Below are 144,179 nucleotides of genomic sequence, written 5' to 3'. Positions count from 1 at the left end.
GATTAATATTTTATTTTCCTTGCTCCTCTTTTGCTTTGAATGCTCTTGGGGGAGATAATGGGGTGATTGAATTTTCTGGTTTACTATTGTATTTTGTTAGCGCTCTTCTTTAACAGGTCCTTTGTGGAACCTTCCATTTTACCTGTGCATGTATTCCATGTATTATTGCAGTTGGAATGTATGGGTTAAGGTCTGGAACACCGCTGTGTCAGTTGGTGCTGCCATCCTGAGCCCTCATTACCTATGTACCTTTTCTCTATATTTATTTGCAATAAATCCCTTAAAACAATTGAAGACCTTGGGCGAGTACTTTGCAATGATTGAAGACTACATGTGACTACTTGTAAACATTCTACAGGTATATGTTGTTCTTTCTGTTTTGTTGTTGCAGGTATATTTTGTTCTTTCTGTTTAGTTGTATGCGCTGACTGTTGCCCCTGGGCTATATTGATTGTGTGCATTGCACTGAGGTGTTGATAATATTATGTTACTAAAAAGTAATTAATTGTTGTGGTTTTAACAATTGTGGTTTCGTAATAGTCTGGGAAGAGCATACAACAAGTGTGGAAATTGCCTTAGGGCCCGCAGGAGAATTGGCCATGGTATCTCGTGGTGATCTGTAAGACGAATTACCATGTTAGCTTGGTATACTTGCATTGTATGCGGGGTCCAAGGCCCCACAGGCTTTGCTTGACATTAAATCTGCTAGATCTACTGGCGCAGAATGCATTAGCGTTGCAGGCGTTTTTGTCGCGTTAGCACTTGAGAGGCTATACTTATGGAGGCAAATCCATTTTCTAGTTGACAAAGCTTTCACACAGCGCAGGAGGAATCATCTGTGAGACAGTTTCCACCCTAATAGAAACGAGGTTGGAGCTCTGTTTGAACTTTTTGCTATGCTCCTTCTAGGCCTCTGTGTGTGCCGGCACCCAAAATTGGGACTAGATGCAATTGGCGCCATCTGCTAAGAGCTCCCTGGGTGAGCCTTGCAGCCTCCTACCACTTCTTTATGTTTTCTATTAGATGTGTTTTGTTTTGAATGCCACCCTTCAATGGTTAATGTTAGTGCTTGTGCTGAGGAGGCTGCTAGTGGGACCACAATTGTTATTCTTTATTTGTAATCTTTATTTTCCACCTGCAATAGAATATGGTAAGGAAGCCAGTAAAGAAGCTGGTTTGTAAGAAGAGTTTAAAGCTGGCTAAAAACTAGAAAAGCGCAGGCCAGATGGGTCTGGGACCCCTCCTCCCCCACCCCTCCAAGTGCGAGGCAGCAGTTGCAGTCCTGTAATGCCTTGCCTGCCTCACCGGTCTCTATGTTGTCTTTGAGGCCGATGCGTCCCCTAATAACGGGAGGCGTTGGCTGATGTTGGATCCTCTGAAAAGGACCAGGAGGAGCTAAGGGTTGCCTAGGGTAACTAAGGTAGCAGAAAATCTCTCCAATGGGCTATGGGCTATGGTGGATGGTGGATGTGCAGGGGCCAATGTCCATGCTTGGAGTGTGCCGTGCAATGGGCCTGACAGGCCTGAACAATAAAATGCAATGGAGTGCGTGGGGAAGGCTATTGCGCTAGCTGAGAGGGAGCAGGGAAATGCTGGTCTTACCAGTTGCAGTAGACTAAGGTAGAGGGGGATCCAGCTTTCTAGCTGCTACCGATCGCCTTCAGCCTGTAACAACCTCTTTCTCCTCTCTCCTTGCTCCTGTTTTGCCTCCTCTGTGCACCAAGGAGGAAAGGTGATTGGTGGTGATTGGGGCACACCAGGTTGACCACGAGCCACACTCAGACCTTGCTGGGCCACCTCCATTGTTCGCCCGGGCTCAGCGCCGTAGGTAGGGGGGGCGGGGTGGGGGGGGCGGATCGCCCCAGGTGGCACCATTTAGGAGGCGGCGGCCGTGCGGCACCGGTGGCCCGTTGCTCGGCCTTTATAATTTATTTGGGGACACTGACTGACACTACTGTCAGTCAGTGTCCCCAAATAAATTATAAAGGCCGAGCAAGCAAGCCTCTAATTAAATAAATAGTGCGCACTGCACGCCCGGCATTTTAATTAATTAAATGGACGGTGCGCATGTCCACTGGACCCACGGCAGGCCTCTCTGAGCCAGGTTCTTTATTAACCGCATGCGAGCGGGCGGAATTCCGCCCTTACGCTGAGTTTTTTTAAATCGCACTTTACGTGACGAGCTGGGCTCGTCATGAGCGTGCGAGGAGGCTACCTCATGACGAGCCCAGCTCGTCATGAGCGTGGAAGGGGTTAAATATGGTGCGCCGCGCGCGCAGATATCTCTGCGAGTACGTGTGGGCTGTCCGTGTCATGCGCAGAAGGCTAAGCGCAATTAAAAGTCCTGGTGTGCCTGCCGCGCCGAGGGAGGCGAGGCAAGGCATGCCACCATGAGTGACTATTAACCTTAGAAAGAGACCGTCACCATGCGGCGCCCCCGGCCATAATTATTCATAGCCCCTGCTGCCTGGCTAGCCAGCCTTGTCCTGTCTTCGCTGCCCAATTGTGCCTGCCTCTGAAGCTGCAGGCCGCCTGGGCCTCAGGTGAGTCTGTTCTTTTTCATCACCTGTTTATTTCTGTCAGGATTGTGTTATTTGGCTATGCGCTGTTCAGGGATCCGGGTGCGTTGACGGGACCTCTAAGGTGAGTTTCAGTGTGTATTTGCTGCAATACCTTACCCACAAAATCCTGTACTCCCAAGTGTTTTTATCTTAATGTATAGCGTATTACTCCATCAAATTTTGCGTTGATTGATGGATACCCAGGAGTTTTTTTATGTGATTGGTCCAGGACCTAGGTTTTATAGATGAACTATAGCGTAATTATTTGTGGATCATTGTCACTGTCTGTGATTGAAATTATTTCCTAGTTTTTACGAATTGAAAAAGTGGTGTAATGCAATAATTTATGATACGTTAAAAACATGGGCCAAGCAGGCTGATTAGAGGATAAATCTCCCACTCAGCGCCCAGAATCACATATAAGGGGAGATATAAGCATGTATACCAAAATAGAAAGTGGAAAGGGCTCACAGAAACTACTGACTGAAAAACGACATTTTGAAAGTAAGCAACGCTTAAACACCTTACCGAATGAGTAACTAACGGGTAATGCTAACATCAAAACCCATCTTCTGCTTTCAAATAATAATACAATTGTGTCTTGGGAACTTAAGCAGAATGCAGCAATATATATACGTGTACAATAAAAAGAAACAATTATTTCAAAATGAAATCATACATTTTCTTGGGAGGACAATTTTTTCTCCTGGAAAGCATGGTGTCATTAAGATTAGTTTTTTCACCATTGTTAAGTGAAATAGAAACACTGCATGTCTCACTTTCATTTGAAAACTTAGTTTTACCAAACACTTCTTGAAGGTCAAATTCACTTGCAGAAGTGGAACCAGTGGAAGCGCTGGAGTTTGGTTATTGTGAGAAAGTGAATTATTAGTTGAAGTGGATGGTAGCCTCTTTAAGTAATAATTACACTATTCCTTACCAGTTCCAGTTAGGTATCAATAATTTAAATTTGAGCTCAACCTTTGGTACCTGTAGCACAGAGCAGGCAGGCTTAAAATAGGGAAAATGTGTAATGCATTTATCAGGAACCAGAGATATCATTTTTTTAAGTATTAGATGTTTCCAGTGCACAAAGCAAGTATCTGGTAGTGCTAGACTGGGTAAAAGGCAAAGGTTACAACTGATCGCGATGGAGTGTATGTTGGATACAGGGACCAGGTCTGTTCCAATGGAAAGTTTAGCTTCTGATGTAGTCATTTTTCTGGAGGAAAGTCATCGTCAACAAGTTTTTTTGATATTGGGGTGCCAGCTAGTTCCGAAGAGAAGTTTGTCAATGGTGGGTGGTTGAAGTGCAGGATCTTGGTAGGAGCCTTTGCTCTGGCAGGCAGTTCGAGACTCTTGATGTCGGAAAAACTCCAAGCAGGTGATGTCTGAGCAGGTGATGTCTGAAGTCTCAGCCAAGGAAGGTATCGTCAACGATGGGGTGCTGTATGGCGTTGAACGACTACTGAACTTGTAACAGAATGTACACATGAATGAAATATGGAAAGGAATCGAAGAAAAAATTGAGAGAAAAACAGCATTTTAAAAATTTGTAATGCTTAAACACCTTTCTGAATGAGCAACTCAATGAATGTACTATAAACTAAGAGTGTAATGCTTACTTCACAAAAGATAGCAATTAAATATCCATATAGTCTTCCCAACATTGAGTGAACAGATTAAAAGGAAGGATGGAGCACTAGAGTATGTGGAGTTGGCCTAACGGCTAGGGCACTTGACCTCGGATGTGGGGATCTGGGTTTGAGTCTCGGTAATGACGCCAAACATCCTGTGACTCTGGGAAAATCACTTTATCTCCCTGTGCCTAACAAAAATGAATGTGTGTCCTCATGTAATGTAACTGGTGCTATCTAAAGCGCTCTGATATTCGGCTCGAATCACGTTCGTGCTATAATAAAACCCTGCAAAAAATAAAAACCTTTTACTGTTTAAATGCAACCTTGCCAGGATAGGAGGCAGGGACTTACTCATTCAGGTGACCTACCTGTGGACATGAAGGGGCTTTCTTCTTTGCAAGACTCAAACATGGAGCAGGCTCGGTGACGTCAGCTCTTTGTGCCTGTGTGTTGACCGGCCTTCATTTAACCAGAGCTTGCTTTTTGTTTTAACTTTTGCAAAGGCGTATTGAAAACTTAGCAACTTTCTGTCAAGATTTAAACCTTTTTCGGGACGAGTCAAAAAAGTTCTGTGTCAGACGCACTCTTTACAATGTCATTTTCTTTCCCCGAATAAATACATTATTGTCCATAGAAAGAAATCCTCAGCAAAGGGTGAACTTTCAGAGAGGAATGCCGCATGCCTTTCCTAGCTTGGCAGGCAGTTAGGCAGTTATCACACAAATTGCGTTTAAAAATATTTTGGAATTTACAAATAACTTTGCACGGGCAAAAGCGAATAGGGAAACTTCACAAAGCAACGACTTTGATAAAGTTCACCAGTATAAAGCAAACTTTCCTTACCTCTACATAGACCCCCATTTAATTTCAACCACCCAGCCCTGCACAGGACATAAGCTCATAGACCGGGTTTGGTGGTTGACTAATGCATCCACTCTAGGGGCCTGTGTTTGACCTCCTAGTCACAGGTTCAAATCCTGGCGGGTGCCCTCAGCTTTTCATCCTTCTGAGGTTGATAAAATGAGTATTATTGAGTTGGGTACCAACAAACATCTGTTATTCAGTGCCAACATGCCCGTGTGGGTGAACGTCTGCTTTACAAATAAACATGCTAGCGACTGGCACTGCACCCTAAGAACTTCTTTTCTGAGCAGCGCTGTCACTACCTTGCTTCAGCTAAGGTGGGTTTGCTGAAAAACTCTAATCCTGTTCAGATAAACGTTATGTTATATACTGAGTTGTATTATGTACAACACATATCCAATGATGTTTATATAGGGTTTGCCTTCCAGATATTGGCCTCTTGACACCAGGTTTTATTCTATCACCTGAATTTGAAATGGTCCATGGTTGCCTGATTGGTGTGGACCAAAGAGTTACACAGTTTCGAGGAACGGTTGCCTAAGTGCGTATTCACAATAGGCAACAGATTTCATATAAATACCAATCAATAGCAGTATATTAATGTGCATTTGCGCTTGTGATGTGTACATATCTGTGTATAAAAAAAGAGAAAGGGTATTTAAGTATATATCTATGGGCATCTACATTAGTGGAACAATATATAGATCTATGCTATGACAGTGAAAATTAATGTGGCTAAATTAAATATGCTAATGGAGAGAATGCATACTAATACATGTATGCCCTCCCCCCACTCCCATTTTATACCACAGAACGAATGTCAGATTTTATGTTATTGCCATAGAGCAACCCATCTAATGTGGAAAAAACACCCTTCTTCCTCACAGATTATTTGCTGCTCTGTCTTTAGAGTATACTATCTCTGCTGATGCTTGCAAGGCCTATTCAGTGTGTCTGCATCTCACTGTACGCATTTAATCCACTATCTCCTCTTAAATTTTTATCTATACTACTATAATAAAGGTAGAACTTTCAGCCTCTGAGGCGGGTAAACTCGGGAACCACAGCGCCAATCCACACACCTGATACACCGTTGGAATCGTCAGGGTGTGTAGATGGTTATAGGCTATATACATTTTGAAAAAACCGTGAATTAAAAAATTTACAGTAAAAAAAAAAGTAGTCCCTCCGAAGTAGCGCCGGCCGCGACGTGCGTGCTCACGTCAGGAGCGCGGGGAGGAGCGGTGTCCAGGAGCGCGACCAGGAGCGGCGGACATGGCGCGGGGGAGGAGCGGTGACGTGAGGAGCAGCGGACAGGCCAGCAGCGGTGCGAGCAGCGGACAGGCTGGAGGAGAGGCGGCTGAGGTAAGGGAGCGGCGGACATGGCGCGGGGGAGGAGCGGTGACGTGAGGAGCAGCGGACCGGCCAGCGGTGGTGCAAGCAGCGGACAGGCGGGAGGAGCGGCGGCTCAGGTAAGGGGACCCATGTCGGGGAAGGCGGGGGTCGGAGCAGGCGGGGGTCGAGGCAGGTGGGGGACGGGCCGGGCGCGGGCCCGGGCTGCTGCACAATGTCGGGGCGGGCGGGGTCAGGGAAGCCTGTTGCACCCGGACAAGGTCAGGACGGGCTGCAAGGGATGTATGACATTACAACGCATGCTTTTACATCGCATGCATTTACAACGCGTTTTTTACAACGCATACCATTACAACGCATAGTGCTTTTAGGCGCTGGATAGTGAATTGTTTAATTTACTATTCCAACTCCAGTCCCCGTGGATAGTAGGGAAGGTGTTGGATAGTACATTAAACCTATTCCCTATCCTAGAGCGCCCCCCAGTGCAATGCGTTGTAATAGTTTGCGTTGTAAAAGTTGCGTTGTAAAGGCACTGCGTGGTAAAAGTTGCGTTGTAAAGGTTGTTTACCATTATATACTACCAATTTTGAGTTACGGAATAATCCTCATGACAAACTTAAGGCTTTGCTTCTTGTAAATCACTACCCCTCCCATCCAGAACATTGCTGACAAATAATAGATTATACTTTGCCCATAGATAGATTGATAGTTAGATAGTTAGATAGATAGATATATTGCGTTTACTCGTTGTTTTCATTCATGCAATTGAAAAGCTTTCTATTAACTAATAGATACAGAAGCTAAAATGAAGCCAGTTAATTGGGGGGACCATGATATTTGGTCATTTAATGTCAGCTGTAGATGATGGATCCCCAAACAGTGTTATGTATGTGCATGTTTGTATTGTGCTGAGGGGATTACCAGGTATTCGTTCACGCAGCTCTCTGATGGATGTCACATGCGTTCTTTTGAGTCCCCAGATAGACCATGCAGTCTGAATTTTCTCCTTTGTACTGCCGGTTACCAGTGTATTCAACTGAGTAGCCTTGGACCATGTCATGTATGTGCATGTAACTTGCATGATCGAGGTAACTATTAGCAGCGATACTACATGTCTCTTGGACCTCTTTCAAGTGCTGGCCGTCCTTTTCCCAGCCCCTGCCCCAGGGGCGGTAATCTGAGGGACAGCCCCGGGTGCCACAAGCTCTAGCTACGCCTCTGCCCGGGCTCTCTCTCAGCAAAGGCGGGCTACAGCTCCTGCATTTGTTGCAAAAAATTGTGGTCAGACAGGCAGACAGGCGCTGGTGTCTGACTTTTTCACAACTACCAACAGGGCCTTGTGCTCCAAATACCAGGCACCAGTCTTAGCTATCTTTTTCAGTACATATCCACTCACTCTCAGGAAAGCATAGTTCCAAGGGTGCTGTTTGTGCACAGTAGAACGAGTGTGTGTAGTACAGGACCTGATGGGAGATCTGGCCATTGCAAACACTCCTCCTCCCACCCAGTCCTACAAGCCCACTGTGAACCTTGCTTTCCAGACAGTGAGTGGAAATGTACTGACAAAATGGTTGAGACTCAGGGCTGGTGTTTAGAGCATGAGGACATCCTGCTAGTCCATTCTCCACTCACTGTCAGTTAGCCATACGCCCAGATGAAGTGGATGTTCCATGTGGGGGGAGTACTGGTTGCCATTAATCCAAATCCCATCAGGCAATGCCATACACACACATGTCCCACCTATCTCAAACAGCAGCCCTGGGATCCTGTTGAATGACTGTAAGTGGAAATGTATCAGCAAAATGTATGACACTGGTGCATAGTGTTTGGAGCACAATGCTCTGATGGGAGTTGTTTTTAACTTCAATACCATTCAGCATTGTCAGCTAACTTGCTAGTCCACTCCCACTCACTGTGAGGTATGCAGAGGCACAGACGAGCTAGCTGTGCCGGGTGAGAGTATGAGTATTTGTCATCAATAAAACTACCACCATGCCTGGGCCCACACACACTTTCCCACCCATCCCAATCAGCCCACCTCGGGCGCCACTTTCCTGAGATTGAGTGTAAATGTACGGGCAAGATGGCTGACACTGAGGGATTGGTGTGAGGAGCACAAGGCCCTGCTGAGAGTCAGTCTCAAGTCAGACACCTGTCCCAGTGTCAGTCAACTTGCAACTATATTCCCATTCACTGTTAGTATAGCATACTTCCAGGTTGGCTGGTTGTGCTGGGTGGGAAGGTATATGTAGGATCGGGCCTAATGGGAGTTGGAATAACAGCAAACACTCTTCCACCCACAAGCACAACCTCTTCATCTGGGCCTATATGGCTACCTGACAGTGAATTTATGTGTATTAGCAAGATGGCTGACACTGGGGACTGCTGTCTGAACCTATCACAACTTCCAGATTTGCCTTTATGCTTCAAACAACAGCCACCATTGACAACCATCTTGCAAGTAGACTTCCCAGCATTGTCTGGACCACACTCCTCCTGGTGACCTGGTTAGGATGGGTAGGAGGAGGAGTGTAAGTTTCACAAATACACCATAAAGACTCAAAACTCAGATCATTAAATTAGTTTGCAACAAAATGACAGAAAGCAGAGTTTGTGATCTCATATAACTATGGAATAAATGTACAAAATATATTATCTGTGTAGGCTGTCACATATTTGGCTCCTCACAGCCATTCTCTTGGGTGTAATGCGATGAGAACAATATGCACCTCGCTCACACCATTCCCACAAATTTCAGGGTAAATAAACAGACTGTGAGTGTGTAGGCAGCCACCCCTCTGTTACTGTAAAGACATGGACTAAGCCCAGTACACAGGCCTGGAAAATACCAACATTGGGAGCTAAAGAGTACATATGACATCTGGAAAGTACAGATGTGGACAACACCAACCCACCTTTGTCATTCACAGGCTGTCAGGAACCAGTCAATGTTTTTGGACATGTTATGTGAACTAAATACAACATGCTCATTTATGCACACTGCTGGTCAATCAATCAATCAATCAATCATGCCATTTGTATAGCGCACTACTCACCCTGGAGGGTCTCAAGGCGCTTGGGGGGAGGGGTATGCTACTGCTCGAACAGCCAGGTCTTGAGTTGTTTCCTGAAGGCGAGATGGTCCTGGGTCAGCCGAAGGTGGATGGGGAGGGAGTTCCATGTCTTGGCAGCCAGGTAAGAGAAAGATCTTCCTCCGGCGGTGGCTCTTCGGATGCGTGGTACGGCTGCGAGGGCGAGGCTGGTGGACCGTAGCTGGCAGGTGGGCGTGTAGAAGGTCAGGCGGTCATTGAGGTACTTGGGGCCCAGGTCGTGGAGAGACTTGTGTGCGTGGGTGAGGAGCCGGAACGTGATCCTCTTGTCGACGGGGAGCCAGTGCAGGTTCCACAGGTGGCTGGAGATGTGGCTGCGTCGGGGGACATCCAGGATGAGTCGGGCGGAGGCGTTCTGGATGCGCTGGAGTCTTTTCTGTAGCTTGGCTGTGATTCCGGCGTAGAGGGCATTTCCGTAGTCCAGTCGGTCCAGCGGAAGATCTTGCGAAGCATACGCAGGGTGTTGAAGCACGATGAGGAGACGGCGTTGACTTGTCTGGTCATCGAGAGGGAGGGGTCCAGGATGAAGCCCAGGTTGCGTGCGTGGTCGGTTGGCTTGGGTGCGGTGCCCAGGGCTGGGGGCCACCAGTAGTCGTCCCAGGCGGAGGGCGAAGATCCCAGGATGAGGACTTCCATCTTGTCCGAGTTCAGTTTGAGGCGGCTGTCCTTCATCCACTCGGCGACGTCTTTCATCCCTTCGTGTAGGCAGGTTCTGGCGGTGTCGGGGTCTCTGGTGAGGGAGAGGATCAGCTGGGTGTCGTCGGCGTAAGAGATGATGTTGAGGTTGTGCTGGCGTGCGATGGCTGCGAGAGGTTTCATGTAGATGTTGAAGAGGGTGGGGCTGAGTGAAGATCCTTGAGGGACGCCGCAGATGACTTCGGTGGCCTCGGAGCGAAACGGGGGGAGGCGGACTCTTTGTGTTCTACCGGCGAGGAACGAGATGATCCACTCCAGTGCCTTCTCTTGGATACCGATGTTGCTGACGCGCTGGACTAGGGTGCGGTGGCAGACCGTGTCGAACGCAGCGGAGAGGTCCAGGAGGATGAGGGCCACTGTTTCCCCCTCGTCGAGCAGTGTCCGGATGTCATCGGTGGCTGCGATGAGGGTGGTCTCGGTGCTGTGGTTGGCTCTGAAGCCGGACTGCGAGGGGTCAAGGGATCCGTTCGTCTCGATGAAGGCGGTCAGCTGTCTGTTGACGATCTTCTCGATGACTTTAGCAGGAAAAGGGAGGAGCGAGATGGGGCGGAAGTTTTTGAGATCGGTGGGGTCCGCTGTAGGTTTCTTCAGAAGGGCGCTGATCTCGGCGTGCTTCCAGCTCTCCGGGAAGGTGGCGGTGTTGAAGGAGGCGTTGATGATGTTCCGGAGTTGGGGTGCGATGGTGGAGTCGGCCTTGTTGAAGACGTGGTGTGGGCAGGGGTCGGTCGGTGATCCGGATTGGATGGTGTTCATCGTGCGGGCTGTGTCTTCGGTGGTCACCGTGGTCCAGGTGCGAAGGGTGGCGGTGGGGGGCGTTGGTTCAACGGTTGGGTGCATGGGTGGGGCGCCAAAGCTGTTGTGGATGTCGGCGATCTTGCGGTGGAAGAACGAGGCGAGGGAGTCGCAGAGGTCTTGTGATGGAGTGATGTGGTTGGTGCCGGTGCTGGGGTTGGAGAACTCCTTGACGATAGTGAAGAGCTCTTTGCTGTCGTGGGCGTTGTTGTCCAGTCGTTCCTTCAGGGATTTCTTCTTGGTGGTGCGGATGAGCTGGTGGTGCTTGCGGGTAGCGTGTTTGAGGGCGGTCATGTTGTCGGTGGTCCGGTCGAGGAGCCAGGCTTTCTCGAGGGTGCGGCAGGTCTTCTTGGAGTCCTTGAGGTCGTCGGTGAACCAGGATGCCTTCTTGCTTCTGGGTCTGCTGGGAGGGTTCTTTAGTGGCACGAGGTCATCAGCGCAGGCGGTCAGCCACTGTGTGAAGTTGCGGGCTGCTTCGTTGGGGTCCGTTGTGTTGGCGGGTGGGCTCTGGCTGAGGGAGGTGGTGAGCTGGTCTGCGGTGATCTTGCTCCAATTCCTGTGAGGTACCTGTTGCGGGTGGTGGTGGGTCGTGGATCTTTTGAAGCTGAAGTGGACGCAGCTGTGGTCGGTCTACTGGAGTCCGGTGGCGTGGCTGAAGGTGATGTACTTGCTGGAAGAGAAGACGGGATCAAGCGTGTGGCCGGCGTAGTGGGTGGGGGTGTTGACCAGTTGCTTGAGTCCGAGGTTGGCGAGGTTTTCCAGCAGGGCGGTGGTGTTGCGGTCCTTGTTGTTCTCCAGGTGGAAGTTGAGGTCCCCGAGGAGGATGTAGTCAGTGGAGGGGAGGGCGTGCGGGCTGATGAAGTCTGTGATGTTTTCGCTGAATTGTGTGCGTGGTCCCGGGGGTCTGTAGACGAGTGTGCCTCTGAGGGTAGTCTTAGGGTCGGTGTGAATCTGGAAGTGGAGATGTTCGGCTGCGGCGAATGAGTCGTTGGCGTCCGTCGTGATGCGGATGGTGTTCCTGTGGACAATGGCGATGCCACCTCCGGTCTGGTTGATGCGGTCCCTCCTGATGATCTTGTACCCGTCCGGGATGGCGATGGCGATGTCGGGTGCAGAGGAGGCGTTCATCCAGGTTTCCGTGAGGAAGGCGACATCCGGTGATGTAGCGTCGAGGAGGTTCCAGAGTTCCACGGAGTGTCATGTTCCTCAATCCCCATCTTGTCCGAATTACATTGTTCCCCAAGAACATTGGCCAGCATCATGAATGAAGGAGGCCAATCTATGTAAATTAACTCATCATTAGTTTCAGTAACCTATGTAAGGTATGATTTGTGTGGAAGTATCTCCTACCTTCTTGCACAAAAATAAAACACTTTTCACAAAATACTTCCTCATGTTGTGACTTTGAATCCCAAATGTACAGATTGAAATGATACACAAAATCACAAAGAAGAAAGTGTCAACAAAATTGGTAGCTAATCACTTCCAAAACTGTTAGGTAATGGCTTGTGAGTAAATGTACCTTGTCACAGCATGAAAGATAGAAACAACCAGGTCCTCACACTACCCGTATAACATAGTACAGATTAAATGGAAGTATATTGTCTACAAAACTAGCACCATTTTCCAGCACAATCAACACTCATTGTTAGCAAACCAGCTCATCATGGTCCATTTTTGTTTCTAAAAATCTTTAGATGAGTGATAACAGACAAGGCACACCTCAATGTGGAACACAGGTTCATTCCCCAGATACAACCTGGTGCCTTAACACCATCAGGTCAGAATGAAGTGTGTGCCGGGGATTTCCGCAATAGTTCAATGTTAGAGTGTGTCACAGGATCATGGGTCTGGTGAGGTCACAACTCTCCAGGTGACATGGCAAAGTAACCTTGTAAGGAGAAACATAGAACAGAGTCAGGAACTCAGGAATAAAGTAGCTCAATTTTGCAAACTATGTCATCTATAGCACAAAAATGTCAGGGTAAACACTAGCTAGGATTGAGTGTAGCACTGTACATGTTAACCTTCTAATGTAATTGAACAATTTTAGTAAAAACCTCAGGACAATTATCAAACACTTTAGGCATAGATGCACATTGTACACCAGCAACACACAAACAAACAATTGGGGTTTGTCACCTTCTCTCATTACATACTTACACTCATGTGAAAAAGTTGTGGATAAGCTGTTGTCTAAAATCCAAGCCTTCCTCCTCATCACCACTGCCATCATGTCCCAATCCTGGATCCTCCCTCACTGGCCGCTGCTGGTCTCCATTGTCCAGTATGAGAGGTATTGCCTTCCATATTGCCAGGTTGTAGAGCATGCAGCAAGCTGTGGTGATCTGGGACACCCTCAATGGGGCATATTGGAGGACTCATCCTGTCTGATCCAGACAGCGGAATCTTGTCTTCAGTAGCCCAAAAGTCTGCTCCACAACTCACTGGGTCCTACCATGGGCCTCATTAAACCATACCTCTGCAGGGGTGACAGGGTTACGGAGTGGTGTCAGTAACCAAGGCTGGTTGTGTATCCAGACTCTCCTAAATTTAACACAGAAAAAACCTCAGTTGTCTGACAACAGAGCACTATCTGACATATAATCAGCACACACCACAGCATACACATACAACATTACCAACAAGCCAGACATGGTCATGTTGCAGCTGAGACATCAAATGGGGTATGATGCAGTTTCTCAGGATATATGCATCATGTGTCAAGCTAGGAAACATGCACAGACGTGGGAGATGGACATGTCAAGCAAACATACCACCTGGACATTGTTCAAATAGACCTGCTCATTTGCCTGGGTGGGATCAATGCAATGTGGGTGCGATCAATAGAGCCAATGACATGGGGTATCCATCCTAAGGCATAGAATCGCCCCTTGATATCTGACAACTCTCCAGGTGTCTGGAACTTTATGTACTGGTCCGGGTAACGGAGAAATGCCTCAAACACATCTCGAAGGACATGGCTGAACATTGCATGGGACATTCCACCAGATGTTGCCACTGTGTACTGTAATGAATCCATGGCAAAGAAATGTAATGCTGCCATCACCTTCACCTCGGGGGTCAGTGCAGTTTGGTATGTGCAACCAGGTTGCAAATGAGATGACAACTTCTCAGACAACTGCTCAATTATTGGCCTTGTGAAACTGTATTTCCGAATGGTATCCTATTCTTCCATATTATGTAGGTCTGGAAAGGGCCTGTACACTGGAGGTCGTCTGCGATACCTATATGGAGAGTGTAAACACAGTTGGCGTTAGTTCACAATGTACAAAGCAACAAGCATTTAGACAAACAGAACATGAAATCTGAACACAACTAAAACTACAGAACTATGGAAACACACATTTCAATTATTAAGGTTGACCTTAGATACATATCACAGCATTAGGACCCTTGCCAGAAATGTAACCAAGGTATGGTGACACAACAATTAGAGGGCTGTAGTGTCAAATTCACTAGTGTCTGTCACCATTCATGTGATCAAGCATCACATATTCAACAATCAATCAATCAATCAATCAATCATTTGTAAAGTGTGCTACTCATCCGTGAGGGTCTCAAGGCGCTGACAGGGGGGTGCTGCTACTGCCCGTAGAGCCAGGTCTTGAGGAGTCTCCTGAAGGTGAGCAGGTCTTGGGTCTGCTGCAGATGGGTGTGGAGGGTGTTCCAGGTCTTGGCGGCGAGGAAGGAGAAGGATCTACCGCTGGAGTTGGTTCGTTGAATGCGTGGGACGGCGGCAAGGGCGAGGCTGGTGGAGCGGAGCTGGTGGGTGGGGGTGTAGAAGTTGAGTCTGTTGTTGAGGTAGGCTGGTCCGGCGTTGTGGAGTGCTTTGTGTGCGTGGGTGAGGAGCTTGAAGGTGATCCTCTTGTTGGCAGGGAGTCAGTGCAGGTCTCTCAGGTGGGGGGTGATGTGGCTGCGGCAGGGAACATTGAGGATCAGTCGGGCGGAGCCGTTTTTGATGCATTGTAGTCGTTGTAGGTGTTTGGCCGGGATTCCTGCGTAGAGTGCGTTGCCGTAGTCCAGCCTGCTGCTGACGAAGACTTGGGTCACAGTTCTTCTAGTTTCGGTCGGGATCCACTTGTAGATCCTGCGAAGCATGCAGAGGGTGTTGTAGCAGGAGGAGGAGACAGCGTTGACCTGTTTTGACATGGAGAGGGAAGAGTCGAGGATGAATCCTAGGTTGCGTGCGTGGTCTGTGGGTGTTGAGGTTGTTCCCAGTGTGGTCGGCCACCAGGAGTCGTCCCACACCGAGTGGGTGGGGCCTGGGATGAGGACCTCCGTCTTGTCCGAGTTCAGTTTCAGACGGCTGCTCCTCATCCACTCGGCGACGGCCTTCATACCCTCGTGGAGGTTGGTTTTGGTGGTGCGCGGATCCTTGGTGAGGGAGAGGATGAGCTGGGTATCGTTGGCATAGGAGAGGATGTTCAGGTCGTGCTGGCGGGTCACTTGTGCGAGGGGGGCCATGTAGACGTTGAACAGGGTCGGGCTGAGGGATGAGCCCTGGGGTATGCCGCCGATGATGTCGGTGGCTTTGGTTCGGAAGGGTGGGAGGCGGACTCACTGGGTTCTGCCGGAGAGGTAGGATGTGGTCCAGTCCAGGGCCTTCTTCTGGATTCCGGCTTCTTGGAGGCGTGTTCTTAATGTGCTGTGGCAGACGGTGTCAAAAGCGGCTGACAGGTTCAGGAGGATGAGGGATTGTAGTGTGTTTATCTAGGTACCTATATTGATACTCCTATTTCTGACCCTTGTCCGGTTATTAATTCACTAGTGTCCATACAACGTCACAGAAACCCGTCTTCAGATTAGGTCATAGCGCATGCTGTCACATTAAGCAAGCACTATCCCTTCAGCCCCCTAGAGAAGGCCACCGAGTTTTCAAAACAAATCAAACCTCCAACAGACCTGGGAAATCCCCGCGACCATTGTTTTGATTTCGCTCGAGAACTCCTGCAAAGAATGTAAGAACGACCAGTCCTTATGACATTCTTGCTGACGTCTTATGTCCATCCTTACGTCAAACACGGCACCTTTCAGGTATAAATATACTGACGTTGCCCTAAGCTAAGACACGGTGGTGACAAGCTTGGAGCAGCGCTACTTGCCAGAGAGCCCAGCTGATGCAGAAAAAGCCCACGGACGCTGCCCCTCCCTTTTGACGCGCTGAGAGAGAGATGCTGCCTTTTCTCCTGCCGAGAAATCCAGCCTCCGGTGTTTCCAGCCGCCCTCGCGGGTAACTGGGATATCTAGTCCTGAGATAGAGATACCAACCCTCCAGCCTTCCAAATCCCAGGTACTGAACTGACTAACCCCTTACAGAGAATTCTTGAGTCAGATTCTTGGCAAAGCAAACTTAACTTAAACTGCTACTTACTTACTCCCTCCCAAGTATTAGGCTTAGGTCAGGTACACCGGGGTAGGCGTAGTTAGAAGCACCAGTTGAGTACGATTAGTCAATGTATATATGTATGTATATCTTTTATCCATTTTAGTATCATATGGCTAAGAAACCATATAAATGCTTTTACAGTATTATTTTATAATTCTGTTTTTACTGTATGCACTTTACTTAACTATAAGTATTGCAATAATAGCGATTCATTTCTCTTGTATGAGAAAAGAGACTGATCAATAAATAACATCTTTTATTGAACCACGCCCATCTCTTATTTCTCTACAAACTGGTGAAACTAAGAATGCACGTACTGACTGAGTAAAATAAGTTGTCTTTTGTTTTCACACAACTCTAGAGATATACTCTTGATTAGGGGAGAGCAAAGTTGTCATGTTCTATGGTTGTCAGAAACTAAATCCCTTCTTGTCTATCCAGGGAGGTTAAACTCCTCCTTGCCTATTCGAGAAAGTTTCTAGTGAACTCTGAGCTAGCTGGCACACATAACTTTAAGCCTAATATCGTCAGTAAAAGACCTAGTTAACCACAGTCCTACGTCTATACTATTGAAGATATTATTCCAATGCGCAGAGCCTATTGGGAAAATAGGAACTACACTACATGGCGCCCACCGGTTTGGATAGGCGATAAATCTAACGCAAGACATTAGAGTAACTCAGTCGTGCTTTTTCACACAGACCCTTTTTTCCATAAAACTCCAAAGACGTCTGGAGTGGGTGAAAGGTTAAATCCGGCAAACTTAGTAGGAGGACACTCCTATGTATGGTTTTTGGTTTATTCAACGTTGAAGGATACAGTGTTCCAAAAATATTGTGCATCTAATCTTTGTTTCCCTGAAAACCTGATCTGCAACAAAAAAAAAAGAAAAAACCTTCTTGTCAGTAAAATGTCAGACAATGAAGAAGAAAGGGAGGCAGCTAGAATAGCAGCTCAACTCCTAGCGGAAGACACAAGTCTCGTACAGCAAGACCCGGATGCAAAGCTCATCCCGGTCAGCATAAGAAAAACTATAACTTTAAAACTTATAGAAAATGGACTGACACCGAGAGGTGGTACAGTCATATTCGTAATTGAGGCACACGAATATCGGCAGACAGAGGTATTCTATTCATGGATAAATTTTCCAGCAGCAAACGCTGCAACAAAGGAGTTCCATTATTACAAGATAGAGGAACCTCCGGATGAGTACACCCCTTTCGAGGAGGTGGAAATACCACTCAAATACCAAGAGCACCTGCTCTGGTTTAAAGGCGCCCTAAAACATAATGATCACATCACCAGGCTCGGTCCACTAGGTAGACCAGGAGCAATTTGGCCGGTTCTAGCCGGATACACACCACATCCAGACATTTAAAAAAATGTCAGTAACAGAACTTTTAACACAGTTAAAACAACTGATTAAAATACACAGACAACTAGTCCAATATGTAATGCAGACTTCAACAGTCCAACCAGCTATTAAAATTCCACAGCTGACCCCTCATCAGGGGAACACAAATAAAATCACACCACAGAACATACAGTCCTGTCTAGGTAAGGTACCCATTAAACGGGAACAAATTCCATTCTGGTTAGCACAAAAAATCACTCAAATAGAGGCGGTATTTCCAGATACCACACCTGTGGAGAAACACAGAATTCTGACTATCTGTCTTCCAATGGGGATCGCACCACATGTGGAGGACTGTGACACTTGGGGTACAGTCTTTGCTTCCATTTACACAAAAACACATGGTGTTCCGTCCATGGCGGTAATACCAGAAGTGCTAAAACAGATTCAAAATGAATACGGTCCAGAACCTGCTTTAACTCTGGGTATGAAATTACTGAAAGACTTCAAGCAGGTCTCGGCAATATTACTAGCAAACATAAAAGGGGAAGCAGCAAATGTGGCGATCCGCCAAAGATTGAAGGAAACAGACATAGCAGACCAACCATTTGAACTGGCCAGAATCATAGAAAAATCCTATGAAGAACTAGGAATAGATAGTTTGGGTGGGAAACCAGTGAAACCCCAACTAATAGAAAATCCTGAAAAGGTATTTATTAAAAATAATCTAAACACTTCAAAAAAGAACTGGGATGGAAATAAACAATCCACTCCCAAAGAAAAAAGATTCCAGTCCTGAGGAAGGTCTCCTCGGCGGAGAGAAAGATCTCCGGACCAAGGACACAAGTCTCCCCAGAGGGAGCCCTCTGAGAAAAAATACAACCTTAGAAATAGGGATAATTTGAAGAAACCTAATAGATATCAAGATATTGATACACGTCCCTCTCGATCTTTTCAGACTTCCTCGCAGAAATCGGAAAGAAGAGGACGGTCAGAACACAGGGAAGAGCACGTCAAGTCCAAAGACAAAGAACCTGCTCATCAAAGTAAAAAGTTACAATTTCCAAAGAAGAAGGCAGCCAGCATTAAAATAATCAAACATGCCGAGGATCCTGAGGACTCAGCTGAAAAACGGAGAGTGGGCTCAGACAATGCTAGACAGCGCAGCAGAAGTGAGCATAGCTCGCAAGATCCTGATGAATCATCTGGAGACAGTGGACACGAATGAATACATTCAAGTGGAAACTGCAGATACCAGAGTTAGCAAACCTCATAAAATATATGAAATAACCTTACGTATAGAGGGAGATAAGACTAGGAAAATAAGGGGTCTATTTTGGGATAATCTCTCCAAAGGCTAAGACATCCTTCTAGCTGAAAAAGACTGGCCATCAGAGTTTGTCAGGGAGTGCCCTCATGGCGAAGAAATGATTATGCCAGCCTTCTCAAATCATATTCCAATTCATAAAAAATATACACTTGCAAGAAAGTGGGCAGTAGCCCAGGCTCCTGCATTATATAAAAATCATGTGGGATGGGATGAGGAGTCTCCTCCTCACAAAATCCAGTTAAAATCTCAACCAACTGCACAGAGGCAGTACCCAATTAAGCAAGAAGCTAAAAAACAGGTCAGGGAGATCTTAGATCAACTTGAATACCAGAGGGTGATTGAAACATGCATCTCACAAATGAACAATCCTTTGTTTCCTGTCTCCAAACCAGATGATTCATATTGTCTAGTTTTGGACTACAGACACCTTAACTCATGCTGCAAAACGTTTGCAGTACAAAACTCACACAGTGCCGCACTTATGAATAGCATAGTGCGCAAAAAATACAAAACAACATTAGACATATCTAATGGATTCTTTTGTCAAAATATAGCACCTGAAAGCAGATATTTGACCGCTTTCTCAATAAATGGCTCGCAGAAAAATTTCTGTCGTTTGCCCCAAGGGTTCAAGAACAGCCCAGGGTTATTCTCAGCGAGAGTAACAGAATTACTACAAATGTATGATGATGAGGCATTATCTTATGTCGATGACATCTATCTAACAGACGATGACTTGGATACTCACTTGAAAAGAGTGAACACCATAATACTTGGGTTCGCAGCAGAGGGTTACAAATTCAACTTCAAGAAGTCAAGAATTGTCCATCTGACTGTCCTATTCTTAGGATATGAATTATCCAGTGAAGGCAAAAGCCTGGCTGACAATTTCCTAGAGAAATGTGCTGTAATCCAAGCACCTAGAACATTGAAAAACTTGCAATCAATTTTAGGTTTCCTTAATTTCGGAAGAACTTACATTATAAACTATGCAGAGAGGGTTAAACCTCTCTATGATCTAATAAAACCAGATTTTGAAAGAATCAATTGGACTCAAAAACACACAGAAATTTTGAGATCTTTACAAACAGACATGTTAGTTAAAACAAAACTGCAAACACGCGATAACACACGCAACCTTGTGATTCGAGTCCTCCCAGGAAGATGCGGATTCACATACCTGACCTCAAATGAGGGAGAGAAGGTACCAATAGCATACAAAACACATTTGTACACAGAAGCTGAAAAAACATTCAGCATTAAGGAAAACATTGTTCACGCGGTTCAAACAGCTGTAGCAAGAGAAAGATACCAAGCTGACGGCAGACAGATCACAGTCAGAACAGCAGAATCAGCCTTTGAGGCATTAACAACCCCATGTAATTTACCCACTATGGCACTGAATTCTAGATGGATACAATGGGAAGATTCTATTGCTACAGACAAAGTGAAATACTATTTTGATCCAGAATTGACAAAATTAAAAAATCTAGAATATGAAAGAGAATATCCTCTGCCAATCGACATTCTGCCCGTACGACAGTACGCCTGTGTAATACATACAGACGGACAGGCTCAGCCCTCAGTTTGGGGTGAACAAGCTTATAACGCAACATGCAAGATTACAAAAGAAGTGTGGCGCGGAGGTAAATTAAGACCTCTGTTTTCAAAAACACACTCAGTGGAAAATAATTCAGAACAACAAACTGACATAATAGCGTTAAAAATGGCGCTAGATAATGCCGATCGCGAATTCCCGACACTAATAGTGAGCGATTCGTATTACTGCGTAAAATCATACAATAACAACTTGCAGAAATGGGTTGAAAACGGGTACAAAGATGACACAGGTGCCACAATAAAGCAAAAATCGCTTTGGGAACAAATAGTTATTTTACAGAAAGAACTACCAAAGACTCACGTGATACACTCACTGAGTCATCAGCGTGATGGCGTTCACGTTGCAGGGAATTCATTGGCTGAGACAGCCACAGCGGAACCAACTAAATCGGCTTCCGTAGCTACAAAAAAGCGTTCAGTAAAATACATTGACGGGGAAACAATGCTAGCGGTAAACACGTCATTAAAAGGCGATTACTCGGCGCTACCCCTCATGTATCCACTCAATTATACATACATAATCGATGCAAACTCCGTTCCTTTTGCTCGAATCCCTGGAGTGGGGGATAGAGTGATTCCAAACATGGACAGGAGAGGCTTGTTAATAGCAGACGCACATATGGGTGAGGGTCTTAGACACCTTACACTTAAGGATTCTCTAGAAGAATTACAATCGACATACTGGTGGCCAGGAATGAGCCTGCAACATCACATATTTGCAAAAAACTGCCAAAACTGCAACAGAGATCGCAGTGGTGACCGAGACGGTGTATTACCATGGCGTTTCACCCAATAAGGATTAGGCTATCGACATAAAATAACCAGTATGAATAATGCGTCATATTAACATGTAGAGACTATTTTCACTTAAAATGTAGACCCTAGCTCTCGGCTGACGTCTGAACTGTTATAAAAGATTTGCGAGTCTTTATCGGCACATACGCAATTGGCATGCTACATTCTGACCAGGGTCCTGCGTTTAGCTCTCGGGCTTACAAGGAGGCCATGACCAGCATGGGCATTGCATTGCGGTACTCTTGTCCCTTTCATCCTGAGGGAAACGGAATCGTGTAAAGAAAAAACCATGACATAAAGCAATCTATAACAGCGAAGGTATTAGGTTCAGGAGCTGGGTGGGTCAAACATTTAATAAGTGTCCAACGTAGTCTTAATAATCTGCCAAGAAATTCTCTGAGAGGTCTCAGTCCGTACGAACTATTGTTTGGGACTAAAATGCTAATCCAGGACCTTGATAGTCAAACTTCAGTGGTTAAAGAAAAATGCTTTGATATCAAAGATCGCTTGGCTATTTTACAGGACTTAAACTAAAAGAGAAAAGACCTGAGCAACATAAAGTTGAAGCAACAGCCAACAGCCACTGAAGAGAAACCACCTGTCCCAGCAAGGCCTGTCTGGATTCCAAAAATCGGGGATCTGGTCAGAGAGAAGATCGCGGTGAAGAAGGAATTTGGGCCTTCTTACAGAAAAGCAGTTCCTGTCTTGTCTATCAACGGAACAAGATCAGTAGTACTACCGCCCCTTGCTGGTAAAAAGGAGAACCGAGTTGTATCCGTCGACCTGGTTAAACCACAATCATGTGGCCGATAACAAGTAGTAGGCCAAGTGGACTCCCAAGAAGTAGCAGAACACCAAAGTTTGCTACAAATACAGAGGTTCAAACTGAAAGACTAATCACAATTGATAAACCTACAGTAAAACAACAAGGACTATGCAACAAAGCCATGGAACTTAAACCTCTTGAAACCCAAATTAAAATCTTAAATCAAGAAACACCAATCTATAACCACAGACTATGCTAATGAAACAAAGAAAATTCCAAAAACAAAAAGGAGTCCAGAAGCAATTGAAACAATTGACAGAACAGCATCAGGCTACTTCATCAACTTCGATGATTTTTCTGAAGATCCAAGTGAACCTGAGGAACAGCCGACAACAAAAAACTTTTAAAGACAAAGCAAAGGAACTCTTTCATCAACTAAAAGAATCCTATCTGATTTCTCCATGGATTGAACTTTGGGTGGCACTAGGAGTATTCATCCTCATAATTTGGCTCATCATGGTACTATGCCTGGGACATTTCATTGAGGGAAAATATGTTACAATGGACACAGCATGTCAGAACATCAGCTTGGTCCTGAAACCACACAAGTCTTCACACATAGAGAAAAGAGAACTTTCTTCAGTAAACTTCACAGCCAATCCTATACCCGGTGGGGTAGCATGGGACAAAACTGATTACGAAATCTATGGTCCGGTTGAGCTTCTGAAGTATCCTCATCAATTTAAGATTTCATTAAGTGACTTTGTAAAACCAAGCACATTTGCTGATGATTGGGAAATATTAATGATATGATGTCTGATCTAGTAATGTCAGCTAAATTTACAGAACATGATTATTTGCAAGGTTCATCTAATTACGATCAAATGTTTTGTTATAACCATTATGGTAACCATTATCTGCATAAATCTGCTCAACCTAGAAATGTTTTAAAATTTAACCAATGGGAACATTGTGCAACTCCACCAAAAGGCAGTTCAAAGACATATTTTGATAAATATTCATACTTTTCTGGGTTCAACACAAGTAATGCGGAAACATTTTATTTCAAACTGTTAAATAAGACAAGAGTGAAAACCATGCTTACAAACACAAAATTAATATATTCAGACTCATTCTTAGAAAAAATGAATACCTTCGGTTTTGATTTCTGGAACAATAACATTGAAACAAAAACGATCTGGGGCACAAAAGATTGGCAAGTGCGAGGTATAGAATCATTATTTAGAGCCTGCATGATCCCAGAACAAATTATATTTTTGAATGATACAATTCAACAGACATCCTGTCTTGGCCTAGCCAAAATTAAAGACTTAAATAAACCGTCTATTCCAAAACCAACACCTACCAGTAATAGCACAACGGATGTTGAGATAGACGTAGCCCACATTTTAAACCAAAACAGAACACATACTGATTGGAAAAAATGGTTGATCTGGCCCACAGACACAAATAACTGTCAAAACAGATTCCTGAACAAAATACAGGGGTTTAAATTGACCAGGCCAGACCCAAGATACTCCCAGAGACAACATCCAGGGATTGTAACTACTTATAGTGTGGGGAAGCTCTGCCTTCAATGGCTACATACATCCACACTGTCAGAAATTAAGCAACACTTAACTTTACTTAAAGAAGGTGCTGACTTGCGTGATTTCATCATGGGACCACGCAAACAGCGTCAAAAACGTTTCATAGCGGCCTCTATATATGCAGCTTACAACGAAGCTTGGAAAGTAACTCAAATTGAGACAGCTGAAAAAATACGGGAAATTGACCGTGTTAATTTGGAAAAATCACTTTCTGTTGTGGACAATGGGTTAATGACTCTGTATTCCAGAATATATTCACTGGACAGTATTGTATCTTCTGCTATCGATATAATACAACAAGACTTACTGATGTTGCAACACGTGTGGTATATAAATAAATAATACCGGATCTATTTTTGAATGAATGAATGAATAACAGATAGCTCAATAAATAAGAGTCAAAATTCGAGGTAGTAGGAGTTTTGCAGGTTTATTACAGCATAAGGACAGGAACAGGACAACCTGCACGGAATAGGATGGCAAGCCTGGCAGCGCTGCCGTGGTCAGGGTCTAGAATGGCTCACCAACAGGATCGGAACTGGGAACATTTTTTAATAACAATACATGAGCATATATACATAACGCCAACACATAGCATTACATTGCAATGGGCGTAGCAGTGGGTGGAGCAAGAGGCATGACGCGAAACAGTCGCGAAAGATAAGGGCTAAAGAGGGTGTAACTGGGTGTGCACATAGACATGTGATGCAAATGTAACAGAATATGTCATGAATGGGCGGAAACATTGGAGGGGGCTACCTAAGGAGCCGGGACCTCTAACCTGATGGTGCGCGCAAACTGGCAATGACGTGTTACTAGGAGAAGCTGGGGGCTATGAACTCTGTGCTAGGAGCAGAGACTAAAGTCTGGAGGGTCGGAGCGACATGTACCTAAACCCTATCTGGTATCTAATGTTTAGGGAACATGTTGATATAAACTAGAAGTCATGAGGGGAAAAGCTAACAGACTCTAAGGCTAGAGCATGCATTTATTCTACATGTAGTGCGTGATGAAGAATATTAAATGACCATTAAATACAGTATTTCTCTTAACATGGGGCCGAATAGGCTAGACAATGACGGAAACTATTGATGCAGTTCAGTAGCTTGGGAATGCAGAGAAGGAGGACTAAACTGATAGCTGGAATCATAACATAGTCTTGGCAGACTCAGAGGCAGAGCCAAGCTGCACCGGGCACTGCGAGGCAGGAAGTAAGCGAAAGGTCGGGGATACAGGTGGGGGCTGGATCGCTCCTCAGCGAGGGTTCGGGAGACAGGAGCTGAATCTGATGTCCGGGCCCTGTTGAGGCCTAGAAACGGGGACTTTATAATGAAATAACGTGCACACTGAGAAACGTGGCAACATAACTTTACATAGGCCTGATACTCATATTACTCATGAGGACTGGGAAATGACATACCAGAGGTGGACACAACTATAATTGCGTCTTGAATCGGACATGGGGAATAACATATGCATATTGGTCATGCACACATAACATATGATGGACGACACGTAGGGACATAGAACATGACAAAATTTACTTTTCCACATTCCCTCCTTGTCACTACGTTTCCATCAGGAAACATCAATATTCATGATACCATCTATCATTTCATACAGTACCATTTGTTCATCTCGAATTGTCTTGGAACGAGATTTAGAACGGGGCTTGGGACTAGGAATACAAGAGGTAGCACACATACCGCAAATCGCAGGGCCACATTGTATACAGAGGCAGCAGCTGAATATGATCGCTACTGCGATACCTAGAAAGGACAAGACTTTCCATCCCCAGGCGGAAATTATATTCCAGAACCAACCGGACGATGTCCAGGTGCCTGGATCTTGGTGTATCAGATGGGCAATTTTTATGGAGTCTGGTTATAGCTGAATAAACAGACGGCGCGTTATTTGGAATGAAAATGCAGCAACTGGATCCGATGAGTCTACAGGCCCCGCCCCTATCGGCCAGTATGACGTCAAGGACGAGACGATTCTGGAGCACAACAATTCTCATAAAGGATTGCTCTTCGGTTAAGTTACCTAGAGCGGAGGCAGTCTCATCTACTACAGCTTCAAGGGTTCTTGTTAACCTACGGATTAGCTTACTATTTACAACTGTACCTAAATAAGGGAAAACACCTTTATCAATATCAATGAATTGCTCTGCAGCAGTTTCAGTATAGTCGACAATCGGGAGATTTCTCTTGTGTCTAGTATGTACTAGGTAGGAATTCCTATGGTAGTCAGGTGGGGCTAGAAAAACAGGTGGCAGTAGGAAGGCAATGTAACAGGTTCCCTCCCAATCGAGGGGCAGACGAACATATGCAGTTTGACCACAAACAAAATAAGAATGACGTGAAGCTTTAAAAATAGATTTCCCACTGTCACTATACTTGACAATAGTAGTACAATCACTATGTCCTACGTGTACAGAACCATAATTTCGGACACATAATTCGCCTTTGACTGGTAATACTGAAATAGCAGGTGAGTCTGGAGTAGTATCAGACTGAACATTCAGGACCATGAAATTCGACGAATAGTTACCTAAATTGTACACTTCATTTTCTAGATCTAAACCTGTTCTGTGGGGGGGACCATGCTTGTCTGGGAAACATGTGCTGTTAAGAAAAGACATATCTGTTGAGGATGACGTTAACGTGGACCACGCTCCACACGAACCATTATGGGAAAAAGGATAAGGAAAGAGTGGCAGAACTCCCTTTGACGTCTGGAAAGGGGGGAGTCGACCACACACCCAACAATTAGTGGCATTGCTGGTCTGGTGTGAATAATGCAACATGCGGATAAAAGTATTGTTACGCATAGCGAGGCGGTATGAATATTCATGAGGAGGCAGATCACTAAACGTGTGCTCTACTGTAACATTAGAATGCTTATTTACATGAGGAACTGAAAAACACAGATAAAATGCGTAACTAGTGCAGGAAGTCAAAAGACTGAGAAATAATATGAAACTTAGAAAAACTATACATCGGATTGAGTTTCGACTAACTCTCTCACTATGGGGGTCTATTTTATACATGTCAGAAACAGTCTAACCGTTTCACCTAGGGGAGGACTTATACAATCAAACTGGCTGACTTATTTTACTAGACCGTAGCTTTTGCTTATACTCCTGCTGCGGAGTTTTCTCTAACAGGGGAGGGGTTGTGTCAATGTCATTTGCGGGACAGTCCTTAGGAACAATGTTTTGACAAGTTTTTAAATCCTGGGAAATGTTCTTGGAGACCGGCTTTAATCCGTAGAATTTCTTGACGTGCGAAAGGTGTACCCAGCCGCGGCGTCCTTCCAATTTCACGGCTGTACGGGTGGTGAGGAGGACCTGACGGGGCTCCTTCCAACGTGGCTCCAGCGGACTTGATCTGTCGAAGTTACGTACGAGGACCATTGAACCTGGAACGATTTCATGCGGGGCCACCTCGGTATTGTCTGGAAATGCGGCGGCAACCTGTGAACGACATGAGTTGAGGGCAGACATCAAGGAAGCTAGGTAATCTGTCAGCATATTACATGAAACATCAGTAATACTTCGGGGTCTAGGAGTACCCCACATGTTAGGGGGGCGGCCGAATACGACCTCATACGGGGACAGACCTGATCTGGAATGTGCGACCATGCGCATATAAAATAGAGCAACTGGCAGAGCTACTAGCCAGTCCACACCTTTCTCTTTACACACTTTTGCAATACGGATTTTCAGGGTTTGATTATGTCTCTCAACGAGACCGGCTGCTTCAGGATGGCGTACACAATGGAACTTCCACTGGTACCCTAACAACAGGGAAACGTGCTTCATGAGTTCAGATGAGAATGGCTGACCGTTATCAGAATATACGACTCTAGGGAGTCCATATCGAGGGAAAAACTCACGAACCAACTGCTTGGCAGTGGTCGCGGCTGTGTAATCTGGGACTGGATATGCTTCTGTCCATCTGGACAAAGCGCATGCAACTACAAGAACATACTTGAAACCTCGACATCGCTCCATCTGAATATAATCCATCTGGAGGACCTCAAAAGGGTGGTCAGGAGGCTGGAATCCCCCTTGTTCCACCGGGACACTTTTACCTGGATTAAACTGACAACATATCATACAGGTACGGACTTTCTGCTTGGCTGCAGCTCGTAAATGCTTGTTGAACCAAATGTTCTGGATACTGTCTCACATTGCTTTTTCTCCTAAATGTGCTGGACTATGTGCGGTATTAATGATGACTTGAACCATAGAGTCGGGGAGAAACCATGTGGTTCTTCCCTTCGTCACCCATCCTTGATCTGTCTGGACCCCTCCTTGTTCAGACCATTTCTTGATTTCATCGGGAGTAGCATGTAACTGGATATCTATGACATCCTGGGTGGGGTCCTTAACTGTCATACATGTAGTCAGATCTGGAGTTTGTGTCTGTGTCGGATTAACTTGAATGTCTGGAGTCTGTGCTGTAAGCTTGGCTGTGCGATCTGCTAGATCATTACCTTGGGAAATAATGTCAGTAACTTTCGTATGTGCTTTGCATTTCATAATAGCAATGGATGTCGGTAAATGTATTGCATCTAACAGAGCTTGGATAAGGAAACCATGCTGAATTTTGGTTCCATGAGAAGTCATGAAACCTCTCTCCTGCCAGAGCACTCCAAAGTCGTGAACGACTCCAAATGCGTAGCGTGAATCTGTGTAAATATTAACTTTCTTTTCCTTGGCGTGTATACAGGCTTGTGTCAGAGCAACTAGCTCTGCTGCTTGAGCGGACAGAGTGTCAATGCGGTGTGTCTCAATAACTTCAGTGTCAGTAGTCACTGCATACGCGGCAACTAAATCTCCTGTACTAGTTCTCATACATGACCCATCCACATAAAGTGTCAGGTCGGGATCTAGTAACGGAATGTCTGTCAGGTCTTGTCTTGGCTTTGTCGTAATGTTGACTACTTCCACACAATTGTGTGCGGCAGAATTTGAACTAGCTGATGGCAACAGTGTAGCAGGATTCAGGACGTTGCAGCGTCTGATTTCTATGTGTGGCTGAAACAGTGTCAATTCATAACCCGTTAAACGTGCAATTGTCAAGTGCTGTGTTTGTGTTCTATTTAAAAGAACTTCCACGGAGTGTGGAACTTGTACTGTCAAGAAGTGTCCTAAAACTATGGAATCACTTTGTCTGATAGCTAGTGCTGTGGCTGCAACTGACTTGAGGCACGCGGGCAAAGCCTGGGCGACTGGATCTAATGTGCTCGAAAAATAAGCACAGGGCTTGTATTGTCCTGCTTGATCTTGTGTGAGAACAGATAATGCTGTACCTTCGCGTTCAGTGACGAAAAGTGTAAAAGGCTTACTGTAGTTCGGTGTAGCTAGAACTGGAGCTTGACATAAAGCTTTCTTTAACTCGTTGAAACTAAGTGTATGTTCAGATGTCCAAGGGAGGACAGTCGGTGCGGCTGTCTCCTGTGTTGTTAACTGTATCAGTGGCTTGGCTAGAAACGCATACTGAGGAATCCATTGTCTGCAGTAAGAAGTAAGGCCAATAAAGGCACGTACCTCCTTCTGGGTCCTGGGCTGAGGAAGACTCGCTATCAACTGGATGCGATCGGGTGTCAACTGCCTACCCCTCTTGGACAGCAAGTGTCCTAAGTAGACCACTTGCTGGACACAGAATTGAAGTTTCGAAGGGGACACCTTGTGCCCCATCTCAGCTAGGAAATACAGGACTGTCAGTGACGCTCGCTCGCAGTCACGTTCAGAACGGGCTGTGATCAATAGATCATTGACATACTGGAGCAGGGCAGTGTCAGTTGGCATGTGAATATTGTCTAGTTGTCTCTTAAGTGCTTGACTGTAAATACTAGGGCTTTCTGTGAAACCTTGAGGAGCTCGTGTAAACATATAGCTCCTTCCATTTAAACAAAATCCGAAAAGAAACTGGCTGTCTGGATGGATGGGAACACTAAAAAATGCATTCTTGAGGTCGATTACTGTAAAGAACATGGCTTCGGAATCAATGGCTGTCAATAGGGAAGAGATATCTGGGACAACTGGGTACTGAGGAATAATACATTTGTTAAGTTCTCGTAAATCAATCACTAATCGATATACTGGGGGTGCATTTGGATCAGTACGTTTCATAACTGGAATGATCGGAGAGTTACATACATTGGAGTCAGTTTCTACAACTACTCCTTGAGCCATGAGCTCGTCTATAGTTTTGGATAAGGCTGCTACAGCCTCAGGTGGCAATCTATACTGCCTGATTCGTGGTAACACTACACCTGGTTTGAGAGTCACACGATGGGGTGTGATTTGCATGTAACCTACATCAGTTGGACCTTGCGCCCATAAATGCTGCGGGACATTAGACAGTCTTAAATCAAAATCTCGTAACACATAGTGACCCTTAAAGTCACGTAGGAACAATCGTATTCCCTCGGGGGAACAACATATAACTGCACCTAACGCTTTCAATGTCTTAATGCCTAACAGATTTTCTGGACATGACTTAGTAAGTAACAGATCAGTAGTGCGGGACAATGGACCTACTTCTAGAGTGACTGGCTTTGAAATCTCATTTACGATAGGCTTTCCTGAAAATCCAAGGGAAACATTTCTAGAGCCTGAGAGTGGAGCCCCAGGAACTTCGGCGTGACTAATTGTGGTCCTACTTGCCCCTGTATCAATCAAAAACTTTCTGTCTTTCCCTAATACTTGACTGTGAACATAGGGACCTTCTTGATCTACAGGTATCTCGATGAGAGGCAAGCCTACCTCCCTCTCTAGGCTGTTTCATGAATACTGCTGATACTCTGGATACTCAGACTGTGCATACTGGTACATCTGCGATGTAACATGCTGTGTTGCAGCAATAGGCTGCGGTGCTGTAACTGTCTGTGGTGCATTCTGTGACTGAGGAGTCTGTGAAACTTGTTCTTGTCTAGGCGGACGTGGTCTTTCTTTAGTCTTACCAGTAGCTATGTTATGTTTCAGAACTGTACACTCGTTTATGAAATGACCTGGCTGTTTACAATAATTGCAGTTCCCTTTAACGGGTGCTGCAGGATGACTGGCTTGATTCGGACCCCTCTTCTGACTGTCGTGAGGAACAGATTGTGCAACTAGCACTTTCATTTTCGTGTCTTTCATACGTTTTCTTTCGTGTTCTTGTTCTTCTCTGATTCTATTCTGGTGATACTGGAGCATCTGGAGCATCTGGGACGGAGTATTAGCTTGCCAGGTACTTTCGACTTTCAGAACTCGGTTTTTAATTGGTGGACTTGAATTCTCGACTAATTTAGTAACGAAAAGGTGAGGGTACGACTCACTACTTGTCTTGAGACCACTGTTGATACTAAAGCACTTTTCAAATCTAGAATAAAAATCACTAATATCTTCATCTTGTTTCTGTTTACAGGCTGAGATTGCATCCCAGTCTTCCTTTTTCGTTGTTAATAGTCTGGGTAAAACTTGAATCAATAATTCTGGTAATTCTTTACATTTCTCTCCTAGACCAGTACCTGGTACACGTATCTTATCTTCTGCTTCTAGGACTGCCCAATCTATCTTTTTCTCTCCCACCTCCCATTCTTTCTCTTTGAGCTTTTCATACACCCCGGCGGGCAACAGGACTTTTAACATTTTAATTATATCCGGGTATGTGTATTCTCCCATACGGAGCATGTCTTTTAATTCTCTATGGTACCCTGCTGGATCTTTGTCATGACAGGGAATTAATTTCTTCATCTCTAGAAGTTCCATCTTTGTGATCGGAGTGTATACAAACACTCGCTGCATTTCGCCACCCGCTCCTCTGACTGGGTGGACTTCTCGTAACGGATTCTGTCTGTCTATGTGGAATGATTTACTTTCTGGGGGTGAGACATGAACGAAATGCGGGTTCAAGAACATTCTATATTTATGGCGTTGTTCTAGAATGACACTAATTAAATCGGTACCTAGACCTCTCCATCTGTACTGGAGTAACTCGTTCAGGATATCATGTAACGGGCCTGGATCAGAATGTTGACCCTCATACAGAGTAATGAGGTGCTGAATCATATACATACCCACCAGTCGCTGCTCGGCTGGGGGCATTTTCAGAAACATTTGTGCCACTATTTCGTCTGGAAAAGTGGTAGAATCAGTAATCCATCGGACTGCTGACCGAACTATTTCTTGTTCATGCATAGTACTTAACTCACTATAACCGATTCGTGATTTCAGAATGTGATCGGTAGCTTGGAATACTTGTTCTAGGGAACCTTGTTCTGGTGCTGAATGATGGGAAATTGGCTTGTGTTCTAGGCGTAAATGGCGATCTGGAAATCTAGGTTTTCCTACATACGCTATTCTGGCGGTATTCTCATCGTCTTCCTCTTCAGGATCAGAGGTACTTTCTTTCTCGCTTACTTGTGCTGCTTTACGCTGTTCGTGTATCTTTATTATCTCTCTACGGATTTTCTTGTACATACTTTCCATGGCACCAATGGTATTGTGCTTTCCTTCGGCTATATTATCACTCCACTTTGTTAGAGTTTTCATTTCTTCCGGGTCTTTAGACGGATGATCCTGTTCTCTTATTAGACAGTTAATTAAGAACTTTAATATCATGCGCTGAATCTCGGCTTTCCTTTGAGACATGGCATCACTAATACTTTGTGGGTCATCCCCTGTACGGATGAAACGATATATCCTGTCTAGATCTTCTTTCATATTCGGTAGGGTGACTAGATACTCGGTCACTCTCCTTACGCGTACGGAATATAAAACCATATTAAACTCGCCTGGAACTGGGTCATAGACACATTCGCCAAGGGTTTGCCTGATCTCTGCAACAGACTTATTACTTTTAGGAGTACGCTGTGATGCTTGAGCATGTAATTCGAGTGCTGATAAACGCTTGTATGGCGGCGGGGTTTGAGGAAGACCTCCTCCTGCAGCCCCTAAACTAGAATCATCAACTGATGCTTTTCGTCCTGGCAGGGTGGGTAATTGTAACGTGGGCTGGACTTGTATGGCGGGCTGACCCGGGGGGGCTGTTAAGGGCACCCCGGTGTCTGGGGGAGTAGGAATTACCTGATTTACAGGGACTGGCGGAGCGCGGACAGGATTTACATATTCAGGGATTGTGTCGTCCAAATAGGACGAAATAAAAATATCAGCTGCGGTCGGTTTGTGACGTAGCTTGGTCGGAACTAGTGGTGGCGGGAAATTACTGGATGCCTCCGGGGTCGCTTTTGGCAAGCCCTCGGCAAGAAGAGGATACATACCCTTAATAAGGGCATGCCTCTGTCTGTCTGATTGCTCAGTTCTAACTCGTTCACCTATCTCGATTAATTCCCTTTCTTGGGCTCGTTCTTGGGATTCTCTACTTAGTTCTGACTTTCTGATTTCTTTTTCGGTTCTTTTATGAGCTTCTTTGCGCCATAACTCAATGGCATCTTTCTGTGATTGGCTGGCTTTCTTTTTCCATAATGCTTCTTCTACTCGCATGATGCATTCGGCATCCCATGTACCCGATACGGGCCATCTATACTTTTCTTCTAACTGTTTGGTATACTCTACCCATAAATCTAGATACAATATGGCACTTATGCCATGTTTCTGATACATAAAGTGACCTGGACTGTCCCTGGGCGGGACGGGAACTGCTGCTTCCAGCAGACCCTTTCTAGTTTTTAACTGACGTAACTTGGAAAATATGGGCATGACTGAACTGTAATCTAGACACAATACAATACACAATGAACACGATACTTATACCCCATTCATACCACGACATTAAAATACATGAAAAACATTTAAAAAATAACAGTTCGAACAGAATACTACCTGGAAATACTGAGAACAGAACACATAAATTTTCTCGAGAACAGAAACTGACTAGAACAGAAACTAGATGCACTGCTGAAACAGTACGAAACTTACCGGTCTCATAAAGAGACACGTCAGGACCCGCATCCACCGAAGTGGACACTTCGTTTGTGGGACTGTGTACCACCAACCCACAGACCAGAGTCAATTAAATTGACCCTGTCTAGATACCACCCCAGTAACGGTACTCATCGGGCAGCAAGAACGGAAGGCCTCGGACTGGACTGCACTACTACGACGATGACGACGAACTTCGGACTTCAGTTACGGGTGGACCTCCGGATACCTCGGACCTTGTACTCTTGGCTTGGGCTCTGGTCGGGACTCGCCGCGTTCCTCCACCGTCTCGTCTGGATGCTGGACCGCCTCCTCCGTCTTCTCCGTGGGTCTGAGGGATACTTGAGCAGAAATATCTGCCACTGCGCAGAAGAGTTCCGTCACGACTGCAGAGGGTCAGGGGGTCGGCGTGGCTTCACCGACGCGTGGGGAAAGGGCAAGTCCCTATTCGGGCGCCATTATGTGGTATATAAATAAATAATACCGGATCTATTTTTGAATGAATGAATGAATAACAGATAGCTCAATAAATAAGAGTCAAAATTCGAGGTAGTAGGAGTTTTGCAGGTTTATTACAGCATAAGGACAGGAACAGGACAACCTGCACGGAATAGGATGGCAAGCCTGGCAGCGCTGCCGTGGTCAGGGTCTAGAATGGCTCACCAACAGGATCGGAACTGGGAACATTTTTTAATAACAATACATGAGCATATATACATAACGCCAACACATAGCATTACATTGCAATGGGCGTAGCAGTGGGTGGAGCAAGAGGCATGACGCGAAACAGTCGCGAAAGATAAGGGCTAAAGAGGGTGTAACTGGGTGTGCACATAGACATGTGATGCAAATGTAACAGAATATGTCATGAATGGGCGGAAACATTGGAGGGGGCTACCTAAGGAGCCGGGACCTCTAACCTGATGGTGCGCGCAAACTGGCAATGACGTGTTACTAGGAGAAGCTGGGGGCTATGAACTCTGTGCTAGGAGCAGAGACTAAAGTCTGGAGGGTCGGAGCGACATGTACCTAAACCCTATCTGGTATCTAATGTTTAGGGAACATGTTGATATAAACTAGAAGTCATGAGGGGAAAAGCTAACAGACTCTAAGGCTAGAGCATGCATTTATTCTACATGTAGTGCGTGATGAAGAATATTAAATGACCATTAAATACAGTATTTCTCTTAACATGGGGCCGAATAGGCTAGACAATGACGGAAACTATTGATGCAGTTCAGTAGCTTGGGAATGCAGAGAAGGAGGACTAAACTGATAGCTGGAATCATAACATAGTCTTGGCAGACTCAGAGGCAGAGCCAAGCTGCACCGGGCACTGCGAGGCAGGAAGTAAGCGAAAGGTCGAGGATACAGGTGGGGGCTGGATCGCTCCTCAGCGAGGGTTCGGGAGACAGGAGCTGAATCTGATGTCCGGGCCCTGTTGAGGCCTAGAAACGGGGACTTTATAATGAAATAACGTGCACACTGAGAAACGTGGCAACATAACTTTACATAGGCCTGATACTCATATTACTCATGAGGACTGGGAAATGACATACCAGAGGTGGACACAACTATAATTGCGTCTTGAATCGGACATGGGGAATAACATATGCATATTGGTCATGCACACATAACATATGATGGACGACACGTAGGGACATAGAACATGACAACATTTACTTTTCCACACACGGTCAGTCTCAATTGCGTTCTATTGTACAGCTTGGCTGGACGTTACAAAATCTGCGTTCAGGCTATGTGCCTTGGTGTCTAATCAACACAACGTCACTGTTTAATATCTTTAACCTTACTGATAAACAAATCAGTTTGGCACAAAAGGGTGCTGACTATACAATTCTGAGCATTGAAAAACTTGAGAAATTACCATTGACAATGTCAGAACGACCTGTCATTGAATGGATAATACATGGTATAATAAATATTCCGATAACAACTTTCCAGTTTCAATACTGCCAAAAATATATACAGGCAGGCCAGTAGGAAAGGTTGGGTAAAGGATACATTAAGTCTACATGGAACTTGCCCTATACACACACATGTGTCAGTAACAACGGACAGAGTGTATTCCTTAGTGGTAATAATTGTGAAAGATCACTAAGTGGCATACTTCTGTGTCAGGGTATTAGTTTGCATGGGGCCTGTGAAGGGACTTCAAATAACCTTTCATGTCACCAGTTAGGCACACCTGCAACACAAATAGAACCATTCTTTAGAAGACTTTCGAACGGGAGTTACATTCTAATTGTAGATCACAGATGTTGTGGCTTGCTGCCAGGAAAACCTTATCTCATAAGCATGACTTCCAGGGTCATGTGCTGTGAAAGAGTATTGTTCCCGAATGATGCTCCAGACAGGGAGGGAAGGTTATGGCCCAGTTTAAAAATCTCTTCTATTCGAATTGATACTTTAAGCAGAATGAAGACTGTGCTCCTACAGACGCCAACCCAGTTGACGTCATCAAAAGAAACGTATGATCTCCAAGTTGCAAGGACAACGGCAGAGATTCATTCAATGTTATCAACGAATAGCCCCCTACACTTCGCAGAAATGTTGAACGAAATCTTAAATATTTCTGATACAAGTGGTATCGCCAGTGTATTTAAGACAGTTTTTTCAGGCGCTTTAACACCATTCAAAGCGATCCTGGGTATTTTTCCAAATTTCGTCCATTCCATCTTTGGCGGACTTCCACTCCTGTTGGGACTCGTAGCAGGCATTTTATTCTTGATACTCTTGCTTCGTTATGGCAAGCCATGTCACAGACAAGACTCCAGCTACAATGGAAGAAACGATCCTAGCTATCCGCTACCGGGACCGCATAACTAAAGTCCTTGGCTTAGCCCGGCTACGAGATCTGAATATGACCTGGTTTCTTTCATTCAGACCCATCTGGCAGAATTGTGTAATGCCTGTATTAAGATGCATGCTATGCGGCGAAGAATGCGTGTTGGACACCTGTCTTGCACTACAATCAGACGTACCATTGGATGCAGATACTTTATTGGGTCCGGTAAAGGCTCATGCATTGTGCTGTCCCCAGCGGCTACCTATCCTGATGACGGCATTCGTGGAAACTTCACCACTGCGATTGAAGAATAGTGAAGTACATGATGAAAGCAGCATCGACCAGGTACGACCTTCTGTAAGCAGTTCTGATCAAACCATTAGTGAAAGCAATCATGCGCGTGACTGCATGGTAGCGACATTTTCTAACCTAGTCGAACTCTCACCAGAAGCCGTAGACTGTTTTTTCGAGAATTTGTCTGAAATGATGTTTTCACCGGAACAGAGAGAATGATTTTAAACAAACTTGCACACGGCGTTCCCTGAACTCTGAATTTGGCCTTCAGTTTTTTGAAAACAAAATGACTGTGAACTATTTTTTCTCTTCTCCCCTGAATAGCGAAAACTTTTCCCAAATTCCAAAATATTTACCTTTTGGGCACTTATCTTCTGCTTAAAGTAAAACTATTCTTAGAGAACAGAACTTCTATTCTTAGGAATACTAGAGTAATTACATTACCTCAACCTCTAGTTTATATGCGATTAATTGTGTTTATATGTGATGAGATGGTCTCGCAATTTTTTTCTGTATCAAGAGCCATTTCATGTGTAATTTCGCAAATCATTCATGCCGATATAAAATGTGCAAAAACAACAAGTGATGGACTGAATGTGGATCAATGTCACACACTCCCCCAGTCAAAAGATCTGGGCCCAAATCCATCGTTTTTTTGCACTCCACACCACCCTGGGTTAGACAATGGCGATATGCAAATCAGCTCTGACCCTGTTGCCCCATGGGAACAGTCCAGTCCGAACTACAAAAGCCATGTCCTTCCCAGAACGGAATCAAGCATCCGAGGACCGGACCGGTTTCGAGGTAACACCTCTCTTCAGCCCGGCTAGCTTGACTCCAAGTGGTGTGGAGTGCCTGGGACCCACGTCTGGGCATCCCCAGCGCACTTAGGGCGGCAATTGCAAAAACAACAAGTGATGGACTGAATGTGGATCAATGTCACACACTCCCCCAGTCAAAAGATCTGGGCCCAAATCCATCGTTTTTTTGCACTCCACACCACCCTGGGTTAGACAATGGCGATATGCAAATCAGCTCTGACCCTGTTGCCCCATGGGAACAGTCCAGTCCGAACTACAAAAGCCATGTCCTTCCCAGAACGGAATCAAGCATCCGAGGACCGGACCGGTTTCGAGGTAACACCTCTCTTCAGCCCGGCTAGCTTGACTCCAAGTGGTGTGGAGTGCCTGGGACCCACGTCTGGGCATCCCCAGCGCACTTAGGGCGGCAATTGCAAATTGCAAAAATTGTCCATCACTGTTGTGTTTGCAGTTACCGCTCTAAGTGTACTGGGGATGCTCAGACGTGAGTCCCAGGCACTCCACACCACTGGAATCAAGCTAGCCGGGCTGATGAGAGGTGTTACCTCGAAACCGGGCCGGTCCTCGGATGCTTGTTTCCGTTCTGGGAAGGACATGGCTTTTGTAGTTCGGACTGGACTGTTCCCATGGGGCACAGGGTCAGCGCTGATTTGCATATCGCCATTGTCTAACCCAGGGTGGTGTGGAGTGGAAAAACGATGGATTTGGGCCCAGATCTTTGGACTGGGGTGAATGTGTGACATTGATCCACATTCTGTCCATCACTGTTGTGTTTGCAGTTACCGCTCTAAGTGTACTGGGGATGCTCAGACGTGAGTCCCAGGCACTCCACACCACTGGAATCAAGCTAGCCGGGCTGATGAGAGGAGTTACCTCGAAACCGGGCCGGTCCTCGGATGCTTGTTTCCGTTCTGGGAAGGACATGGCTTTTGTAGTTCGGACTGGACTGTTCCCATGGGGCACAGGGTCAGCGCTGATTTGCATATCGCCATTGTCTAACCCAGGGTGGTGTGGAGTGGAAAAACGATGGATTTGGGCCCAGATCTTTGGACTGGGGTGAATGTGTGACATTGATCCACATTCTGTCCATCACTGTTGTGTTTGCAGTTACCGCTCTAAGTGTACTGGGGATGCTCAGACGTGAGTCCCAGGCACTCCACACCACTGGAATCAAGCTAGCCGGGCTGATGAGAGGTGTTACCTCGAAACCGGGCCGGTCCTCGGATGCTTGTTTCCGTTCTGGGAAGGACATGGCTTTTGTAGTTCGGACTGGACTGTTCCCATGGGGCACAGGGTCAGCGCTGATTTGCATATCGCCATTGTCTAACCCAGGGTGGTGTGGAGTGGAAAAACGATGGATTTGGGCCCAGATCTTTGGACTGGGGTGAATGTGTGACATTGATCCACATTCTGTCCATCACTGTTGTGTTTGCAGTTACCGCTCTAAGTGTACTGGGGATGCTCAGACGTGAGTCCCAGGCACTCCACACCACTGGAATCAAGCTAGCCGGGCTGATGAGAGGTGTTACCTCGAAACCGGGCCGGTCCTCGGATGCTTGTTTCCGTTCTGGGAAGGACATGGCTTTTGTAGTTCGGACTGGACTGTTCCCATGGGGCACAGGGTCAGCGCTGATTTGCATATCGCCATTGTCTAACCCAGGGTGGTGTGGAGTGGAAAAACGATGGATTTGGGCCCAGATCTTTGGACTGGGGTGAATGTGTGACATTGATCCACATTCTGTCCATCACTGTTGTGTTTGCAGTTACCGCTCTAAGTGTACTGGGGATGCTCAGACGTGAGTCCCAGGCACTCCACACCACTGGAATCAAGCTAGCCGGGCTGATGAGAGGTGTTACCTCGAAACCGGGCCGGTCCTCGGATGCTTGTTTCCGTTCTGGGAAGGACATGGCTTTTGTAGTTCGGACTGGACTGTTCCCATGGGGCACAGGGTCAGCGCTGATTTGCATATCGCCATTGTCTAACCCAGGGTGGTGTGGAGTGGAAAAACGATGGATTTGGGCCCAGATCTTTGGACTGGGGTGAATGTGTGACATTGATCCACATTCTGTCCATCACTGTTGTGTTTGCAGTTACCGCTCTAAGTGTACTGGGGATGCTCAGACGTGAGTCCCAGGCACTCCACACCACTGGAATCAAGCTAGCCGGGCTGATGAGAGGTGTTACCTCGAAACCGGGCCGGTCCTCGGATGCTTGTTTCCGTTCTGGGAAGGACATGGCTTTTGTAGTTCGGACTGGACTGTTCCCATGGGGCACAGGGTCAGCGCTGATTTGCATATCGCCATTGTCTAACCCAGGGTGGTGTGGAGTGGAAAAACGATGGATTTGGGCCCAGATCTTTGGACTGGGGTGAATGTGTGACATTGATCCACATTCTGTCCATCACTGTTGTGTTTGCAGATATAAAATGTGCATCTCCTTTTGAATGGTTATACTGCTTGAATGCATACAGTACCTATACTCATTTCGTGCAGTTCGCATACACCATTTTTCAAATACGTAAATGTTTTTGGGGTGGTCCGGTATACAAATGCACTGTTAGTTATGTTTACTATTGCTTAGGTTAGTAAATATGTACATAATTTCGTGGAGTGGGTGTAGTGTGTTTATCTAGGTACTTATATTGATACTCCTATTTCTGACCCTTGTCCGGTTATTAATTCACTAGTGTCCATACAACGGCACAGAAGCCCGTCTTCAGATTAGGTCATAGCGCATGCTGTCACATTAAGCAAGCACTATCCCTTCAGCCCCCTAGAGAAGCACACCGAGTTCTCAAAACAAATCAAACCTCCAACAGACCTGGGAAATCCCCGCGACCATTGTTTTGATTTCGCTCGAGAACTCCTGCAAAGAATGTAAGAACGACCAGTCCTTATGACATTCTTGCTGACGTCTTATGTCCATCCTTACGTCAAACACGGCACCTTTCAGGTATAAATATACTGACGTTGCCCTAAGCTAAGACACGGTGGTGACAAGCTCGGAGCAGCGCTACTTGCCAGAGAGCCCAGCTGATGCAGAAAAAGCCCACGGACGCTGCCCCTCCCTTTTGACGCACTGAGAGAGAGACGCTGCCTTTTCTCCTGCCGAGAAATCCAGCCTCCGGCGTTTCCAGCCGCCCTCGCGGGTAACTGGGATATCGAGTCCTGAGATAGAGATACCAACCCTCCAGCCTTCCAAATCCCAGGTACTGAACTGACTAACCCCTTACAGAGAATTCTTGAGTCAGATTCTTGGCAAAGCCAACTTAACTTAAACTGCTACTTACTTACTCCCTCCCAAGTATTAGGCTTAGGTCAGGTACACCGGGGTAGGCGTAGTTAGAAGCACCAGTTGAGTACGATTAGTCAATGTATATATGTATGTATATCTTTTATCCATTTTAGTATCATATGGCTAAGAAACCATATAAATGCTTTTACAGTATTATTTTATAATTCTGTTTTTACTGTATGCACTTTACTTAACTATAAGTATTGCAATAATAGCTATTCATTTCTCTTGTATGAGAAAAGAGACTGATCAATAAATAACATCTTTTATTGAACCACGCCCATCTCTTATTTCTCTACAAACTGGTGAAACTAAGAATGCACGTACTGACTGAGTAAAATAAGTTGTCTTTTGTTTTCACACGACTTTAGAGATATACTCTTGATTAGGGAAGAGCAAAGTTGTCATGTTCTATGGTTGTCAGAAACTAAGGGGCATATTATCAAGGGGGTTTATCTCCGCTTTTTTGGCTTTAAAAGCCAAGAAAGCGGAGATAAAATTATCTCCCTATTACCTAGCTGTCGCTAACACCAGTTAGCGACAGCTAGTAGGAGATAGCGACCATCTTGGGCCCCACTTTGCATGTCAGTGATATTTATCACTAATGACATGCAAAGTGGGCGTGCCAAGATGTTAGTGACTGGAAACAGTCGCTAACATCGCTATCTCCTATTACCAACTTTTGGAGATATTCGCGCTAAGCGCGAATATCTCCAAAAGCTAACACCTGCCCTGAGCAGTTCTTAGCCATGTTATCCAATGGGAGGTGGATAACATGGCTAAGAGCATTAGCTCGGTAATGCATGAATATCGCTGACTTTTCAGCGATATTCATGCATTGCGGCCGTTTTTTATCGCATTTGCGATAAACCTTGATAATAGCAAGGTTTATCTGCGATAATTTCTGACGATGCTTAGCGTTAAAAAATTTGTTGCTAAGCATCGTTAGCGATAAATATCGCTTAACGTTGGTAATATGCCCCTAAATCCCTTCTTGTCTATCCAGGGAGGTTAAACTCCTCCTTGCCTATTCGAGAAAGTTTCTAGTGAACTCTGAGCTAGCTGGCACACATAACTTTAAGTCTAATATCGTCAGTAAAAGACCTAGTTAATCACAGTCCTACGTCTATACTATTGAAGATATTATTCCAATGCGCAGAGCCTATTGGGAAAATAGGAACTACACTACAGGCTGAAGTTTCGCCGTTGTCTAGCTGGCGCCGGATGTCGTCTGTGGCGGCGATAAGGGCTGTCTCGGTGCTGTGGTTTCGTCTGAATCCGGACTGGGATGGATCTATGATGTTGTTGTCCTCGAGGTGGCGGGTCAGCTGTATGTTGGCGATTTTCTCGATGACCTTCGCCGGGAAGAGGAGCAGGGAGATGGGCCGGAAGTTCTTGAGGTATTTGGGGTCCTCCTTGGGCTTCTTGAGGAGGGCGTTGATTTCGGCGTGCTTCCAGCTCTCCGGGAATGTTGCTGTGTTGAAGGAGTTGTTGATGACCCTCCGCAGTTGGGGTGCGTGGATTGCGTCGGCTTTGTTGAAGACGTGGTGTGGGCAGGGGTCTGACGGAGATCCTGAATGGATGGAGTTCATGATCTTGCGTGTTTCTTTGTTATTGACGTGAGACCAGGAGGTCAGCAGGTTGGTGCAGGTGGTGTTCAGGGGGGGGTCTGTTGCAGTCGAGGCAGGTGTGGAATTGAAGCTGTCGTGAATGTCGGCGATCTTGCGATGGAAGAAGGAGGCCAATGAGTCTCACAGATCTTGCGAGGGCGGGATGTCGTTGGTGTTGGCGCTGGAGTTGGAGAGTTCCTTAACTATGTTGAAAAGTTCTTTGCTGTTGTGTGCGTTGTTGTCCAGTCGTGTTTTGAAGGATGCTCTCTTGGCTGTCCTGATGAGGTGGTGATGTCTGCGGATGGCGTCCTTGTGGGCTGCGTGGCTGTCTGGTGTGCGGTCATGGAGCCATTTCTTCTCTAGCTTCCGGCATGTACGTTTGGAGGTCTGGAGTTCTTCGGTGAACCAGGCAGCTTTTTTTGTTGGGGTGTTAGTTGGAGGGCTTCTTGATCAGGGTGAGGGTGTTGGTGCAGTGGTCAATCCACTGTCTGAAGTTTCGGGCAGCGGCGGCTGTGTCGGGTTGGTCGACGGGTGGGTTCTGGGCGAGGGTGGAGGTCAGCTGTTCTTCGGTGACTTTGCTCCAGCAGTGGCGGGGCAGCTGTTGGGTGTGGTGGTGAGTAGTTGGTTTCTTGAAGGTGAAGTGTATGCATCGGTGGTCAGTCCAGTGGAGTTCGGTGGTGTGGTTGAAGGCGACGTGGGTGCTCGTGGAGAAGACGGGGTCAAGCGTGTGGCCAGCAGTGTGGGTGGGTTTGGTGACGAGTTGTCGGAGGCCGAGGTTGGCGAGGTTGGTGATAAGGGTGGCAGAGTTGGTGTCGTTGTTGTTCTCGAGGTGGAAGTTCAGGTCCCCTAGGAGGATGTAGTCCATGGAGGCGAGTGCGTGGGTGCTGGCGAGGTCGGCGATGGAGTCACTGAAGTTGACCCGGGGACCAGGGGGTCTGTAGATAAGTATCCCTCTGAGGGTGGTGTTGGGGTCGGTCTGGATCCGGAAGTGAAGGTGTTCTGCGGAGTTGAGGGAATCGTCTGCGTGGGTGTAGACCTGGAGGGTGGACTTGTGGACGATGGCTAATCCTCCTCCTCTCTCATTGGTGCAGTCTTCGCGGGAGATCTTGTAGCCGTCCGGGATGGCTATGGCAATGCCGGGTGCCGAGGAGTCGTTCCACCAGGTCTTGGTCAGGAAGGCCACGTCTGGGGCGGAGGTGTCGAGCAAGTCCCAGAGCTCGATGGCATGTTTGTGTGCGGAGCGGGAGTTCAGGAGTATGCAGCGGAGGTGGTTGGGTTCGGTCCTTGGGGTGTTTGGTGGTTCTGTCACATATGAAGTTGCAGGTGTGGCAGGAGAAGGGTCCGTGGGTGTGTTTCGGGGTGGCCTGGAAGCAGCGGTGGTCTCGGCTGGTGTTGAGGGCACGGAGGGTGTTGTATCGGAGTTTGGTGTCGCGGTGTCCAGGGGTTCTGGCACAGGGCGTGGTCCAGGCGCGGACGGGCGCAGACGGGCTTGCCTTTGGCACGCAATAGGCACGCCCGATGCGCGCACCCGATGTGCGCGCCCGCTGCGCGTCTGAGCAGCGGCCGCCATATAAGGAGTGGAGGGAGGGAGGAGCAGCTGGGTGGCGGGAGCGGGTGGCGAGGGGGCGTGGCCTCAGGGGTAGCAGTAAGAAAAGGAGCAGGAAGATAGAGAGAAAAAGGGGGTGTGGGGGGCGACAAGAGCGAAGAGGGGCAAAAAGAAGGCACAAAGAATACAAAATACAGAAAAACCAGATTCCAGAAACCAGGGAAGCAAGCAGAGCGCAAGGTCTGACCCGGGTCACGGTGGAGATCCGAGGCAGGCAGCGGGCGCGAACACGCGCAACAACAGGAGTAAGCACTTCGCTGGTGGAGCTGTCCGGCAGCAGGGGGGTGACCTAACCTGCAAGCAGGGTCAGAGGTCACTCCCCACCAAATAAGCAGAGATATACGTTTGTGAGAACAATTACATGGTAAAAATGTACCAACAATAGGATCATGTAATGCCAGATATGTGGGACACCAAATTCACACAGCATGTCACAATGTAAATTATGCACACTATTGTCACAGGGTGGGCGCTGTCATGTTGTCATGCGTGTAATACACATACAATCATATACACAAACCATTAACTGTGTGGGAGTTGCACATAACACCGTCATCCACTTAAGTCTGGGACACAAAGATACACTAGTAAATCACATAACAAACACAGGCTGATGTGGCTGCTTAATGTCATGGTCTACTCATTCAAAGGTAAATGCATTATCCATGTGTTTCTAAAAAAACATTTACAGTCAGAAATCCCACGGATTGCACACTGGGTCACACTGTCCCCAAATGAATTGAACATTTAAATAATGTACTTGCATATCCCCCAAAAATCCTTGGCACTGTGACCAAGCCTTTGAGGCTAAATGGCGAATTTTAGTTTCATGTTGGTAAGAGCTTCACAATCAGTGTGTCATGTGCCCCTCAAGGTTAGCTCCTTATGGGAGTGTGAGCTCTTCATTTAGCGGTCCATTTCATTATGAAAAATCTGCCTCCACACATGTAATGCACAAAAATACATCAATTACAGAAATGTCTGCCCTGCCAACCGATTCTTTAAAGGTCGAGGTAACCACATCGTAACTGATTTGGACATAGCCAAAGGCTGCAAGTTTTTATGGTGAAAGATGCATGCGTATATTCAAGGGATGAGGTAGCCGCATCCTAACCGATTCAGACAGAGCCATAGCCTGCAAATTGCTATGGTGACAGACGCAGGTGTATAGTCACAGGATGCTGTAGCCGTATCTTAACTGATTCGAACAGTGGCTTAGGCTGCAAGTTGTATTGGTGACAGACGCAGGTGTATATTCACAGGATGCGTAGCCGCACCCTAACCGATTCGGACAGAGCCATAGGCTGTAAGATGTTATTGTGACAGACGCGGGTGTATATTCAAAGGACGAGGTAGCCGCATCATAACCGATTCATACAGAACCATTGGCTGTCAGTTGTCATGGAGACATATGAGGGCTTCTATTCAAAGGATGCACTCGGCGCAACATGACCGATTCGGACACAGCCATTGGCTGTTGGTTGCTATAGTGACAGTAGCGGGTTTCAGATTGCGTCCTCATCGCGTGGAAACCAACTCTGTAACCTCCCATTGGCAATGTATCAAAGTCACTTGCGGTCCGATTATATCTGTTATGACCGCGTGGTAGGCGTGTCATCTGCAACCAATGTAATGCATTGGACCGATTCGAAAAATGCGACCGACGCAAACCTATTGCTTTGGCTGCATGGACTGAAGACCGCCTCTGCAGTTTAGCTATGTCTGTCTGTTCACTAGAAAGTTCACTTACCTGCACTACCTGCATTATTCCTGCACCTCCCCATTTCTCTGCAGCTGTGTTCCATGTCCACTAGGAGCTACTATGGCTTGTGCAGATGGCAGGGCCCCAGCTTTCAACCAGGAAGAGAACCAGGTCTTGCTGGACACCCTCCTACCTCTGCACAGCCAGCTCTATGGAAAACCAGAGGAGCAGGTGAGTGCTGAGTACACTGCATTTTCCATTGAACATGTGCAATTACCATGCACTACTAGTATTAGGAATCTCATATGCAAGCATATAAACTGTTTTTTGTAAGTTAACAATGTGTAGATAACTGTTCTGGGCAGGTACACTGCTAAAGAAGTGTGTGTACTAGGGTAAATATCTCATCACTGTTCTCATGGGTGGAGTCATCATTGAACACAGGACAACTGCACATAATGCCACTTGCCTACCCCTTAGACATTATTGCCAATCTGACCATGACCTATGTGTTTGATCCTGAAACATGTTACATGTGAACTAAGGGTCTATTACCATGTCATCCTTACAGGTCAACTCCCTCCCATCAGTAGGCTGAGCTGTGGAGGTTCATCGCCCGGTAGGTGCACTCCATGTGAGACGCATGCCAGCGCATCCGTTATTGCCGCACACGCTTGTAGACCTTCGTGTCTGGAGCAAGAAGATTGCTGACGTCTTGCTGGGCCTGCCAGCTACAGGAACATGCTTCAGATCCTAGTGGTAGCCTTCCCTGACCTGGATGGGAAGTTGAAACCCAGACAACACCAAGGAGGGGGTGAGTATGTGCCTTGTCACACACCTTTTTTAAACATGTAGTAGCTTAGCCTGCTGGCCCTTTCACAGTTTGTAAGACACCCAAAACCACTGTTCAGTTTTAAAAGATGCATATGCACAAGGATTATTAGATGCCTGGTTATTCCCCTTTCACCAGGGACATGTGAGGGAGCTATTCTCAGGGTAGGGACAGTTGTGCCATACTCATCTGATCAGCATAATTTACAACAACATGTGCATGGAGGTAACCTTCAAGAGTAATAAAATTGCTCGACATGTCAGCAAATTGACTAATGTATAACCTATTCTCAGTGTGGTCTCAACAAATCTGTGAAGTAGGTTGTTATTGGAGCACTCAAGTGTGAAAAGCCCATGCTATACATCCCAGCAGCAGGTGACGTCTATGTTGAGACCTTGGTGAGTTTTGATTGGTCAGTGTACCAATGTTAGGTCCCAGCTGCGGTGCTCAGTGTACTCAAATGTATCCAATGGGCCAATTACAGGTTTGCTAACTCAGGTCATCTGTCACACTGGCCTTTCACATGATTGGGTGTGAGATTCCCTTCTCTCTATTCAAAAGAGTGACTCCATGTGTATTCTCTGTAACTGTGACAACACATGCCATTCATTGTAAAACACAGGTGGTCACTGGTGGAAACAAGGCTGCAATTGTAAGGTATGATGTTAGATATACAATCACAACGGTTGACATGTATGTAAATGCTCTTGGCTATTCACACTTTATGGCTTTGTAAACCATGTGTTTGATGCATCACTGTCAGATTCAGAGATGTCAAATGTGCATAATTTTGGAGTAAGTTAACAAAATGAGATGGTAAACAAGAGCAATGTGAGCTGTACAAAGTTTGCAATATGTCTAAAATAAGTGCGGAACATCCAGACTTGGCCCCTATAAATGGGGAATTCTGCAGTGAAGACAGGATTAGTACAATTTGATGACTATGGATTGCAGAACGGATACAATTTCTCAATTCAATTGTGTGAATCCTAGTTGCATTGTGCGGTCTAAACTCCATTGCATGAGATGAGACAGGTATGTCATGACACCGTCAGGAGGAAAAGACAACACATCACCTGCTACATAATGAAGTAGTTGACGTTGTGGGTGTGGAATTTGATATTGATACACCCTATGTTGCAGATCACATCATGTGTGAGGGAACAATGGTTAACTAGCATACTGACACGTGCCATGTATGGACCTATATTCATTCATTTATTTGTATACTTTATTTCGGTCAAGAGACCATAAAAGTGCATGTGCAATAGTCATACAGTACATTAAAACTCTCATTATAAATATACATCTTTGAGTACGCCCTATTGGATATCTTAAAAGAGATATGCTGTATAATTCCTATCCTGTAAAAAAAAAAAATAATATACAGTACTAGACGTTTACCATGCTGTACAATCTCCATGCCCAGTGGGGTCTTTAGTTACATATACCATTGCTCACCACCATCAACATAATTGCATACCTTTTGGTGCACAGGGACAACCTACGAAATGGGGGTATCCCCTATGGAAGGAGTACTTAAAATTGATATTCACAATTTTCACAGAATTAAAATCGACTAAGACCCTGCTAAAAACAGGAACAGCTTTTGTGAATAAAATTGATATGAGACAAGTCACAAATAAAAATGGGTTGGCTTAAGTCCATGAGTTAATTTCTAGAAGTGACTTACGCACATACCACATACTAATTAAAAATCGCAACACAGCGAATACAATTGCCATTTGGGTGCTATATTTCAGAAGTCTAAATACTTCTTCACATCATCTGGAGCCTAGGTTTCTGCATAGTTGAATCTACCATCTTTGCCTGGCTTATTTATCACCTGGACAAAAGAAAAATACATAGAGTTCTGTCTCCTCGGTACTACAGGCGGGACACCCTAGGACGGAGGTGCCAGCCCACTTATTAGAAAATGCACGCAAAGGAAGGGACCGATGCCTAAATTGTACATATAGTTTTCTGGCTAGGGACGGTTGCAATGCATCCAGGCAAGGCTCTAAGGGCCCGATGTAGGTCGGTCGGTAACGGCCGAAAATCGGTATTTTCGGCCGTTACCGACCGGTATCGAGGTTTCGGGATGTAGGAGTCCCAAAAACGCCCGATTCGGTAAAAATTCCGAATCGGAAAAGTTACCGTGTCGGTAGTATATCGAATCGGAAATTAAACCGAATCGGCAAATATACCGAATCGGTAACCAAACAGAATCGGTAAAAAATTAGGGAATCGGAAAAATCACCGATTCTGTACTATACCGATTCGGAAAAAACAGAATCGGGAAAAATTCCGAATCGGTAATGTTATCGAATCGGTAAAATTACCGAATCGGTAGAATACCGATTCTACTGAAGAGTGAGATGTAGGAAAGCTCTGAAATACCGATTTTGAGTCAAATTCGGTATTTAAGAATCGGTATTTACCATAGATTTGAATCAGGTGGTAACCAGGTGCAACCTATAAAAAAGGACCCAAAATGCATTTCTGCTTGCACCATGGCAGCTTTTTATGTCATAGCAAGACGGCTACGGCTACAGCAGGATGGAGAGAGGGAATGGCAGAGAGAGGAACAGGTGTATAGAGAGCGTCTCACCCTGTCCATGCAGACAGATGCAGAGATCCTACAGAGGTACAGGCTGGACCCAGAGACCATCTTACAGCTCATTAGGGACCTCCAACCCCTGTTGCAGCACCCCACCCCAAGGGCACACGCAATCCCAGTGCACGTGCAGGTGCTATGCAGCCTACACCTGCTTGCGTCTGGCAGCTTTCAAAGTGCAGTAGCTGCGGTAGGAGGGGTGAGCCAGAGCTGCCTGTCCCGGTTCTTCCACAAGTTCCTAGACGCCATGATCGAAAGGATGGACCAATACATTTCCTTCCCTGCAACCCATGCAGAACTGGTACAGACAAAAGCAGACTTCTACCAGATGGCAGGATTCCCCCACATCATTGGCTGCATAGATGGCACACACATTCCGATTTGTCCCCCTGCTGACACGGAATACATATACCGTAATCGGAAGTCAAGGCACACCATAAATGTGCAGGTGATTTGTAATGCCAAGTGTGTCATCACTGACGTGGTAGCAAAATTTCCAGGGAGTACCCATGACTCCTATATCTTTCAAAATAGTGGCATTTATGCACGGCTGACGGCAGGGGAATTCGGTGAAGGATACCTCCTATGTAAGACACAGTGTCAGACCCCCATAACCTAAATAGCAGTGTGAAGTACATGTATGCATGTGAGTAATGTTACCCCATTCTCTTCTAGGCGACAGTGCATATGCCCTCCGCTCATTCATTCTTACCCCTTACCTCAACCCCTCAACACCCAGCGAAAGGAGGTATAACCGTGCGCACAAAAGCACAAGGAATGTAGTTGAACGGACCTTCGGCATCTGGAAAAGCAGGTTCAGATGCCTGCACAAGACCGGAGGTGCTAGACAATATACCCCCATCACCTGCTGCAAGATAATTGCTGTATCTGCAATGTTGCACAACCTTGCAGTCAAGAAGGGCACAGAGGTAGAGTTGTCTGACTACGAGGACCCTGACGATGACATAGCTGTGCCACTAACACAACCTGCTGGAGTGTCTACACCAAGTGACGGGAGGTACAGACGTGAGGAGATAACAGACGACTATTTCTGAGTGAGTACAGATGCACAGACACGTCAATGTATGTGGAACATATAACAATTTACTAATGTTGGCACAACGTTACTGCACTGATGTGCTACAAATTTAACTATAACAGAATAGGTGGGGATTGTAAATTGTCCGGTTTGCCTCACCCACCCTGGCAGTCTTACTTCTTGCTGCGCTTAGCTGACCCACTTGGATGTGGCTCACCCCCTTCTGTGTGTCCGGCTGCCTCAGCGGAGCGCCTGCTGCTCCGGCGCGGCTCAGATACAGCGCTGGCCGGGCTGCTGCGGCTGCTGCTGTCCCCAGCCTCGCCCACGTCCAGGGCAGGATTCACCACCGTGTTTGATATGATTAGTGCCTCCATGGCAGTGGTGATGCGGGCCATGCCCCTGGTCATCTCAGCAGTGTTCTTGGTGAGGCAGTCCTCCATGTTAGCCCCTCGGCGGCATAGCTGGGCGGTTGCTGCAGCAAGGCGGTTGAGTGACCGGTTTTACATGCGGGCATCCCTGCGCCTACAGTGCTCGTGCTCCTCCATCTTAGTGCATAGATGGGTAATGGCAGTAGTCATGCGCCCCAGTCCATTAGCTATTTCCTTGTTGCTCTCAACGAGACTCTTAAACCCCTTTCTCATCTTCCCCATGTGCAGGTTGTGCTCCCGCAATTGGCGATGGCAAGCCATGATCGACTTGGCCTGCATCCTTTGGATCCGGACCATACTCCCCTCCAGCCCTTGGAATACACTGCCCTCCCGTGCTGGTAAAGCAGGGCGGGATGTGCGTGGCCTGCGCCGATTGCTGCTGGCCTGCTGTGTGGGCTGGTGTGCCACGGGTGTTGCAGGGGTGGGTGCTGGAGCCTGAGCCGCTGCTCCCTCCATGATGTTCAATGGTGCAACGGTGATCCTCCTGGCAGGAGATGTGGCAGGTGCTGGGTGGGTCTGTGCGGGGGAATTTTCGGGTGAGAACTGCACTGGGGGCGTTAGTGACAGTAGGGGGGAGTGGGGAAATGAGAGGGTATGTCCTGTGTCATCCTCATTGCCCCCGGCACTGCTGTTCTCCTCCTCCTCCTCCTGTGATGGTAGAATGCGGCTTTGCCCTGCCACCGCACTGTCTGATGCCGCTGGAGCTGGAGCTTGTGTAGCTGCTTCTCCACTGCCTGATGTTGCCCCTAGGTATAAAGAAGCATTTGTGAACTGAGTGCAAATGTCTTACAGTCACTACAATAAAAGCATTGCACATCCCATTTTCAATACTCTGATTCATTTTCTAGGTGCATTTCATTTGAATGTGCACTGGCATTTGTTACTACATTAGCTGACTACAGTTACCATGATGCATTGCTCATGTATGTTGCTAGCAGTACTGGGCTGGGGTTTGGCTGTGCATTGGGGCTAAAGGGGAGGTGTCTGGTAGGGTGTGTCATGCTGCGCATGCTTCTTACCTTTTGCTGTGGATCTGGATGAGCTGTCCAGGTCGCCAACTCCCCCCACACTCTCTTTCTCAATTGTCGTGGACACAAGTTCCTCAAGGTCAGTGAGGGGTGGCGCGGGGTTCCTGCCTCCACCTGTTAGTCCTGCCTGCTTGTGCAGCTCGGCCAGTTTCCTCTTGGTGAGGCTGCGAATGTCGTAAAACCTCTTCTTGAGGTCGTCCAGGCTCCTGGGGGTGACACCAACTGCGTTCACCCTCCCACGATTGCAATCCACAGGTTCCTCTTGGTGCTCTCTGGGAGTGTGAGGGACAGCCTCCCAAACAGCTGCCTGTGTACCCTCACCACCTCCTCCACCAACACTTGCAGCTCCTTGTTGCTGAACTTGGCCTTGCGCTTGCGCTCAGCCTTCTGGCTCTCAGAGCTGCTTGCCATTTCCACACAGTTCAGGATAGTGCTACCACTGCTGCTCACTCTGAATGCTCAGCTCAGGCTGCCTCTCCAGAAAGTTCTAATGAGTTGCACCTGCCTGGGTAGCCACTCCCTGCTAGGGTGGGGTAGGGTGCTTCCACCTCATTGGCTGTAGTCATCAGTTTCACTTTTGCTTTCTCGCCGATTCCGTGTTTGCCGATTCGGTATTTACCGATTCGGTATTTGCCGAATCGGCTACTACCAAATCGGTAAATACCGAATTGGTATTTGCAATGCATTCCTATGGGCCTTTTGGCCCATGGGGGTGTATTGCAATTACCGATTCGGTATTTGCCGAGTCGGTAATCGCCGATTCGGTACTTACCGATTCGGCAAATATCAATTCGGTAAGTATGGAACCACGATACCGATTGTTACCGAATCGGTAATTTGCCGAATTTTTTTACCTACATTTCATTTACCGATTTCAAAATACCGATTCGGTATGATTCAGTATTTTAAAATTGGTAAATGCGTTTTACCTACATCGGGGCCTAGGTTATAACAGTCCATGATTTTTATAAAATTAGTGGTTAGAGCGCATGTGGTTGAGCTGTCATGTAATCGGGCAAGTTTGCCCCCCATAACTCCTGATGAGTTGTTTCCTTAAAATTGCGGGACATGTACCTCTGTATTGCTCCATAGACTCATTCTACCTAGACTACGGAGTGCTTACCTAATATGTTCAAAGCACGCCAATTTCCCTGTGCCAGGAAGACCCAGTACCTCCTTTAGCTCAGTCCTATATTCAGCCATTTCCGGGGTCACCCATATTCAATGGCAACATGATAGGGGTCTACAGACAATTTTCTCTGCGATCAGCTTCATCCCAAGTCAAAGCACAGTGGGGTGAGTGGAGAATGGATGGGGAGACAACATACCTGCCTAATAAAGCTGTTCTCTGACTTGGTAATGTTTCTTGAAAGACAAGGCCCACATAGTTCAGCCCCAAACATTGCAGCACCAATTGATTGCAATGTGTAGATCTCCATAACTGGACCAACAGGCTTGTGAAAGGAATTCCTAAATCCCTTGGCCAACCCTCCTGCTGTCTACGCTAATTTAGGGCTTGTTTTATCTGCTTGTAGTCCCCAGACCTTTTTTTCCTTTAAATTGAGACCTAGATATTCGAATAGTGATACCCTCTCAAGCGGGATACCATTCAAGAGAGGGTTAGAATGTGTTCAGCTAGCTGGATTGAAGACCATATATTTGGTCTTCTGTATGTTTATCCCTAGCCCCCTACTTTTACAAAAAGCACCAAAGCTATTGAGGATCCTCTGTATGCTCATTGGTGACTTGGAAAGCAAGAAAGTATCATCGGCAAACATAATTGCTGGCACTTTTATATGCGCTAGCTTCAGGCATCAATGTCCTTCACCTCGTTCAATTTGTCACCCAATGCATTAATATATAAGTAGAACAGGGTAGGTGCAAGCATGCAACCTTGTCTTACTCCTCTGTTAAGTCAAGTGGTGTGGAAAGTCCCCCATACCTAATTTAGGCGTAGTTACCTTCGTGCAGTCTTCTGAGCATGTTCCAAAGATAAAAGGGAACCCCAAGATTGCTTAGTACAGCCCAAAGTTCGGCCTAGGTACCAGATCAAAAGCATTTTTGAAAGCTACAGATATTAAATAGAGACTGCCATCCTCAATGGAACTGTAATAAAATATAATGGCACAAGTCCAAATGGTGTATTTGGTTGATGTGTGAAGATTTGTGATGATACCTATGTGTTAAGTACATAGGGATGACTTATGTGATTCTTTTTCATCCTTGTTCACAGCATCAGCACTGGCCAGCGGAAGAGGAAGTGCCACGAACAAAGGGGAAGCAGCTCACAAGACTGGGTCCAAAGCTGAGTCTGATGAGGAGGGACCCCGTGGCGTGGATGGTGAGGAGAACTGAGGGCACGTCTGATGCAATATCCGTTGGATCTCCAGGCAAGTCAAGCTCCAATGATGACTCCCTTGTGATGGTTGATGACCCAGTGACTGACTCATCTATATATGAGTCCACCATCACCCCTAATGTCTCCACCCTCCCAGCTGCTCCTGGGACCAGTGTCCATGGCTGCTCCCCTAGAAGGGGACCCGTCACCTCTGGATCAGGAACCTCACCCCCTTCCCCCTGCTGCCCTCAGTGTGCAGGCCATCGACATCCTGAGGCAATCTCTGTGGGGCAGACAGTAGTGCTGGATGTCCTCCAGGTGCATACCAATCATTTAACACAAATGAGATCATTCCTGGAGGGCATTCACTCTGACACATCTGCCTACAGAGATCCAATCAGGCTCTGGCCTCCATATTGATGGCAGCAGTGTCCCAGCTCCAGCTGTCCCTCCCCCATCCTGCCTCTTCCCCATCCACAGTCCCAACTATCCTCCCTGACCCAAGCCCTTGCAAACATACTCACACATCTTCTTCAACAGAGACATGCAGCACACAAACACAAATAAACAAGGACAAACCCACACAAATGTACACTCAGAAGACAGACAGCACCCCCACAGATGCACCACCAGACAACACACATGCATCCACAGACACTCCGCAGATCAGACCCAACTGCCTCTATACCCACTACCCTTGCCCCTCCTGCCCCCACCTCAGCCCCGGGACACAAGCTCACTCCCCTAAACGTCTTCCCTCCCCAAACCTTTCAAGTCCCTCCCAAGAAGAGGAAATCCACCATGCCGGACCTGCCATCTACATCTGCGCCCCCCCCAAGAAGAAAAAAACATCAAATCAGCCCCACCCACAAATCCCCCCCAGTCTCGGAAATCAAAAACACCTCAAGGTACCCATACTTCCCCATCCCATCCCAGTACCTCCAGACCCAAAAGAACCCTTCCCACAGAGTCTGAAGAATTCCCTATTCCTGTTCACAAAATCAACAATTACAAAATACCAAAACTAGTTAAGCCCAGCCCATCCCCATCTACCCCTCCCACTACAGCTGCCCCCCCTAAATCAGACCTTACCACTGCAGTGGAGCCAATTCCCCCTCAATGTGACCAAACACTGCAGTGGACCCCCCATACCCCCGATCCCATCTCTCCCAAAACCCAACTCAGTCCTCACTAGTTTTGTCCCTTTGGTACCTGGCATGCCCCTGCCAGGGTAAGTTACCCCTAGCAGTATCTGTGCAGGCAAGACTACCAGGACAAGATGTTTGGGCCGTTAAAGCCCATGTGAATCATTTAGACTGGCCATTGGCGATAATTTATCTTAATTTGCATGCATAATAAAGCATGTTTACGTTTTTTTCTTCAGATTTCTGTGTCCACCAAATGTGTTTTTAGTTAACTGTAAATCATGTACAATTAGTAGTGTAAGTATACAATGTTGTTAGTATGTCATGGATTGCAAATGGTCCGTGGTGTGTGAGCACTTCAACGGTATGTTGTCAAGATTTTGGTGTCTACATTTGCTGGGTGTCATTGTCCACAACAGTTTTGGCAAACAGTGTGACATGAAATCCCAAACCTTTTCATTTTAAAATCACCACTGCACATAGGTCATGCTTCCAGATGTCAACATAGTGCAAGTGTCTCATGGGGCAACAGTTTAGGATAGGCATGCTGCATATGTTTGTAATGTGCTGGAAGGCCACTATCTCATCAATACACCATGAGACATATGGACTTTGACTAAATGGTAATGATTTTGGACACACCTATATACACAAAGTAATAGTGCCAATCTTTCATGTGACTTGATAGTGGTGGACCCATGTCTGTGTCTGCTACAGTTCGGGTAGAATAGTGGCAATGGCAACCTTGCCACAGGTGGCATGCCACTGTAGGCCAATACCCTTCAAGGCTCTGTACTCAACTGATACCTTTCCTGTGCCCATGGTGTGTGTGAGGTGAGCATTATTCTGACAGTGTTCCAACCCTGTTGCCTCCAAGGTCTCCACTTTCTGCAGATATTCCTGTTAGGCAAGGTGTCTGTGGTCTTTATTGTCCAGTGCCTTTAAATATAGATGTTAGTTATTTCAGCCTGCTTTTGTTTGGGTACTACATGTAGATGGTGTATGTGTCCAGTACATGTCTCAGTAAGTTACAATGTTTTACTGTATTTACTGGGACACAGTTGTTGTATGTGTTAGCTGAATGTGTAAACAGCATTTATGGTACATGAATGTTTGTCACACAATTGGAATTATAGTGCTAACATGCTGTGATTGGAAAGTTGTACAGTACCTGGTGTTGTAATGTACAGCTCATTTGGGCCTCATGCCACAGGGATTCTGGGCATTTCGCAATTCTGTAAACAGGACATAAGCAACATCATGCTCATGTGATATTCAATTTGAATTTGTATTGGTGTACACATGGGAGTGTTTTTGCTCTACAACCAGAAAATGATGCACCAGACCAGGATATGTTATGCAGCTGCATGGAGATGTATTGTGTATTTCAGGCTGATTTTACCTGCAATATGTTGTCAAAGATTTACAATGAGTATTTGTGCAATAGGTGTTTCCATGGCCAGAGAGGAAGTGTGACAAGCTAACTGTAACCAAGAGAAAATGTGTGTCAATTCAGGCATGTGTTTGGGTAGTTTGTTCAAAGGGGTCTTTACATTGTGATAATCATTATGTTGTTCATTTCATGAAACCTACTGCGTTTCCTGGTTTTTCAAGGGTTGGTTTGTGTGTCATCATAGGGATATGTGTCATGAGTTTGTGTCTAGCTTTTTAACCCAACTGAGCAACTTGCCAGTGCATTTCACATATGTGCACACGTTCTCAATGCTGTTGTTTCAGGCATTTGATTCAGAGATGGAATATGAAACACCTCCTTTTGCCCCTAAGATGGGAGACAGTTTGTAAGTGCCAAATGCTGTGATACTATTATTAGTCATATCACACACATGTGAACTAGTTACATATGGATTAGGAGTTGTTACAAGACTGGAGTGAATTGTGCAAGGTGTGTGCAAGATATTTTATCTACCTGTTCAGGGACATTGCTGTATGCTGCCTCCTATTTCAGACATTTTGGCCAACTCAACTCATTTCATTGGGTAATCATTTTGGCATATCAAATGGACCTGTTGGTAATCATAGACTATGTCAAGTCCTGTTAGTACATTCTGCGTGAACAACAGTTTGTCTCTGCTTGGTAATCCAAAGCCCCTTCAAGCCCCCTCATGTGACACAGCTGGAGGTATACCTATTCAGCATTACACTGCACTGCAACAATCTCCTTTTGTCTCAGTTCATGCAAGCAGTCTGAACCTCAGTTTTTGGTATAGGGAGTGGTGGAGAGTGGATTTAGTTCAGGGTGGATGCTGTGTGGCAGTCCGGGCTGATGCTGCCCGTGGTCATCTACCTAGGGCCTCACAAATGTTACTGGCTTCAGAGCCCAGAAACAGAGCTCTGCCTTTATTGTGCAGTCACTGTTATGAGCTATAGGTGCACAGACTACTCCCTTGGGTTAGCATCCATAGTGCATCAGTGTGATGCATAATCGACACAAAACACTCTTCACCTGGGACACTTAAGAATGTGCTGGGATGTCAATGTGTTTGGCACAAACACACCTTTCATTAATGGACTGGAATGCTGTATTTTTTAAACTGCCTTGACTTTCATGCTACATATGACTTGTTGTCACTCAACACACAGCGTACACAATGCATTGTCATCATTAAGGCATGTGTCCACATCACTTGGGAAATCCTAAGTTACGCACCCAGAACTGAAGTCTGACATGCATAATGTATTTGCATCAATTTGGCCACTGCTCAACGGGGGTGAGTGCCAATTGTGAAGACTTGTGAATGGTTGTGATTATGTATTTTGCACAATCCTCAAAAGACATTTTTTTTCTATCCAAGCTTGGATGTTAATTTTTCAAACACACATCATTGGTAGTTGAGCATGGGATTTGTGTGTAGGTTGTCATTTTTACATTAATGACAATGGAGTCCTTTTGAAATGTGCTTGATGCTGTTCCAGATCCCACAGAGCTGAACTGGTAGTGATGTCATGTCTATTGTGTTAGCCAGTGCTACATGGGGGAAGCCAAGTGGGCTGTGAGTGCACAGAAGTGTTGTGGGTCCATCTGCTGTGCAGATCCTTACAGGAGCCAGGGTCACACCCATGTTCTTAGTTGCCACACATGGGATAAGGTGGGGTTTTTGATGGTGAGGCCTAGCTGCCTAAGCTATCTTAAACAAGGGTAGGGGTGAGAGAGACTTGTATTTCCATTTAGGAAATGTAGTGGAGAGTCATACGTAATGGTTGCAGGACAAATGTAGATTTTTTCATAGAGAATAAGGTGGGAGTTCAGTTCAGAGGCAGTTCTTGTGTAGGAGATGTGAAGTATCCCAGTGTTTCCAAAGGTAGTGTTTTAAAATGCGGGGCTGTGAATCAGAGTGAGCAGCCTTGTTATACTGCTTAAGTCCTGTGCATGGTATGCTAGGAATATGTAGATGAGATAAGAGGTAGGACCGGTTAGTCAAGGTTGGAGTGTGCCAGGAGATGAGAGCTGTAGTCTGTGGCACTACGGTGAGAGATGACTGTGACATGGCAGTGCCATTGAGTAAGGATAGTTGTTCAGGTGCTAAAGTCAATGGAAATTCTGGAGCATGGAACTGAGATGTGGATGTGAGAGGGTCACATTGAGGCAAGCTTAAACTTCTCTTTTAAAACAAGGTGGATAAGTGTATGTCAAGGGTATACACCAGTTGTGTAATTTAGTGTGCTATATGGTGAAATGTGAGATGTTGTCCAGGAGATATATATTGTGTTTGAATCTATGGATGCATTTGTTTTTTAAACGACTATCTGTAGAACTTAAGCAGAGAAGGGTGGGTGAATGGTGAGGTGTGAAATACTGAGGATATATTCATTGAGCAATGCTCCAGCACAAGGGACGTGCTTGTGTATGTATGACAGTTCTGAGAGATAAGCATGTACTTTGAGGTGGATGCACAAGTAGAGATAATACAGGCCAAGAGGAAATGTTGACATGTACACATGTGTAGATTATGTGGACGTAAGAAGGCAAACAAAGTTGCAAGATGAAATATGAAGATGTAGTATGAGTTTGCTGCAGCTTGCTGTCTGCCACTGAATGTTCATGACTGAATGTTGGAATGGCCGGATTGAGTACACTGGCCGATGTAAAACCTATTGTCCTCACAAGACAATTGCCTCAACCCAGCCTTGCCTTGTCTGAGTTGTGTGTGCATCAGTGGCAAATTATCCTTTGTAGGTAGATGTTGCTACTGATTGATCATTCTTCCCCGTGAATACTGCCCTGGGATGTAGGTGTTGATTTCTCATATTGAACTGTCATGCTGATGAAACATTCGAAAGCAGTTGATTGCTTTGAGGGCAATGGCCCACCCCAAGTGAAAAGTCAAGGATGTGTGTTGTTGTGCCACCTGGGGTCAGACTTTTTCCTAGAAACGCATCGCCACACTTCCCAGTTGACTACACACACATAGGTATTAATGACATTCTGACGTTGAATGTCAGATGTATGGGGACATCAGGGGAGATGGACTCATTGTGATGATATCTTTAGTTGTGCACATTGCACTGTAAGGAAAACACACATGTGACACTGGAACATTACACCCACTTCCATAGGTGTTTGCATTGTCAATATTTTTTAACTCTAATCTGGTTTGGCAAGGGTAGCCTTTGTGTGGGTCCATATGGGATCCCATTTTGCCCATTAAGCACTGCACAGACCCTGAGGGCAAAATGTCTTAGTTGAAGGTCTCCTTGTAATTTTCAAAGATTATGAGACAGGGTTTCAGTGCCAAATGTGGACAAAGCAGACTTCATTCTGCATATATCCCTCATCCTCGCAGATTGTCCCATATCCCCTGGCTTGAGGATGGCTATGTCAATTGTGTTGGAGAGACACCGATTAAGCCAACCCCCTGCCATCCTTACCAGTGTTGGAAGTTTATTTTACACTATGGCTGTGCACTGGTCCCTCCAACACTGTTTGTGGATCCTACATCCTGAGACTCATGAGTACTCCTTTCTACTCTGCAGTACACAATATGCACATTCAAAATTGATTTATTGTTTTGCAGCACACACTACAGCCTGAGGAGCTAGATGATGAATTGCTGTGAATAGCATTCTCAGAAGATGACCCTATACACGTACAGATTGGGTGTCATGCGCAGCGCCTCCAGTCCACACATGGTGAATGTATCCTACATTGTTGTTGGCCCATGCTTTTTTTCAAATTCCTGCTGGATTTTATCTTCAAGTATTTCACTGATGACTGGGACACAAACACTTCAAGGTTGTTGGAGTGGGATGCACTGAAATCAGTGCTCAGTGACTGGGTCTGTGGACTAGTGTGTGGTCTGGGCCAATATCCTCTGGGCTTTACTGTACACAGAGACATCACAATGTCATCAATTGACTGCAGTTCAGCTGCAAGCTTTGATGTTGGCCATGCTGACAGATGTTCAAACACACATCGACCATCTAATTGAGCAACTGCATTGCTTTTACTTAGCAACACAAAATGCTGAGATGCACACAGAGTGGAATGAGTCAAGTCAACTCCTGTCCTGCCTCCTCTGTTGCTTAAAAACAACCCAGCAGATGTTGCTGATTGTGGATCACCTGCTCCAGATGCACACTAGTCAAGGCAACCATCCATGAATTGTTCTCAGGGTATTGCTGTGGCCCATACATTCCCCCATATTCTGAACACAAGGTAGACGTTTCCTGATTCATGACTGCATGGAATCTACCTGAACTTTATCTGGCCGCGCGTGCAGGGATCAAAACCCCGTTGGCTGGTACAAGAGATACTGAGAGTGATTCTGCGCACTGCCATGTTCGTCACTCATGCGTTGGACAGCCTCCCAGCCAGTCTCTATGATGCCTTTGAGCTTGTACATGAACATAGATGACTGTATCTCTCTTGGGCCACCTTGAGTGATTGGAGTCACCCACAAATCATGTGGAAATGTATGCATTTTAGCTTGTTAAAACACAACAGTGACCTAGCTGTGCCCATGGCCACATACTTCTTTGACACTTCTTGCCAGACACTGTTAATCCTTAGTATAGTAGTGGCGCCTCACCTGGTGGTACACCAACGAAATCTGGTGCATGGTGTTCAAAATGATTCTATCCCTGATAGATCCACGATGCTTAACATTCTTATGCAAAATAGTGTTCTGTAGCTGGTCTATGTGAGGTGTCCCTACATAGCCTGCTTGGTGCCAGAATAGGTAAAAGCATGCAATCGTGTTGATTGTGTGTACCTGTTTGCTACTCTATCAAACGTGGACATGGCAGATTGGCTGCAACAACACATATGTGTTGTGGATGCCACGTCAACTGCCCAAGTCAAGTGTTTAGATTGTGCAGGGCAACTTGTCAGCGCTGTCCCCTTTCCCTACTTCTCTTTGTCCTTACAATTTAGCCGGTATAACAGCTACTTTTTCTGTGGTGTAATGATGGTGAGTTCCACTGTGCGATGAGGTACATGTAGTATCCATTGATGCAGACGACATGCTGCTCTATATTCAGTCTATTTGCAGGGTCATTGCATGTATTTGTATGAGATAATCAGATTTGCAGGGTGTGTGGAGTTTGTGTTAACTGGGCCAAGTAATGAGTTTATGACCTCTGTGTGGATTATCCTCCACAAGAGCAGAGGGTGGATCAGCAGAGTGTGATGCGTAACCTTGATGTTTTTTGGGGTTCCATGTTTAAATATCGATAACAAAAATATAGTTTACAAAAATATAGATGTAAAAATATTGATTACAAAAATATCGACTCCCTATACTTAAACATGTAAGTACAATAATATCGACTCAAAAATATAGATGTAAAAAATATAGATGTAAAAATATCGACTTTAAAAAATATTATAACTTAAATTAAATAATTAAATAATATTAATATTATTAACAAAATAAATTACATTACATTTATATTTTAACTATTTATAACAAATAATTTTAATTTAATCAATATAAACTTAATAAATGTGTACATATACATATCTTTTCTTAAATACAATTTATTATTATCTTTATTTAATTGATAAACTTTAATAATCATATAAAAATCAAATAAAAACATATATAAAACATTTTGAATAAAATAACATTTTCTATATTTAATTAACACATAGAAGTATTTAAAAATAATAATACATACATTTAATAACAAAATAAAAATATTAGTAGTTAAAACATTTGATAGCGAAGGGGTAAAAATTACTATTCCCACTCCAAAGGGTGCAACAGTAGGGAAAGTGCTGGATAGCGTAGGGGTAAAAATTACTATTCCCACTCCAGAGGGTGCAACAGTAGGGAAAGCGTTGGATAGCGTAGGGGTAAAAATTACTGTTCCCACTCCAGAGGGTGAAATAGTAGGGAAAGCGTTGGATAGCGTAGGGGTAAAAATTACTATTCCAACTCCAGTGAGTGCAATAGTAGGGAAAGCGTTGGATAGCGTAGGGGTAAAAATTACTATACCCACTCCAAAGGGTGCAACAGTAGGGAAAGCGCTGGATAGCGTAGGGGTAAAAATTACTAATCCCACTCCAGAGGGTGCAACAGTAGGGAAAGCGTTGGATAGCGTAGGGGTAAAAATTATTATTCCCACTCCAGAGGGTGCAACAGTAGGGAAAGCATTGGATAGCGTAGGGGTAAAAATTACTATTCCCACTCCAGAGTGTGCAACAGTAGGGAAAGCGTTGGATAGCGTAGGGGTAAAAATTACTATTCCAACTCCAGTGAGTGCAACAGTAGGGAAAGCGTTGGATAGCGTAGGGGTAAAAATTACTATTCCCACTCCAAAGGGTGCAACAGTAGGGAAAGCGCTGGATAGCGTAGGGGTAATAATTACTATTCCCACTCCAGAGGGTGCAACAGTAGGGAAAGCGTTGGATAGCGGAGTAGTAAAAATTACTATTCCCACTCCAGAGAGTGCAACAGCAGAGAAAGCATTGGATAGCGTAGGGGTAAAAATGACGATTCCCACTCCAAAGTGTGCAACAGTAGGGAAAACGTTGGATAGCGTAGGGGTAAAAATTACTATTCCCCCTCCAGTGAGTACAACAGTAGGGAAAGCGTTGGATAGCGTAGGGGTAAAAATTACTATTCCCACTCCAGAGAGTGCAAAAGTAGGGAAAGCGTTGGATAGCGTAGGGGTGAAAATGACTATTCCCACTCCACAGGGTACAACAGTAGGGAAAGCACTGGAACCCAAAACAATAAAAAAAAAAAACTATCACATTTTTATTAAATTTCATTTCCAATATAAACATAATTAATATATACATTTAAATATATTATTATTACCAAAGATAATAACAATATATTTAATTACACATTATTTAACACTATAATATCCACCACACACACCTAAAATTAATTACACATTTACATTTAATATTTACTAATTAATTAATGAAAATTAAAGTATTTTTTTTAATTAATCAATTAATTAATTGACAGCTTTCACACCATATACACTTATAAACACCACAACACAAACCTAAAATTAATTACACATTTAGGAATAATAATTACTAATTAATTAATGGTAATTAATTTATAAATTATTTAATAATTAATCAATAACAATTTAATTACTTCACACCATTTACACATATAAACTCCAGTACACACACCTAAAATTAACTAAAATTAATTAAACAAATAACATAATTAATTAACACAATTAATTAATTAACATAATTAATTAACACAATTAATTAATTAACATAATTAATTAATTGACTAATTGAAATAAATTAACAAATAATTATTAAACAATTATTAATAAATTAACACATTAATTAATCAATTAATTTTATATATTTAAATTACTTCCCACCCTATTCCCTATAAACCCACAACCCGCTACGGAACTATTAACACAAAATTCAACATAATATACATTAATAAATAATAAAATTCTACAACATATAATAAAATGACAAACAATTCTCATTAAAAACACTAAAATACATAACATTATTAAAAAATCGATATTTTTGTAAACTATATTTTTGTAAACGATATTTATTACAACTATATTATTGTTATCGATATTACTTACCTGTCAGTCGATATTCTGGTGAAACTATATTTTTGTTGTTGATATTTCTTCAATTCGTTATTTCTGCGGGGATATTTATGTCAGACGATATTTCTCCGTCGATATTCCTGCTCTGCACCGTTTTTTGGTACTTATTTATCTGTAACTGTGATGATGCAAAGTATCTCATTGTCTGAGTCTTAGCAGGGCCATATCGTCTTTACGTCCACAGATGGTTTTTATTATCAATCTTCCAGATAGAGTACATGGCAGTGTTTTACTTCGTGAGGAGATAATGCTCCCCTTCTTCATGTGTTTTTGCCATCACCTAGCAGTGGCTGTGCCTGGTGCCAACTCCTGGGAGTTTGACACCATGCTGCGTGTGTTGATCTTCAATAGTGTCATGATAAGTGTGGCTCACTGTAGGCTGCATCAGGCAAAGCAAAGGCTGTCAAGGCTGTGCATTTTAAAAGGAATGTTATGTGGCAGGACCACTGCAATGGCCAGTGTTAAATTTGTTTGGTAGGTAGTTGTACAAAGTGAGCATGTTCTCAAAATGCACTGCACATGATATTGCGGGATCAATGTTGCTCCCTGAAGCACAGCTCCTCTGTGGAGCTGACAGCCTGGTGAAAGTGTGTATTTGGGGCATTGGGCCTGTGGCTGCTGAGGGACACGATCCTGTACTCACTGTTTATTATTCTGCACGTCTTGGATCATTTCCATAGAAGAACTGTCGGGAAGGACGGACTGCATGGAGAGACACAGGGTTGAGCTCAGTGTGGGACCTAATCAGGGTCCGGGAGCACATTACCTTTGTCCATTTGCAGGAAGATCCTGACATTGCAGAGTTCCCTTTCTTGGCAAATGGCACACTGATCGCTGAGATGGAACACATGTGGAGAGTGACAGACACTGAATTGGCACATCGGCCAGTAACCCACGGCCTGCTTGTCATAGGTGGAGTTTGGAGACTGGAGATCTTATTTGTAGATGTTTTCAGACACATGAAGAATGACCCACTATCACCTGCACGCTACCTATGGGACAAAGATATATTATAAGTCGTCCACAGGCAATATGTGCGAATAGACTAGGAACTAGCGATGTTCGTAATGTCATGATGCCACACTCCATTCCATTAAATTTGACATGTGGCACAGGGCATGTCTGACCTCAGCTGTCCAACCAGGTAAGTTTGTGTCCTGCCATCTGTGCACACAACGTAATGCACCAATTTTGTACGTGATACATATTTTTGGGACATGGCTGCATGCTGCAAACCTGTATTGCTGTGTTACAGGTGACCGCTCAGCCCTCCACAGGGCTTGGTCGCCCCACTCACTGCTGCCGCTCCTGCCTGCCTTTGCCGCCTCCTGCCTGCAGATTCCTTCACTCGCTGCCCGCTGCTCCTGGGAATTTCCCGCTGCTCCTGGGAATTTCCCGCTGCCCGCTGCTTCTTGGAATTTCCCGCCGCTGCCTCCCTGCGGCCCCACCCCCCTGTGATTCCATTTGCCGCCCCGCTCCCACCACCCAGCTGCTCCGCCCTCCCGGCTCCTTACTTAAGGGGACCGTAGGGGACCACAGAGTGTGACCGCTCAGCCCTCCACAGGGCTTGGTCGCCCCACTCACTGCTGCCGCTCCTGCCTGCCTTTGCCGCCTCCTGCCTGCAGATTCCTTCGCTCGCTGCCCGCTGCTCCTGGGAATTTCCCGCTGCTCCTGGGAATTTCCCGCTGCCCGCTGCTTCTTGGAATTTCCCGCCGCTGCCTCCCTGTGATTCCATTCGCCGCCCTGCTCCCGCCACCCAGCTTCTCCTCCCTCCCGGCTCCTTACTTATGACGCCCCCAGAGCGGCCGCGCAGCGGACGCGCGCAGCGGGAGCGCCGATTGAGCGCCGAAGGTGTGCCAAAGGTAAGCCCGTCTGCGCCCGTCCGCGCCTGGCCCGCGCCCAGCGCCAGGACCCCATGCCCTCCCTGCCGAGGCAAGACGACCCGACTGACCTACGACGCCACCACTCTCAACGCACTCAATGCCGGCCGGACCCACGCCTGCTGCCGAGCCACCCCGAGACGCACCCACGGACCGTTCACCTGCTGCACCTGCAAGTTCACCTGCCTCCGAACCTGCCCCGCACCCGCCAAGACAAACACCAGCAGCAACCACCTCAAGTGCATCCTGATCAACACCCGCTCCGTCCACAGACACGCCGTGGAACTCTGGAACCTCCTCGACGCTACATCACCGGACGTCGCCTTCCTCACGGAAACCTGGATGAACGCCTCCTCTGCACCCGACATCGCCATCCCGGACGTGTACAAGATCATCAGGAGGGACCGCATCAACCAGACCGGAGGTGTGGCATCGCCATCGTCCACAGGAACACCATCCGCATCACGACCGACGCCAACAAATCCTTCGCCGCAGCCGAACATCTCCACTTCCAGATTCACACCGACCCTAAGACGACCCTCAGAGGCACACTCGTCTACAGACCCCCGGGACCACGCACACAATTCAGCGAAGACATCACAGACTTCATCAGCCCGCACGCCCTCCCCTCCACTGACTACATCCTCCTCGGGGACCTCAACTTCCACCTGGAGAACAACAAGGACCGCAACACCACCGCCCTGCTGGAAAACCTCACCAACCTCGGACTCAAGCAACTGGTCAACACCCCCACCCACTACGCCGGCCACACGCTTGATACCGTCTTCTCTTCTAGCAAGTACATCACCTTCAGCCACGCCACCGGACTCCACTGGACCGACCACAGCTGCGTCCACTTCAGCTTCAAAAGATCCACGACCCACCACCACCCGCAACAGGTACCTCACAGGAATTGGAGCAAGATCACCGCAGACCAGCTCACCACCTCCCTCAGCCAGAGCCCACCTGCCAACACAACGGATCCCAACGAAGCAGCCCGCAACTTCACACAGTGGCTGACCGCCTGCGCCGACGACCTCGCGCCACTAAAGAACCATCCCAGCGGACCCAGAAGCAAGAAGGCATCCTGGTTCACCGACGACCTCAAGGACTCCAAGAAGACCTGCCGCACCCTCGAGAAAGCCTGGCTCCTCGACCGGACCACCGACAACATGACCGCCCTCAAACACGCTACCCGCAAGCACCACCAGCTCATCCGCACCACCAAGAAGAAATCCCTGAAGGAACGACTGGACAACAACGCCCACGACAGCAAAGAGCTCTTCACTATCGTCAAGGAGTTCTCCAACCCCAGCACCGGCACCAACGACATCACTCCGTCACAAGACCTCTGCGACTCCCTTGCCTCGTTCTTCCACCACAAGATCGCCGACATCCACAACAGCTTCGGCGCCCCACCCACGCACCCAACCGTCGAACCAATGCCCCCCACCGCCACCCTTCGCACCTGGGCCACGGTGACCACCGAAGACACAGCCCGCACGATGAACACCATCCACTCCGGATCACCGACCGACCCCTGCCCACACCACGTCTTCAACAAGGCTGACTCCACCATCGCACCCCAACTCCGGAACATCATCAACGCCTCCTTCAACACCGCCACCTTCCCGGAGAGCTGGAAGCACGCCGAGATCAGCGCCCTCCTGAAGAAACCTACAGTGGACCCCACCGATCTCAAAAACTTCCGCCCCATCTCGCTCCTCCCTTTTCCTGCTAAAGTCATCGAGAAGATCGTCAACAGACAGCTGACCGCCTTCCTCGAGACGAACGGATCCCTTGACCCCTCGCAGTCCGGCTTCAGAGCCATCCACAGCACCGAGACCGCCCTCATCGCAGCCACCGACAACATCCGGACCCTGCTCGACAAGGGGGAAACAGTGGCCCTCATCCTCCTGGACCTCTCCGCTGCGTTCGACACGGTCTGCCACCGCACCCTAGTCCAGCGCCTCAGCAACATCGGTATCCAAGAGATGGCACTGGAGTGGATCATCTCGTTCCTCGCCGGAAGAACACAAAGAGTCCGCCTCCCCCCCGTTTCGCTCCGAGGCCACCGAAGTCATCTGCGGCGTCCCGCAAGGATCTTCACTCAGCCCCACCCTCTTCAACATCTACATGAAACCTCTCGCAGCCATCGCACGCCAGCACAACCTCAACATCATCTCTTACGCCGACGACACCCAGCTGATCCTCTCCCTCACCAGAGACCCTGACACCGCCAGAACCTGCCTACACGAAGGGATGAAAGACGTCGCCGAGTGGATGAAGGACAGCCGCCTGAAACTGAACTCGGACAAGACGGAAGTCCTCATCCTGGGATCTTCGCCCTCCGCCTGGGATGACTCCTGGTGGCCCCCAGCCCTGGGCACCGCACCCAAGCCAACCGACCACGCACGCAACCTGGGCTTCATCCTGGACCCCTCCCTCTCGATGACCAGACAAGTCAACGCCGTCTCCTCATCGTGCTTCAACACCCTGCGTATGCTTCGCAAGATCTTCCGCTGGATCCTGACCGAGACCAGGAAGACTGTCACCCAGGCACTCGTCACCAGCCGACTGGACTACGGAAACGCCCTCTACACCGGAACCACAGCCAAGCTACAGAAAAGACTCCAGCGCATCCAGAACGCCTCCGCCCGACTCATCCTGGATGTCCCCCGACGCAGCCACATCTCCAGCCACCTGAGGAACCTGCACTGGCTCCCCGTCGACAAGAGGATCAAGTTCCGGCTCCTCACCCACGCACACAAGTCTCTGCACGACCTGGGCCCCAAGTACCTCAACGACCGCCTGACCTTCTACACGCCCACCCGCCAGCTACGGTCCACCAGCCTCGCCCTCGCAGCCGTACCACGCATCCGAAGAGCCACCGCCGGAGGAAGATCCTTCTCTTACCTGGCTGCCAAGACTTGGAACTCCCTCCCCATCCACCTTCGGCTGACCCAGGACCATCTCGCCTTCAGGAAAAAACTCAAGACCTGGCTGTTCGAGCAGTAGCATACCCCTCCCCCCAAGCGCCTTGAGACCCTCCCGGGTGAGTAGTGCGCTATACAAATGGCATGATTGATTGATTGATTGATTGATTATTTTGACCAGTGAGGTGTTTGTTCAACCTCCGTGCATTAGAGTGGATGGAGGGAAGGATATTCCTGGTAATGATGATTTATACTTTATCCAATGAAGGATAGATTTGTAAATGCTAATTAGATGCCAGCCCATTTTCATGCATTGTTAGGCCACTGCAGTCCCAAGAAAGCAACACTTGTGCGCAGCGACTTGCTAATGGTGTAGGACGGAGGCTACTGCACAGAGCAAGTAGTGAGTTGTGTGCCTACAGAGGATTGCATTAGCTAAGCTGTGGATCAATGTGTTACCTTAAGAGCCACTGGATGGGTGTAGGGTGAGGGTCATAGACACGGCAATGGCCTATGAGAGGTGTTCCGGACATGGCTAAAGGAGGCACCTGCTTTGTCATGTGAAGCAGACTGTCTGCCTGACGTTTCCTTCTTTACTCACATGTAGGGGTGTCTTTTGGAGTTCACATATGCTACAATATCAACTGGTGTCAATTGATAGTGTCTTAGAGGCCCCAGTCTCACCTCCCATGTGTGGCCTGTGAGGTATGTGTGTTCCTGAACTTCTAAATGCACTTGATCCCTCTGTGCTGTTATATCTTATTATGTTTATCGAGTTGTTTGATTTAGTTCCATATGCTCCTGTTGTGGTATGCTTGATTCCATGTTGAATGTTTGTTCTGCCCATCTGACAAGATCTGTATTTCCTGATTAATAAAGATGATTTACTATACATCCTAAATTATGTCCAGGACATGGTAATGAGCTGATAGTAAGGTTTTGTTTTTGATGTGGATATGTCTTGTGAGTTGTGTGCAGGAACATTTATTGTACCACATGTCAGCAAACGCGTTTCCCTGTGTCTGTCTTTTGTATGTGATAATGTGTTTTACTTTGGAGATGTGTGTCTTCCTTTAACCAAGGTTTTGGATGATGAACCATCCTTTGTGTACCTGCAGATTTGAGGGCTGCTCCATGTGCACTGTTATCACTTTATATATTTTTTGAGTGTTGTGACTCCAAGTGGGACATTTTGCTACCCTGTCCTGAGTGTACAGGTAGGTATCCTATCCCACGCCTTGCTGGCTGGCCTATGTGAACAGTGGTGGGTGAATGGCACAGGTCCACCAGGGGCGTTTCAATCTGGCTTGGCAAAGCATAATGTGCCCCAGGAGAGTTGTGTCCCTATGTTTTTAGGTGTGGGCTTTTAAAAGTGCTACCACAGCTTTTTGGCCGGCATAGAGGGTGCGGTCACAATGACGAGCAGAGGCGCCATCTGGCTTTCCTCTCTCGTCAAGGTGCGTGTACATCGCACACCACTCGCCAGCCTGCTTTCACTTTTGCAGTCACGCGCGCCACCTCTCTCCCACCACAGAGCGCATCCCACTCCTCCCGCTGGCTGCTGCTGCTCCCGGCACCATCTGGCTTTTCTCACCTTCTGACTTTATTTTTCTGAGTGCAGTTTGGCCTCTCCCACTGGTATAGGGCGCCGGTACTGTACTTGTGCACTGTACAGTGAAGCGCTTCTCGTGGACAGCAGCAGCTTGTTTTATTTTTAACATCGATCCTCTGGGACACGTGCACATGCGCACCATGCCTCCTCCATGGTTTCCTAACAACGAAACAGAAAGTGCTGTGTCATGACAACTGCAGCGCTGACTCCGCCCTTCATTCGTCCAAGGAAGATAATTAGAGCAACCATAATTTGTTAGATACAAACACCTTTTGTTCCGAGCACTGTAAAGCTGTGAGCATGTGATTCAAAGTCCCATCAGAAAACCACGCGGTGGTGCGCCAAGGATGCTGCCTTAACTAGTCTTAAGGGAGTGCCAGTCATGGGATCGTGAAAAATTCTTACGTCAGGCACGCTCAGATGCGTAATTTACCATGCGTAACGTACTCATCCCCTCACCCCTCTCCTGACCTTTGTGACTTGACCCCACTTTGTAGGTGTGCTGGAACTGTACGCCGAGTTTGGGTTTTCCTAGGGTGGGGCAAAGGGGGGCATATGCAAAGACACAGAGAGCGACGCAATGCATTATTGTGCGCTTGAAAAGTATTCTTTGTACAGTGTTGCTGCTATGTATTTTCTTATTGGGTAATATGCCTTTGGCTTATAAAATATCATTTTGCCAGTAAGAGGCACCTCGTTTGTTGACGGAGTCATGCCCGTGAGAATTGGAAAGTGCAGAATGGCTCTGGGGCTCACCGGTTAGAGGAGGCAGTCCCTGATGCAGAGGTCAGACCCAAGACCAGGGTTCAATCCCCGACGCGGCAGGGTCTTGAGCTCAAAATGTCCACAGACTAGATAATTCTCACCTCGGTGCCTACTCGAATCGTGGGTTCACACGCTGCAACTCTGGGCAATAGCTTGCTTAATCTCCACTACGGCCCCACCGCGATGGGATGCCTGGTCTTCACCTTGGGGATGCCCTGTAGGGGTAATCTCGCAGGCAAAGGCCAGGACGGTTTCCCAAAGCAACGATTCAGAAAAGGGGGTGGTGGTCAGGATTCAAGCAAGCCGGGCCGACGACGCCTGAAATGGCAGAAACCGGTCCCCGGAAGCTTGTTTCCTTCCCAGTATAAGAATTGGCTTGGTAGTTTGGTTTGCCCTGTTCCCATCATGCACTGGGACAGGAACAGACTAATTTGCATATAGCCAAGTTCTGAGCTGGGATGGTGCAGTGAGCTAAAAAACGGTGATGGATCAAGCCCTGATCTTTGGACTGGGTAAGAGTGGTCTGCTTAATTCAGGCACTCTGTTCATCACCACCCCCTTTTCTGAATCATTTTGTCCACCATAAGCGTGGAAGGGTATACTCAGATGTGAGTCCCTTGCTCATTGCACCATCAGGATTCAAGCAAGCCGGGCCGACGACGCCTGAAATGGCAGAAACCGGTCCCCGGAAGCTTGTTTCCTTCCCAGTATAAGAATTGGCTTGGTAGTTTGGTTTGCCCTGTTCCCATCATGCACTGGGACAGGAACAGACTAATTTGCATATAGCCAAGTTCTGAGCTGGGATGGTGCAGTGAGCTAAAAAACGGTGATGGATCAAGCCCTGATCTTTGGACTGGGTAAGAGTGGTCTGCTTAATTCAGGCACTCTGTTCATCACCACCCCCTTTTCTGAATCGGTTTCCCAAAGCAAGCGCCTTGAGACCTTACGGTGAAAAGGCGCTATATAAGAACGTATGATTTACGATTTTATTACATCTGAGGTCCCACGAGGTGCCGCGGCTCCTCTCTGCAAACACGTAACTTATATTAACCAGAACATGTCGGACGCAGCCTTGTGCATCCTGGCCCGGGAACTTGAAAAGTGCCTAAAGGAACAGCAGAAAAATAAAACATTTTAGGACTTTTTCAAGGTAAAGAGGACAGCGTGGTTCATCACACAAAGGAAGAAAAAAATGTTTTATCTTTGCCTTTTCCCTCCCAGAAGGCTTCTTGGCGCTGAGATATCACTGACAACCGACTGCCAAGAGGCAGCATGGTAATCACAGGAAGGATGTTCCTGATTACTACTATGGGTAGACTGAGCTGAGAGGCCAGGGGTTGAAAGATCAAGACGTGTAAAACAGCAGATAGGCCGTGTATGGGGGGGCACCCTCTTCTGTGCCTTTTTTTCTGCTTGTCTACTATCCCAACGTGTCCAGGTCTGCATAGCCATGCTGAGTTTTATTGACATAATATAGTCCTTCATTGCCATAACATGACGCAGCACAACGCTGCTCATTATCGAACCAGTTCTGATGCGCACTGACTAGGTGTGATGAGCCTTGCACTTACGATATCAGTGCCGAAGTTTTGTCACCTTTTTAGAGCATTAATCCTCGCAATAGGGCACAGAAGCGGTTCACCTTTGGTCAGGCACAGTAGGCAGGCCACTTATGTGCCTATTCTTTCAGTCAACAAGTTTTACATTTCAAATGTCAAAAACTCCACAGGGTATTTATTTATTTATTTGAAAGTTTTATAGAGCGCGAACAAGATCCTGACGGATATCAGAGCGCTATACAACCATTAAAAATTACTTATACATGAAATATAAACATAACCACACATATGTACACAGCATATTGTAAAGGTTGCATAGTAAGATGTATCATCCAAATGTCTTGCGGTTGAGTGCGAGTGTGCATCTCGTCACAGTGTTTCCAAAGACCATATTCATGTGAATTTGGCCATGAGGATGGATTTTACTTCCTTTTTAAAAGAGGTAGTGGATGGGTTAAGTCTGGTTTCTGGGGGTAAGGCATTCCATATTCTGGGCGCCATCCCAGAGAAGCATCTGTTATAAGTTTTTTCTTGTGGAATTTTTGTGGTTTCAGTAGTAATTTTTCAGCATTTCTTGAAGATCTGGATCCACCCGAGATCGTCAATTTCTGTGCCAGGTAGCTTGGTGTCTTGTGATGCACGGCTCTGTGCGTCATGCACGCAATTTTCAGTTGAATTCTAGCCTCTAGGGGTAGCCAATTCAGGGATTGTAGGTCCGGGGAGATGTGGGAGCTGCGTTCAGACCCAGTTATGAGTCTTGCTGCGGCGTTGATTGATGCCCTTAGTGGTGCAGTTGATGCTTTGGGTAGGCCACAGAGAGCAACACATCCGTATTCCACTCTAAGAATAACCAGAGCCTGTACTGCTTGCTTGAAGTCATTGTGTGGTAAGAAGGGTTTCAGTTTCCTCAGTGTACTTATCTGGAAGTTTGCTCCCTTTGTGGCACTGCTGATATGTTTTTGCATGTTGAGGTTACTGTCTAAGGTTATTCCTAATGACTTAGCTGAGTCTACGACGGTGGGTTAAACATTGAGTGCCGTAATATGTTTGGTCTATTCTTGCATTTTGGGGATTTGGGCCGGAGGAGCTATTAGTAAGAATTCAGTCTTTAGGGCATTCAATTTGAGATGATTTTCTGCCAGCCAGATTTGGGTATTCCTAAGCACTGTATCAAGTCGTTTGATATCCTCCAGGGTGTGGATCTTGAGGTATAGTTGTGTGTCATCTGCGTACATGTGATATTGCACGTTAGATGTTTGTAGCATTTCGGTGAGAGGTTCCAAGAAGAGATTAAACAATGTTGTGGATAATGCGGATCCTTGCGGGACTCCCAGAGATACTGGGACGGGCTTGGACAGGGTATTGTTAAATTTGAATTGTTGTGTCCGATTTTGGAGAAATGAAGTGAACCAGCTTAGCACTGACCCAGATATGCCCATTCTGTGTTTCAGGAGGTCTAGCAGGTTCTCATGCTTAACCGTATCAAAGGCCGAGGAGGGGCCGAGTAGGATGAGTAATCATGATCTGTTTTGATCAAGTATTTGTAGCGCATCGTCAATAATATGTGTCATGGCTGATTCTGTACTATGGCCTGCCCGGAAACCTGATTGGTGTTTGTTGAGAAGGTTAAAGTGATCAATATGTTTCGTTAGCTGAAGATGCACACATTTTTCCAGCAGCTTGGCTAAGGTAGGGATATTGGAGATGGGGCGGTAGTTGTTTAGGTCCGCTGGGTCTGCTGTGGGTTTCTTTAAAATGGGTGAAACCTGGCCTACTTTGAGGAAATCTGGGATGCACCCCTGTTGAAGTGAGCTGTTAATGATCTTGGACCATAGCGGTAGCAACAGTGGAGTAAGGTCTTTGACTGCGTTTGCCGGAAGCGGGTCAGAAAAGTGGTTAGCGGGGTTCAATGCACAGAGTATATTGCCTATGGCATCTTCAGAGTAGGAGGTAAATGATGACCAATCTGCATTATTTTTTGGGTTAGACTTTGAGGGCCTCTGGCATGATGCGGTTCGGGGCGACGGAGGAGTTTGTGCATTCATTCTTGTGTATAAGGTTAGATCCTTAAGGAGGTCGTTCCTGATGGTATCCGTCTTCATGGTGAAGAAGGTGGAGAATTCTTCACAATCTGGCTGCGGGCATTCTATACTTCGTGGACGATGAGTTGCCTCCTTGGATTGGGTTTTGATCAGTTCAAAGAGGTTTTTGGGAGGATTTCTTGCCTGGTCAAGTTGTAGGCTGAAAAAGTCGGCTTTGGTGCGCTTGATCTTTCGGTAATATGCGTTTCTCTTTGTTCTGAGAATCTTGAGGTGGTTGGCGGAAGGTATCGATCTCCAGGGGAAACAACCGTTACATCGCAACTTTTACAACGCACTTCTATTACAACGCAACTTTTACAACGCTGGATCCATTACATCGCATGCCTTTACAACGCATGACATTACATAGCAGATGCTATTACAACGCATGCCATTACAACGTAAGTATAGGTAAGTATATCATTTAATTTTATATTTTATTTAACATTATTTAATTATTTTATTTAATATTCAAAATAAATAAATATATTAATTTATGTTTTTTTATATTGGGTTTGGGTTTTGGGGTACAGGGGTATTTTTAGGTTTCAGGGTTGGGTTTGGGTTTTGGTTTTGGGGTATAGGGGTATTTTTAGGTTTCAGGGTTGGGTTTGGGTTTTGGTTTTGGGGTATAGGGGTATTTTTAGGTTTCAGGGTTGGATTTGGGTTTTGGGGTACAGGGGTATTTTTAGGTTTCAGGGTTGGGTTTGGGTTTTGGGGTACAGGGGTCTTTTTAGGTTTCAGGGTTGGGTTTGGGTTTTGGGGTACAAGGGTATTTTTAGGTTTCAGGATTGGGTTTGGGTTTTGGGGTACAGGGGTATTTTTAGGTTTCAGGGTTGGGTTTGGGTTTTGGGGTACAGGGGTATTTTTAGGTTTCAGGGTTGGGTTTGGGTTTTGGGGTACAGGGGTATTTTTAGGTTTCAGGGTTGGGTTTGGGTTTTGGGGTACAGGGGTATTTTTAGGTTTCAGGGTTGGGTTTGGGTTTTGGGGTACAGGGGTATTTTTAGGTTTCAGGGTTGGGTTTGGGTTTTGGGGTACAAGGGTATTTTTAGGTTTCAGGGTTGGGTTTGGGTTTTGGGGTACAGGGGTATTTTTAGGTTTCAGGGTTGGGTTTGGGTTTTGGGGTACAGGGGTATTTTTAGGTTTCAGGGTTGGGTTTGGGTTTTGGGGTACAGGGGTATTTTTAGGTTTCAGGGTTGGGTTTGGGTTTTGGGGTACAGGTTTTTTTTAGGGTTTAGTTTTAAAATACAATCTTTTATTTTAATTAAAAAAATTAATTTTAATAATTTTATTATTTATTAAAAATAGTTCTTTATTATTAAAAGTTCTTTTAAAAATAAACGTAAAGTATTATATGTACTAAATAATTATTTAAAAATAATTTAATTTATTTAATTATTTAAATTTAAATTACTTACATTTAAAAAAAAAATAATATACATACCTATACTTACATTGTAATGGCATGCGTTGTAATAGCATCTGCTATGTAATGTCATGCGTTGTAAAGGCATGCGATGTAATGGATCCTGCGTTGTAAAAAATGCGTTGTAACGGAGTGCGTTGTAATATTTCGCGTTGTAACGTCATACATCCATCTCCAGGCACGTTCTGTAGTTCTGAGAGAACGCCTGTCCTCGTTGAGAGTACCATTGTACCAAGGTTTTGAATCTTTCGAAGAGACTCTTTTTAGTTGTAGAGGTGCTACCTCGTTTATTTTTGTTGTCATGGACGAGAGGTAGTGATCTGTGAGATCATGTACTTTGGTAGATCCTGCGGGGGGCAGCAGTAAGTTGTGACATGAGGGAGGCAAGGTGTTAGGGTTGAGTTTTTTCAGGTCTCTTTTCCACACCTTTGGTCTTGTGGATTGAGCTGAGATCAGTTTCACCGTTTCATTAATGGAGAAGTTGATGATGTGATGGTCTGACCAGTCGCAAGGTTGGATCGATTCTAGCTGAATGGAGTCTGTTTTAGAGATTATTAAGTCCAGGATCGAGCCTTTGTTGTGTGTTGGGATGTTGCAGTATTGCGTTAGGTCTAGGTCATCTAGGAAATTCTTGAGACTGTTCACCACTGTATCGTTTAGATCATCCCAATGGAGATTGAAGTCTCTGAGGAAAATTTGGGTATTTTGTCGTCCAGTGTTTGAGGATACCAAGTCCATGAGGTGCTCGGTGAAGGTGAAGGAATACCGCAAGGTATTTGTGCGCTTTAGAAATTTTAAAAATAAATAAAATAAATAAAAATAAATAAGGTGGGGTTCTCGCCTGGTGGGTGATAGATGATGTGCAGAGAGCAAACAGGATTGCCCTTGCTAGAAACATCAAGGCACATGTATTCGCAAGACTGGATTGATGGGGAAATGGCTCTTTTTATTGAGATATTGTTACGATGAATGCAGGCAAAGTCTCCCCCCGACTTGTCAGCTCTGTCTCGGTCTAGTCTGATGATGTTGTAACCGGGTGGTACTAAAATGTCAATGATTGGTGCGGAGGATTCCTTCAGCCAGGTTTCCGTTATTATTATCGGGTCTGGTTCATGTGTGAGGATGAGATCAGCGATGTCCGCTGCATGTCTAATGGCAGATCTGCAGTTTAGGAGAATACATTTGAGTTTGGGCGTGCTGATGGTTAAGGAGGGTTCCTGAGTGATAGGGATTCTTCTAAGGTTGTTTTTTGTGACCCCTCTAGAGTTAGGTTTAAAGGTCCTATAGGAATTGGGAAGAATAGTGGGGATCAACGATGATTCAGGTGTGGATGTCTTCATGTGGGTGGGTTCATATGTGCTCAACAAGGAGAGTAATTCACTCTCTGAAAGCGGATTGGTGCTTCTAATTGGTCGGGATGAGTTATTGTAGGAGGGGACTGAGGACCAAATGGGGCACTGTAGAGTCGTATTAATTATGGGTTGGTTCCTGGACCAGCCAGTTTTGGTATGTCTTATAGCTCTAGTTCTCCACGGTTGTCTTGGAAAACTATCATTGAGTGCTTGGAGTTCTTCTTTGATTTGATTCAAAGAGAGCACGATCTCATCGAGTTTAGATTTTTGTGCATGCTGGCATGTGGTATGCAGCTGTGTTATAGGAGTGGCTTTGGACGTATGCGTTGAAATCTGGCCTGGTGTACGGTTGGTTGTATGTGTGAGTGTGGATGAGAGGGGTGCTGCGGGTGGGAGTGTGTGTGTTGGGTGGACTGTGGGGTTGCCTACGGAAGGGGAATGGGTCTGTGTTATGGGTGAGGATGTAGGCACTGGAAGCTGGCCTAGAATGTGGTTTGGGAACACTGTGTGGGGGGAAGGTAGAGGTGCTGCGGGTGTGAGTGTGTGTGCTAGGTGTGCTGTAGGGGAGGATGGCTGGGATGTTGTGAGTAAAGATGAGGATGACGGTGAATGAGCTGTGGGAGTGGACGGCTGGGATGTGCGTTTAGGAAGTAAGCTAGGGGCCCAGGTGATGATGGAGGGCCGCGAGTTTTCTCTGTCCACTAAGTGGGGTGTCGTAAAGTGGTCTAACAGCTGAAGTAAGGGTGGTGGACTAGCGTTAGGGGGTTGGTTAATATGGGTGACGGTGTTTGGTCAGGTTGCGGAAGCGTGACTGTAAGTGAGGGGCGAGATGGCATTAACCAAAGGGGGATCTTTTGTAGTGGTTAAGGGGTGTTCGGTGGTTACTGGGGGTGCGTAGGTAGCTTCCGTTGAGTTGGATTGGAGGTTTGGTGTGATGGAATGATGTATGTTAGCGTAGGGGGAAGTCCGGGGAGTGTCAAATAGGTCACATGCAGGGGAAGGACGGTCTGGCACGTCATTGTTGCCGGTAAGGAGAGGACGTGGGAAATTTTGAGTAATGTCGGAGGGGGTGGCCTGAGTGGTCGTTTGGGGTTTAGACACTTGCTCTTTGATAATTGGGAAGATGTTATCTTGGAGGCTTAGGTTACGATCTGTAGATTGCATAATGATAGTTCCATTGTTGTAGATGGTGATGGTTGCAGTCGCTTGGAAAAGTTGGGAGGGGGAGATATAAATCACTAGGCCATGGGGGGTTTTCCTGCTGGCTGAGAGTGTAAATAGGGTTAGAAATGCTTTTCTCCATTGTGCTCTCCTTTTCGTATGGAAGATGATGTCATTGGTTGTGTGTCCGTTATGTATTGAGAAATAGGGATCAGCTATGGGTGTTTCAGGGTGGAGTTTTATGAGATTGTGCTTGAAGCGTTTGGCTGCGTTTTTAGAGAGTTTGGGGGGGTAAGTTATGGTGTAGGTGTGCATGCCTGTGAGCTCCATAATAGGCGCAGGGTAGTTGGTGAGGCGCTGTAAGTGAGTTTCTGTCCGTGTTAACCTGCATGGGGTCGGGCTTGGGGAGGTGGGGGCATGTATAAGGAGGTGGTGAGTGGGTATGATGGAGGGAGTCAGCTGTGGTAGTGGTTAGAGGCTTAACGAATAGTGGGATATAGGGTGTGTTGGTGAACAGAGAGTTAACCGGCCTACAGGACGAAAGTAAAGTGAGTGACAAGGATCAGCAGGGTGAGAGATAACGTGGTATGGTAGTAGTGAGCAGAGAGATAACGTAAAGAATGATAAGTTCTATTGGTCAAAAGTAGGTAAAGATAGTACGTAGGACTTCTGACCTAAGGTAGTTGGATAGTAAGCTCGGCTGACGTAGGGTGCATGTTATATCCTTGAGGTAGCGCTTTTCCAATATGGCCACCTCATTTGTACCTATTTTCCTAGAGAGCAATACAGTCCTATTTCTTTTACCATGGAATAAAGGCTGGTGGTTGTAGTCTTCTTTTTATTTCCATGCCCTTGTCCTACTTCAGTTGCTTGTTTGGTCCACCTGGAATGGTATCGATCTAAGAGAAGGTTGACCCATGGTGGGGGATGTGCCTCTCACCCTCGTTGTTGGAGTGTCCAGCCATTTTGCACCTAAAACAACTATGTCATCCATTTTATGTGTCATTGCACACCAGAAAACGACAGAGTATGCTCATTGTGTCCATTATATTGCTACTTCAGCAATCCTTGTTCGGTGCCATTTGATTTGAGTGCTGGTAGTCTAGCGAACCTTCTCGTGATATATCCGTGTGATGTGTCTGTGCTGCTCCGGGTCATTGTTGTCGTCCCACCGATAACGTGGGGAGGAGTATTTTGACTGAATTAAGCGTGCGCTTTCCGCGCTGTTCTGCCTGGAACCAAGGGGGGCGGGGCCAAACAGCCTCTCCCTCGGAGCCTCGCCCGGTCTTGCTTTGCGTCCAGTGTCAGCCCGCAATTGTTCCCAATAGCCTCGGTCCCGCTCGGCTATTCTCCAGTGTCAGCACATGAGGGGACCGGAGTGCGGGATGCAGACGCGCGCGTACAGCGTGAGGTGATCTCCCTGAGGCAAGGGCAGCCCCCCCGTCTTTTTAGCTGCGGGCTTCGCGCCTCAGACTCCGGTGTCCACTTCTGCCTCTACCGCATAGCCCAGGGTCAGTGCTCGTACTCCAGCCAACCTGGGAGTCAGTTACGCTTCTGTAGGTGTCTGCCGAGGGTCGCTGACCTTCCTTGCAGCGTTGCGATTTATCGCGGAGACTGCCAGACGTGCGGATCAACTCTGCTGTTCATCGAGATTTAAAGCACACATGGAAGACCCGATGAATAGCGCTTTCGGACCTCCAGTCTTCAGCGAGTCTTTAGAACACTTGTGAGAGTCTAAATCATGAATTCCAGTTACGTTTGTGATTTCTTCCTGTTTCCTTTCAGTTTCTTGCGGTTTCTTGCATGCACTATTAGGGATATTCCGAACAAGGGATCCCAAGCGCTCGGAGCTCTTTCCCAGAGCTCCTATCAGTCGGCCATCTTCATGGTGTCTTCTCTTTGGCAGGAATTTATGACAAATGAAACTTTTAAATGGCAAGACAGCTCAGTGAGTTGAGTCACCAGTGCAGAAATCTGCCAGTTCTGTGATCACATCATAGCAGTGCGTTATGCCAGCTTTTCACCCATTTAAAGTAGATAACATTAGTAACACTGAGATGGGAAATAACCCTGTTTTTAAATGCTGGCGATCCATGAATTCCCAGTGCTATTGTTGCACCCGTCATGTGTAGGGGAGGGGCGGGAGACACGTTCACCCTGCTGGTGTCGGTTCTTCAGAGCATCAGATATTTTTCTAAAAGTCAATTAAATACCTCAGAGGTTTCTGACTGGGAACTGGTAGTTTGACTCTCAGGCAACACATGGTTCAGAATTTAGGTTATTTTTATTTATAATGTTCAATTATAGTTTGGTAAGCCGAGCTTCAAGACCCAGTAACAAAAATTACAAAAGTACAAACTAGACACCATAAAGGCAACAATATAGTAACAATGAAAGAAAACAAATAAAATGCTATAACATCATGACAAAACCGTAAACTAACAGCGAGGCACCATACTTGTATTTATTTTTTCAAACGCGTGCTTATTTTTCCCCTGGCACCCAAGCCCCTTTAACAGAGTAGCTACACAAGGACGTATTTATAGGGCCAGTAAATAACTTTATCCCGCGGTGTAATTTATACACAGTGTACACAGATTCTGAAACACTAATGCGGGCGAACAAAGTGCAAAGCAAGGGTAAAGAGACGGCACCCATCCGCCAGCGTCGCAGGTGTGTCATCGCTTTTTTAATGATTTGTTTATAATTTTATGACTGCGAAAGAGGCCGCGGATATCTATTAATCTACCCTTTGTTCCCATCGATCCCCCGGCGGTCAGCAGCATCTCCCTGCTTTTTAAAATCGGGAGCTTTATTTGACATGATTGCGGAAAGACGAATGACCCTCATGCCAGCACAAGCACCAGCGCACCATGGAACATTACAGAGGCCAAGGGGGCATTTCCAGACTGCCATGAACCACGTACTACCCTATGCACGCTGCCACGCAAGCATTTATTGTGCATGTGTGTTTATTCACTAAACATCTCAAAAGAATGAAGTGGAAATACCTCAAATACCATATCTGAAATTTAGCGGTGGGCAGTAATGCCAACGAGATTTTGAGGGGAGGGTGAGGCGAGAGACCCCGCAGGGCCATTATAGAATTTACGATGAGCATTACGCATTTGCACCGTTACACTGTATTGTGCAGCGCTCTGTACTTTACTCCGACGTTTTGACTCGTTTTAACAAACGTGAATAAATTCACTAAGAATGCAGCTTGCAGTATTTGATGGCACCCAGAGTCATTAAGCAGTAGAATAGAATTGAATGTGGAAATTGTTAGACTCGGAGGTCTCTGGTTGGCACAGGTATGCACTTGTGAAAAGCAGGGACCTTCTCCTCTAGTCAGGGCAAGGGAACTACTCCGTAAGAATAACCCCTGCTCACCCTCTAGGTTGCGTGGCACGCGCAGACAAGGCTAATCCTCAGGGCCATAGTTAGTTAAGCATTTATGATCACATACAGTAAACCCACTGACCCACCACAGACGGACACCAGTCATAAGGTTGTATCAAAAAATACATGGACTTTATGTAAAAGATATACTTCATATGCAGGATTACTTTACAAGACCATATAACGTTTCGCGATTTAGGCCACCAGATTTAAATAGGCAATAAGTCTTAAGGGTTCCTGGTCAGCAAGGTACGATGACAGGGAAAACAAACGCTGCGGACCCTGGATCCGATATGAACTCGGGATAGAGTTCAAGTGTACCTAGCATCGAGTGTCCGAGGCGTTTCAGGCGCGGCTACCGGTGAGGGCGGAACCGGGACGAGGCCGATGGTTCTCCGAAGGATCTATCCGGCTCGGAGCCCCCTCGAGGTGCGAGGTGGGTGAGCGGGACGGTGTGGAGGGTTGTGGCGATCCGGGGTCTGATGCAGCTCACGGGGCGAGGCGCCGTTCAGGCTTGCGGGGCGTACTACTTCTTAGCACGCTAGGTCGTACCTGTGGATCTGTGTGGGGCATCGCGTTCTCGGGCAGACGGGTGCAGCACCGGGCCTCCGGTACCAATGTACGGAAGGCCTTTCTTGAGGTGCGGCACGAGCCTTAGTATGCAGGAGGGCAAAGCGAGACAGTCGGGTACGTACCGACGTACGGACCGTCCGAGGCTATCAGATGCGCTCCGTGCAGATTCCGGCGGGAGGAGATGAGAGGCGCACAACGCGCTCCGTGGCAGGCGAGGTGACAGGAGAGCGGGCGGCCCGGCACTGATGCGGAGAGCGACTCAAGCTTGAGCGGGGCTCTCTGCGGCGGGGTGATGACCAGGCACCGAGCTGTCACAACCTTAGAGGGGCGAAGGCACCCGAGTCACAACTCCGGCAAGGGAAAAGAACTAAAGGCCCAACAGCAGACGGGCACAGGCAAAATAGAACCCAATGGTCCTGGGGTTCCGTTCAGGGGGCAAGCTCGAGATCAAGCCCTTGGAGATCGTTTCAGGCACAAGTCTTCAAAGTCCTCTCTGGTCTTTTCCTCTCCGTTCTCAGCAAGGCACCACTGCAGGCCAGTTCTTCAGGGCAAAGACCGGTTTCCGTCCTTCAGCTTCTCTTGGTCCTTCTAGTCAGGCAGAGGTTTGTCGTGGTCAAAACAGGATCTGATTTGTTAGGAGCAGGGCTCCTATATTTATACTCAGTTTTGTTTGTCTTTGCAGGCCAGGGGGCCTGAGCCTGGTTCAACTCGGCTTTGGAGCACTCTGTTGACAGGAAGCTGCCGTCTTCTTTCAGGGTGCAGGGCAGGGGCATCAGACGCTCCACAGTAGGTGGAGCCAGCATTGTGGTGGTGGAGCACAACCCTATTCAGAGTCAAGGACTACTCCACCCACCCATCCTGGTGTAAGCACCCTATTCACCACCTGGTAGCCCCGACTGTCCCTGGGAATTTCCCAGCACTGTCACTCACACAAACCCAGACCCAGATACACATCCTGGCAGAGGCGGGCTGAAATAGTTAGGCGAGCAAATGCTAACTTTCTGAAAGTAGCATTTGCAAACACAGGATATTAAAATAAACCTTGCTAAAGGAAGTATTTTATTATTCTGAGTTCAGGCATACTAAACTTGATGTACCACCGTGTTCCCTGAGCCTGCCGGTACTATAGCATGTAATAATTCCGGCAGCTCACCTTGGCCTAAGAGAACAGGCAGCCCTTCAATAGTGAAGAACGAAAAGGGCGGTAATTCACTATTAGGACATGCCACACACATCATGGCTTGTCCTACCTTATGCTTACAATGCACCCTGCCCGTAGGCCTACCATAGGGGTGACTGATATGAAGTTTAAGGGAAGGTGTAGGGACTGGCAAGTGTGTGCACTTGCGCAGTCAGCGTGATAGTATCAGACTGTACGTAGGGTCTGCAATGGCGGACCCGAGACACATTTTACGAGGCCGCTTCTGTGGGTGGCGCAACCAGCCCTGCAGGCCCACTAGCAGCATTTGTATCTACAAGCCCCGGCACTCCTCGTGCACGTTACTGGGGACTGACAGTAAACCAAATAGTCCAATCATGGAAATCAATTATGGATACACTTTATATGGGGAGCACTTGCACTGCGGCATGGATTGGCCGTGGCGCAGTGCCCTGAGCAGCGACCACCAGCAAAACATCTGAGGCACATCAGCAAAAAGTGGAAGGGAGACTCACGCCAAGGTGCCAGGTCTAACACATGTCCCCTCCAGCTGAAACGTGAGGAGAACTACCCTACCCCAGGGAGTTCCTCATCACTAAGGCGTAAAAACCTTGACAGACCCTCAGCACTGGCGTGGTCTATGCCAGGGCGGTGTTCCACCCTGAAGTCCATACCCTTTAGGGAGATGGACCACCTCAACAGCTTTGGGTTCTCACCCCTCATCTGCATCAACCATCTGAGGGGCCTGTGGTCTGTCTGAACCCAGAAGAAAGACCTAAACAAGTAGGGTCTTAGCTTCTTCAATGCCCAGACCACAGCGAAAGCTTCTCGCTCAATCGCACTCCACCTCTGTTCCCGTGGAAGTAACCTCCGACTGATGAAGGCTACAGGTTGGTCCCAGCCCTCCTCAATCATCTGTGAAAGAACAGCCCCTACCCCATGCTCTGAAGCGTCTGTCTGTACTAGGAACTCTTTGGAGAAATCAGGAGCCAAGAGCACGGGCGCCATGCATAAGGCAGTTTTCAGGGTGTCAAATGCTTCCTGACGGGCGTCAGTCCATATCACTTTCCGGGGCTGCTTCTTCGGAGTCAGCTCTGTCAAGGGGGCAACGATGCTGCCGTACCCCTTGACAAACCTCCTGTAGTACCCGGTGAGTCCTAGGAAGGCCCTCACCTCCGTTTGGGTCTTGGGGGGGTTCCTCAGCCAGAATGGTCTGAATCTTGGGCTGAAGGGGCGCCACCTGGCCGCTCCCAACTTGGTGTCCCAAGTACACCACGGAACCCTGCCCGATCTGACACTTGCTTGCCTTGATCGTGAGGCCTGCCTTGCGCAGTGCCGTCAACACTTCCCAGAGGTGTCGCAAGTGTTCTTCCCATGTGCCGCTAAACACTGCGATGTCGTCAGGTAGGCGACGCTGAACTCGGCCAGCCCAGCCAACACCTGGTTGACCAACCTCTGGAAGGTGGCAGGGGCGTTCTTCATCCCAAACGGCATAACCCGGAACTGGAAATGCCCATCTGGGGTTGAAAACGCTGACCTCTCTTTGGCCCCGTCAATTAAGGCGATCTGCCAGTACCCAGACGTTAAGTCAAACGTGCTGAGATACCGAGCATCCTCCAACCAATCGATGAGCTCATCAGCTCTGGGGATGGGGCGCGCGTTGGTCTTTGTGACCGCATTGAGTCCTCAATAGTCCATACAGAACTGTAGTTTGGGTGTGGCTCCCGGCGTTGCAGCCTTCGGGACCAAGACCACTGGGCTGGCCCAAGGACTGCTGGAGGACTCAAACACCCCAAGAGCAAACATCTTCGAGACTTCCTCCTTGATGCAAGCTCTTACCCTGTCAGTCACGCGGTAAGCCTTGTGCTTCACCGGCAAACTGTCTCCCGTGTCCACATCATGGACGCACCAATCTGTGGCACCGGGAACCAGGGAGAACAAGTCAGGGAACTGCCCCAGCAGTAGGCGGCAGTCACTCTGTTGCTCGGGGTCAGGGAGGGTGAGAGGTTAACTCCGTCCACTGACCCATCTCGCTCGGAGGCTACCAAGAGGTCCGGAAGAGGTTCGGTCTCCTCCTCCATTCCGTCATCGGTTGTCAAGAGCATGCCCACTTCGGACCTCTCCAAGTGGGGCTTGAGGCGGTTAACATGAGGGACCCTCAAAGGGTTCCTGGGAGATTGCAAGTTCACCAGGTAGGTGACAGGACTCTTGTGCTCCACAACCTCGAATGGACCTGTCCACTTATCCTGAAGTGCACAAGGCTCCACTGGGGCCAAGACCCACACCTTTTGTCCAGGTTGAAGCTCTACCAGAGTGGCATTCTGGTCGTACCACCGCTTCATCTCTTCCTGTCTGGCTTCCAGATTTGCCTCAGCAAGTTGCCTGAATCGCCTGATCTGGTTTCGGAAGGCCAGCATGTAACTGTATACACTCTGGGGAGGTTTACTGGGAGATTGCTCCCAGCCTTCCCTAACCAGACTCAGAGGTCCTCGGACCGGGTGACCGTACAAAACTTCAAAGGGACTGAACCCGAGCGACTTCTGTGGTACCTCTCGGTATGCAAAGAACAGGCATGGCAAGAGGACGTCCCACTTACTCCTCATTGGTCCTTCTAGGCCCATGATCATGCCTTTTAGGGTTCGGTTGAATCTCTCAACCAACCCGTTTCCTTGGGGGTGGTAAGGGGTGATGAACTTGTAGGTTACACCACACTCTTGCCAAAGGGATTTCATATACTTCGATATGAAATTGGTGCCCCTGTCAGACACCACCTCTAGAGGGAATCCCACTCGGGAGAAAATTCCCATCAGCGCTCGTCCCACCAAGGGGGCCGTCACTGTTCTCAGAGGGAAGGCTTCAGGGTACCGGGTGGCATAGTCCACCAAGACCAGGATGAACCTGTTGCCCATGGTTGTCTTGGGGTCCAGAGGCCCCACAATGTCAAATCCCCCTTGCTGGAATGGAGTACTGATGACGGGGAATGGTTGGAGGGGAGCCTTGTTCTTCCCTTCACACTTACCACTTGCCTAGCAAGTCTGGCAGGTCCTACAGTGACCATCTGAGCTCCTGTGCATTTGGGGCCAATAGAAGTGGGTGACAAGCCTGTCATAGGTCTTTTCCCTCCCCAAATGTCCTGCTGATGGCACATTGTGAGCCAGCCCAGTAGGAAGGCTCTGAACTTCTGGGGTACCACCAGCGCACAGGCTGACCCAGGTTCAGCAACCTTAGGCTCTGAATACAGGAGGTTGTTCTCCCAGTAGACTTGGGGCTAGATGTAGGTAAATCTCATTTACCGATTCTTAAATACCGAATTTTACCGAATAGGTATTCATGAATCGGTAAATGAGATGTAGATAAAAATCGCTATTTTTTACCGAATCGGTAAAATTCGGTATCAGACTTTCGGAATTTACCGAATCGGTATTTACCGAATCGGTATTTACCGATTCAGTATTTCCCATTCATTCTAATGGGCCAAAAGGCCCATAGGAATGACTGGGAAATACCGAATCGGTATTTACCGAATCGGTAAATACCGATTCGGTAAATTCCGAATCGGAAAGCAAGCAAAAGTGAAACTAAACAGCCAATCAGGTGCTACCACCCTCCCCCTCCCTACCAGGAAGTGGCTACACAGGCAGCTGCAACTAATTAGAAGGTTCTGGAGAGGCAGTTGGAGCAGAGAGACTGGGAGCAGCAGCATAAAGAGTTTGTGCAGTTTAAAACCCGTAAAATGGCATCTAGCAAAGACACAGAGCACACAGAGAGGAAGAGAAAGCTGAAATTCAGCAACATGGAGCTACAGGTCCTTGTGGAGGAGGTGGTAAAGGTGCACCACAAACGTTTTGGCAGGCAGTCCCTCACTGTGGCTGAATCTGCCAAAAGGAAGATTTGGCATGAAATACTTAACAAAGTGAATGCTGTGGGAGTGACCACCAAAGTGACAGAGGATTTGAAAAAGAGGTTCTATGACCTGAGGAGCCTCACAAAAAAAATAATTGCAGACCACCACAAGCAGGCATCGCAAACTGGAGAAGGAAAGAACACAGCACCCCTCCTTACTGACCTGGAGGAGATGGTGGCCTAAACCTTAGAGCCAGAAAGCGTCTGCGGACTGGGAGAAGTGGACAGCTCAGCCAAAGCTGCAAGTACAAAAGGTAAGATGCATGCACAGCAATCCCCCTCACACCCTCATCCTTTCCTCACCCCTTGAAGCTAAGTGACCCCAGTCGCGGTGTGCCAGCACCAAACAGTAGCAATGCATCATGGTACATGTAGTCAGTTAATGAAATACCATGTCATGCAGCACAGCAACCACCAAGTTAGGCAAATGATTGCAGAAATAATGAAGGGCAGGCAACATGTACATCGTGTAATTTGAAAAGATGTAATTGTAGTGTCTGTGAGACATTTGCGCTTAGCTGATATACACTCATATGTCCACAGGTCACACATCCAGAAGGCAGTCACAGGAGACTGGAGGCACGGCACCCGAGAGGGATGAAAGTCAGGAGCCAGGTCCCAGTGCATCACAGGACACAGGTGTACCGAGTAGCCAGCCACCATCCCAAGACCCTGAAATTACTCCAGATTTGCCGGCATCCCCACGACGTTCACAGTCCCCTCTGTTAATGTCTTCACCAGATATGCCAGCATCACTGGATGTTGAAACACCTGCAGCACAACCAAGCAGGAGGCATGTCGTTCCCCCACTGATAGTAATGGAGACAGCTGCCGGTGAAATGGAGTTGGAAGACACACACACCTTGCCTGGAGATGATATCTCTGCCACACTGCAGTCCAGCGCAGAGGTTGTCAGTAGAAGCCCAAGACGCCGCAGAGTCCAAGGAAGGAGTGTAGGTGCACGTGGGGAGGGGTCCAGTGTGTTCCAAGGCCTGGAGGGGAGTATGGTAAAGATCCAGAGGATGCAGGGAAAGGGCATCATGTCCTGCCAACGCCAAATGCGCAGCCTGAATAGAAATATGGAAGAAATTGGAAAGGGCATCAGGGAACTGGTGGAAGTGAACAAGAACATGGCTACAGGGATACATGAGATGACACAATCGATGCAGCAACTGTGCACCAAACTGGACACAGAAATGGCATCAAGGCGCAGGTAGAAGCAGCGTGCAGAGCAACACAACAAAGCTATTCACCGCCTGGCCACAGCTATGCAGGCGAAGCATAAACAGTCAAGAGGTCTTGACGCAAAACAGCAATGTGGTGACAAGGGGCATAGCCGGAATGACAGATGCACTTGAGGCTCTAATGAATGCTCAAACAGCACAAACCGCTGCTATTGATGTGCCAGAGAGTGAAGGGAGCACAAGTAGGAGCAGCATGACAAGCCCACTTGTTGTAGAGACAAGGAGGAGCAGCAGGCAACAAGATGAGGCTACAGGACAAACGCCCAGCGAACACAGTGAGCCACATACATCTGGCAGTGCTAAGCGTGGACGCAAATGAACAGTTAATATTATGGGGTAGTGACCCTGGACATACAATTTTGAAAGTTCAAAGTTTGTGTTGCACATTTGTGCCTTGGATACCTGCGTAGTGACAACATTAAACTACGTTGGGTGCATACTCCACCTGTCTGTGTCTGTTTACTTACTGTGAGCATTGCAGTTAAATGCTTTCTGGTGCACTTTGGTTCTATAAAATACCAACGTCATTACAAAATTATACTAGTGTTCTAGCATTCTACATATGTCTTTGTCTCATTACTCACTCAGAAATAGTTGCGTGTAATATCCTCACGTCTGTATCTGCCATCACTTGGTGTTGACACTCCAGCAGGTTGTGGTTCAGGCACAGCAACCTCGTCATCATGATCCTCAAAGTCTGACAACTCCACCTCTGTGCCCTTCTTCACAGCAGGGTTGTGCAACATGGCACAGGCAGCAATGATTTTACAGCAGGTGATGGGGGTATACTGCCGGGCACCTCCACTCTTATGCAGGCACCTGAACCTGCTCTTCCATATACCAAAGGTACGCTCCACAATATTTCTTGTGCTCTTGTGGGCCCTGTTATATCTCCTTTGGCTGGGTGTTGGGGGGTTGAGGTAGGGGCTGAGGATGAAGGAGCGGAGGGCATATGCACTGTCTCCTAAAAAGAAATGGGAATACATTACTCACATGCATACATGTACTTCTTTCTGCAATAGGTGTTAATGGGGTCGCACACTGTGTCTTACCTAGCAGGTATCCTTCACCAAATTCCCCTGCTGTCAGCCGTGCATATATACCGCTGTTTTGAAATATGAAGGAGTCGTGGGTACTCCCAGGAAATTTAGCCACAAGGTCAGCGATGGCGCACTTGGCATTGCATATCACCTGCACATTGATTTTGTGGGTGGACTTTCTATTCCTATATATGTATTCGGTGGCAGCAGGGGGACAAATGGGAATGTGGGTGCCATCAATGCAGCCAATGATATTGGGGAAACGCGCCATCAGATAAAAGTCAGATTTTGTTTGGAGCAGTTCAGCATGGGTTGCAGGGAAAGATATATAATGGTCCATCCTCTGTAACATGGCGTCAAGGAATTTGTGGAAGAAGCGTGACAGGCTGCTCTGGGTCACCCCACCTACCACACTCTGGTAGCTCCCAGACGCAAGCAGGTGTATGCTGCACAGAACCTGCACGTGGGGTGGAATGGCGTGTGCCCTTGGGGTAGTGTGCTCCAACAGTGGTTGGAGGTCCCTGATGAGGTCCAAGATGGTGTCTGGGTCCAACCTGTACCTCTGGAGTATCTCTGCCTCTGTGAGCATGAACAAGGTGATCCTCTGTCTGTAGACCTGCTCCTCTCTCTGCCATTCCCTCTCTCCTTCCTCCTGCAGCCGTAGCCATCTCGCAATGACATAGAATGCCGCTATTGTGGAAAAAGTATTGCATTTTGGGTCCTTTTTTATAGGCTGCACCTGGTTACCACCTGATTTCAATCCATGGTAAATACCGACTCTTAAATACCGAATTTCAAACAAATTCGGTATTTCAGAGCTTACCTACATCTCAATATTCAATTTTACCACTTCTTATTTACCGAATCGGTATATTTACAGATTCGGTAAATTTACAGAATCTGTAAATTTACCGAATCTGTAAATTTACCGAATCTGTAAATTTTCCGATTCAGAATGTTTACCGATTCGGTAAATTTAGCGAATCGGACGATTTTCTGTCCCCTACATCCCAAATGCTCAATACCGGTCGGAAACGGCCGAAAATCAGTATTTTCTGCCGTTTCCGATCGGTATTGGCCTACCTACATCTGGCCCAATGTGTTTTCTGGACTGAACACCAATGGCCTGGTCTGCAGCCTGCTGCCGCATACCCACGAGAGAAGGGCACTCTTTCTGCTCCTTGCAGAATTCCTCCCTGGAGGGGCCTCCTTCTTACTGCCAATGGGTCAGCTCAGGCAGGTCCCCCAGTTCGGCGATCTGTTCCCCGGTAGACTCCAGGGCATCCCCCTCGAGGTCTGCCTTCTCCTGGGCCGTGGGAACTTCGGGGGCCGGATGCCCGCGCCCCCTGCATCTTCTCTCTAAGGCCAGTTCCTGGGCCTCTCCTTCAGGCTCCAGGACTTCTTCAACACCCCTACTGGTTGCCATGGACTGGGTGGTCACGCACACCCAGTCGGGTAGACCCACCATCCGCAGATGAGTCGTTTTCTCCACCTTTCCCCAAGCGGAGTTCTCCAAATCGCTCCCTAGCAAACAATCTACAGGCATGGAGGTCCACACAGCGACTTGCAGAGTACCAGAGACCCCCCCACTCAAAGGGAACCTGAGCCATCGGACACTGGCTCTCAGAATTGTCAGCATTGACAACCCTTCAGTAGGCGTGAGGTACCACCTGCTCCTGAGACACCAAGTGCTGCCGGACGGCAGTCACACTGGCTCCTGTGTCTCAAAGATCCTCCGCCTTCTTACCGTTGATGGTCACTACCTGCCCATATTTCTTAGTGTTACAGGGTAGGTCATTCTCGGGGACCATCTCACTGTCTCCTAGCGAGACTAGGGTCAGCTGTACGGAATCCCCACCCCCTTGGACTGCTACTTCCTCCCCAAAATTAACGCTAGCCATTTGCCGGGGTGGAGCACCAGTGGGTGCGGGTTTTCCAAATAAGCGACATTGAGGATCAGTGGCAATGTGACCCTGGTCACCGCACCTGTAACAGGTGATGGGCCCTCTCTGAACAGAGCTACCTGTCGGGCCCCGGTCTGCTTCGGGGGTGGAGGAGGCTGAGAACCTTTCCCTTGGTTCCCTTGGGGATTACTTTGGGGGCCTTTTTGGAACCCTTTCTGTTTTCCCCTGTCCCCCCCCACTCTTCTGCTAGTGACCCTGCCCACCTTTGGCTGAGTCTCCCACTGGACCCTTGTGGACCCTGGTGCTGAGCCAGCGGTCCGCTTCCTCAGCAAGCTTCCTCGGGTTGGACAGCTTGCTATCGATCAGGTGCTGGCGCAGCTCAGGAAAACAATTACCGGACAAGTGCTCCCACGCCATTAAATCAAGAAGCCCTTGAAAATCATTCACTTTGCTACCCTTCACCCAACCCTCCAGCGCTCTGCAGAAAAAGGTCACATACTCCACATACGTACCCCCAGGAATCTTAGTACAACCCCTAAACCTCTGCCTGTACATCTCCGGGGTTAACCCAAACCTGGTCATTAAGGCATCTTTCATGTGTGGGTAGGAATTGTACACATCGGGAGGAAGATCTAGCAGGGTGTCCCGCCCCTCAGTAAGGAACCGCCCCCAAAACCCCGCTCCCCAATCTCTCTCAGGGACCCGGTGGGAGGACATGGCTACCTAGTAGGCCCGAAACAACTGCCCTATGTCATCCCCCTTAAAGTATTCCTTCACCACATCTTTCGGTACGTAGACCCTTGACTCTACCTGCACCGGCGTTGTGCTGCCACCATTGGGAGTTGTTTCCAAACTTTTTGCTTTCAGCTCCAACTCCTTTACTCTTATTTTGTGCTCTAGCTGTAGTTTCTTCTCCGCCATCTCCATCTGTCCGTTCAATCTCGCCATCTCGACTTCATGCACTCTGGTCGCGGCCCTGTCCGCCAGCTACTCTGGTGACAGGACTCCGTGCACCTCGACAAGGCTATCTGGTGGATCCACCACCAGCTGATTCTCTGGCTCTCTCGACTCCTTCCGGCTCTCAGTGCCTTGATTATCTGGGATTTGTTTTTGCACCCGGTTTGGGCGACTCGGAACTTCAGGTAGAAACTTTTGAGCTGCTCGACTCTGTAATTTTCAAGCCCTTCCCAATCGACATCATCTAGACCAGAGATGATAGAGGCTGCTCTCACGGGGAGTGAACCATGCATGGTTTGACGATACGAGATCTCTCGACAAGACAATAAATCTGTGGCTTCGTTATAGGTCTGCTCTCACTATGTGGTGATCAGTAATTCACTGTACATAAATCATAAATGCAAATTCGAAATCCTCACCGCTGCCGCCAATGTTAGACTCGGAGGACTCTGGTTGGCACAGGTATGCACTTGTGACAAGCAGGGACCTTCTCCTCTAGTCAGGGCAAGGGAACTACTCCGTAAGAATAACCCCTGCTCACCCTTTATGGTTGCGTGGCGCGAGCAGACACGGCTAATCCTTAGGGCGGTAGTTAGTTATGCATTTATGATCACATACAGTAAACCCACTGACCCACCACAGACGGACACCAGTCGTAAGGTTGTATCACAAATACGTAGACTTTATGTAAAAGATATACTTCATATGCAGGATTACTTTACAAGACCATATAACGTTTAGCAATTGAGGCCACCAGATTTAAATAGGCAATAAGTCTTAAGGGTTCTTGGTCAGCAAGGTACGATGACAGGGAAAACAAACAATGCGGACCCTGGATCCGATATGAACTCGGGATAGAGTTCAAGTGTACCTTGCGTCGAGCGTCCGAGGCATTTCAGGCACGGCTACTGGTGAGGGCGGACCTGGGACGAGGCCGACGGTTCTCCGAAGGATCTATCCGGCTCGGAGCCCCCTCGAGGTGCGAGGCAGGTGAGCGGGACGGTGTGGAGGGTTGTGGCAATCCGGGGTCTGATGCAGCTCACGGGACGAGGTGCCGTTCAGGCCTGTGGGGCGTATTACTTCGTAGCACGCTAGGTCGTACCTGTGGATCTGTGTGGGGCATCGCGTTCTCGGGCAGACGGGTGCAGCACCGGGCCTCCGGTACCAATGTACGGAAGGCCTTTCTTGAGGTGCGGCACGAGCCTTAATATGCAGGAGGGCAAAGCGAGACAGTCGGGTACGTACCGACGTACGGACCGTCCGAGGCTATCAGATGCGCTCCGTGCAGATTCTGGCGGGAGGAGATGAGAGGTGCACAACGCGCTCTGTAGCAGGCGAGGTGACAGGAGAGCGGGCGGCCCGGCACTGAAGCGGAGAGCGACTCAAGCTTGAGCGGGGCTCTCTGCGGCGGGGCGACCAGGCTCTGAGCTGTCACGACCTTAGGAGGGGCGAAGGCACCCGAGTCACAACTCCGGCGAGGGAAAAGAACTAAAGGCCCAACAGCAGACGGGCACAGGCAGAAAAGAAACCAATGGTCCTGGGGTTCCGTTCAGGGGGCAAGCTCGAGATCAAGCCCTTGGAGATCGATTCAGGCACAAGTCTTCAAAGTCCTCTCTTTTTTTTTGCTCTCTGTTCTCAGCAAGGCACCACTGCAGGCCAGTCCTTAAGGGCAAAGACCGGTTTCCGTCCTTCAGCTTCTCTTGGCCCTTCTAGTCAGGCAGAGGTTTGTCGTGGTCAAAACAGGATCTGATTTGCTAGGAGCAGGGCTCCTATATTTATACTCAGTTTCATTTGTCTTTGCAGGCCAGGGGGCCTGAGCCTGGTTCAACCCGGTTTTGGAGCACTCTGTTGACAGGAAGCTGCCATCTTCTTTCAGGGTGCAGGGCAGGGGCATCAGACGCTCCGCAGTAGGTGGAGACAGCATTGTGGTGGTGGAGCACAACCCTATTCAGAGTCAAGGACTACTCCACCCACCCATCCTGGTGTTAGCACCCTATTCACCACCTGGTAGCCCCGACTGTCCCTGGAAATTTCCCAGCCCTGTCACTCACACAAACCCAGACAGCAGATACACATCCTGGCAGAGGCGGGCTTAAATAGTTAGGCGAGCAAATGCTAACTTTCTAAAAGTAGCATTTGCAAACACAGGATATTAAAATAAACCTTGCTAAAGGAAGTATTTTATTATTCTGAGTTCAGGCATACTAAACTTGACGTGCCACCGTGTTCCCTGAGCCTCCCGGGACTATAGCGTATAATAATTCCGGCAGCTCACCTTGGCCTAAGAGAACAGGCCGCCCTTGAACAGTGAAGAACGAAAAGGGTGGTTATTTACTATTAGGACATGCCACACACATCATGGCTTGTCCTACCTTACGCTTACAATGCACCCTGCCCGTAAGCCTACCATGGGGGTGACTGATATGAAGTTTAAGGGAAGGTGTAGGGACTGGCAAGTGTGGGCACTTGCCCAGTCAGCGTGACTGTACCAGACTGTACGCAGGGTCTGCAATGGAGGACCCGAGACACATTTTATGAGGCCGCTTCTGTGGGTGGCGCAACCAGCGCTGCAGGCCCACTAGCAGCATTTGTATCTACAAGCCCCCGCACTCCTCGTGCACGTTACTGGGGACTGACAGTAAACCAAATAAGACAATCATGGAAATCAATTACGGATACACTTTATATGGGGAGCACTTGCACTGCGGCACGGATTGGCCATGGCGCAGTGCCCTAAGCAGCGAACACCAGCAAAACATGTGAGGCACATCAGCAAAAAGTGGAAGGGATACTCACGCCAAGGTGCCAGGTCTAACAGAAATATTTACACTTCGAGAACGCATTGAATTGGCACAGCCAATAGGTCTCGCCTTTGGGACCTTATAAGTGTTTAGCCATGCAACACTTGATGTTGTTGCACCAAGGATATTGTGTTGGATAACTAAACACTTACAAGGTCCCAAAGGTGAGACCTATTGGCTATGCCAATGCTTGTTTAGTGTGTTTTGTGTACTATCTGACCTTTGTGAATGGTAGTAAGTGTATGTAAGGGATTCACCTGTCTAAGTCCTCCTCTAGCTCTGTGCTGGGTCCTTCCCATGTTGTTCTCCCTGACACATCAAACATCCCATTCTGGCTTTGTCTCCCTATGATGACCTATTCTGACACTGGTGTACTTATCATGAGACAGGATATGGAACTGTTTTATTGGTCTGATGGGGGAGTGGAGGTCCATGTTGGGCTGTAGTAGACAATTTGTTCTTTGTAGACATGTATAGATCTGTCAACAATTTGTGCATCGGGTAAAGTGAAGTGTGAGATAGTAAATAAGCTAGGCCCAGGCTATCCATTAGATTGGGGGGGATGTATTGTCCGGCTACTTGGTAAATCAGATTTTGATTTTGACTTCATTTTCCTGTTTGATTTATACATGTTGTATTTTCTTTTGGCAGCTATCCAGAGTAAACCATGTACTTCTTCTATGGTGTTTGGGAAATGGCAAGGTAATATGGATAAATGATGTCACTTCTTGCAATGTGACTTGCTATGACATGAGATGTAGTGGTGTTTGTATGCATTTCAGATATTAGGATTTAGCCTGTGTAACACTTGCATGTAGGTGTGGGCATGGTGCCAGTGAATATGTCTCTGTCGACATACTTTTGTGAGTACACTGGAGCTCTGTTGATGCCCTGCGATGTTTCATTATGTGTTGTGATGGACTCATGCATTCACTCTGTGATAATAATAATAATAATAAAGAGTTTTATAGAGCGCGAACAGTTGCCTCACAAGGAGGTATCCCGGCGCTATAAGAACAGAACGGCCGTAGAAGTCATGTGGCATACTTAACGTTGTGGAGTGAAAAGCCAGGTTTTCAGCAGTCGTTTAAAACAGGCTTCTGAGGGGGCCTGTTGGAGAGCGGAAGGAAGAGAGTTCCATAGCCCCGCCACATTGGCCGAGAACGTTCTTCCGCCCAGCCGTGCCCTTCGCACTCGTGGGATCACAATCTTCACCTGCCCGTTGGAGCGGAGGGACCGAGACTGGTGATACCTGGGGAGTCTAACTTTCAGGTAGTTAGGGCAAGTGCCAAACAGGGACCTAAAGGCCAGCGTCAGGGTTTTGAACTTGACCCGGCTGGCCACTGGGAGCCAGTGCATTGCCCGTAGATGCGGAGAGACAGAGTGTTTGAAAGGAATGCACCTCAGCAGTCTCGCAGCCGCATTCTGTACCGTCTGAAGGCGCTGGATTAGATACCGTGGGAGGCCGAGATAGAGTCCGTTTGCGTAGTCCAGCCTCGATGTTATTGTAGCATGGACCACCATTTTACGGCACTCTACTGGTAGTAGTCTCAAGATCTTGAGATACATACATACATACATACATATATGTGGCTATGACCATTCCTGTTCCAACATCAAATGTGTGTTTCTCCTATTATTCAGTGGTCTGACTGTACCTACCTGATGATGACATTCCCTCATTTGACAGACATAACATGTCATGGAACCATGGTCGGATTGAGATCACAATGATGCTCAAACACTCTGAAAGTAATTGGCATACATTTTGTGATCATCATTTTCATTGTAGCCTCTGTGCTTTTACCTGGCAAGTGAGGTTTCAAAAAGCACACTGTTGTTGATCAAGGGTGTGGGGGTAGGTTAGAATAGCCAAATAAAACTTGCCTCCCTGAGAGGCCCCTACATACACTGAAACCTCCCAGCACCTGCCATGATGTGAAAGTGATGGGCGGGTGGGGGAGATAACATTACTTCTGGCAAGGCACACGAGGCAAGGCGCCAAGGTGAGTATGCCCCAAAGGCTGGCACAGTTGGGGAGCTGACAACATACTGGCAACACATTGCAGTGGCCTGGTGAGGACTGGGAAAGTAAGTAAATCTTTTGGTGTGGTTTACAAAGGCATCAAACCATAGCCCACAGGTGACCCTGGTGCATCGGCCCATCGACTAATGCACAATTGCTTGCCGTGCCAATCCAAGCCTATAGAGAACACTTTCTCATAGAATTCATATGAGCTTCAGCCCCTCTGTCGCTTGTGCCAGCCCAGGCAGAGACACCTTCCCCACACACACATGCAGTTCTTGAGCTGCTGTGAGTGGCTGGTCTGTCGCCTTTGCACAGCAGCCCCGAGTATTTCACAGGTTTTTAAGGGATCATTTACTAGAAGATAAGGCTGTGTTGGTTTTTCCTGCCAAGTAACCTTAGGCTTTGTTTTTTTCCAGTTTTCTGCAGCTTTTACTCCACCCGTAGGAGGCACTTTTCATGTGCACCAGTTACATTATTCAAGAACACTTTGCTGGGAGTATTAGCCTCTCACCCCCCAAATTGAGTCTACATTTCTGGGATTATTAGCCTCCAACACCCCCCGCCCCCAATTGGCTCTACATTGCTGGGAGTATTAGCCCCCAACCTCCCCAATTTGGCTCTACATTGCTGAGCATATTAGCCCCCACCCCCCATTTTGGCTCCACATTGCTGGGGGTATTAGCCCCCAACACCCCCAAATTGGCTCTACATTGCTGGGAGTATTAGCCCCTCACCCCCAATTGTGACTCTATATTGCTTGAAGTATTACCCCCCAAATTGGCTTTACATTTCTGATAGTATTAGCTGAGCCCCCAACCACCCAAAATTGGCTCTACATTGCTGGGAGTATTACCCTCCCCCCCCAACCCCATATTAGGCTCTAAATTGCTGGGAGTATTTGCCCCCCACCCCAAATGAGTTCTACATTGCTGGGAGTATTAGCCCCCAAGTCCCCAAAATCGGGTCTACATTGCTGGATTACCCCGCCCCCTGACTCTTGACACTACGTTGCTAGAAGTATTCTCCCCCCAAAAAATAATTAGGCTGTAGTTGCGCCCCTTCTTTCTCTTGTTTTGTCTTTTGCGGGGCAAGTGCCATGTCAAGTTGGCAAGTGCACACACTTGCCAGTCCCTAAACCTTCCCTTTTCTACATGTTAGTCACCCCTAAGGTAGGCCCAAGGTACACCAATGGGCAGAGTGCATTGTATATGAAAGGTAGGACATGCCCTAGTGTGTGTGACATGTCCTGATAGTGACCTACATCAAATTTTGTCTTTCACTATTGCAAGGCTACTTGTTCCCATAGGCCAGAATGGGCAGTTTGATTATAACATCTTATAATCCTAATTGACAAAGGTAGAAAAACGAGTTTAGTATGCCTGAACTCAGAATGTTAAAATACATCTTTTAGTGTGAGTGATTTTTACATTCTGTGTTTGAAAATACCACTTTTGGAAAGTAGGTATTTTCTTGCCTAACCAACCTGTATGCCTCTGTTAGGTTTGGGTATTACATGTCAGGTCTGTGACTGACAGGGGGCTGGAGAGGGCTTTGGCTCCAGCAGTCTGATGAGTCAGGGCTGGGCTGAATAGGACCTGGGTTGACTAGGGCATAGGAGGAGGATATTTCCTTTTACTGCCTGAGCCTACATTGAATAGAGAGTAGGGGGAGATTTCTTTTCAGCTACCTGGGCCAGATCTGCTTTCAACAATGCTGTCTCCACCTCCTGACAAGAAGCTGCACCAGTGAGGACCAAACTGGTTTTGACTAGGTACAGACACTCTCTGACTCTAGAGAACAAAGGATTTAGTAGTATAAATATTGGGGCCCAGACCCCATAACTCTAGAGCACTTCTGGGAATGAAGACAAACATTTGCCAAGGAGAGAAACTAAGAAAGCTGAAGGGGGAGACTGCCCCTGTGCTGTTTGCTGTTGGCCTGCAGTGGTTACTTATTGCCAAGGAAAAGAGAAAAGGAACTTTGTATGTACTTCATCATCTTAAGGAAGATCTTCAAGGGCTTGAAGCTGAGCTTGCCTCCTGTTCTGAAGTCCCAGGGACACAAAGACTTCACCACCAGCTCCCCTGACTTTCCTTGCTGCGACTTCTACCTGCAGAGAGGTGCCTGCTGTTGTTTTAGGACCTCTAGAGACTGCATGTCACTGGAAATGAAGCACAACACACAGAGGAAGAAGCATTTCACCACTGCAGCTGTTGCCGTTGCATCGCCGAAGAAGCGTGCCGCTGAGCCTGTCGCGCTCAAGAAACCACCGATTTTGCTGCACGGCCGTCGAGCATGGACGCATTGTATCCAAATTGTCTCATCGCATCAAAGACGCCATCTTGTCGCATCGCACCGGATCATCGCATCGAGGCACCACCTTGTTGTATCGTAACCAGAATGCAGTAAGAATCAGACGCATCCCCTCCTCTCCAGTAAGGAACAGACACATCACGTCCCTTGCGCTGCAGTAAGGAACCAAAGCCTCACCTCCCCCGAAGCAAGGAACTGATGCATCACCTTCCCTGCGACCTTTTAGTTTGTTTTGCGTAATGCATCCAAGGCACTTTGAGAGTAAAGTGTTGCATTTACCATCTCCATTGAACTAAGCTATTTCTAACATTTGAAAGTCATGTTTTTGAATACTTTATTGTGGATTTTTGTCGCTTGGTCTTGTGTTAAATCTAGATAAAGATTACTTATTTTTTCTAAACTAATGTGGTGTCCTGTGTATGTGTTCTCAAATGCTGTACATACTGCCTCTGGGATAAGCCTATCTGCTCGTGCCAAGCTACCAAGGGGGTGAGCAAGGGTTATTTTAGGAGTGTATCCCCCTTTCCCTGACTAGAAGCAAGGGTCCCTATTAGGACAAAGGTGCAAACTATTGCCAACTAGAGACCCCCCTTTCTAACAGTCCTCTATTAGAATGGTCTACCTGAGTGACACAGCATATGTGCCTTTTTTATTTTCGAAGGAACAGAATTCAGTTATAATTCTGAATGGAATGCAGAATTCTGGAGTCATCCACGTAACTTAATTGTTATAAAATGCAGGGCACAACCGTACATCAGTGAAACAGCTATTTTCCGTTCACTCTTTCGTACTGGCACTACTCACATCTCAGCACTTAACATAATCGATTATTTATACACAAACCAGCCTCCCTGATGCCCAAAAATGAGTTTAGAGGTTTTATGAATACAAAGAAAACCAACATCGTCTTAAAGTGCAAGAATACGTTAACCCCCCTTAATTAAAGTTAAAACGAGGTCAAAGCTGCATCACTCGACGATTCCAGAGTAATTAGCTGTATCATCCTGCAAACACTTTGTAAAGCACAGGATCCACGTTCCCATTCGGAGTAAATTTAATGACGCATAAATCCGCACGCGAGCTACTCTCAACGAGGCACGCAGAGTACGTCGCAGAGATGGCGTAACGCCTCAGAATATCCTTCCTGATTCCCAATGTGTCAGTGATTAAATGATGCGAGAAGTAAACCAATTCTCCCCGTCTCTTCTAAATTGAGTCTCACGGAGATTAATACCTCCTACTAAAGGTGAACGCTCAGGAGCAAGTGCGGAAATGTTCTATTTTCCTCCGTCTCACCTGGATACATTTAAATTGAAGTGTATATGTGTGTGGGGTGGGGAGGGGGGTATTCGGGAAGGGAGCTGGGAGGGTGGAACTTCTTTGAAATTTTTTGATTGTATTCCTCTTCGCCAGCCCTGATCTCAGAGGCTTTACTCGGTGTTCCCCCTACGGCTTTCCGCACTGAAGGCCTGCCAACGAGTGGCTTTGTGAATGAGAACGTATTAAATTGTGTGCGACACTGGAAAATATCCTATTGAAATAAATTACACACTGCTTCATTGCTTTGGTGTGGTTCAATGCTCACATCACCCCTCTCCCTCCCTCGCTCCTTAACACTCTCCTTTTCAACGTATACACAAGGAATAAAAACAGTTTGGTTTTAATAGGGATGCCAGTGTGCTCTGGCTTACACTGCAGATGCTCGGACTGCGTGCAGCAAGTGAGGTAGAGAGGGACGAGGTGATGGAAATAGGCTTATGAAAGCATATTTGAAAACACCTGCAGAGCACAACTGCAATGCTGACTTGCCTCAAGGCGCTTCTTGGCAAGAGGAGAGGGAGTGAGCGATGGACTCATACAGTGGAATATTGCTTCCATTTTACAGGCTAAATGTTTGGTTTATTTGCCGATAATATTTGTAACATACTCATGGCGGGCTTGTAACCTCCTCACCTACTTTCTCGTCCCATTCCATACTCATTGAGGAGACCCCACCCCCCTCCTAAAGAGATGTACTTTACAGTTCCCTAAAAAAAGGAATTCCTGATTTTTTCTCATGCCTCCTATCTAGGTCCGGTCCTGAGCATTGGCCATGAAATAGAGGTATTCACTAGTGACTCTTCCTGTCTCTTATTTGTGCATCTGTCCACAGGATGGGCACCTGAGCTCTAGCAGGGCAGAGCCCACACATAAAGGAGCGATCATAGCAATCTGATGATGTTAGTAGGGTGGCAGAGGTGTGTTGTTGATGGGAGTTGGCTAACCAGAGACCCCCCCCTTATTGTGCCCCAGGCCGGTACGTGTAGTGGCCTCGGACATTGGCCTGGGTTGCTGTGGAGGACAGTGAAGTATTGTGTTCCACCCCTGTTCTCCTTTTAAAGTTATATTACCCTCACTCCTCACAACTGTGGACCTGCAGGGTGGTCTGTGTACCCGTGTTTGACGGAAGAGGACACGAGTTGTCGCAGGAATGACACCACTGACCTGCTTCGTGTCTATATGGTGCACTTTGTTTATTGTGTGTTAGCTGGGGTGCCCAGGGAGCAGTGGAGAACTATGCATGGCTGCTTAGGGCATTGCAAATGTTGGCACTCCTGGTCTTGCAGCCAATGTGCACACTTGATTGATATTTGCCTTTATGTTTCCCACTCCCATTCTTCGTTATTTCACTCACCCAAATAATAATGTTAGGAGCACTGTGAGTGGTGGCACTCTTGAAGTGATGGCCTATATTTTTGCAGCTGTGTTTGGGAGTAGAAGGCAGATCTACCAGGTAGGGGTATTGTGTTTTCAATATTGGGTTGAATGTAATCGGACTTTGCATCTGAATATCTCTGGACTGGTACTTTGTGCACTGTTTCTGTCATGTGCAGTAACAGTGCACTTGGCATGTCAAGGCCTCTTGGTCATGCCTTAGGACGGGCCTGTTTACCCTCTGCAACTAAACATATATTACTATGGTTAGATTTGAGGCGTGTGACCGTTAATGTTTCACTTGCATGGTGTTTGATTTCAGGCATGTCCAAATTATCAAGCTTCGCTTTTCCTCCTCTCTCTGGAAACAGGGTCAGGTGCATGTGTGGGCCCCCCCTTTGGGCTTGTGTCCCCTTTAAAACTGTTACTCGACCTATGGCAGGTTTTATGGTCACGGCAAGAGAGCTTGTGATGCCATTGTTGGTCCGGCAGTAAAGGCCCTTTGCTCATGCTCCCTGTTTGTTGGCCTTTTAGTTTTTGGTCCTCCCTCTTTTTGATGGTTTTCTGCATATGCTTCCTGAAGAGCTTTGTCTATTAGGACACTTAATTCTGAGGGAAACAAGGCATTCTGTTGCATTTCTCCTGATCACTAGGAGCATTAAAAATGTATGTAATTTGCTGTTTCATAATTACATGAAATCGTGCCAACATTATTTGAAATTACGCCTAATTACGTGAAATGCAAATCCATCATTTAGTGCTATAATATTCTGTAAAATGCGTCCATGAATGAATTTTTGACACAAGCAAGCTTTTTTTGCTAACAAATAGTGCAGAAAACAAAAGGACCACGAACAACTTCTGCTCGCACTCTATTGTTCATGTGGAAATGTAGCATTGGTGTGGCTCACTGGTTAGAGGCGGCAGACCTGTAAGCAGAGAACGGCCCGGGACCAGGGTTCAATTCCTGACGCGGCAGGGTCTTAGACCAGGGTCAGCGGACTCGATAATTCTCGCCTCAGTGCCTACTCTAACCAGGGAACACACTCGGTAACTCTGGGCATTAAGCTTGCCTCATCTCTACAACGGCCCCCCACAGACGCTGGGGATGCCTGGTTTCACCCTGGAGATACCCAGAAAGGGACCATCTCACAGGGAAAACCAGGACGGGTTCCCTAGCGGTCTACAGCGCCAGGACACTCGGGTAAAGTAACAGTGCGCTTTACAAGTATTTTACATTTACATTTATGGTGCAATCTTAATTACGTTTTTTACTACAAACAGCTCGTAATTATGAGATGTGTCTTAATGCCCTAATTTCAGGTGTTTCACGTAGCAAGCATAACTCCAAATTCCCCAAATCATGTGAATTATGCAGTGTAATTATAATTTCGCCGAGGCCTATTGATCAGTGCATTGGTACAGATTCTTCTGCTGTGTGGATGAGGGAAGCTTACGTGAATGGTTAAGCCCTCAGTTGTCTCATTGTAATGGATTGTTACATATTGCCCCTGTCCCTATCTCTCTGACCTATGCTGGCAAAGGTTTCTGAACCATGTGCAGTGGTGGTTGGTGATAGTGGATGTTTCTCACTCTGTCATGTGAATGTAGGCTCATTCCATTTCTTCCCTTGAAGCAGGGATGGTTGTGGAATTTGCCACACATCCATGGGATTGGACCTCTCTAATTCTCCTTTGTGGATCATGGAGATGAGGACACTTTGAAACTCTTGGCAGCATACTGGCTTGGGTCACGTCTCCTCCTGTGTGTCTGTCAATTGTTTATATACATCAGTATGAGCTTCTGGAAATAGGGGGCTGCCTGCTGATGCTGAATTTGTATGGGCTGGCTCATTTGTAAGGCCTAATGGACTTGATTGTTGACAATGCTCTTCATAGGGCTCACAATGTTTTATTTTTTTAGTTGAAAAGGTGCATTCTGAATTTTTCCCTTTCATGGTGCTCTAGACACCCCAAGGAAATGGTGAAATGAATCAGGATAATGCACTTTCTCTCCCATCTTCTGATCCCCATGTTTCTTCCCAGACCAAAGGAATAGGGTAAAATGGTGAGAAGACTCTCCACCTCTCTCGACTCATGCAACATAATGCCTGGTTACTTACTTGTAATATGCATTACTCCCAGTCCATGTCCTTTATGTATGTGTTTATCTGCATTCATGAAGTACCTAATCACCAAACTTAACTTTGACTTCCTAATCCAAGATGGCCCCCATAAAAAACGGATTAAATACATAACTTCATGGGAAGGACTTCCTGAAATAACAAAGTCTATTAAGAAATCAGTCGAAAAACAGGAGGGAGAGGCAGGAAAGAACTCAGGACTGTGACACGGAAGACATGGACTCAGAGTAATGAATATTACTGGTAAGTAACCGGCCATTACCTCCCCATCCATCTTTCACTCACAGTCCATATGTATGAGTATGTACCCTAGTCAAAACTGATTTTGAAAAAATTCAGCAAAAGAGAAGGAAAAAACCAAGTGGAGGCAAGGCAATGACATAAACACAGGACACAACCAGAGGACCCATGGAACCTAAAGAACACACCCAAAACAGAAAACACAACATCCCCCATGTGCAGAGGGCTATAGTTCACAAAAGGGCAAAGCAAAGTGCAAGAGGTAGCGAAACAAACTGCCTGAAGGAGGCACCCAGGAAAGATTCCCAGCAGGCAGAAACACCCCAAGGAAAAGACCCAGGGAAAGACGCCGGAACAGGGAATCCAGCGAAGGAAAAAGAATGCAGCAGGACAACCCAAACCAATGGGACAAAAGAGAGGGAGACAGAGAAAGAAGGCCCAAGGCCGTCACGACAGACAACAAGAGAAAATTAAAGCATTCAACCTGTGAAATAAAGCGGAGCAGAGCAAAGAAATTGAGAGTTGACGAAGGACACCCAGAGAACGAAAAGTGCCACTCAATGGCAGACACCGGAGGAGGACCAAAGTGAAGCACAACAAGCTCACTATCCAAAAGGAAAAGAGAAAACCACCTTGTCTGGAAAACAACCAAAGGAAAGGAGGGGAGAATTTCATAGCCTTAATCACCCCCACCGAATACCTAGAAAAGACCACCACCAGAAACACAACTGTGGCAGAAGGAAAACCAGATGGGAGCCGAATGGAACCACAGGAAGTAAGACCCACCAGGAGAGAGACAACCTCACCAAAGAGGGAAAGTCTACAGGGAAAGGCTCCAGTGGATTGCAGGCAGAAAGTCAGTGAGGAAACCAAGCCCAACAATATCTGTGCTCTCAACAAAAAAGCGACAGAAGCCAAAAGAGCGAGCTGAAAATCAGGCTCCCACAACTGCACCTAAAGAAATAAGATTCCAGATTCCACATAAGAATCCAAAAGTGGAAATGTGAGCCAGGAGAACCCACATATTTGAGCCCAAAGGAAACTGCCCCTAAAATCACAGTAGCAGACTGCAATCTGGAGCTGCTGAACACGAGCTGCAGGAACAGAGGGGCAGGAGCACCATCTCCAGCTGCCAAAACATATATCCCACCTCCGATGAACAATAACCACAGCGGACCAGCACCAGGGAGGACCCCCCACACATGCAGCCAAAACCCCACTAAACAGGCACTGTGGAGCAACGCCCCAGCCACCTGAGGAAACTACAGCACGGTGACATAATGAAGCATGGCTCCCTCTATGGCCACCAAAGACAAATAGAGAAAGGACAACAAGCCGCAAAAACAACCTGGCGGGCCCACCCATACACACAACCCAGCAATACAGAGGGAGGCACACCCACCCTGTCCCCTACTGCCCAGCAGGATGGACAAGAACGAAGGGGCAAAGAAGACCGGTCACACAGGAAAATTAATTTGACCTCCCACAGCCAGAGAAATCGTGTGCTGGAATTCCGGCTCCCTAGTCCAGCAAAAGAGTTAGATTCACAGAACAAGGAGTGCGCCAAGAGCAAGCCACATTCCCCAAACACCAGCTCAGCAGAGAGGGCAGCAAAGCAATACAACTGTAAAAGTATCAAAAGAGAATCAGAAACCTCAGATAAAGTAGAGCCCTGTGAAAACCGTCCACAAGGCCTCAATGAAAGGATTTACAGGAACTGAGATAGAGGCGCTGCCCCCAGGCCAAAAAATGCAGCCATCGCTGCAGCAGCAAGGAGATCCTGGAGAAGAAGGGCCACAGCAACTCCCGCAGATGGACCAGCCATCACAGCTGTAATCCCAGAAACATCCAAAGCAAACAGAAATTCCAAGGTCCCTGCAGCATCAAGCCAACAGCAAAGCAGCAGCCCGCACTGCAGCAGCACAGCCAGTGGCAGACACAGGCGCAGAAACTAAAGTATCCTGCAACCAGACCTGCACAGGGAAACCTGACCAGACAGCCAGCTGGTGGCCAGGGCAATGCAGCCCACGAGCGCCGCACTCTGCCTGCATAGGATAGGTGGAAGCAACCAGATGTGCCACATCGGCAAAAACGAAGGGGCCATTAGTAGATCAGGCAGGCACCACGCACCTGTGATCACGCTGAAGAAGGCCCAGCAAACCAAGAAGTGTTGTGCACCCCTAGGAAGCCCAAAATGCTGCGGAACACACATGGGAAGCAAATGTGCATGAACAAAAAGAAATGTCCAAAAAACAAACAAGCAACAAATAAAATGTCACATAGGCAATAATAGGCCACCCAGCAGGCCACACGCACACCCTGTGGTCATGCATGCCCTGCATACTAGTGGGACAACCCAAAAACAAAAACATAACCGTAATACTAGGCCTGAAATCATAAAAAGGAAATAAAACAACATACCTGTAGCCAAGATGGCAATCAGCTGCAGAAAAAAGAAACAGGAAGTGCTTCCCAGGAAGGGATGTGTTTATACGTTTGGTATGGGGGTCATCTTGGATTGGAAAGGAATAGTAAAGTTTGGGGATTAGATTCTGCATGAATGGAGTTAAACTCATACATAAGGACTGCAATAGGAATACAGACAAGAAGTTAATAGAAGATCACTTCTGTGTTTGGCAGGGACTCCATATGGAGCTTCTGCTAAACACAGCACCTGTTCTCTGATCCAAAGGTAAGTTAAAAAGAGCAATGGGACAACAGGCTGTTTTTAATATTTTAAGGGAAGAAAGTGTAAAAGCCTTGATGGAGCGGGAGGGAAGTTTGTATATTAGGAGGGAGAGTAGGGAGACAAGGGTGTTTGTTGGGAAGGGTTTTGTTAACGAAGGCAGAACCCTTTGAGTCCTTTCCATCCTCTGCAACAACTCTATAAGATGAGTTCACGGAATTCAATTGGGGGGGGACATGCAACATAAAAGTTTACAAAGTTCGGTGTCAGCAAATGGGTGCTTTACAGCTCAGATTTTCAAGTCACATCAAAGACAACTAGATATCAGAGGAAAACATATACGGTTGATGCATACTAATGTAATCTGTGGTGTGTGGTAAAATCCAACTTTAATTGATTTTTGAACATGAGTGATGAACAATATCTTTTAAATACTTTCGGAACCAGAAAGGGTCTTCCCAGCAGATCGGGCAATGCCTAATGAACAGTCATATTTTTTTTTTGTTTAGCTTGGATTGAATACTATTGCATAAACAGGATGACAACTCGTGAATATTGCAAATATTTGTGCATGGTATTAGGCTGTTTCATATTGAATGTCCTAAGGCTGTTGTTCTATTTGTGGGAATTTCACTGTCACATACATGGAGAAGTTGATTTAGGTTTTATGTTGTGGTGTGTAGTTTCTATAAAACTATACTGGATCTGCACGTTCTGACAGCATACACTGTAGGATTGATGTCAGACTGATTCTGAACACCCCCACCGGGTATGTTGGCCTTTTGTATCTGCTAGCTCACAGTGTCACTAGAATCTCCTCTTACCAAGTAGAGAATAGTTCTTGGCAACCATCAAACATGACAACCCTGATCCCTCAGGATTTTGAAACAATGTCCTAACTTTTGCTCAGTCACTCGTGCTTACTTAGTCTGTCTTAGGGAGATACACAGAATGAACAGGCTGGGCGTTTTCAATGAGTATTTATTGAAAAGTTATTATTCTGGTGTAAAATAGATGAGCTGCAACATCCGTTAGACAGGCAAAGATATAAATGATTAGCAGTGCTATAAAAGTAAATGGATGGTAAAGTTCTACCATCTTGTAGTAATCATTAATACATACAAGTATATGAAATACATGATAATAAAAAGATGCATATCCTACTATGCTTCCCTAACTATATGTCCCTAAGTGTACCTAGCATTTGTGTGGGTGTCTAAAGCCAAGAATCCCTCTTGGATAAAGTCAACCCCATTACCTGAAGTGAGAGACTGTGGGACTCCGTCCTGGTCTCGAGTTTAGACCACTGCGAGCTGGAGTGTCTGCATGCTGGAACCTCAGCGTCCCTGGTCGGTGTGTCGGCCGGGAAGTCCAGGTCTCGTCTCCCTATCTTAGCAAGATGTGTTGTATATATACCCATAGGTTTCCTCAGGGGTCCTAACTCGCTGTATTACTGTGTCTGACTTAGAATCACATTGGGCATGGACTTTATACATAGATATTATACAGGAGATGGTAGTCCTGCTTCGCTTCCAAGAATCCTCATGCATAATGTATGAGATTTCAAACTACGTAAAACCCGCCCTCTGAATGCAGTGTTGTATCTAGGTAAAAGGTCAATCCCGGTAAATCGCTATATGTGTAATTTAGGGAAGAATATAGGTTAAGGGTCACAATGTTACCTGGGCCTTTATCAGGGTACCTATATGGAATATAACAGTTGAGTGAATATGCTTCCTTCACGAAGCCTACTGTTAGCTGCCCATCAATATAACATTTCCTATTTGCACATACCATTGAGTAGTGTCTGTTTCAGATTCAGTTTAACAAGTATTATTTTGGGAACTGCATCTACAGTCTGTTTTTAGGTCATGGACGTGGCTGTCAGCTAGCCTCGATTTGTCTGCCTGCTGCACTGAACGTGATGGCATTTTCCAGCTTGCATAATGTCAAAAGTAACACTACAAGTGCTAGCCCACTTGGTACTATTACCTGATAAAACAGACAAAACAAACTTTTGGAATCAGACGTAACTCGTGATACAGTGGTGGAATGATCAGGAGCATAAAAAACCTACAAACAAATTCACTTTCTAGATCAAAGCTAACGCGGGCTTTGAAAAATGAATTGTGACTGTCATTGTGCCAGTTACCTTAGGTTTTCTTAAGTAGCTCCTAAATCACATATCAGCATCTTAGAGCGATTTTATTTTCACTTTCTTTCTGGCAGCGGCATGATCAGAAGATACACTTTTTTCTGTATGTACGATAATGATGTCCATTAGCAGGCTTTTTAATCCTTTTGACATCTGGGAATACCATGGTTATGGGATAATTGGTCTGTGTAATTAATAACAATATTGCGTACTTTCTCAACATTGTGTTGTTAGTTAGTCCAAGATTTCACAGATCCCGAAGAGTTAGTTGGATTATTTTTTTTTACAATATTTTTATCTGGGAAGGAGTTCTAGGATGACGTAAACGGTGACTTATTTAGTATGATTTCGTAGTCAAAGACATTAGAAAGCAAATGTAAAATTGTTTATTTATTGAAACATAACTCACTGTGGAGTAAAATCCAAAGCTAAGGGGAAATGAGTCAAGAAAATTGAGTGGAAGGGAGGGAGAGTCAGAGTAAACGTTTGACTGAAACCTCCTCCTCGTGTCATGCTTGTACGAGTAGTGGCTGCTACTGAGTAGCACAGGTGGGTCGGGCGGCTATAGAAAAATGAATGAAATCATTACTTTATTTGCTGCCAGACTGCTGCCTCGTGTCGTCATCTTCTGTTCCTGCTTGAAGTAGGAAACACACCCATGCTCCCCTAAGCCAAACAATCTGAGCACCGTGGTTCAGCACCCAGACAGGCAGTGGAAGCCTGTGCCTCACCAGGCTGTGTATTACAGCCTGGTGGGGAGCATGCAAAGTGTGCATGCATTTTTGGCGAGCCCAAGACGGCTGGACAAACATTCATGTGCACCTAAGTGCCCACCACTCCTCCCCTTGCTGGCTTTGATGACAGCCAAGCCCCGCCCCGCCCCACCAACCTGCCCGACAACAGAAAATAAAATTATAATAAAATAGTGTTATTATCATTTTATTTTTCCTTATTTAACTGCACAAAATGCAGTGGGCTGGTGCTCCTCGGCCTTAGCGGAGGAGCCACCGCTTGAGCCACAGTGCATCTCCTGTGAATAAAAATGTGTCATATAGATTACAGCCTGTCCTATAGTGGGATAAACTGTCATAAAATACGTTATTTAGCATAATGGACAACACCAGAGTCCAGAAATAAAAATCCCATTATTTGCTAACGTTGAATAATAATAGTTACATATTGAGTCCCAGTGTACGTAGCAGTGCTCAAGGTCATGTGCCATTACATATATGTCACTGTGAGACTAGGGATCACAACCTAAGCAAAATAGTAAATAGGAGTTGTTTGATCTTCTCCACAACAATACAGAAGTTTAGGAACTATCTAAATTCAGCAAGAAGTAAACTTTCTTGATAGTTGATCTGTTTCCAACAATCACACAGTATTTTCCCGAAATTGCAGCTTTCTGCATGACAATCAGAATGAAAATCAACCAAGAATGCAGCGAACGACAATCCTGGACTCCAAATGTATTCATAGAACCTGTTGAGAGGCATGATAGTTTAATGCAAGTGCCGTCATTTAAAAAACTGTAAAGGACACATGTTCCCTAAAAGAGCATCCGTTTTGGGATTGGAATCGGAATTGCATTCATGCAGCTCTTACTAACTCTAAGGAGGGGTTGACTTGCCTTATGCTGGGCAGAAAAAGGCTCCAGAATCTATAGTCAATGGTTTGTCCAGTGCTTTTGGTTATGTTGGTTACTGTGATTAGACGTGTCCACTCAAGAAAACCATTCCCTGCATTCACTTCAGTTTCTTTGTGGTAGATTACATTAAGAGAATCTAGGTGTTGGAAATGGCCCTTTTTGCAGGGTTATCCCCAAACTTTTTGCTTCTTCCTCCCTTTTTTTTCCTGACCTCTGGTTGTTGACAACAGGACTCTGGGGACTTTACCACTGCTGATCAGTGCTAAAATGCATATGCTCTCTGTGTAAATTGTTATTGTAATTGGTTATCCATGATTGGCAGATTTGTATCACCAAGAAGTCCCTAGTAAAGTGCACTGAGTGTGCCAGGGCTGGTGATACAAATGCTACTAGTGGGCCTGCAGCACTGATTGTGCCACCCACATGAGTAGACCTAAAATTGTGTCTCAGGCCTGCAACTGCAGTGCCTGTGTGCAGTCTCTGAACTGCTATGTCAACCTGGCCAGTGTCTCCACTGACCAGGCCTAACCCTTCCCTTTCTGTAAACATTGGACACCCCTATGGAAGGCCCAAGGTCCCCCGCCTGGGCAGGGTGCAGTGTATGTGAAAGGTAGAGCATGTACTAGTGCAGGTGACATGCTCTGGTAGTGAATTACAGCCATTTTCGTTTTTCACTATTGTAAGACTATCTTGCCCATAGGCTATCATGGGGAATGCTGTTTACAGTGGTTACCTGCATATCCTCCCATAGGAGCAAGATAAGACATACAAGTCTGGTATCCCTGAACTCAGAATTTAATAACACATCTTTTGGGAAAGGTGTTTTTTAAATCCTGTGTTTGAAAGCGGCACTTTTAGAAAGTGGCTGCTTTCTTGTCTGACTTTTCTGTGTGCCTTTGGCTGTTTGTGAATTGACTGTTTGGTTTGTGAGTGACAGGGCTGGGGGATTCCAGGAGACAGAATGAGTCCGCCCAGTGGTGAATGGAGAGATATGCATCTAGATGGGAGTGAGGAGAAGCGCCTGGGACTTGAATATGACTGTGCCTACCCCCCACAGTGCTGGCTCCACCCCCTGTGGCATGTCTGATGTCTGATGTCTCTGCCCTGCACTGTGAAAGGAGATAAGGAATCATGTCAACAAAGTGCTCCAGGGTTGTGCTTTCCCTCCACAATGCTGGCTCCACCTCCTGTGGGGCGTCTGAGTATTCTGCTGTCCACTGTAAAAGGAAAGAAGGAGTCATGTAAACAGAGTGCTCCAGAACTGGTTTGGACCGGGCTAAGAGCCCTCCTGCACAAAGGGAAAAATACTTTTTGGGGTATAAGTACAGGACCCTAGACTACAGACAATACGATCATCCTGGAATCAAGAAGGAACCTCTGCCAAGGAGAAAGCTGGAAGACTGAAGAAAGAAGACTGTCCTGCTGTGTGCTTGTGGACTGACCTGCAGTTGCTTTGCTGCCAAGGATAGGGGAAGAACTTTGCTTTGTGCTGTGTTCCCTTGCTTGAAGGAATCTCCAAGGGCCTGAGAAGAGCTGGCTCCCTGTTAAGAAGTCCCAGGAACAAAAGGACTTCACCCCCAGCATCCCTGAACTATAATGAGAGAGTGCTGTCCTTCCTAGAGTTCTTGGGCCATTTGTGGTACCTCTGGAAGTTGTACCTGTGTTGGGAAGCTGGAAACCAAGATTTTAAGAACTTTCTCCAAAGTTTAACGCATCACTCGCTTGCAGAGCACATCCCCGTCAGTGCGAGGAAATTCCCGCTGCCACGAAGCCCGAGATAGTCTCAGCACCTATTGCGGCTGCCAGAGTCGTCGCATCCTTCGCTTGTGGGCCGCACCAGTCCAGTGCAGGAAGACCATCGCTGCGAGTATTTCTCACAGAGCCTGTCGTCACTGGGTGAGATCGTCGCACCGCTTGCTTGCGAACCGCATCACGACGCTTTGAGAGTTGTGGTACGTCGCTGCAAGAGCTGTTGTGGAGCCATCGCATTAGGGGGGCCACGAGAGGAGAAGATCGATGTCGCGCCGTGCATCGCCGCCGCACCTGAGATCGTCGCCATCCCGAAGATCGTCGCATCGTACCTTTTGCGAGCCGCTTCGACCGAAACCTGCGCACCGGTATCCACGCAAGGTATCGCATCCCTCCCCATACAGACCGGAGCCACCGTAACACACCCGCTACATCCAGCGGGGTTGCCGCATCACCTCCCCAGAGTCCCAAGAGTGACGCATCACTTGCTTTTCAACGCTGCAGCTTTCACTTGGAACTTTTGTCGCATCTGAAAGGTACTGTTGGCTAAAATGTTACGCAACTGTGGATTATTTTAACGCAACCTTAAGAACACTTTTGAAACCATATTCTTGAACTGTCTATGTTGGATTTTTGTTGTTTTGGTCTTGTGTAGTTTAGATTAAAATTCCTTTATTTTTCTAAACTGTTGTGGAGTCCGTTTGTGGTGTTTTCACTGTGTTACTGTGAGTGTTTTTACAAATACTTTGCACATTGCCTTCGATGAGCCTGACTGCTCATGCTAAGCTACCAAGGGGGTGAGCACGGGTTATCTGAATAGTGTTTCCTCCTTACCCTGACTAGAAGCAAGGGTCCCTATTTGGACAGTGGTACCTACCTCTGCCAACTAGAGACCCCAAGTTCTAACATTGTTGGTCAGCGGTGGGATTTTGAGCTTGTATTAGTACCAGACCCACAGTGACTGGTGTACATCACTAGTGAGTGCAGACCACTACGCCACCGCATACTACGGTTGACATTTTTTTTTGGTTCTATTTTTGATCGTAATCCTGAAAGAATCCAAGCATCATGTCTCTGAATGGTAAGCCAGCAAGTGAGATTGCAGAACTGGAGTTTGATATTGAAATGTTAAGTGATTACAAAGTAGGTCAACTCAAGCAGTTCTGCAGGAGCTTTGGATGCCCCATGAAGCGCCGCTCCAAGAAGGAGAAGCTACAGAAGGCCTTAAGGGCCTGGTGAGAGACCAAAGAGGCTGGGAAGACAGATGGTGCAGAAGTGGAGGAGGATACAGAAAGAGATGGTTTCAGGTCACAGTGTCTGCCTGTGTCCAGAGCAGCCTCCAGGGCTGGCAGCAACCATTCAGCTGAAAGTTTTTCCCCAGAGGAGTTGGAGGAAAACCAATGGGCTAGAGATCATAAGTTAGAAATGTTGATGCTTGAATTCAAGCTGAAGCAAATGGTGAAAGAGACTGAAAGGGCGGCGGAGGAGAGAGAAAGGGCAGCGGAAGAGAGCAAAAATGCCCGTGCCCTGGTGGAATTAAAAATTACCTTGGCCCATGAATTGAGAATGAGGGAGCTTGATTTGGAGCTCGAGAGATGATGCCATGGGTGTCTCAGCTGAAGAAGAAACATGGGTAGCTCAAGAGGTGAGCTTTGCTAAGTTGGAGGTGGAGTCCAGCTCAGATGGTGGCAGCAAAATGGTAGTTTCCAGTGCTGAGAGAAAGGTACAAACACCCAGAGATGTGGCGCCTGACTTGAGGGAGGGGGTTGACCTACACCAGGGGGTTCAGGTTTATCAGATAGCTCCAGTGGTGTGCAGTGTCTCTGAAGTAGATTGAGGGACTGACACAGGGGATCATATTCCTAGTGGTGGGAGGGACACTCTACTGACTCTAGATGAGAGGTGCAGGGAGAGGGGTTCCCCCATGGTAGAAACCTTGGTGTGTGAGTGTGAAGACCACACGAGGAATGTGGGATGTGTGACAAAGACAGTAGTACACTGTCTTGCCAATCTCAGGAGAGTGGTGTGGGGTACTTGTGTGAGGCACTGGAGGCTGAGGCAAAGGGTAGCTTGGTTAAAAACTTTGGGGGGCTGTGTGATTCATTTGTTGGAGAGCATATTTTAAGTCCCTGTTTTCCAGAGCTATGCCTTCACCAGGTGGAGTGTGAGCTCTCTGATCCCAGGGAGCTTGCGCAGAAGGGAGATCTCTTGGTGGAGTCCAGAGAGTCTGAAGAGGCATTGGGGAGTGATCCCAAAAGGAGTCGCCCAGATATCTTCCAGACCTGTGAGGTGGAAGGGTTTCAGTTTAACCCAGTTAGGTCCCAGTGTAGTGAGAGGGGTGTAGGGGCTCAAGTCCTGCCTCAGTGGAGAGGGAGTGAGTGTGGGACTGCGTGTCCCAAGGTGCCCGAAACCCAGTCTCAGGGCCTAGAGGGTTCCTTGAGGGAACACCAGGTTGGGGGCCTATAGGGTGCTAGTAGGCCATTTGAGGAGGATCACCTAGTGTCTGGTGAATGGATGGAGTGTCTGTAACCAGGCCTCCATCAGTTCTGATGGAGTGCCTGTAACCAGGCCTCCATCAGTTCTGGTGTCTGGCAGTGCCACTCCAGTTGGGAGGGTGCAGAAGTCCAGACTGAGGGGTGAGATGGGGAAGGAGTCCCCTGTGGGAGAACCACTGGGTCAGGGGCCAGCCAGAAGGGCTGAGCCATCGGCGAGTGACCATGGTGACCTCACTTCTGTCCTGGGGGATCTTCCCGTACTGTCAGATAGACAGGGGTTGGGAGATCTGCGCCAGGCAGACTGTCACATGACACCTGAGTTATGTGTCACCCTGGGGGGGCATATGTGCTCCCAATTAAGTCCTGGTGCGCCGGGCAAGTGCACAACCGCAGGTACTGGTCCCTGGGTTGGGAGGCCAGGTTCAGGATCTGCCTGATCTGGAAGGAAGGACATCTGTAACCAGTGTCCTGACCAGTTTGGCTTCCAGGGGTACCCCTCCAGTAGGGAGGGTGCTTCACTCTGGAAGGGGGTGCAGAGGGAGGGAGTCTTTGCCTCTGACCCCAGTGCAACCCGAGGGTTTAGACCCTACGTTGGGAGACCAGTTGCTGGAGAGAGGTCCTGAACTGGTGGGAGAGTTGTGTTCTGAAGGTGACTCTCCTGAGAGGAGAGAGCAGAACCCCAGAAGGAGCGGTAGGCGGAGGAGAGCCTCGCCCGTGACCTCTGGTCAGCCTGAGGATACAGGCCCTGGGCTGGCGGGCCAGTGTCAAGATGCCCTACCTGATTGGGCAAGAGGTAGAGTGGAGGAAAGGTGCCAGGCACCTGGGGCTACTGCCCCCACTCTCTGACGCCACAGAGATTAGTGAGGCCTGACAGACATGAGGCCTGGCTCTCCTCACTGACAGCTGTCAGTGGCCCCTGTGGCTGATTGTCCTGGTGGAGAGGGCTGCCCCTGGAAGGAGGGCAGGATTCACACCCTGTGACTGGACTGGGCCACACCTTTGTGTTGGCTAGGTGGGTACTGTCTACCCGTGTGGGCCCATCTGTGAGTGAAGTCCTGGTGTGCCAGGCAAGTGTTCCACCGCAGGGGTTGGTCCTTGGGTGGGGAGGCCAGGTTCAGGTGTTGCCTGGCCTGGAGGCTTTGGAGCCTAGGTTGAAGGGTCAGGTCCGGGGTGTTCCCCCTGACCTGGAATACCAGTTGCAGGATAGAACCCCTGAACTGCTGGGTGAATGGTACAGGACACTTGCCACAGGTACCCTGACTATTCTAGAAAGGGGTACTGCTCCAGGTGTGAGGGTACAGAGCCCCAAGGAAGAGGAGGACAGGGTGTGGGGAGGCCCATCCCTACCTCATGTCCAGCCACCGGATACAGGTCCCGGACTGGTGGATCAGTGCCAGGATAGCAGACCTGACCTGACAGGAAGGAGAGTGGACAAAGGGTGCCAAGCACCTGGGCTACTGCCCCCCACCCTCTGAGGCCACAAGGGTTTGAGAGCCCTGAGAGGCATAAGGCCTGGGTCTCATCCCTGACCACTGTCAGTGGCCACTGTGGCTTGCTGACTGTCTGTTGGGACACACCTGTGAGCAAGATAAGTTTAGGTGCTGCACAGATGATGTCCACAGGTGAGGAGAAGGGTTCCACATGAGTTGGCAAGGTGGACCCTGAGAGTATGGATAGAGTGATCAAACTGGGTTCAGGATGGCGTAGAACAGGAATAGTGCCCTGCTGTTTGGGCAGTTTCCGTGTTCTATTGCCTTAAGCAGGGAATCCCATCGAGGTATCGTTTGGTCTACCCTGGCTTTAGGCTGGAAGGGGGATGTGTTGGAAATGGCCCTTTTTGCAGGGTTATCCCCAAACTTTTTGCTTCTTCCTCCCTTGTTTTTCCTGACCTGTGATTGTTGACAATAGGACTCTGGGCACTTTACCACTGCTGATCAGTGCTAAAGTGCATATGCTCACTGTGTAAATTGTTATTGTAATTGGTTACCCATGATTGGCATATTTGAATCACCAAGAAGTCCCTAGTAAAGCGCGCTGAGTGTGCCAGGGCTGGTGATACAAATGCTACTAGTGTACCTGCCGCACTGATTGTGCCACCCACGAGTAGCCCTAAAATGGTGTCTCAGGCCTGCCACCGCAGTGCCTGGGTGCAGTCTGTGAACTGCCATGTCAACCTGGCCAGTGTCTCCATTGACCAGGCCTAACCCTTCCTTTTCTGTACACATTGGACACCCCTATGGAAGGCCCAAGGTACCCCCCTGGGCAGGGTGCAGTGTATGTGAAAGGTAGAGCATGTACTAGTGCAGGTGACATGCTCTGGTAGTGAATGACAGCCATTTTTGTTTTTCACTATTGTAACGCTATCTTGCCCATAGGCTATCATGGGGATTGCTGTGCACAGTGGTTACCTGCATATCTTTCCATAGGAGCAAGATAGGACATAAAAGTCTGGTATCCCTGAACTCAGAATTTAATAACACGTCTCTTGGGAAAGGTGTTTTTTAAATCTTGTGTTTGAAAGCAGCACTTTTAGAAAGTGTCTGCTTTCTTGTCTGACCTTTCTGTGTGCCTTTGGCTGTTTGTGAATTGACTGTCTGGTTTGTGAGTGACAGTGCTGGGGGATTCCAGGAGACAGAATGAGTCCGCCCAGTGGTGAATAGAGAGATCTGCATCTAGATGTGAGGGAGGAGTTACACCTGGGACCTGATTAGGACTGTGCCTGCCCCCACAGTGCTGGCTCCACCCCCTGTGGTATGTCTGATGTCTCTGCCCTGCACTGTGAAAGGAGAGAAGGAATCATGTCAACAAAGTGCTCCCGGGCTGTGCTTTAACTCCACAATGCTGGCTCCACCTCCTGTGGAGCGTCTGAGGTTTCTGCTCTGCACTGTGAAAGGAAAGGAGGAGTCATGTAAACAGAGTGCTCCAGAACTGGTTTTGACCGGGCTCATACCCCTCCTGCACAAAGGGAACAAAGACTTTTTGGGTTGGGGTATAAGCACAGAACTCCAGACTACAGACAATTAGATCATCCTGGAATCAAGAAGGAACCTCTGCCAAGAAGAAAGCTGGAAGACTGAAGAAGGAAGTCTGTCCTCATGTGTGCTTGTGGACTGACCTGCAGTTGCTTTGCTGCCAAGGAGAGGGGAAGGACTTTGCTTTGTGCTGTGTCCCCTTGCTTGAAGGAATCTCCAAGGGCCTGAGAAGAGCTGGCTCCCTCTTAAGAAGTCCCAGGAACAAAAGGACTTCACCCCCCCCCCGCTTCCCTGAACTATACTGAGAGAGTTCTGTCCTTCCTAGAGTGCTTGGGTCAGTTGTGGTGCCTCTGGAAGTTGTACCTGTGTTGGGAAGCTGAAAACCAGATTTTGAGAACTTTCTGCAAAGTTTAACGCATCGCTTGCTTGCAGAGCGTATCCCCGTCAGTGGGTGGAAATTCCCCCCGCCGTGAAGGCCGAGATCATCGCAGCACTTGTTGCCGCTGCCAGAGTCATGACATCCTTCGCTTGCGGGCCGCACCAGTCTTGTGCGGGAAGATTACCATTGCTGCGAGTATCGTCGCAGAGCCTGTCTTCACTGGGTGAGATCGTTGCACCGCTTGCTTGCGTACCGCATCATGTCGCTGCAAGAGTCATCGCAGAGCCATTGCATTGAGGGGCCGCGAGAGGAGAAGATCGAGGCTGCGCCGTGCATCGCCGCCGCACCTGAGATCGTCGCCGTCCCAAACATCGTTGCATCATACCTTTTGCGAGCCACTTCCACCGAAACATGCGCACCGGAATCCACGCAAGGTATCGCATCTCTCCCCATACAGACCGGAGCCACCGCAACACGCCTGCTACATCCAGCGGGTTAGTCGCATCGCCTCCACAGGGTCTCAGGAGTGACGCATCGCTTGCTTTTCAACGCTGCAGCTTTCATTTGGAACTTTTGTCGCATTTAAAGGTACTCCTGGCTAAAACGTGACGCAACTGTGGATTATTTTAACGCAACCTTAAGAACACTTTTGAAACCATATTCTTGAACTGTGTATGTTGGATTTTTGTTGTTTTGGTCTTGTGTAGTGTAGTTTAAAATACCTTTATTTTTCTAAACTGTTGTAGAGTCAGTTTATGGTGTTTTCACTGTGTTACTGTGAGAGTTGGTACAAATACTTTGCACATTGCCTTCGATAAGCCTGACTGCTCCTGCCAAGCTACCAAGGGGGTGTGCAGGGGTTATCTGAAGAGTGTTTCCTCCTTACCCTGACTAGAAGCAAGGGTCCCTATTTGAACAGTGGTACCTACCTCTGCCAACTAGAGACCCCCAGTTCTAGGTATGATCATTAGTGGGGCAAGAGAGATATGTGAGTTCATGCAGAGGTTTGGTGGGGCTAATAGATACGTTTGAGGAGATTAGGCTGTGTTATGTTGCAGGGGCAACTCTTTCCCGAAAAAGAGATGTTTGAATCTCTAAAAAGAGGTACAGGCAATGTTGGAAATGGGAGTGTTTAGTTTGCAGTGGTTTGCACCCTGTCCAAGTGGGGACCCTTGCTCCTCGTCAGGATATGGGGATTACACACCTAAGATAACGCCTGCTTACCCCCGGGTGGGTTGGCACAAGCAGTCAGGTCTATCTCAGAGGCAATGTGTCAAGTATTTGTACATCACACAATCATTAACACAGTGAAAACACTACAAATGGACATCACACCAGTTTAGAAAAGTAAAGCACCTTTATCCAAACCGAACAAGACCAATTTGACAAAAATCCAAAACACATCAAAATATCACTTTTAAAGGAGTTAAAATAGTGGATATATGACTTTTTGCGCAAATACCTCGGATGCATCAAAATCATCAGACAGCAACAGGCACAAGGGAGGTGAGGCGTCAGATAGCACAGTGATGCATCGGTTCCTTACATGCAGGGAAGGTGATGCATCGGTTATTTACTTGCGGGGGAGGTGCCACATCAGATCCTTGCTTGTAAGAGGCAAGGCACAGCCCTATTCAAGTGGAAGTGACTGCTCCTCCCACCACTCTAGCTCAGAAAAGCCCATCAGCCTAGTGACAGCCAATCAGGATATGCAGGACACACTTCAACCCCCTTTGTGTGACTGTCTAGAGTGAATGCACAAACAGACCCTTGTCAGTCTGAACCAGAAGTGTATTCCACAGGCAGGCAGAGGCACAGGATGGTTAGACAAGAAAATGCCCACTTTCTAAAAGTGGCGTTTTCAAACACACTATTTAAAAAACATTGTTGGACTTGGCCCTTTTTGCAGGGTCATCCATGAACTTTTTACCTTCCTCCTGGTATTTCTTTTGACCTGGTGTTGGTGGTTTTAGGACTCTCTGCACTTTATCACTGCTGTCCAGTGTAAAGTGGTAAGATTGGTCTACTCCTGTTGGGCTAATTTAATTTACCTATCAGTCCCAAGTAATGTGGTATCTCATATACCCGGGGCCAGTAAATTAAATCCTACTGGTGGGCTTGCAGCCCTGTTTGCGCCACCCAACAAAGCAGCCTTTCAAACCTGTCCCAGGCCTCTGCTATTGCAGGGCCTGTGCACACAGTTTACTGCTGCTGTGACGTGGCACATAAAGTGGTTGCCACGTCTGTGACTTCCCTTTCACTACATATCAGTCACTCCTAAGGTAGGCCCTATTTAGTCCTATGGGCAGGGTGCGCTGTAAGTAAAAGGTAGGACATGTGCCTTAACTGTGTGGCATATCCTGGAAGTGACAAACAGCCATTTTGGTTTCTCACTACTGTAAGGCTGCCCTCTCATATGAATTCTTTGGGGATTCCCTGATATGTGCTCCAGTGGTAATTCCTGACAGGAGAGGAGTAGAGTTGTCAAGTTTGGTATGTTTGGAATAGTGGTAATAAATGATACGTAATGGTGTTCACAGATTTATTATCACTATTTTAGAAATGCCTATTTTAGAAGTGGGCATTTCTGTGTGCTATGTGTCTTTGTGCCTTCCTTTTGAATATTACGTATCTAGTTCTGGAGTGACATGGGCTGGGGAGGTGCAGTGGCTCCAAAGGGGCTGGGTGAGCCAGTGCTAGGCTGAATAGGCCAATCTGCATTTGGGGTAGTGGGAAGAGTAGCACCTCGCCTGAATAGGACTGTGCCTGCCTTCCACAACACTGGATCCACCCCCTATGGTGTGTCTGGGGCCAGAGCCTACACTGTGCCCCCCAGAATTGGTTTGAACTGGTTCCCAAGCCCTGTGCCAGGGCAGAACAAAGAAGAAATGTAGTATAAGTATTGGGTCTGTGACCCCATGCAAAGTGAACCTGCTTGGAGCTGTATTGCTGAAGGGCTGCTGGGACCCGAGAGGAACTGCCACAAAGGACTGGCCCTCTACTGGAGGGCTCTGTGATCTGGCATGCCTGGGCCCAGGTCTGCCCTGTGGACTTTGGGGGCTGAGCATGTTGTGAGTGCTTGGAGTTTCCTGGCAAGCAACAGCATGCTGGAATGCCCTGCTGTTCCCTGCAGGCAGAGTTTGGTGAAGCACTTCCTACAGGGAGAGCTGGAAGTTCTGCCAGCAGTGCTTGGGAGACTTGGCACCCACCCCTGTCTTGAAAAACGATAGCGCAAGGTGATCGCTTTTACGGCTAGTGGAAACTGCTTGTTGAGCACCACCTCTTCTCTCTTGGTGCTGCTGGGAGGAAGGGCTTGAAGAAGAGCTCAAGCGGAATGACAGGGCTGCCTGTCTGTGTGGTCTTGTGGGGGTGTCCTGCCCCCAGAACTGACTGCCTGGAAAAATTAAGTCTGCCCGCTCATTGCCTGTGACCCGATCCCGGAGCTGGGATTGCTGTCTCCAGCTGTGCCGCAAGCAGAGAGCCAGGAGGAAGTTGCCTGGTTGGGTGCGGGGCTCTAAGGAGAACAAGGAGAGCCCCACAGACGTCAGACTCCCGGACCGAGGAGAGCCCCGTGTATGGCCTGAGACTGCCACCGGGGAAAAGACCAGTGGAGAACAGTAGATCCCACTGTGCTAAGGAGGCTGTCGGAGGCAAGAGGAGAGCCTCCCGAGTCCAAGAAGACCAGAGAAGCTGCGTGAAGCCCCCTGTTGCCTACGTCTGCACCGGAACCATGTGAGCTCCATTCCACAACTTCCCGCTCCCCCTACCTGGTAGAGGGAGAGGAGCCCGCCCGCAGCATACAGCCTCTCAGGTTTGTAGTATCTGGGGGAGGCCTCCCCCTAAGGGGGGTCGCTCGACATTGGTCATGTGTCTTCAGGACAAAGTACCCATTGCGGACATATAGGGGGTATTGCTTGGGCTATATCTGTAGCTCAGGGGCTAGTTGGGAGCCTCGTGTCTGCAGAAGGGACCAGCCATTGGGAGAGCCCTGGCCTTTAGGAAAGTGGCTGTGCGGGGCGAGCCCAGGACGGGGCCCCACTTAAGAACCCTGACTTGGGAACCGTGACATGGAGGGAGGTGATTAGGGCCTCCTGTCAAGTCTAGGCATAAGGTGTGCACCTTACTAAGTGTACTAGGGTGCACTGCTGACGATAGGTATGCATAATGTTTCATGCTATGCTGATAATGGGCGCCCTCTGCAAGTGAGTATGGTGGTGTACCGTTGCTTATGCTTTTTGCCTAATATGTTCATGCCTTAGAGGGGCATGGTGTGTAATGAAGAGGGTGCACTACTGATTATAATTCATGCCAAATGCTTTTTGCCTAAGGTGTGCCCTCCGAAAATGGATATGGTGGTGTACTGGGACTGAGGGTTTACATGAATTGCTATGGGAAATACCCTTTCTGTGTTTATGGCATAATGTGTAGGGCTAAGCATAGTCCTAGCGAGTAGTTACTGGTTATCCTTAATGAAACGTGTTCTTACAGTGGCCTGATTGGCCAACATGATTTGGATTATATGTGATGTTATGACAGTGGCCAGATTGGCCCTGTAGTTTATATAATCCCTCTAAAGTCATACCAGGTGCCATGTGGCACAGTGTATATATGCCATTGTATTCTAATGTGTTGTATGAGTAATACAAAGGCTATTTTCTATATAACCTTGGGTGGAGTTTCTTTTGTGGTGTGCCTAGTGTGTCACTGCTATGTGTGTGTGTGTTGGGAAAATGCTTTACACATTGCCTCTGGGATAAGCCTGACTGCTCTGCCAAGCTACCAAGAGGGTGTGCAGGAGTCATCTTCAATGTGTAACTCCCTGACTAGAGTGTTGGTTTCTGCCTGGCTTTGGTGCTTGCCCAAGCCAACTAGAACTCCCATTTCTAACAACCATCTTTACTAAAATATGTGTTTTACATTCTGAGCTCAGAGAGCCCAAACTCCAAATCTCTAGCTGTTCTCAATCGAAATGTACACTTGTAAAATGTTACAACGCAGCTCCAATGATAGCCTATCAACCTATGGGAGATCTAGTCCTTCCAATACTGAAAAAAAGAAATCAGCAGTAGTTCACTATAAGGACATGTAAAATACACCAGTACATATCCTACCTTTCACATACACTGCACCCTGACCATTGGGGTACCTTTGGCCTACCTCATGAGTGCCTTACATGTAGTAAAAGGGAAGTTTTGGGCCTAACAAGGGGGTGCACTTGCCAGGTTGACATGACAGTTTAAAACTGCACTTACAGACATTGCAATGGCAAGCCTGGGACACGTTTAAAGGGCTACTCGTGTGGGTGGAACAGCCAATGCTGCTGGCCCACTAGTAACATTTGATTTATAGACCCTGGGCACACCAAGTGCACTTTACTAGGGGTGCACCAGTAAATCAAATATGCCAATGGTAAAAGTCCCCGTGTTACCTAAACTAGCAAAAAACTAACAGCCTGATTCATGTACATGCCGTTTTGCGTGTCCCTAATAGCGAATCATAGCGATTCGCTATTGAGGACACGCAAAACGGCATTCATGTAGGAATTGCTACTTAAATAGCGATTCCTACATGTTCTTTATTTGCGAGTAGCAATTTGCTACTCGCAAATACTCCCCATTCATTCCTATGGGCCAAGAGGCCCATAGGAATGAATGGGGATTTGCGAGTAGCAATTTGCTACTCCCAACTAAGATAGCGATTTTAAGGGTGCCAGGGGTGTCCAAAGGACGCCCTGTAGCACCCCTAAAATGCACTTTTGGACAGGTGTTGCGCACACACATGTCCAAAGGACATGTGTGTGTGCTACATGCAACTTTGAAAAATGCTTTTAAAAGCATTTTTCTGAGTTTTTGCTATTTACCGACAGGTCTGACCTGTCGGTAAATAGCGGCCCCAAAAGTCCAAAATCGCTATTTTGTTTTGTGTCATGAATAGCATTTGAGGAATCTCTATTAGAGATTCCTTAAATGCCATTCCACGCAAATATGCGAATTCTTACATAGCGATTTTTGCATTTGGTATCATGAATACCAAATGCAAAAATCGCTCTCGCAAAGGGCCAGATTCTCAGAATCTGGCCCTTTGCGAGTGCAATTTACCTACATGAATCAGGCTGTAAGTCTGTCATAACATCAAAAATACAGGAATTAGCAGCAAAAAGATAGGGGGAGTCATGCCAAGGATGCCAGGTCTAACAGGCAATTTGTAGAAATACATTGATAGAGGCTAAGGCAAATATGCATTTGACTTACACAAGGATGTGCTCAGAGAGCATAGGCAGGTAGAGAATAGAAAGGAAGGAGAGAGTCATTTGAAAGCAAATGGAGTGGGGACCATCAGAACTTTTAAATTTGGTTTAAATCAATTCAGTAAAGATGGAAATGTTTTCCACAGTTCAACCCCTGACAGCATGGAGAAAATTAAGGTATAATTATTCACCAACACTTTGGAGTAGCTGAACGAATGCCCTCGGTGACTTTGAAATCAGGTAACTTTTTTAAGAAAGCACTGCCTCCTAGAATCAACTCAGAACTCGCAAACTATTAATCAATGTTCTTCTATTGTGTCAAGGTGGCCTAGTTTTCCATAACCCATTGTCAAATTAAAATCTTATCAAAGATTTCAAATGCATGCATGTTGATGAGTTAAGGTTTAAGTAAACAAATAATTGTGAGAAGCAGGAAAGACCCTACTATAAAATCCCTTGTTTCAAACCTCCATGAAACGGAACACATAAGACTTACTTCCCCATTTATCAATTTGGTGATCTCTCTATCTTTAGGACACCAATAAAAGGATAACTTTGTAGTAAGACCACAAGCGTTTGCTGTGCCTAGATGGCAGTTTCCACATTTCATCATCGAGAAGCAGAATAACTTTGAGCAAGAGAATCACAAAAGTACTGTGACAAAAAGATCTCATGGGGCAAAATTTCACCATTCTCTCCAACATAGTTCATGAGCAGTCTCCTTGAATTTACATAGGAATGTCTTATGTTTATACAGAGCTAAGTAGAAACAGCATAGAAATTAAGGATGGGCGATAAACTATGTTCCGCTGGCGGAGTTCACAGAGTTTTGCCCTTTCTGTGTTCTGCTTGTATTGCTGAGTTCGGGCAAAACTCTTCTCGTGGGTGACTCACAAATGTTAAGTTGGTGAGGGAGAATTTGTGTCCACTAACCCAACTTTTGGACCCATCCTGAGATTCATCGGCTGGAGATAAACTTGGGAAACAGCACCTCACTGGCGTGAAGGGGACTACAGGTCAGAGCAGTTAGGGACTACATATATGCACCAGCTGTAACCCTGGTCGCACATCAAAATATATCGGTCGCACATGAGTCAAAAGCTATGTAGTTGATAGGTGCAGCGGGGGTGAGTGAGTGCTAGGGGACTTATCCATAGACGGGCACTTCCTGCTGCTAGAGGCACTCACAGCTAAGCAGCTGTATACGGCAATGCTGAGATTTACGTATGCTAGACTATGAGCAGCTGTAAGGTCCCTATATCCTGAATTATAGAAAGAGCTGATAACCTTAAAGGCGCTACAGATGTTGCTGACAAATGGATCATGAAAAGGGATTATCACCAGGCTCTATATCACATCCCTGAAAGAGAACCAGGTGGCTAATACTATGGCTTTTAATAGACGGACTGAGGTTTTAGACATGCCATTATATCTGGAGGAATGGGAGGCATGCTGTGCTCTCACAGGGCGTCTCACATCTAATTGTAATCTATGGATAATTCATTTTGAGAATCTGCAGCAAACATGTTACACCCTGGCGTGGCTCAAGAGATATGGACTCAAGGAGAACTCCTGGTGTGACCATTGTGGGAAAGAGGTGTCAGATTTGATATATTTGGCCTGGGAATGTGGGCCTGTTCTCGAGTTCTGGACCCAGGTGACGTTAATACTGTCTGAAAGGGTGATGGAACAGATCAAGTGTACTCCACAGCTATGCCTGCTGGGACTTGTTAAATTGCTAAAGCCATGTAATCACAAATTCATGGCAGTCACTACATTACAAGCCAAAAGACTGGTGGCAAAGCATTAGGGCAGGAAAAGGGCTCCTACTAAAGCGCAAAGGCTACAAGAAATTGTCTACTGCAGAGAACAGTTGAACAACTATGTAGAAGAATTACCTGACTCATCTAAGCCAAAAGATTTCTGGGGCCCAGTTACAGTATATCTACTGCATCACTCTAAGGTGGAATAACAGCCATACAATGTACTGTGATTTTAAATGTGTGCCGGAGGTGAGGGTTGTTTGGGCAGAGTTATGTGTCAAGAAATTGTAACATGTGGTTGGGTATGAACTGCAATGCACAGCATGAGTTGTAATGATTTTGTTTACTTACATGTACAGTTGCAGGTATGAAAAAGCAAAAATACACACAAAAAAACTAAACTTTTGGGTGCTAGAATGCCATCCCACGAGATTTTCTCAATGCAGACGGTCGGGGCAGGTTGTGACCGTTTCCATTGAGAAAGCTGCTGTTCGAGTACAAATTCTACTCAAGCAGCAGAAACAAACAGTGTCCTGCAGTGCACTGTATGGTGCCATTCATGCTGAAAATGTAGCCCTCTTGCAGAACTCTGTGGCATCTCGCATAGTTTTCATGTAACTCCGCGAGTTCCGCCCACCCCTAAAAATGAAAAGACCAGAAGTTGAAGGAAAATATAAGAAGTATCGAACTTATAATTTCCATTTCAAAACTGTTCAACATGGAGAAATGTGAATAATCCACCATGATGAAAGGAAAAAGCAAGTACAGACTAGAGGTGTCAAAATGCGCAAGGTTAAGTAAGTGTTAAAAATGGAATTCCTGGTTGGATGAGGTATGCACCCAGACAGTCAAGTCAAGTCAAGTCAATAAATTTGTATAGCGCGCTACATACCCAGAGGGTCTCAAGGCGCTCGAAGAGGGTGGGGAGTTACTTGTCAAATATCCACGTTTTAAGTTGCTTTCTGAATGCTAGGTGGTTCTGAGTAAGGCAAAGATGAGTGGGAAGTGAGTTCCAGGTTTTAGCTGCCAGGTAGGAGAAGGATCTACCTCCCATGGTGGTTTTGTTGATGCGAGGTACAGTGGCAAGGGCTTGGTTGGAGGATCGTAGCTGGCGGGAGGGGGTGTAGAAGGACAGTCGTGTGTTGAGGCATTCGGGTCCGATTTCGTAGAGTGCTTTGTGTGCGTGGGTTAGGAGCCGGAAAGTAATCCTCTTATTGACGGGGAGCCAGTGGAGGTTTTTCAGGTGGCCAGAGATGTGTTCTTTACGCGGTATGTCTAATATGAGCCTGGCTGAAGCGTTCTGGATGCGTTGGAGTATTTTCTGGATTTTTGCGGTGGTACCGGCGTAGAGGGTGTTTCCGTAGTCTAGTCGGCTCGTGACCAGAGCGTGAGTGACTGTTTTTCTAGTTTCGGTGGGGATCCAGCGAAATGTTTTCTTGAGCATGCGAAGAATGTTGAAGCAAGATGAAGAAACGGCGTTGACTTGTCTGTTCATCGAGAGTGAGGAGTCCAGGATGACGCCCAGGTTGCGTGCGTGGTCAGTCGGGATAGGTGCTTTTCCAAGGGCCTCTGGCCACCAAGAGTCATCCCAGGCGGAGGGGGAGGTGCCTAGGATGAGGACTTCTGTTTTGTCTGAGTTCAGTTTTAGGCGGCTGTGCTTCATCCATTCGGCTACTTCTTTCATTCCTTCATGCAGGTTGGTTTTGGCTATGTTTGGGTCTTTGGTGAGTGAGAGGATCAGTTGAGTGTCATCAGCATAGGAGATGATGTTGAGGTTGTGTTGGCGAGCGATGGTCGCGAGGGGGCTCATGTAGACGTTGAAGAGGGTGGGGCTGAGTGAGGACCCTTGGGGTACGCCGCAGATGACTTCAGTGGCCTCTGACTTGAATGGTGGGAGGCGGACTCTCTGCGTTCTTCCGGTGAGGAATGAGGTGATCCATTCCAGTGCTTTTCCATGGATTCCGACGTTTCTGAGGCGTTGTAAAAGGGTGCTATGACAGACCGTGTCGAAGGCTGCGGAGAGGTCGAGGAGGATGAGGGCGACTGTGTCTCCATTGTCCAGTAGAGTTCGAATGTCGTCTTTTGCTGCGATGAGGGTGGTTTCAGTGCTGTGCTTGGCTCGGAAGCCGGATTGTGAGGAGTCGAGGGATTTGTTGGTTTCGAGGAATGCGGCGAGCTGGTTGTTGACCGCTTTCTCGATGACTTTGTCCGGGAATGGAAGGAGTGATATAGGGCGGTAGTTTTTGAGTTCGGTGGGGTCAGCTGTGGGTTTCTTCAGGAGGGCGCTGAGTTCGGCATGTTTCCAGCTTTCCGGGAAGGTTGCGGAGTTGAGGGAGCAGTTGATGACGTCTCGGAGGTGCGGTGCTATAATGGAGTCTGCTTTGTTAAAGATGTGGTGAGGGCATGGGTCTGTGGGGGATCCTGAGTGGATAGAGTTCATCAGATGGATGGTGTCCTCAGTGGAGAGTGGCTTCCAGTCATTGAGGATGTTCAGGGGGGGTGGGGATCCTGCAGGGGGTTGGGTGGGTTGGTCTTCGGGTCGGTTGTCGAAGCTGTTGTGGATGTCTGCAATTTTGTTGTGGAAGAATGAGGCTAGGGAGTCGCAGAGGGCTTGAGAGGGGGTGATGTCGTTGGAGTTGGCCGAGGGGTTGGTAAATTCCTTGACGATGTTGAATAATTCCTTGCTGTTGTGGGCGTTGTTATCTAGTCGGTCCTTGAAAGCGGCTTTCTTGGCAGTCCGGATCAGTTGGTGGTGTATGCGGGTGGCGTTTTTGAAGGCGTCTTTGGTGCTGGTGGTTGGGTCTTTTTTCCAGGCCTTCTCAAGGGAGCGGCAGAGTTTCTTGGATTTCTTAAGATCATCGTTGAACCAGGAGGCCTTCTTGCTGCCTAGTTTGATTTGTCGTTTTTTCAGTGGTGCTAAGATGTCGGCGCTGTTGGATAACCATTGGGTGAGGTTGGTGGCTGCTAGGTCTGGGTTTGAGGAGTGGGCTGGGGGGTTTTGCAGAAGCGATGAGGAGATCTGGTCGATGGTGATTTTGTTCCAGTTTCTTTGCAGAGTGGGTTGGGGGTGGTTGTTGGAAGTGGGTTTGTTGTAGGTGAAGTGAACGCAGCTGTGGTCAGTCCAAAGGAGAGGTGTGGTGTGGCTGAAGGAGACATGTTTGCTGGAGGTGAAGATAGGGTCGAGTGTGTGACCTGCGATGTGGGTGGAGGTGGTGACAAGTTGTTTAAGTCCGAGGTTGGCGAGGTTGTCCAAAAGGGTGGTGGTGTTGCGGTCGTTGTTCTTTTCAAGGTGAAAGTTGAGGTCTCCCAAAAGGATGTAATCCTGGGAAGGGAGCGCGTGTGGAGTGATGAAGTCCGTGATATCTTCGCTAAACTGTGCGCGGGGACCTGGTGGCCTGTAGAGGAGGGTGCCTCTGAGTGTGGTTTTGGGGTCGATGTGGATCTGGAAGTGAAGGTGTTCAGAGTTGGCGAGATTGACGTCTGAGCTGGTTGAAATGCGGATGGATTTCTTATGGACGATAGCGATACCTCCTCCTGTGTGGCCGGTACGGTCCTTGCGTATGATCTTATAGTCTTCCGGGATGGCAATCGTGATGTCAGGGGCTGATGTGGCGTTCATCCATGTTTCTGTTAGGAAGGCGACGTCCGGAGAGATGGTGTCTAGTAGATTCCAGAGGTCGATGGCGTGCCTGTGGACCGATCGGGTGTTGAGCAGGATGCATTGTAGATGGTTGGGTCGGATATCTGTTGTGTGATCGTAGACGAGATGTTCTTGGTGCCGTCGAACTTGCAGGAGTTGCAGGAAAAGGGTCCATGGGTGTGTCCAGGAGCGGCTTGGATGCAGTTGGGGGAACAGCCGGGGTTAAGGGCTAGGAGGGTGGTGGCAGCGTAAGTAATGCGGGTGGGGTGGGCATTACGGGGACCAGGGGGGCTGGCTCTGGGCGTGGTCCAGGCGCGGACGGGCGCAGACGGGCTTACCTTTGGCGCACCTTCGGCGCGACTGGGGCGCGGTCGCTGGGCGTGGACGCTGCGCGTTAGGTCATTGGTCATAAATGGATGGTGGAGGGGGCGGAGCGTGGGAGGGGCAGCAGCTGGGAGGCGGTGGCGGGAGGAGGGGCGGACCAGGGGCAAACAACAACACAAAATGGAGGGTCAAAGGCGAGCACAGCCAGGGGCAGCAAATGCACAGCGTGTTTAAGGGAAAAGAGCCTTACACGCTCAAACCAGCTGTAAAGTATCCCAAATCAGAGTAGTTGCCTCAGCGATGTCGCGCTACTCTTTAAATAAATAAAGCGACAGTGCAGCACACAGAAACCTTCAGGCTGACCTCAATGGAGTGTGGTTCGGATACAGCTCCAAACAGGTCCCAAGGAAGTTTTACTTTTTCAAGCAGAGTCAAGCGCCCTATTCATGCGGAGACGGTCACCAGGAGCACATAGATCATTGCCAGTGATGATCCTGTGGGCGCGAAGAGTCAGCTGAGCGTCACGGACATGAACATTGATACTTGCTGTGCGAGGAGACGATGCTGCGGAAGTTCGCGCTGATCCTTCGAGTAAGCTGTGGGGTCCAAGTGCAGAATGACCCATTTTAAGTTGCAAAGAGTTAAAAAGCTTGACTTCAGGGGTCCAAAAACCACTTCCAAGGGCCCAAAACAGCAGGAACGCCACTTGGGGGTCAGGAACAAGTTGAAGACAGGCCAGAGTCCAGCAGCATGCAGCTAATGTATTGGAATTTCTGTGCAGCATTTTTCAAGCTGCCCATGAAGAAGAGGCTGGAGCCTCGAAACACATTGGCAATAAAATAAATTAACCCTGGGGGGTACATCAGTACTTTGTGTGTAGATAGGACACTACCTACTATTGAAGTGTAAGTGTCAGTCCCTACCATTCCTTCCCTGAACAGGAAGACCCATCAGATTGCAAATGAGTGTCTAGAATGCAGATGAGCCTCATCTTCCTCCATTTGTGGCTGTCTAGAGGGAATTCACAACGTATAGCTGTCACCTAGCCCAAACTTGTACTGGAGACTGGCTGTCAGGCACAAAGAGCAGTAAGTACAGAGAAATATCCACTTTCTAAAAGTGGCATTTCTAAAACAGTAATGTTAAATCCAACTTCACAAGTAAGGAGGACTTAACATTACCAATTCCAACATATCAAACATGAAAAAGCTACTCTTCTCTGATCAGGAATGACAGCTTAAAGGTGATTAAGCGCCAAGACACCCTTGGGTAATCGTGCGCTCAACAAGTTGTATAAAATAAATTAAGAAATTCCCAAGGCTAATTTATGAAAGGACTAGGACTCACAGTGACGAAAATAGAAATAGGCTGTTTGTCACTACCAGGACATGCAAAACATCACAGCACATGTCCTGCCATACATTTACAGAGTACGCTGCCCTTAGGGTTACCTAGAGCCTTCCTTAGGAGTGACGTATGTGTAAAAAAGGTACGTTTTTAAACTCCAAGTCAAAGTAGCAGTAAACTGCGCATATGGGCCCTGCGATGGCCGGCCTGATACAGGTTTGAAAGGCTACTTCTGTGGGTGGCACCATCAGTGCTGCAGCCCACTAGTAGCATTTGAAGTACTGCCCCTGGGTATATGGGACCACTTTACAAGAACTTACCAGTACAGCAAATATGCCAATCACGTATGAACCAATTATACCATGTTTAGAATAAAGAGCACTTTAGCACTGGTCAGAGGTGGTAAAGTGCCCATAGTCCTACAGCCAACAAAAGAAGGCCAGAAAAAGAAGAGGAGGAAAGAAAAAAGCTTGGGTTGACCCTTCAGGGAGGGCCGTTTTCCAACAGTAAGAATGGGTAAAAAAAAGAAACCAAAATAAAAACCTCTGACGGAATATAAAATGTATAATATATTGTCTGTGTTTAAGGTGCATAGTAATCCAGAACAAAAAAAGGAGAGTGATGTATCGCTCTCTTTAGCAAAGCATTAGCTATACAGATACAAGCAAAATTATATTCTGACCCTTTACACCATCATCTGATATGCTGAAACCAATGCATGAATATTAATGTCACAGTTATGTGGGCCAGCACAAATTTTTGGGGGAGCTGACCTTAGAATTGTTTAGCCAGTTTCAAAAGCCAAAGCAAGCAGAAAGATCCACTTACTCACAACATATATGCTCAAGAGATCAACATATGTGCACTGAAAATTATCACTGTAGCAGTTATAAAGAGAAGCAAGGAATGCACATCTAATCACATACATATTATGTATACTTGATATTTTGTAGATAATATTATTGACTTTTTATTCTTGTAATTCAATATTTTTGTCATACAACCATTTGAAATAAAAATAAAAGTAGGCCTTGGCATCCATAAGAAAGTGTATAAGCATTTTATTTGTGCACCCTAATATCAGTACAGAAAGTTGAATTGATTGCTTCTGTGCTGGCAGCGTGGTGTTTGTGTCTCCACTTGCAATGGTTAATGACAAAAGTCAATGAAAAGAACATAACTCCAAATGTTACTCCTTGAATTGCAGTGTTTTTAGTTTCATAAACAAAGCCTCTCTACCCACCTCTTGCACTTACAGACAGGTTCCTCTGGAAAGGGTGACTTTTCACTCAGTCTAAAATCACCCATCCACAGCTTACACAAAATGAGTACTTTTCAACAGATGATGATACAGTAAACCTCTTCCAAAGACAATCAGTGCCCTAGATTTTGACTACATCACAGGCTGCAATATACCATGCCGGTTTCCAGCACTCTTTTCCTTCTGTAAATTGTGTTTGCTTCTTCTATCTCCTCTCATTCTCAAGTCCTCCTATGACTTGGCATCCTTTCACTTCCATAAATCACCCTTAAGTAGCCATGCAAAACACAACTACATCACTGACTACCTCGTACAGAACAACCTGAAAGTGTTTTATATTACAAAAATCTATACTTCTCTGCAATGTAATGCTTCACCCTTTCATACATAGATTTTCTTCCCTCTGTCCTTTTGTAATTATCTTTATTTATGCATATGTGTTGATGCCTATAGATGCAGACTCTGTATATGACAGTTTAGAATATAACCCTCATTTCATAAGGTCAGTTAGTGTTGGGAAGATGGTCTGACCCTCAGCCTGGCCCACTGCCCTCTTGTCAATGTAGCCTGCTGGTTGGATGCAGGGCTTGGACTTTGGCCACAGTCACCAATTATTCTTAACTGTTGAACAGAGAGCCTGCCTAGCTTCCATGCCCTGATCCCATGCAAAAACAACAAGGTGAATGATGGAATGCTTGAATTAATTTCAGCAGCTGGCAATTTGACCACCATGCTAACCCAGTTTGGACCCAGCCATTTGCGAATCAGTCTTGACCCTGTTGCCTATGGAGACAGTCCAGCCCGAATTGCCTGGCCAGGTCTTCCACAGACCTGAAATAAGCATCCTGGAAGCGACTTCAGGGTATTAACCCTCATCAGCCAGGTTACCTTAAATCCAGTGGCAAAGTGAGCCAGGGACCCACATCTGGGCATACCCAGTACACTTATGGAGGCAAATGCAAAAACAACAAGGTGATGGATGGAATGTTTGAAATAATGTCAGCCGCTGACAATTGCTCAGGCCGCATCCCAATCCATTGTTTTTTGCTTTCCATGCCATTACAGTTTGGTCCCAGTCATATGCAAATCAGTCTTGACCCTACTCCCCATGGAAACAGTCTGGCATGAACCGCCAGGATGGGTCCTCCCTGGACTGGAAACAAGCATCCTTGTCCTGGTTTTGGGGTATCACCGCCCATCAGGCAGGCTAGCATGAATACAGTGGCACGGTGAGCCCAGGACCCATGTCTGGGCATACCTGGCATACTTAACATGGCACTGGAATGGTTTGGTAAGGGACAAAACAATGGCTTTAGCCCTAGATCCTTGTACTAGGGGTGAATATTTGACATTGTTCAGCAGTCAGTCCATCAATTGTTCTTTTTGCATATGCCCTGAGCCAAATCAATCTAGTGACGTACTGGTTGAATGGAGGGCACCTTTTAGTTTGATCCCACCTGCAAAGAGATGTGGCCTTGTACAGTCAGGGTTCGAAAATGACATGTTCTTATGCGGTCGGGATTACAGATAAGCGAGACAAGGAAGTCAAGAGTCTAATGTTTTTTGCTGGCTCAGATGGCGGTGCCTGCCAAGTTCATATCAACCCAACCCATTTCTGTTAGTGCTTGCCTCCACTTCCCTTCACCTGCTTTTTTATAGAGAAAGAACATGCATCATTCTGAAAAATGATGACTTCCCAAAACACTATAACCCACCATAAATAAAAAGCAAACCCATTAAAGTTTTCTTTCTTAAAGCAGGGCATGTGGAGAAAGGCAAAACATTGTATCAACTACAGCTGTACTTAATTTTGCAAGTCTGTCCTGCCACTTGAGAGTTGGATTTTTGATCAACTGCCCCTTTGTAACTCTTTTTCCTATGTATATTATTTCTTCCATTGATATGTGGGAATTCTCTTTAAATAGTTTTAAACATGAGTGTCCAGTGATACTCACTTTTCATTACTGTGTTTCCCTTCCTTAGATTCGACTTTTGAAAATGGAGAATGATGGAGAAGGGGAAATTAAAATAAATGTGTACCCCTTTCGAACTTCATGACCTCCTTGATTTAATAATATTAACTGTGTGAAGCATGTAAACTAATCAACAAATGCACCGTTTATCTAGACACTACATGTGGAAAACTAACTGTTATTTGCTAAATTCTAATTCATAAATAAAATGTGAATTAAATTAACATAGGTTTGTGATTGCGTAAAAATGAAGAGTAAATTGCATGTATTTTATGTCTGTAGTAGAATTATATCATGGCATAGAATGCAGATGGTAAGTAAACTGGCTTTGAATGTCACTTTTGCTAGGTAATACCTAACACGGGTCATTAGAATGTAAACAGAAGGGCTTATTTTCTATATCTAATTTCTGTTATGTTTCCTTTCATATTAGTTCTGATTCGGGTCTGCTAGACCTCGCCTGAAAAATCGCTGCTGTGAAATGGGATGGCGCAAAGAAAATCAAGATGGCCCCTGTGCATGTGTACAATGGAAGTTTCAGTCATGAGTGTATGGCCTATGCCCGGAGTGAGAGATGTCAAGGGCAGCCTGGCCTGTAACAGGAGTGGTGCCAAAGAGACTATTCTAAAAGTCTGGAAACGGATCAGAGAACTGAGCTCCAGAGGATGAGCAAATTCATGACTGTGGAAGAATGTTACCAATAGTTTAACAAAATATAAATGTGAATATTTTATGAAGTCATGTGAACCACGGAATGAGTCAGGACTTTATGAAATAGCTTGAACTAGGAGGACAATGAGGTGATGATCACCACCCCTCCCATAGACCAATCAGAAGTGGATGTAGCCCCTAACAGTTTCAATATTGGTATAGAAAGTTAGTGAAAGGGTATAGAAAGAGGCTGTGCTTATGATTAGTGCTGGTGGCTTATTTGTTTTACACCTTTGCTCAGCATCACATGCTGTCATTTGAGACGATTTTCTTTATGGTGCAAGAGACTTTTTGTGACTTTGAACTCTGATGGGGAAAAGGAACGAGACTGTCGCGGGAATTCTATCTCAGGAGGGATTCATCTGAGTAGGTTAGAGGGACAGACAGACAGCTAGGGAACCTATGCTGTGATCTGCGGTTCATGTTCTGGTGAACCATACTCATGATCGCACTATGGCCAAGGGGTAATGAGTATTTTCCATTTTTCTAATTTCCTTTGCTTAAATGTATTGAAATAATGCTTAAATGTATTTGCCTAATAAAACTTACTTAAATTTCGATTTCTCTTTAAATGAATTTAGATAAAATCTTATGAAATATAAACTCGAGTCTGTGATTATTAGAATAAAAGTCAAGACAAATAAATGTTGAAGATTTTAAATTGTGATTAAGCTGGACTTAATCGCCGTCAACTGATTCCTACTAGTTGGTCCATCGATCAGATAGCGGAGTACCTTGATGTTTTTGGAACTAACAGCTATTACAATTAAATGTATAATGTATATGGTTAGTGTATATGTTAATAGGGTACCCCACATGTTTTGCAGCTTGTCTACTTATCACTGATCCACAAAACGGTGTGAATATGTCTGTTTGCAGTGTTATGGGCCCCACCAATGAGTAAATGGTAAGAGTTTTCCTGGGTAAGTGACACGAGAAAAGGGTTTTATGTTAGACCCGCTGCATCAAGAACACCGATGTATTTGTTAAACTCTGCTGTGATTGACATATTATAAAGAGTTTCTCTATTTATTGAATTGTCTTTTATGCTTTTCAGCACTCTTCAGTTTCAGTCATACTTGATTTACCCATCCTGTGAGTACAACATTTCTTATACACATCCTGTTAACTTATTATATGATTTAAGTGTTTTGTTTTGTTAGTCACTTTATTGAGTACAGAATATTAATTGAGTCCTGAAGTGCAGCTATTCACAAAGCATTTTCCTGTGGTGTAGATTGAAGAAGATATGGTCTGTTGGCTAAGATGCAGATTGTGAATGTGACCGTGTATCTGAGTACAAATCTTAACCTCTCAGTTGGATGTAATTGTGCGATCCAAGAACAATAATTTACCTTGCTGTGTCTCATTTGTTTTAACTGTCCATTTTGGGAACATATGGATGTGATTTACTTCATTGTGCACAATAAATAAACAATCAGTCATATATTATTTAGTAGATTTGCATTTTGTCCCATGTGCAATAATAACACAATACATGGGCGCCTGTCATCCTATTACAAGTGACTTGGGGTGATTCCGGTCATCTGTATTGAAGAAATTATGCAGCTGGTCAGCTTTTGTATGTTATTATAGTTGACTTCTGATGTCACAATTCTTGCTGCCAGATCCTGCAGCCAAGGTGAATGGCAGGTCACTGAGCAAATTAAAGCTGTAGTTTAAACCAGGAAAACGCAGAAGGTATTTCATCCTTCTGATAATTTTTCTAAGCATGTGGAAACGAGATATTTATGGCAACATGTTTATATTTTTCCACACAGTAGGTCATTGCAGGAAAGAAAGAATATCTTCATGTTTTACATAGACTGATCTATAGAATTTTAACCAGCCTTGCATTAATTGCTTTGTGGTGTGTTCAGTAAGCAAGACAGATTCTACATTTCATGTTGAGGCTGCAACGAAGTGCAAGGCACCAAGGTTTTAAGTGGTTTGTGGACAGGGTTATTGTGTGACCATGAATTATAAGGAATGAAGTACTCTTTGCTGTACATTAAAGGGATATTGCAAGTCACCTCAGAGCTTCATGACCTCACAAAGGAACTCAGACTTCAATCACTTGCAATATCCTTTTAATGTACACAGTGGATACGTTATCCCATATACTGACCAATTACATATAGTGATTCTCAGGACACATTAATCTGGCTCAATTATAGATCTTAATAAATGTCGCTAAACACTGAAATGTAATCCTGTAAGCTCTCTCTCACCACACAATGTTTTATAACATTGAGCTATACTTTCATGTGAAAGAGGGTTCATATTTTTACATATCTAGTGTGCTATTTGCATAGTAATAATTTGGATTAATTGGCTCATGCGTTGGCTGTGAAAGTGAAGCCACCCCTCGGCTCAGTATTGACTCCGTTTTTGCAGTCCTTTTTCTCAACTCTTTAGGTGATATTCTGATTCAATGACAAGAGCCAGTGACTGAATTAGTAGAAGGTATTGTGGTGGTGTTTATAATTGTAAAGTCCCTACTGGATATCTCTGCATGAAGCTCTGAGAGACATTAAAATACTCATTACTTTCAGGAAGGCTCTAAAAATATGTTCTATTCTAACACCATTGTTCACTGTTTCTGACACAGCAATTGGATGCCCTCTACTGTTATTAGCACTATTTAAAGGTTCTATTTGACTGTCTTGTACTTCTGAACCAATAACATGCGTGCTCTTGGATAGGAATTCAATGCAATTCAATCACATTATTTTTCTTTAATGTTTAATATGCGTATTTTGCAAATCATTTGTGAGGGTGAATTAGGAGGACAGTGTCATGAATAATTTGCATTTTAATAGTCGCATACCACTGGATCTAATCTAAGGTGGTATGGGGCAATTTATTGATGGATTGGAATTCTACCCCAAGCGAATGACAGTACTTGGACCTATTGAAAGCATTCTTCCCATCATCTTTTGTGTGCTTGATGTCTTAGTACTTGCAAGCAAAAGAAGCGTTGCGTTAGCCAATAGGTTTTTCACTTTCATATAGTGCATGTGTAAACAAACAACGTACATGCAACTCTACACTAGACACCAAACAAACGTGAATTACACTATACCAGCAATCACTTTTCTCATTAACATATATTAACATATACATACACCCACATACCTCAGAGGGGATTATAACAGAACACTCACATCAATGCAATACAGGATTGCTCAATTACTGCAAGTCTGAATTGGCCAATGCAAATAATCGCTTATCAAATTAGCACAAGACAGAGAAAAAGGTGAGTATGTGGTCTTCTGCAGTGGTGTTCTTTCAACAAAGAGTGTTGATTGCATTAAGCATTGGTTTATTGGAGCATGGGAAGAGGTCTTGTCCAGTTAGAACTTGCACGCACTGGGAAAACTGCATCACGTTTGTGTCTGGGGCTTTGTCTGCATTTCGTAACACACTGTTTTTCTTCTTTTCTAGTATCATTTTAAGAATCAGAGGGATCGAATATCTATATAATGCATTTATGCCACATTTTACCTCCCTTTACCTTGTCTATGTTTTATTTTATTGTTTTGCCATCATGACCTTTGTGATTCTCTCTTTAATCATTTGTTCCTTGGTTTCATTATTTGTGTTGAGAGGGATGGTTGTCTAACGAATGGTTTGCTTACCATCAAGGGTCAAAGTGAAAGGGGCCCTAGAAGACAAGTGCTGAGAGCGATTTCACTCAACATGATTTGTTTAGCTCAGTTAAGCAAACCATTGTGAAAGGGCAGTAGGAATAATACATGCAGACAAGTCGAAACAGAGCAAGGAAATGCATGGTTTGGTATTAGAAGAATGTGAGACAATCAATCAGAAAATAAGTCAATACATGTGTCTTAGATATCAGTTAACTAATATCCACCCCAAAAAAGAGGGCATGGGTTCAAGATTTTAAGTACCAAATAACATGTAATTCCTTACGGCAAGCACCAATTGGTTCCACTCTACCTCAGTCTACTGAGCCACCTGCATCGAAGACAGATAACAGGTAAGTAAATGATACCAGTTGGATTGAACATTCACAATACAGCTTACAGTTTCTAGGGCTCCCCTTTTATGGTAGTCAGTATTGCTATGATGAGCCTTAAACAGACTGAGATTTCATGTCAGGTTACAAGGACGCCACCGCAAACTCACTGGTCAGAAGCAATGAAACAAGCAAGACACGAAGAACACAAACTTTATTAGAAGGAGTGAAGGAGACCCAATGAGTACAGCCAAGTCAAGTGATATTAGAGGATTTAGAGTGAAAAAACAAACAAACACAGGGCTGAATAACAAGTGCAAATTGGTGCGGAAGTGAAGAGCGACATCTCACAACACGTTACCAGGCAAAGGCTTTGTACCATGAAAAGCCTTAAGTAATGTTAAATTACCGCTATTCTAAAAATTACTCAAAATCAAAAAGTGAGTGATTGAACTTTCTGGAAATAAGATTATTATTCCCTGCCCCTTTAGTGTAAATTGAGCCTTCTTCCATAGTCTCCAACCCCTTTGTACTTTATGTCTGATTGTGTGTGTGCGCCTAGGCTGTATCTCGAAAATTGAGGACATTCTCTAACATGTGGATCAGCCTAACAGCCCTACTTTCCAAACATTTTATTGGAAGCTGGTTTCTAAAGATGCTATGGCAGGTGTAAATATATGCTTTGTTCACGTATAATGGGAGTCCTTGGTCTTTTTAAAAAATGTGGATTTTCTAAACTGGTAGAGTTGGAAAATCCTGATTTCATTAAAGACAATGAGTCAAGTTGTATCCCTCTGCAAAAATGTACCATTTGTATCTTAGTCCCACCGTAATGTTTTGGGGGGTACTCCAGCTTCTGCTCTTGCTGCTACTTGTAACAGTTTCTAAACTGGTAGAGTTGGAAAATCCTGATTTTATTAAAGACAATGAGTCAAGTTGTATCCCTCTGCAAAGATTTACCATGTGTATCTTAGTCCCACTGTAATGTTTTGGGGGGTATTCCAGCTTCTGCTCCTGCTGCTACTTGTAACAGTTAGAATAGATTGTGTGGATATTTCTCAAAAAGCTACACTGATAATTCTCTCTATTGTTCTTTTACATCATACCTAAATTAATCTCTCTCACAATAACAGAAGTTATTCTTCTGGCAATCAAGAGAACTCCTTGAGACTATGCACTCTGATTTGTTGATTTATTGACTGTTTATTGATTTTCTACTTACCTAAGGATTTTGTGAAGTGTAGTTTATCTTACTTATCTGGGCTACATTTTATTATGGACAAAAAGAGAAGGCATAAAGCCCAATTTCTTTAATAAAAACTATCAGTTAGGACACTCCATATTTACCTCTACTAATAAACCGTAAATGCTGGACTTCAACTGAAATATAATTTTCATCATTGTCGTAAAATTTCTTTTCATTTGCAATGTATTAATTTGTGCTTTTTGCAAAGGTTGCAAAGTTTCCTGAGAAAGCTTTATTTTAACTCAAGCAGAGATTATTCTTACATTGTCAGATTCCTTTTACCCCATAGCAAGATAGTTTTCACTCTAAGCTAAACAAGCCATACTGAAAAGGTATTCAATTTATTTTCTCTCAAAGATTTCCTATTTGCAATGATGTTCTGTGCATAGATTTCCTCTTCAAGCTTACCTTTGAGGATGCAGACAATATTATTGAGCAGTAGAACTCTAAGGGGTTTGGTTCACAAAAGAAAGTTATACATTTATACTGTTAAATGTAATGTCATGCATAGCTGCAAATAAACAACCTTTGGGAATATTCCAAGTAGTAAGCATGGAAAGTTGCATTACTCTTGGCTTTCCTGGCTTACTATTGGGAATGTCATGTGAACTTTGCTATTTCTCCTATGCAAAGTTGTTCGTAGGGGGCAATTCTGCCAGTTTAAAAATGAGTTTATTAAGCGTAAAGTAACAATGCATTAGAGTAATGCAAAGCAACACAATAATGGAGAGAAGAGAGGAGGGAAAAAAGAGGAAAAAGGCACATAATGCATAAGTACTGTCTGATTATTTGCCAAATATACATATAAAAATAAATAAATGAGGATACATAGTAAAAAAATAATATGGTCAGAAAGAGGAAGTCAAGGAAGCTGTAATACTCAATGGGTGTGAGGTAGAGGGCCAAACATTGCAATGGAAGTATGTTCAGGGTATTGAGTAACAGGTATCCAAATGTCTTTTTATTTTAAAACAAGGGATAAGGGATGCATATATGCAGTATCCAATCAGTGATTGTGATAGACTGTTCACCACCCCACTTTAGAAGATAATTGCACAGTCTTTCCAAATGGAAGTTATTTGCTAAAAAGCAATTGATAATAATAGGTCTAGTATTTGCATGTTAGATGAACCACTGACCTATACATTGGATACACTTCCTAAAAATACATTCGAAATAGAGTAAGGGACATTACCATGAAAAATAGACTTCATCTTGCGCCAAACTTGTGACCAAAATGTAGAAACGGGGGGACAAGTGAAAAGCAAATGTTTGAAATGAGCGGGTTTATTCGATGAAGGAATTCCGGTGTCATGAAAAGTCTATTGCAGATGAAAAGAAGTGTTTGAATTGTGTTGGCTGCACAGGAGGATTTCCTAATTTAATCCAAATCTGTTTCCAAGTAGATCCAGGTAAAGTGATAGAAAGGTCCTGGGAATATTGATTAGGTGGGAATAGATGAGGGAAGCCTTAGTATGTGTGGGTAAAAGAGTAGCCAGTAGCATAGGTGATGAAATAGTAGAAGAAGGAAAAGATTTGATGTGATTGTATGCTTGAGAGATGATGTTTTATAGAAGAAGACATTTAGTATGCAAAGAGGATGGGAGGCGAAAAAATGCCTGAGCCTATGCAAACGAATGTAGTCCTGATCAAACCATTGATAAACCCAAATTAGCTCTTTAGTCCTCCAAAGATAGCAAGTTGCCTCAGGTAAGGTGCTCAACAGTGGTATGGTGGTGGAGCAAATGAACTATTCCTACTCTGACAGGTGCTTACCTCAGGGAAAGTGCTGGATGGTGGTGGGGGCAAATTTAATATTCCTACTCCGACCGGTGCTTGCCTCAGGGAAAGTGCTGGATGATAATGGAAGTAAATTAACTAGTCCTACTCCAACAGTTGCTTGCTTCAGGGAAGATGCTGGATGGTGGTGGGGCCAAATTTACTATT

Source organism: Lissotriton helveticus, chromosome 9 (genome assembly GCF_964261635.1).
Source record: "Lissotriton helveticus chromosome 9, aLisHel1.1, whole genome shotgun sequence".
Lineage (NCBI taxonomy): Eukaryota > Metazoa > Chordata > Amphibia > Caudata > Salamandridae > Lissotriton > Lissotriton helveticus.
The sequence above is the reverse complement of the archived record's forward strand: the minus strand, read 5'-3'. Positions refer to the sequence as shown.